General features: G+C 43.8%; 3 protein-coding genes across 8 annotated transcripts; 1 reads left to right on the top strand and 2 right to left on the bottom strand.

The window, feature by feature from the left end:
- Positions 1 to 10,550: 10,550 nt before the first annotated feature.
- On the bottom strand, positions 10,551 to 38,795 carry LOC146202982 (uncharacterized). Of its 5 annotated transcripts, none has more exons than XM_084588468.1 (12): positions 38,536 to 38,795; positions 38,154 to 38,199; positions 37,955 to 37,975; positions 37,821 to 37,843; positions 35,930 to 35,963; positions 35,809 to 35,843; positions 30,461 to 30,638; positions 27,142 to 27,308; positions 26,993 to 27,054; positions 20,215 to 20,310; positions 14,409 to 14,544; positions 10,551 to 11,105 (listed from the first exon to the last, which is right to left on the bottom strand). In XM_084588468.1, the coding sequence occupies exons 1-12, from the start codon at positions 38,607 to 38,609 to the stop codon at positions 11,003 to 11,005; spliced, it is 975 nt and encodes a 324-aa protein (XP_084444594.1). In that variant the 5' UTR covers positions 38,610 to 38,795; the 3' UTR covers positions 10,551 to 11,002. The 5 variants fall into 5 exon arrangements, with proteins under 5 accessions (XP_084444594.1, XP_084444595.1, XP_084444599.1 ...); XM_084588469.1 differs by having other exon boundaries at positions 37,821 to 37,840; XM_084588473.1 differs by lacking the exons at positions 30,461 to 30,638; positions 35,809 to 35,843.
- Positions 38,796 to 38,850: 55 nt separating this feature from the next.
- LOC146202981 (translation machinery-associated protein 16) lies at positions 38,851 to 42,868 on the top strand. The gene is made up of 6 exons (XM_084588474.1): positions 38,851 to 39,044; positions 39,129 to 39,253; positions 39,352 to 39,389; positions 39,457 to 39,544; positions 39,637 to 39,825; positions 42,681 to 42,868. Exons 1-6 carry the CDS (start codon positions 39,042 to 39,044, stop codon positions 42,754 to 42,756), a joined length of 519 nt encoding a protein of 172 aa, XP_084444600.1. The 5' UTR covers positions 38,851 to 39,041; the 3' UTR covers positions 42,757 to 42,868.
- Positions 42,869 to 48,259: 5,391 nt separating this feature from the next.
- Positions 48,260 to 78,519, bottom strand: LOC146202980 (poly(A) RNA polymerase, mitochondrial-like). Of its 2 annotated transcripts, none has more exons than XM_084588466.1 (8): positions 78,365 to 78,519; positions 74,098 to 74,276; positions 73,792 to 74,013; positions 72,421 to 72,627; positions 66,435 to 66,646; positions 63,894 to 64,105; positions 60,875 to 60,937; positions 48,260 to 56,605 (listed from the first exon to the last, which is right to left on the bottom strand). In XM_084588466.1, the coding sequence occupies exons 1-8, from the start codon at positions 78,462 to 78,464 to the stop codon at positions 56,190 to 56,192; spliced, it is 1,611 nt and encodes a 536-aa protein (XP_084444592.1). In that variant the 5' UTR covers positions 78,465 to 78,519; the 3' UTR covers positions 48,260 to 56,189. The 2 variants fall into 2 exon arrangements, with proteins under 2 accessions (XP_084444592.1, XP_084444593.1); XM_084588467.1 differs by lacking the exon at positions 78,365 to 78,519 and adding an exon at positions 78,211 to 78,358.
- Positions 78,520 to 119,430: the final 40,911 nt, after the last annotated feature.

Below are 119,430 nucleotides of genomic sequence, written 5' to 3'. Positions count from 1 at the left end.
AAATGAACATCGTTCGACAGAGCTAGCACAATGTCACGCACATGTCGAACCATGTGACGAACACACACGTCCTTGGCAGATGAACGTTTCTGCACTTTTGCATTCAGTTTTGGATGCTGCACCGAGAGCGCTAGTGCCAGGCACTCTCGTCACAAGAACTGGTTCGGCACCAGCACGACACTCGTGTGAACTAAAGCAGAAAGTGCAGCCAGGTCAAGGAGACCAATAATCAGTACCATAAGTGCTAAATTCTAAAAACAGCTTCTTTACATTTCCTTCATACTCGGTGAAGCTCAATTTCATTCAAAGTTGCTCACTCAACAACAGTGCGAGGAAGAATTACACCTTTACACTTCAACATGCACCTTCGTCTGCGAGGTAAACATTCAGTACTGTTTCCCTACTAATGCTCTCTGCCTCTCCACCATTTTTTTTGTTTGGAGGAAAGTAAACAACAAGAACAAAAAAAGTGCAAATTAAACTGTATCGGACCACTGTCTTTTTTTTTTACAAAGCATGTTCTTTATTGTGGTGAAAATATACCTGTTATCCATTTAACACATCAGAAGTGATGACATCAAGGACTTGTTTACAAAACATGACTAGATGCACAACAATACGTCATGAACAACCAACACAGCATCTTTATAAAAAACATGCCTCTTAGCCACAACACACAGTGTCTGGTATGTGTCTTGCGGCAAATAAAACGCAAGTGGTGTATTATGTGCTCGGTGCACATTTTTTCTACCGGACCAAAAGGAAAAACCACAACAATAAGACTTTGTTTCTATTTTCATCCCCAACCTGCTACCATGCATGCCCAAGAATAGGTAATCACAATAAAGCTTGTGAGCTTTCTCAGCTGAAGGCATGATATGTACACTTAACCCCAGGTTACGAAAGCAATGACAGCACACAATACTGGTATCTAACAAAATCTAATGCTGGGATCCACTGAAAATTTTATTACGTAATTAACTCTTTTAGGGGCGAACTACGGGTCTAAAGAATAATCATAAACCAAGCGCTGCTGTGTCTTGGTTGTGCACCTTATCTCACGGGCTGTTGCTGTGCTTGCATTTTGTTCCATAACGAGTACTTTAACCACAACCTGCACTTTGGAAGAAATAAACGTTTGCAAGGCTGTTTCTCAAGGAAAAGTTGCACGATGTCCATGCAATGCAGCTAGCAAGGAGCAATGGGACTGCTTCGTTGTTTGGTGAACTATGTGCAGTCTACGGGCACCACCAGGCACATCGATAGCTGCTGAAATGTCCTGCCTGCACTGCTCCATTGAGGCTTTCTTTTCTTTTGATCCCTGTTCACTTGCCATGTCAAGAAACTACAGAACGCAATTGCTCAAAGGTGTAGAAGACATGAAGGCCGGTAAAGTGGCGGTTATATATAGCTTGTTCACCACTTCTTGCTGCAACAAAAATTCTGTCACATTTCAAACATCATACTACAATTGCTTAAGAGTGCGCAATGCTGCACTTTAACACATTTTTTTAAACCATTCAACTAAAAGTCTTGATCACACGTTAGGGATGATAGTCACGTTGATAGTCCATTTTAGTACTGTCAGGATCCTGCAGAGCTGTAACTGGTTGTGTTACAGCTCAGTCAGGAAACAAGCACCAGGGCACCCGTACAGAGAATGATCTAGACTGACACACACTGCACGATAGCAGGTGAACAGCCCCAACTACTTGATACACAGCAAAATTTCACTTGGATGAGTTAGACCGACAGCAACGGTTATACCCAAGAAAAATATGTTTCATGCCTGCTCACAGAAATCACTATATATATATAAATCATTATGTATTATTATTATTGTTTTAAGACAATAATACCTCAAACAAAGGTATCATTAACTTCTTGTCAATCATATGGCAACATTCAACAAATGATTCAGAACAGTCTTCAACTGACAAGCCTTAGCCCCTTCGGCTGTTGGCATGTCTTATGCGGACACACTTATTCAATATTCACCCAGCTGTCAGCCACAATCTTCCGAGTGAAATTCTGCAATGTAAATACTGCACATACACCACAAACACAAAAGTAGCAGAGCAAAACAAACTCAATCCTCGTTTCCCAAGAAAGCTTGCTGGTTTGGTCCCTTCTGTGCTCGACTGCTGTGACCTTTAAAAAGTGGTTTTGCAAATACACGTCAACATGCAGATTATGTGACAGACTGGCACATATATTTTCTAGTAATTCACACTCTCTTCTGGCCCAGAACTATTTGTCTGTGAAAGAGGCCAGCTTGTGCAGGGTGTCACTTCGAACACCTTTCAGAAGCACACCTGCGGCAAGGCACACCTACATGTGCCAGTTGGCGAAAGCCCTTCAGCAATTTAATCTTATGCCAAAGCAACCCCGAATGCACTTTAATAGGTAATATGCCAAGCAGGACACAAGACACTGGAATTGTCCACATTCAAGGCCTCTAGTGCACGTAACTCTCGCACAAAATTTTCTGCTCTTATAGAAACATTCAATGTCCTGTTGTTGCTCCGCTTAATTTAATGCATTAGCTTTGAACTGAAGCCTAACAGTCTGCTTCTTCCTGCCGTCGACACAAAAGTAGGCCCTATGTCGAGTCTTTTCAACTACAGGCTGGTTGAATACACAAAGTGCCTAAAGGACATAAACACGGACACACTTTGCATCACAAAACCACGACTAGACAGCAATAGTACGAGTGCAGACTGTGTTCTAGTGCTGCAACCTCTACAACACCCTTTTCATACAAAGGGACATATAAGCAACTACACATTTTTCTTTCACAGAACTAGACTTCCACGAAGGTACTGCAATGCAACTCCGAATCCATACGACTACATAATCCATCAAAATTGCAGTACTGTTCGACATGCTCACAGCAAGTCCTTTGGCAGTTACTGCATGTACAATACAATACGGGAATGCACGTAGCACACTGTCTGCAAAGCAGCATCTTCGCCCACCAGCAAGAGCCCATCTGACAGAGTTTCCTCACAAGTGAATTACTGGGAAAAAGGCGGATGGCTCACATGCTACCTTGCAGAGACTGGGTTGCACTCTCACCGCCTGAATAATTGCAGCAAGAAGATATTGCGGCTGCCTCTGCCGGATATCAGGTGCACTGCTAGAGAGCCAAGAAAGATTCACAATGTGTCCTAACAAACTTAGCAAGTTCTGCGCATGCCCACCTGCAATATAAGACATCAATAACACCTAACAAAAAATTCCCAGCGATCATGACTCAAGGAGCACACAACAAACGTTAAGTCCACACTGTGTAAAATTTAGATGTCAAACATGACCACCTGTTTCAAAAACGTCCCTGCAGAGACACGCATGCACTTCCGAGACCCTTCAAATCAAATGCCAACCCAGAAATAAAGCTGCACCTAAGGACAAGGTCGTACAGTGAAAATGAGAAGCCAAGCATGCTAACCTACAGCCACAGTACTTTGACAAATGCTGCGCTGATCAACACACGAACCGGCAAGATATGACTGAAACAAAAAAATATAACTGCTGCATAATGCTGTATCTGTGAATGTGAACTAATCTGCGAAAGTAGTGAGTACTTAGAAATCTTTTAACAAGCACGGCGTTCAGCATATCTTCCAGGAAGTAAGCCCAAGGTTCAGTCTAATCCGCATTATTCATACGGCTGCTCTGCGCATCGCACCCCTCCGCCACTGGTTCAAAATGAACCGCCAGTTCCAGCTGTGCACGCGCAGTTTTTATTCGTGACAAGCGTATGCTATAGATGCCAGCAGTTGTCAAGCACGCCACTTTACAGGTGCAGTTCGTGCCTCGTGGAAACGGATCGCAGTTCCATCTCCTAAGTGCGTGTATTTTCAACCAGTAGCAGACAAATTTTCACCTCTCCTCAAGGGCGTCGCATCTCGTGAAAAAGGTGGATCGCCCAACCCAAAGGCAGGCATGTGCATCGATGAGTTACAAAATGTCACCTACACCATATCGCTCTGCTGCATCGCTCAATTTACATTCAACAAGAAATACTTTATAACAAAAGGATACCACTGCATAGATATAAACTTTTGTCACAGAAAAGCTATGCATAAGAACTGAACAGCATGAACCAATTTGTGAGCAAAATGTCATTTAAAAAATTTAGTCACACTTTCAAACCACACTCAAAAGCTGTTTAAAAGACAAATAAAAATGTATCCATCAGCAAACTACACTTAAATTTCCTTCAAGACCTAGTCTAGAGAGTTTCATATAAGCCTGACGATATCCAACCATACTGTACTTCAGAGCAATGCCAATCTTACAAAAACCTTTTACTAGAGAGCCCTATGACATATATTAGTCACAGCACTAATATAGCGAATTAAAGTGGTCATGTAAAAGTATATAAGGAATGTCGAGTTCTCATATTATTAGTTCAATGAGCAATAAGTATGCTGAATTCAATATAAGGTTAGCTTATGAAAGTTACAATGCTTGGCAGCGCTCGCCATGGCACTGTAAGGTATGCACCACTTTACATAAACATAAGCCGATAAGAGCCTGTGTCAATCTCTCACATCACCTAAAAGCAAGTCCATTGGAGGACACAAAGCCTTTCCTTAACGGTCTCCAGTTACCACAACCATGCACAACTTTTACGACTCAAAAAAAAAAAAGCGGGGGGGCAGAAGTTGCAGCTGTATGAAGAAGCTACCTTACCTTTCTGGCAAAACATGAGGTAAAGTTACACTCTTGCGGAAGGAGTAATATGAAAGCACCAACATCACATCATGGGATTCCAGCAGAGAATGAAATGACTTTAAATTCCAAAGAGCTTGCTACTTTGAATGCTGAGTCGATGGTCTACAACATAACGAAACTCGCAGTGCCAACAGACTGAGGTTTCCAGTATTTCAACCTACACCAGTTACATGACCATGGATGGCACTGGATTAGTAGTTAGACAGCTAAACATACTATAAATTCTTATCAAGTATCACTATGCACTTCTGCGCCACGTCGTTTTCAGTACCACCTGTCTATGATCTCAATGAAAAAAAGACATGCCATAACATTGTCAATACAGTTCTTTGTAAAATGTTTTTTATATAGTGTTGCTGTTGAGTAACACATTTGCAAGCAGTGTGTGGTAAAACATTTTTCATGCTACAGTAGAACCCCTTTATAGTAAAGTCAGTGGAACCAGACTTTACTATAAAGGGGTTCTACTGTAGCATGAAAAATGTCAGTGGAACCAGGGCGTAGGGTGCAGCAGTGGCGTAGCGGTAGAACATCCGCCTCGCATGCAAGAGGACCGGGGTTCAAATCCCGATGCCGCGCAATTCTCCACCGGATGAAAAAAAAAAAGAAAAAAAAAGTGTCGATGGAATTGCATAAGCAGGTTTGGGGTGAGACCTGATACCGGTGAACACCTCCGGCAACGCACTCCCTCACCAGAACAGGAGTTGGCCACCCTGGTGCAGTAATTGGCCACAACCTCCTATGATAAGCTCCATAAAACCCCGGCCCTCAGTCACCAGCGGCTGCGGAACAACTGACCACGGCGGCGGTCAGACCTGTGACGCAGCAGGGGGTGCTAAGAAAGCCTGGCTCCGCTGGACAGGCCGCCATTGGAAACTGACCCTGGCAACGTTTAATGCTAGAACCCTAGCTAGTGAAGCTAGTTTAGCAGTGCTGTTAGAGGAACTAGAGGGCATGAAATGGGATGTCATAGGGCTTAGTGAGGTTAGGAGGCCGAATGAGGCATATACTGTACTGAAGGATGGGCATGTACTGTGTTATCGAGGTTTACCAGAGAGGCGACAACTAGGAGTAGGTTTTCTTGTCAATAAGTATATAGCGGGCAATATAGATGAATTCTATAGTATTAATGAGAGGGTTGCAGGCATCGTAATTAGGCTTAATAAGCGGTATAAACTGAAGGTTGTACAGGCCTATGCACCTACAAGTAGTTATGATGACCAGGCAGTTGAAAGCTTCTATGAAGATGTAGAATCGGCAATGCGAAAAGTAAAGACGCAGTATACTGTACCAATGGGCGACTTCAATGCCAAGGTAGAGAAAAAACAGGCAGGAGACAAGGCAGTAGGCGACTATGGCATCGGTTCTAGGAATAGCAGGGGGGAGTTACTAGTTGAGTTTGCAGAGCGCAGTAACTTACGAAACATGAATACCTTCTTCAGCAAACGGAAGAAGCGGAAATGGACATGGAAAAGTCCTAACGGAGAGACTAAAAATGAAATCGACTTCATAATGTGTTCAACCCCCACCATTGTGCAGGATGTAGAGGTAATCGGGAAAGTGCGATGCAGTGACCACAGGATGGTGAGGTCCCGAATTAGCCTAAATCTGAAGAAGGAACGCAACAGATTAGTAAGAAAGAAACCCATCAACGAATTAGCGGTGAGGGGGAGGGCAGAAGAGTTCAGGATCTCGCTACAGAATAGGTATTCAGCTCTAACTGAGGATGGCGACATTACCCTAGATGCAAGGAACAGTAATTTCAGAGATATCATCACTGAGTTCGCGGTAGAAGTAGGCGGTAGGATAGTTAGAGAGGATACCGGTAAGCTGTCTAAGGAGACGAAAGATTTGATTAAGAAACGCCAGAGTATGAAAGCTTCCAATCCAACAAACCAGATCGAATTGGCCGAGATATCAAAGCTAATCAATAAGCGCAAGGTGGCCGATATAAGGAAGTATAACATGGAGAAAATTGAGCATGCTGTAAAGAACGGGGGAAGCCTTAAAGCGGTAAAGAAGAAATTGGGCATAGGCAAAAACCAGATGTATGCGATAAGGGACAAGGTGGGCAACGTCATCACTAATATGGACAAGATAGTCAAAGTAGCCGAGGAGTTCTATACAGATCTCTACAGCAGCCAAAGTAGTCAGGACTGTAATGAGATTGGCGGTAGGGAAAAACAGTCAGACGTTCCACCAGTGACGAAAGACGAGGTCAAGAAAGCATTAGAAACTATGAAAAGGGGGAAATCAGCTGGAGAGGATCAGATAACTACAGATTTGCTAAAGGACGGGGGGGATATCGTGCTAGAGAAACTGGCTACCCTGTATACGCAGTGCCTGATGTCATCGACGGTACCGGAACCATGGTAGAATGCAAACATTATCCTCATTCACAAGAAAGGGGACTCTAAGGACCTTAAGAATTACAGACCAATCAGCTTACTGTCTGTTACGTATAAGGTATTTACTAAGGTAATCGCTAATAGAATCAGGACAACCTTAGACTGCAGTCAATCAAAGGATCAAGCAGGGTTTCGGAAACGGTACTCTACTATCGATCATATCCATACCATCAACCAGGTGATCGAAAAATGCTCGGAATATAACCAGCCCTTATACATAGCATTCATTGATTACGAAAAAGCATTTGACTCAGTTGAAACCTCGGCGGTGATGCAGGCATTGCGAAATCAGGGGGTAGACGAGCCGTACGTGAAAGTGCTGGAAGATATATATAGTGGCTGCACAGCAACCATAGTTCTGCATAAAGAAAGTAACAAAACTCCCATAAAGAAAGGTGTTAGGCAAGGAGACACAATCTCCCCAGTACTATTCACAGCTTGTTTAGAGGAAGTATTCAGAGACTTGGAATGGGAGCAGTTAGGGATAAGGGTAGATGGAGAATACCTCAGTAATCTGAGATTTGCTGATGACATTGCCTTGCTAAGCAACTCGGGGGATGAACTGCAAATAATGATTGATGACCTAGACAGAAGAAGTAGAAAGGTAGGCTTGAAAATCAATATGCAGAAGACTAAAGTAATGTTCAACAGCCTCGGGAAGGAACAGCAGTTTACATTAGGTAGCGAAATTCTGGAAGTAGTAGGCGAATATGTCTACTTAGGACAGGTAGTAACCGCAGATCCGGACCATGAAAAGGAAATAACAAGAAGAATAAGATTGGGATGGTGCGCATTTGGCAAGCACTCGCAGATTATGACTAGCAGCTTACCGGTATCGCTCAAGAGGAAAGTATACAACAGTTGCATCTTGCCTGTACTCACCTATGGGGCTGAAACGTGGAGGCTAATCAAGAGAGTTCTACTTAAGTTGAGGACAACCCAGAGGGCTATGGAACTAAAAATGGTAGGGGTAACATTAAGAGATAGAAAGCGTGCAGAGTGGGTCAGAGAAATAACTCAAGTTACCGACATTCTAGTGGAAATTAAGAAGAAGAAATGGACATGGGCAGGACATGTAGTGCGAAGAGAGGATAACCGATGGTCGCTGAGGGTAACAAACTGGATTCTAAGGGAAGGAAAGCGCAGCAGGGGGCGGCAGAAAGTTAGGTGGGCGGATGAGATTAAGAAGTTCGCAGGGGTCAAGTGGATGCAGCTAGCACAGAACCGGGTAAAGTGGAGAAATATGGGAGAGGCCTTCGCCCTGCAGTGGGTATAATCAGGCTGATGATGATGATGAGTGGAACCAGTAAAAATCTTTACTACGCCAGAGTCTTTACTATATCAGTGGTTGGTGATAACATGTTCTGAAGTTGTTGTTTGGTAACTAAGTGGCTACTTACTGAACACGCCTTGTTGCTTAATGAAAAAACACTCTCAAATACCTTCCATCTCTCTCTTATCGTCTCTTTGCCCTATTTTTTTCAGTTATAAGATTCTTTATTTACATCTTGTGGAAGTACTTCTTAAGAATGAGGGCAACGTAGCTATGAATACAAGTGAGTTTGATTTCATGTGAAAACCAAAACGTTGCATGAATACTACGTCATCTTCTACTGTTTCTGTCACTACGAAGGCAACAAATGAGAAATGTGTGCGGCAGTCAAGTGCTGCAAAACCGCACATGCCGTGCCTTCAGTTCTTGCTACTGCTGCCTCGTACTGCACAGTGCTTTGAATGCTTGGTCGTTTCTTCCCTTCCCTACTTCTCGCTGCACTTTTACTCTCCTTTACTTTGTGAACAGATCGCACCGCCTTCTTTCCATGCTTGTATACAGCTTTAGTTTAGTTTTTTTTTCCTATGTACCGCATGCTTTCCCTCACGACTCCAAGGCTTACGTAAACCATTTCAAGAATTTTCACACTACGATATACACAGATACACAAGAAAGCAGGAACCACATACACAGGACAAGCGTGTACTGACAACTAAGGTTTATTGATAACAGGGTTACATTTAAAACATTCCACACGAACTCTCTGATACAAGAAATCTCTCAAACGAAAAATCAGAGTGTGCGTGTGGAATGTTTTAAATGTAACCCTGTTATCAATAAACCTTAGTTGTCAGTGCGCGCTTGTCCTGTGTACGTGGTTCCTGCTTTCTTGTGTATCTGTGTATATCGTAGCGCGAAAATTCTTGAAATGGTAAACCAACTACCAACTACCAACAACCACTAGCCCCCATTGCTGCTTTGCTTTGCTTACGTAAAGTTGGCTTCTCGTGAGTATTACAAAGCCTAGTGGTAAAGCCATTTAAAAAAAAAACACTTTTTCTTTAAAAGAAAAAAAAAAAAGATATCGCTTCGAGATTCTAGGTAGCGCACGTGCGGCAATGTCATTTCGTGGGAAGGCATCGCCGCGGCCAGACGCACTTTACTATAACCGATTTTTATCAAAAATGTCTTTACTATAAAGGAGGGAAAATGTACAGTCGTCTATGGAAGATGAACTGGCACTTCAGTTTCACTTTACTATATCCGAGTTTACTATAGTGGGGTTCTACTGTATTAACATATCATGTGTGTTCTATGCCCTTTTAATTGGGGTGCTTTCAATCAATACAGCAAGGTGTTCAAAGTCAGATAACTACTTTTTAGGAATACATGAATAGGTCTGGCCACCTATAAGCAATGTGATGTGAACGGCTCACAATGTGCTATGTGAGAATCTTTTCCCAACACTGCATAGATCCCCTGTTACTAAGCAGAGGATAAACCATTAAGAATGTTTCTGGAAAATAAGAACAAGGCTATTGTGGGCAAATACTTTGTTGGTTTTCAAAACATTGGCAAGTGTAAATAGGAAGAGTAGCCTCAAGCTCTGAAAATTGTGCCATATGTTGCAGAAAAAGCAGCCTCCAAATTATGTGAAGCAAAATGTGGCCAGGGTGGCTACAGAAGGAAAGTGCTAAAGAGTTAACCGTTGGGCTAATTGGCATTCTGACAGCACATTCATTTCGTTTAGCACAAAGGACAGGACAAGAGGAAGGAAGGCTAATGTGGGAGCCCGTGTTAAGTCTTCCATCTTGCTATCTCTTGCGCTAAATCGGATAAATGTAACACAAAAACTGCCTGTGTGATATATTACTAGAGTGCAAAACTTGGATAACATGGCACACTGCTGGAAATGAACTAAGCATGCAATGCTCTGGGGCAGTACAGACAGATGTGACACCTTAGCACTTAATCTACTCATGCATACTGAGTGACGTTCGACACAATGAAAACTGCCTGTGTTGTGAACTCCCAGCTGTTGCTGCCCAGTCAATGGAAGGTTCCCAGCAACGGCATGGCATAAAGCAAATCACAGAAAGGTTTATCAATGTTTCAAGCAGAGTGATTTCGTTTTCGTTCTGGCCATTCATTACGACGAGGAGACACTGCAAATAGCTCATGCCACCAATTAACCGATCAACGGCTGAATCACACAGAGCTGGCACAAATAGTGCAATACAGTTCAGGGCAACCAACTTCGAGGCTCCATGTAACACGTGTGCATCTCCAAATTGTGACATCCTAGTTGATATTTGCAAATTACACTGTGTTGGGCTAGCTTGTAAAACTTTGGACCCAACATGCTAGACAGGCACAGTGTTGCCAGCCATGCTCCTGTGAACAGTACAACCACAGTATAGCAGTAATCTTACAGCGAGAGGGGATGAACATAAGAGTGACAGGAAGTAGTACTTGTTGTTGCCCATGCACAACCATGCACACGCATACACACATACACACAGAAGAATACAGAACACGGTCCCTATCAGACACGTCGGTCTAGAAAGAGCACAGACGGTCATCTGGAAGCACCTGATGGTTCTTTCAGTGCATCTGCAGTCATCTGCTCGATTTCGGAGATCAGCTGTTCTGTTTCCATGTCAAAACCTCCAATCTGGACACTGCAGAAATTGGCATAAAAGCAATAGCCACTTCATATTCATATTCATCTGTGTTTGTTTAACTTTCCTCTCACACTGCCCTACTGCAATAAAGGCTGCCATCCTATAATAAAAGTGAGACAAATTTTAACAAAGGGAGCCTGACTGTTTTTTATTTATAAGCACACTGTTGGCCGATATGTCTCTCTGCTGCGTTGGCTCAGCAGTCAGGGGTGGAGGCTTCAAGCATTTTGGAGCAACTTTGGAGCAATAAAAGCAGAGTTTTGGAAAATTCTAATTATGTTTTTGAGTCTGTTTCTAGGGTCAAACATTTTTGATAACTGCAATTTTCTATTACCAACTAAACACTTTATTACCCTCATACCTTCTTAATAATAGTAGCCTTGAGTCTGTGCCTTGTTATAAATATTTAGGTGTATTTATTTCCCATAATCTTAACTGGAAGGCTCATATAGATCACACAACCAACAACGCTAATCGCATGCTAGGCTACATACGTCGTAACTTCAGTCTTTCCTCCAGTTCCGTAAAATTGCTCCTTTACAAATCGTTGGTTCGTAGTAAACTGGAGTATGCTTCATCCATCTGGGACCCTTATCAAGAGACACTAATCTATGAACTCGAATCTATTCAGAACCGTGCGGCCCGTTTCATTCTCTCTAACTATCATCGTAATTCTAGTGTCACTGCTATGAAATCAAGCTTATCACTGCCACTACTGTCTCAACGTAGAAATATATTCCGTCTTTGTCTATTTCATAAGATCTACTATAATAACCCCATCCTTAAGAGAAAATTCATTACGCCTCCTTGCTACATGTCTGCTCGGATCGATCACCGTCATAAGGTTGGTATTCCTTCGTGCCAAACAAATCACTTCTACAACTCATTCATCCCCAGCACATCGGCACAATGGAATCGCCTTCCCCCATCGGTTGTTGAAGTGAATGACCATTCTGCGTTTAAATCTGCTTTAGCTAATCTGATGTTAACATAGAACATTGAATTGTCCCACACTGCCATTTGTTTATTGTTTTTAGTTCATCTGCTGTTTTTATAAACTTTTTTTCTCTTTTTCCCCCCGAATCGTGCTGCTGATTACGTGTATGATGGTATATTTCAGCAACTTTGTTTCCTGCCTGCTAGTAAAATTGTTTGTTTGGCTCACGTGGTATATTTTGTGTGCTTATACAATTCGCTCATACGTCTATGTCAATAGCTAATAATTTGTATTCTTATTTTGCTGTAACTTGCTTATGTGTTTCAACCATACTACTGTTCAAATTTGTTTTAATACTGATTGCTGTTCTTTTCCTTTTTTTTTTCTTTTATTGTACCCCCACTCCCCTCTGTAATGCCTTTGGGCCCTGAGGGTACTGAAATAAATAAATAAAAAAAAAAAAAAATAAAATAAAAAAAAAATAAAAAAAAATATCCAATTTCATTCCTATCAATTCAATATTCAATGCTTTGCTGGCTACGTGCAGCTCTGACAAGCTAAGACAAACAGCAAAAATATGCACAGACGTTTAAAAAGATTAGGACACTTAAGCTCTTCGCCTTAAGAGTAGACGTGATAGCACCTTTAACACCACGTTTCCACTGTGCAAATGTTTGGCACCCAAAGACTGGCACGGAGCTTGGCAAAGTGTTAAAAGTCTTTAGATGGTTTGGCTTCTGGGGGAAGGAAGGCACACTATCTGTCTCACTTCTCAGAGGACACTTAACAATTAGCAGCATACATTTGGAGGCACATCTGTCGTCAATTTGAATCCCTGTCACCAGCTGGCTTCCAATTCGACTGGCAGATAAATGCTAAATGGGAAAAGAAGTGATATGACACCACCCTGAATGCTGCACAATAAACAGTTATGGCATAATTCTGATGCGGACACACGTGCATATTTCTTACAACACGTTGCTCTCTATTTGGGTTACGGCGATGGCAACAGCAATACTTTTTAAATCGAATAACTGCGCACACTTTTGCATATTAACGCCAGCTGACCTGAGCAACAATTTGGAACAGGGTGGCAGCAAACAGGATGCTCTGTTCTACACTTCCTAACTGAACGTCAAGTTTGACTAAAAGCTTTTGACTTGATGGATTCAAATGCACTTAAGTGCCATTGGTTAAGAGGCCATGTTAACGAGCAGCACATTTTTGCTCTTTATCTGGTCCATATCCTTTTTCATCTTATGCCTGTGGTTATAAATTTCTGGCCACTCATCAGTATAGGGCCTTCAAGGAGAAAAAAATGGCACTGGAGCCTTTTCCCCCTTCAGCTTCCTTAAGTTTCCAGTGGCAATTCCAGTGGCTCCCCACATAAGTGTTTAATGGGGGAAGTGAACATCAAAGGTGAACATTTCTATTTTTAGACTCAGAGGGATAACATTTTCACAGAGGTTTGAAATGGCCCTAACAGTCAGGTATAAAGTTCCACAGTGATAGCTTTTGTAGTTTTCGTTTTATCATAGTTTATATGTTTTTCATGTACTGTTCGCCCATGGAAAGCTAGCACGACTACAAAATTAGCAACAGGTCTGTAAAATCTTCTAATATTTACTAAGAAGAGAGGTCCAAATCAAGACATTAATTTCTTTTTTAATTTCTCTGCTCCATATTTAAAAGACATAGTATACACCTTTTCCTAATGTTTAGAATGTATCAAGGCTTAGGCTAATTACTGGTTAATAAAGAAAATTAGTCTAGACGGTGAGATTGTCACAATACAAAGCACATTTCGGCAATGGCAGCAAAACAAACAAGCAGCAGCATGGCGACCGCTGCCGCCCGAAGAACGGCTAGCGTTAACGTGCGGGAGGCTTCCCACGGAATATGCAGATTACTTTGTTCCAACTGACGGGACTTAAAATTTTGACGCACAGAAGTGGCGCCTTAGTCGTATTTAGCTTCATTACAAATGAACAAAGCAAGGCATCACCACAACATATATCTAAACATTTGTAACTGTAATCCCTGCAGTAGTAGCTTAATCGTTACCCTACGATGTCAAGAGATTTTGTTTTGCATTCTGCACTGACCGTTTGTTTCTGCACTTACATCATTTGAACCGACTTCAAGCCTTAAACATTGTGCTCACAGTATTTCAGAAATACTAAATGCAAATAAGCATACTCGTCAAGCACTTCTGCCTTTACATGTGTTACCTCATGTCCAGCACAAAAAGAACTAAACGAGTGAGAAACTTAATTCCCCAAAGAAAACAAACATGGAATACACCTTCCTTTTCACAATCACACCATGCAGTTTTTCTAACCTACAGTGCAGATATAACATACCTTGAGAGGTCCCCATCCCATTCAAGGTCATTTTCATTTGAGAGTGGAGTGGAGTGGTTGCTACACGTGTCCGCACCCGGGACGTACACAAAGTCATCATCTGCAGCAGATGCACACTGCTGTGGTGGTGTCAACCCTTTGGCAGGCAGAAAGAGGAAGCACAAAAGACAACTGAGAAGTTGATCTGCACACTACTACAATTTCAGCCACACTATTAAAACCAGTTGGCCAACTTGGCTGTTGAAATAAGAATGCACTATATAAGCAAAGGAATATTAGAATATATAGTCACTTGAGCAGTTAACCACCGATGATTCTAATACGAGAGACACTTCTGAGTAATGATAATGAGTCAAGGAGTGATGCTGGCATTGTTTCAGGCTGGCATAAGTGGCACAGGGAGCTTGCGATCCAGCCAAACAACTTCTAGACACTAGCACCTACCAATGATCTAGTGAAAAGCTGAATCGCATGGCGTGCACTGTTCGTTTAGTTGCTGCTCAGTCTATGGGGGAAATAGTATGAAGCTCTCCATTGTGCTACGCTAGTGATGGCCACCAAACCCACGCCAAGCTTGGCACTGGGCTTCAATGTTTCGGGAGCAGCTGCTCATCATGCACAGCAAGACACACTATGTTGACTGCAAGCTCAGCACATATCCAGACTAGAGCACTTCTATGACAGCCAGTAGACCGTCCTGACTGCATCAAAGAGCCACAACTAGCTTGCCTCCACTGAAAAGCCTAGCCCTGCAGACGAGCATGTGGTCATTACAAGAGGAAACCATCCAATACGGAGCCTCAAATCCTCACAAACAATACATGGGGTTCGTAACCAAACCGACCCTGAAAATTCTTCGACAAATCGATAGAAATTAAAAGCTTCTGAACCCCTACCCCACACACACGCGCGCACGCGCACACACACACACACACACACACACACACACACACACACACACACACACACACACACACACACACACACACACACACACACACACACACACACACACACACACACACACACACACACACAATTTCTTTCCTCAAAACTCATGGGAATGGCTAAAAGCATTTTGAAGCAAGCTATGCGGCAAAATAAAATTCAATGCTTTTTAATTTTAAAGGGACAGAACACTGGAATTTTTTTTCACCGCAGTGGAAAGATTGATGTCTGAAATGTTCAATTCCATAACGGTTTCGCTAGAAATGCTGCAGAAAATTTTTACCAGGGATTTTTCGATCAATGCGTGCGCCCGTTTTTATGTAGTTCGATGCTGGAAACCATGAGCAGCGACTGCGATGATGACTGGTGGTCGACAAAAAAGACGTACCAAAAACAAATATAACTTACATTCACCAGACATTAATCAGACATTTTTGCGTAGAGCAACATCTTTTCAGTTTCACACTCATTGCTGTTGCAGCACAATAATGCAAGCCCTCGTGGATGAAAGTTTTAGTGGGCACTGTCATTGCTTCATTCATGACATTGCAAACACTGTGGCGCCATCTAGTGGCAAAACCTGAAAGCATACCTCTCGCGGTGCATAAGCAGGGGTGGTTCTTATTTAAGGACGCACTGGAGAGAGCGCAAAACATAATAAATTATGGCAAGCACTCCTCAATGAAAAAAGAACAATGTGCAGTTACGAAAATCAGCTATATTTTACCAACATGTAGTCACTTGGGGGGCTACACTGAAAGTACTAGGGTTTCTCCGCTAAGTAGCGCCTCGGGTGTTTTTATGCGATTTTCAATGGCAAATTAAAATTGTAAAGCCTCTTTTCTTCGATATTGTAGTGCTTGATCTGTACTATATCAGGCAAGAGCTTTTCATCTCCACCATAATCTCAAGACATATTTTGGCCAGTTCCCTTTAAAACCAGTTAATTTTGCCATTCAATTTAAAAATCATTTAAAATGGTTTAAAAAAAATGGCAACCAGCATTTAAATGCTGCAGAATTCTAGGCAGCTGTCTTAGTCAGGTCTGCATCCTTTTTTCAATGCATCCAAATTTACTTACTTATTTACTTGCAAAAAAAAAAAAAAGCAAAATTTTGCACTGTTAACATTAGCGCAAGTTTCTCTGCCCAAAAGTAGCAGAGAACATTGACAAACAACCATACCAGTTACATTTCTTTCAATACTGCTCAGGCCTTGCTTCTTTTTCAGAACTTGAATAATGTCCACAAAATTTACAATGGTCACATGGCTGCGCTCCTGTATCGCAATGTTAAGTCTGAAATGCACTTCAATTGAAGGAATTCAGCTAGAAAAAGAAGCCAAAATGAATAAACAGGCCACTGGTCAAAGAATTGTTTCGAGATGAGTACAGCCACTTTGCTTCATCACTCATGCTAATGCAGCAGGTGCGCGACCAGGACATCGCCATCATAGCGCAGGTTTCTTGCAGTTCAACATGGCCACGTCTCTTGTGATAAGGTACTTTGTTCATCATTATCATCATCAGCCAGACTACACCAACTGCAGGGCAAAGGCCTCTTCCATATTTCTCCAATTAATCCGGTCCTGCGCTAGCTGCATCCACTTGACCCCTGCAAACTTCTTAACCTCATCCGCCCACCTAATTTTCTGCCGCACCCTGCTATGCTTTCGTTCCCTTGGAATCCAGTTTGTTACCCTAAGCGACCATCAGTTACCCTCTCCTTGCACTACATGTCCTGCCCATGCCCATTTCATCTTCTTGATTTCCAACAGAATGTCAGTAACTTAAGTTATTTCTCTGACCCACTCTGCACGCTTCCTATCTCTTAATGTTACCCCTACCATTTTTCTTTCCATAGCCCTCTGCGTTGTCCTCAGCTTAAATAGAACCCTTTTCGCTAGCCTCCAAGTTTTAGCCCCGTAGGTAAGTACAGGTAAGACGCAACTGCTGTATACTTTCCTTTTTAGTGATACCGGTAAGTTGCTAGTCATAATCTATGAATACTTGCCAAATATGCTCCATCCCAATCTTATTCTCCTAGTTGTTTTCCTTTCATGGTCTGGATCTGCGGTTACTACCTGTCCTAAGTAGACATATTCGCCTACCACTTCCAGTGCTTCGCTACCTATTATGAACTGCTGTTCCTTCTCGAGGCTGTTGAATATTACCTTAGTCTTCTGCATTTTGATTTTCGAGCTTACCTTTCTGCTATTCCTGTCTAGGTATCAACCATTCTTTGCAGTTCATCCCCCGAGTTACTTAGCAAGGCAATGTTATCAGCCAATCGCAGATTACTGAGGTAGTTAGTCTCCATCAACCCTTATCACTAACTGCTCCCATTCCAAGTCTCTGAATACTTCCTCTAGGCAAGCTGTGAATAGTACTGGAGGGATCATCTCTTTGCCTAGCACCTTTCTTTATGGGAATTTTGTTACTTTATGCAGAACTATGGTTGCTGTGCAGCCACTATATATATCTTCCAGTACTTCCTCATACAGCTCATCTACACTGATTTTGCGATGCCTGTATGACTGCCGAGGTTTCTACTGAGACAAATGCTTTTTCATAATCAATGAATGCTACGTATAAGGGCTGGCTATATTTCGAGCATTTTTTTATCACCTGGTTGATGGTATGGATATGATCGATAGTACAGTACCCTTTCAGAAAACCTGCTTGGATCTTTTGCTTGATTGAAGTAAGATTGTCCTGATTCTGTTAGCAATTACCTTAGTAAACGCCTTATATGTAACAGATAGTAAGCTGATTGGTCTGTTATTTTGAAGTGCTTAGCGTCCCCTTTCTTATGAATTAAGATAACATTTGGATTCTTCCATGATTCCGGTACCATTGATGACACCAGGCATTGTGTATACACAGTGGCCAGTTTTTCTAGCCCGATATCCCCGCCGTCCTTCAACAAACCTGTAGTTACCTGATCCTCCTCAGCTGCCTTCCCCCTTTTCGTAGTTTTAACTTTCTTAACCTCGTCCTTCCTCACTGGCAGATCATCTGGCTGCTTTTCACCACTGCCTATCTCGTTATTGTCCTGGCTATTTTCGCTACTGTATCGATCAGTACAGAACTCCTCAGCTACTTTGACTATTCTGTCCATATTTGCGCTGACCTTGCCCGCTTTATCCCTTAAAGGTATACTGAATAAAAAAATTGCCACCAAGATTTCCAGCACAGATGGTAGCTATTGCATTGGGAGTGACCAAAACAATCCACTTTATGAACAGAAATGAGCGGAAAGTATGTATTTTAATGAATATTTCTCAAATCACCGCACCTATCACCGCACCTCCTGTGAAAGCTCTGACGAAACCGGATAGCACGTCCCAACTATTCCCATCGGGGCCGGTCGCACCTGTTCACTTTTGCTTTCCACCGTGGCACTCACAAAGCGCAGGAATGGACGTTTTTTTTTTCTTTTTTCTTTTTTGTTGCTCGTGTTCCTGCGCACAATTCATTGTTCCCTCCCACCGCGCAAACAATTGTACGCAACACGCGCCCTCCGTACGCGTCCCCCTTGACCTCCCTCGTGTGCAGCATTCCACACTTCGCAGCATTGTGCACGGCACGACGCGGGGGAACTAACAGTGCGTGTAGCCGGCCAACCAACTTCAGATGCAGGGGTGGTGGCGGCGAGATCGCAGGCCATGACGTTGTTGAGGGTAGCTGCGACGTCACACCCGCTGGCTTACAGTCGGGAGTGCGCTACCTCTGACCCGGCGGCAGCTCAGAAAACGTCCAAAATACAGCCATCCGCTGAAAACTAACCCGAATTATGTGTCTGTACTAGTGTAATCGTTCGTGTCTTAGGAATGCAATTGTGGTGCTTTCTGAATATTCTTGGATATTTGTTCAGTATACCTTTAACATATACATCTGATTTTTGCCTATGCCCAATTTCCCCTCCACCACTTTAAGGCTACCCCCATTTATTAGAGCATGCTCTATGTTCCCCGTGTTATACTTCCTTATGTTGGCCACTTTACGCTTATTGATTAGCTTTGATATCTTTACCAGTTCTATCCTGTCTGTTGAGACTGTTGAGCACTTTGTTACACATTCGAAATTCTATTTTCCTCACTGACGAATTTGGTGCTGCAGTGTTTCCCACACACTTGGCTGCTTACTCAAGTGTTTGTGGCAAACAGACTTGGTACAAACCTTATTGCGCCATATGATTGAAGCTCATGTGAGCGAAGAAGTGTGGTAATGGTACACATTACATTTATACGAACCCACTTTCTAAGCTGAAAGTTCACATTATGTGCTTCTACTGTACAAATAACCAGAAAGCTCAGATGTTGACAGTGCTGTTACGGCGACCTCGATTCAGGTCCCTGCAACTGATCTATCAGTATGAAGTATATCTGAGACTCACGGCCTTACATCGAGCTCAGGTACACATGAGAGGGCTGAACAAAAACACAATTAGTCTGGCATGAACCCAAATGTATCACTTGAGCCTTAAAAGCAATTTTTTTTAATGTGCATTCACTGCGTCTTATGAGAAAGTGTTGGCCGTGCCGCTGAAGCAGATTTGCAGAACACGTGCGCACTGTGTACGAAGAGCGGGCAGCAAAAGATTACAAAGCAAAACAAGACGGGGCTGGATTCCATCAGTCTCCTCACATTGGGTGAAGGAACCAGAGATGACTGTCACCACATTAGGCCTGTGCACATTTGGCAGCAGATTTTGTATTTTCCTTGGCTCTGGGTTACTCAAATAGTAATTTGGTGCTACTGGCGCAGCCCTCCCACCACTTCACACATCAAGTTTGCAAATATTATAGAAGGTCAAAAAAATAAAAGGCGATACTGTGGAGCCTCGGATGTCCTTACCGACTTCATTCTCCCACTCCAGGTCCAGTGAAGAATGTGGGCTGCTATTTAGGCGTTCCCGTTCTTTCTCCCATGTCTTGGCATGAAACTGGGGGCCTGCGATTTGTGAATGCAAGTCATAGCCTGACAGCAGCGACTACTAGTTTTGCTTAACAACTATACTTACCAGAAAAAAATAGTAAACACTAGTGAAGAGAAAAAGAAAAACCTGGCAAACAATGCAACTGCCACACATGAACCTTGTTTCATGCAGCAGGATACTGTAATTGAGCAGCATGGACATATGTTTCATTAATTCCCACAACCGATATACAAGCACTGTAGAAGGTCAGATTCAACCAGTGTGTGAAAACTGTATGGCCTAGTCCACAACCAGCAAGTGCAAGGTAGCAATAAAACAGGAAAGGTAGTCCTGACCAGCAGTGAGCCATAAATGGTTAGTGTTTCGTGCTCAACTGTAGGCAAAAGCAAATGCATTTTGGTCTTTTTAAAAAGAAATTTCATGATTTTTCTCAAATCTTCCTGAAACTATCACAGTGAAGAATGTAACAGAGGTCAAGTGCTGGCGCAGTGCCATGGTATGGTAGTTGATTACAGGACGTATTGAATACGAACTGCACACAGCTTACTCAAAGTCACTGTAGATGCAATTCTCTCACACATCACATAACTGCACACTGCATAGTTTCATCTGAAACTGGGTGCAGCAGTTTCATCATGGAGAAAAATTAACATGTGCGACTTTGAGATATAGAGATCTCGTAAAAGCTCACATCCACATCACCATCAGTCAAATTTGCATTCACTACAAAACAAGCACCTTTCCCACCAATCTCCTATTAGATTAGTCCTGGGCTATGATTCGTAGAACTGATACTGGAAACGATTGCTTTGCATTAATCAGAACAGACTACCAGATAATGCTGCCTGCAGCAGCAGGAATTGTGACTATGTCCTTGCTCTTACGATGCTGCGTCCTTTCCTTCGCCTTAAAAGCACAGCAGCATCAGACAGTCAATGCTCGCACAATATGATTAAAAATATGGAAGGCTAAATGCCTAAACTTCTTTATTTTTGACTTCAAGACACAATACTATATTGCAAAACTGAAGACCGTCAGCATCAAAGGTAGGTCCCCGTTTTAAATTTCCTTGATAACCATTATCAATAAGGCTTGCAATATCCGAAAATGCATATATTTTAAAAATCGCAATGCTTGTACAGTCGAACCTGGATATATCGAATTTTGGTTATATCGAACTCGCGGACTATCCCCTTGAAAACCCCATGTAAAAGTATAGGAAAGCCGCGTCATATATCGAACTCAATTTCACCGGTCGTTCGATATATCGAACTCCGCACCACGCACAGGAAAGTGTGCCTTTCCCAAAAATGATCGCATCACCCTCGGCCATTTGCCGCGCAACGTTTCCAAGCCACGCGCGGAAGGAATGAGAGGGGACAGTTCGGCTAGGGCAGCGCCGTGCCCATTCCCCAAAGGCGCACACATCTGCGGTTATCGTTTCCCGCGCGTCAGCATGTCACGTTTGCAAGCCATGTGCGTGAATGAACCAGTGAGAACCGGTGGGAACGAGAGGGGAAAAATGCGATACAGCGAAGCACAAGGGTGTGCCCGTTCTTTTGCCGAGCTCTCTCTCCTTCCTCTCTCCCAACCTTCGTTCGCAGTAGCACGCGCTACGCATGCGCCAAGCCAGCTCAGCCCGTTTTCAGACAGAACGTCGGACGCTTTCTCCAGTGTGTGTTGCGAACTCTCTGCGCGCGGCAGCTGATGTGGCTATGGCGCCAGCGGAAGTTAAGCGGCAGATCTATCTTTTTTTTTTTTTTGTGACAGTCGTTTGTTCTTATCATTGTGCTGTACGCGCGGCGTAGCGCAAGATATGACGTTATGAAGCATTTTTTTTTTTTTTTGCGGGAGTCGTTTATCCTAGCATGTATGAATCAACGAAAGCACGCGGTCAGCTGCGATCATGACACCGGCTTTTAGCCTTTTTCGCTTCAAACAGTGTTTGCAGCTTTATCACGCTTTCCAATGATTTTGTGGCAGTAGACTACGCCCGCCCCAAGTGCGGCGTGATAAATCGAACCAGCCATCACGGGCACTCTGCCAAGTTCGCTCCCCACCACCAGCAGGAGCTATCAAAAGATAAACACGCCACGATGTTATCGCTTCGCAGCATCTTGGCACGCTGCCAAGAAATGAGCTGTGGATGAGACGACATGCAAGCGATAACGCTGGTGATTTCTGCTGTGGCAACACAGAAACCTTATTTTGAGCTGCCGTGGTGGCTCGTATGGCAGAGGGACGCAGTTCCAACAAGTTGGAAATTTTTTGCCCTGTCACTGCCGCTCGTCACTGAGATTTAATCGCTTGCATGTGAGCGAGCTGGCCTTAACGCTTTTTTTTCTTCCAAATTCTCGAGTGCGAAAGTGGAGGGTGGGTTCACTATGCGAGTGAGTTGACCACGTGACAAATACAGTATCGTTTTTTCGCATCGTAAGTGCCGTCCCAAGCCGATTTGTGCATATCGAATTATTGATATATCGAACTATTTCGCGATCCCCTTCCAGTTCGATATATCCGGGTTCGACTGTATTATTTATGCGTCAGACGCGGTTTATGTATTTGATGATACAGAAGAAGTTAACGGTTTTGCTCGCAATACTACGTGCAGGACGCCATTTTATAAATGTGTAATGTGTGAAAGCCAACTCAACAAATTTCCATATGTGTATTTTGAACGTTTAATATTTTGAGCTACGTAGCTAACACTTTTGCTGACAATACCATGTACAGGAGGCCATTCTATAAATATGCAATGCGTGAAAGCCAACTCAACGAATTCCCAGATGCATATTTTTAACGTTTGAGCTATGTTGCTGAAAAAGAAAATTTTATAAAAAGACTCACTTTTTACGCTAAAGCCTTCAATTTCGCAATATAATATTGGCCCATAAAATAAATAATAATAATAATAATAATTTCAGTTAGATATCTGCCCAATCGTTAAAATTTAAAACATACGTAATGGCCGCCTTGCTGCAAAACCCACCTGCACAAAATGCACTGAGGCATCTCTAGCAGTTTTTAAAATACAAATCTGCAATCAGTTAAAAATCATCCAACATAACATAATCCATATGGCCCATTTTCAGGTACTATTCCAAAAACCAGCATGTTTCCTTGATTGACTGAGCTCTAATGCTACTCCCATTAACTAATGACATGCTATAGGGGTTTAACATCCCAAAGCGAGACAATATGCATGAGGGACGCCATAGTGGAGAACTCTAGAATATTTTCGACCACCTGGAGATATGCGATGTGCAGCGACATTGCACAGCACACGGCCGATTTTGCATTTTGCCACCACAGAAATGCGGCTGCCATGACTGAGATCAAACCTACAACCTTGGAATCGGCATCTGGACGCCAAAGCCACTGAGCCATCGCAGCAGGTGTGATCATAAACAGACAGCCAAGTTCGTTGAGTTCCTTTATGAAAATCCAGTCTTGTGATTTTCATAAGAAAATGCATGACAACATTGCAAATCGAACGCATCAGGAATGCAAATGTAACAGAACTTGGTTACAACAAATAGTCCATAACAAAATGACAGGTAAAAGAAAGCATGTTTGATTAACTTCAAAACCCACCAAAAATGCTCTGCATTTGCTGCCTCACTTAAACAAGCCAAACTGTCTCCACAAGTGAATGCAATGCCTCGGTTTTCTCTCCAAAGCACGAAAAAGCAATCAATTTCTTGCTACGTGCTCTCTCTTTTTTTTTTTTCCTCTTTCCAAAGCACAAAATAATCAGCCATACGCCTTAAGCCGCATTCAGACAATGTGCGCAACACACGTATAATTTGTATCAATTGTAAGCGTAAGCGCAAAAAACGTAATGTTTCTGTTCAGACTGCTGTCGCATTGATCGTAAGATGCGCAACGTCCGCAGCCAGCCAGCGTGGGGGTAAATGTCGGAAGACCCGCGACTTTTACGACTAACACAGATACGTCTGTTACGTGCGACCAATGCGCACAGCCGTTTCGGTTTTCTCTTTCCGGTCACAGAACTTCCGGTCCCCCCAGATTTCGCGCACGAACCAGCTAATAGGCGACATCAGCCAACGCTCCCTACTCTGCTGCAGTGTCTCGGCTCACCGGTGTTATTGGTGTTGTGTCAGTGATTGTGTCTGTGCGCAGCTTGATCATGTGCAGTGCGGAATCTTCTTCGCTGTGGAATTATCAGCCTCTCATGAAAAAAGTTCGGCAGAGGCCGGCTCTCTACTACCAGTAGCTGAAATCGCACAGAGAGAAGTGCAAAACGATGCCTGGCTGCAAATTGCCAGTACGCTGAGTCAAAACAGTAAGTGGTTTTTCAATCCGTTTTTTTCATGTGTGAACAAGCTCTCAACAAGCAAATGCTTCCTTTAGTTTAGAAAAGTGAGGTTATGAAGGCAAGGGATGCCCGCTTCATCCCAGTGCATTCTCGCAGCCCATCGGCTCCGCTGACAAGTGGGGGAATAGTTGGCCTGCAGCGAAAGGCCGATGGGGCCGCAGAACGGAGCTGGGGTGGATTCATCAAAGTTTGAAAGAAGCTCACCGTAAAAGAGAAAAAGAAAACAGCATCTTCTAAGGGGGGGACGAGGTTCCGCGGATGTTTCCGTGTCTGCCGCGCCCCCTGGCTCATTATTTGGAGTCAGTAGTACGACCTTTGAGTCACCACCCTGGCCCGTCTCCAAGATAGTTCCGGGGCACTGGTAAAATCGCAAGCAGGGATGCAGGCAGACCGCACGCCGGAACTACGTGCGAGCGGGGGTTGTTGGGAAAAAAAAAAAAAAAAAAAAAAAAAAAAAAAAAAAAAAAAAAAAAAAAAAAAAGCTGCTTTGCTTTTTTGACCGAGTGTTGCGTTTGCAGAACAGTATTGGGGAAGCGCGAGGACGGAAGCTGGCGTGCAAGACCACTGTTGGACCATGCGGACAGGCATCTGCTATCGAAGATTTGACAAACCCATATTCTTCCAGTATTCGTCATCTACGTAGGTTGAGCGCACAGACGATTGTTAGCGGCTGACTTATTGTGCCGGGAATTCCCGCCTGGGCAGCGGCTGTGTAAACCCTGAACCACACGTAAGCGCCTTTGGAACATGTAAACTAACAACCTCCCCTGCAGCGTGCCTCCGACGAGTCGGCGCCGCGGTGGCTGGCGCCGTGCCGTCCGTGTTTACCTTGTTTTGGTTGTGGCGTTTTCTTTTGGAATGAGCCTAGTGCGCAGCGAATACAATGTCCATGCGAGAGAGTGCGATCATGGGACACCGAGCAGGAGTGCGCGGTGCGTCGGCAATGAGAGCGGGCGCGTGAAGAAATGTGCGAAGGAGTGAGCGGAAGTTTGAAAACTGTGCGAACGTATGCGTGCGAAACGAGAAGTGTATTTGTAATCGAGTGGTTAATTGTTAGTATACCCATTGTTCTTTTTTGTATTTTATTTGTGTGTCCAGTCTTTTTTTTCGCATCTCTTTTTTTTTTGCTCTATTGCTAACAAGATGATAAGCTCATTTTGAGCTTGAAGAGCCCCGACCTCCGCTATCAGCAATTTGCTATCTGGCGCCATGTTGAGAGCAGTGATTGGCCAGTCGTAAAGAATGTATCTTACCGAACAGACCAGTGTGAACATGCGCGGTCGCAAGCTACGTAAACGGGAGTTTCAGCCGCTATGCGCACTGCGATAAATACGATACTTACGATGGAAGCGCACGTAGTCTGAATGTGGCTTTACACTCCACCAGAGGAAGCATTAACCCTCTTCCACAATGATGCTGCCTACTATGCAGCACCATGCTGAGCCTTGCTAATGTTAAATTTCTTAATTGCATGCTATGTAGAACAATAGTTTAACCTGTAAACCTTGTCTGCAATCCACAAGAATTCAAAGTTCAAATTTGCCCATCTCACGACAATCAATTCTTTTGGACTGAACTATTGATTGACACCTCCACCAAGGGGTGCCCTGAAATGGGGCTCGTAATTGACAGAGTGGAGCTTTTGCAACAACTATGACAATAATTGTAGTGTGATGTTTAAATTCATAAAAAAAACTTTGCATACTTGATGGTGGTAAACTGTTCTGAGAAATTCAACTGCTGAAATCTTCTCAAGTGTGTTGAGCTTGTTTTTGTGCCTGTTAAAAACAACCAATGAAGTACTATTTGTCATAAAAAAAAGAAGCTTGTCGATATGCCGTGAAAATCAAGCATTTAAAGGGCTTATTATAAGCGCTGAAGTTCAGCCTCTGCCTGATCTGAATTGCCAGGGCTCTACAAGTACAAGTTGAAATAGGATTGCACATTTTAAACATGTGCACGAAAGTATAAAAATAATCTTCAAGTTAAGGCCAGTATATGAGAAGGAAGGGTCGAACATAAATTCTTTAAAGGATGAGAGAGGACAGAGCTCTTCATTAAGATAGTGACAGTCACAAGCTAGTGCTGAATCACCATAATGTAATTATAACCATTTTCAGGGAATAACAGAATTATAACCATTTATCCTTGTGTACAGTTTCTGCAAACTGTACACAAGGATAAATGGGCTCCGGGATTCAAGGCACTCAGTGCAGATAAATTACAAGGAGTGGCAATGCATAGGTGGCTTTGCAGAGATTTCTTCTCACAGATGGAAGGCTTGCTGACCAGGAAAGAAATGTACTAAATGCAAAATGCGTGACAAAAAAGCCACTTGTAGGAACAGTGGCACTCACAGCTGGGTAGATGCCCTTCACACTGCAGCTTGGTCACATTTAGAATTTCCTCCTCTCCCGCACTGCAGTATAGAAAGAAAAGAAAAAGCGCATGCTTTCCAATTGGGCAAACAAACATTCTGCTAGAGCTTTAGGTAGAATCAACGCACAGGGCCCAGGAACTGTGATCAGCCCCGGTCCAGTTGTCCTCCTTGGAAAGCCGTGAACGCATGACAACCCTTTGGCCCACGGAAGCTGGGGGAACCTCAGCAGCATCTGACTGTTGCATTTTGGCCTCTTCTTCCAGTTCCAAGGCATCCTCTTGGTGAAAGGCCAGCTGCATGAAAACATAGATTCACCATTAATTCAAGTTATCCAACTGAAACACCCTTCAGGCCAACTTCTCTGCTTTTCTTCTCCACGTCTCCCATCACCTCAGCCAAGTCCAATGCTGGTCAACGACCTCTTATTGTAACCTTCGAATGGTACTGAAGAAACTTCCGCTCCCCACCTAGCTAATGCTCCTTAGGAGGAGTCAGACTGATGCTAACACTGCTTTTAGAGAGTACAGTTGCTGTTTAGTCCCAACACTTACCTTCACCATACTTATGCACGCATCAACATCTTGATTATGCAATGCCTGAGTGGCTGCAAGCATGTTAGAAAACCAAATGCTTGTTACCAGTCTGTTCCTCAAGTCATCTGAAATCCAATGTTGCCCTACTTGCCTCAGGAATTACTTTATTAGGGTGCTGTGTGTTTTTAATTTTTAAGCTAATGGATTCAAGCACAATACACTCCTATGATGAGAGGCTCGATTAAGTCAAACTCCCACATGTTTAAAAACCGCAGAAGTGTTTTAACAAGGTTACTGCAAATAAATATATATATATATATATATATATATATATATATATATATATATATATATATATATATATATATATATATATATATATACTATAAATACATGTGACAAAACAATAATGCTTTGTATGTGCTTTCCAGCTAGATAATCTCCCAACCTCAGATGATTCCATGCAGTGGTGCTCATTACAGTGCTAGCGAGCAAGCAAACAAACAAACAAAAAAGGGGGCCAAGGAAAGGCCTTGCAGTGCAATAAAACCGCAATATGCATGTGAGCTAGTGCAGTCTGCTGGAAGCACACATGCATGCGAGGCTGTGTTTAGATAAAGAGCCTGCGATCGCCTGCAGCCGCACCACTCATGCCACTGCAGTAAGACAGTGTGGTCCCCACAAGTTCACTTTTGTAACTATGTGCGGGCAACTGCGCATCCATAGATAGGCGAACTTCCAAGGTTGAAATATTGTTCTGTTCTAAATGCGTACTGGCAAGCTACAAAATAATTATAAAATAGTTGCAAGTTTGGCAATGTCAAGCTATTCGTACTGCAAAAGTTCAAACGTAATAAAAGATAACGACACTGACAAAAGCCAAATTTGAATGACTAATTTTGTGCCAAAACATTCGATAACCGAGTTCCAGCCCACAAATATGTTGAATAACCTTCAGCCAAAGGTGGGGGGGGGGGGGGGGGGGGGGGCAGGTAGGCAATAAGCTAAAAAAAAAAGAAACCCTTATTTACCTTTATTACAAAGGATACTTTTTTGCATAAAAAAGGGGCTCTGAAGTGATCTACAGTTTTTACATATGTGCTGGAAGCAAGTAGCAAGTGAGTACATCTGCATTTGCCAATTGTTTCTGCTATGTAGTGTTTATTTTATCAGACTATTCCCTGAAGGACCAGTGTGATAATGCAGGTTTCGAGGCGATTAGCATTGTTTCTACATTTCACAGTAACACCCCTATGGGCACGAGTGCTGAAAAATATTGGATGTGTAGACATGCCACAGGGATGACGCTAAAGGCACACTAATTAAGAGGTTCATAACATGCCTCCCCAAGCTGTTGGCAAAATGATACAAATGAGAACACTACCCCAGAACCTCCGCCAGTAACACAAGATCCAGCTGATACTGGAATTTTTCAGTTCACCTCTTCAAGGAACATGAAGGCACTTAGAAATTTCTCAGCGAGTGAGAGGGCAATGTTATACCCTTGTCACATTATACTCCTATCACAGACATTTTCCAGGAAAGCAGCTTGGGCAAGTTGGTTATTCATTTGTGACAACAGTCATATTGAAGGCCCTTGAACTGCCGTTGACTCAAGGGCATTTTAGGCAGTGCTACATGGGTGGTTTCAATGGCCATTAAGTGAAAAGCCTTCGAACTGTGGAAGTGTGCACTGTCGAGTGCAGATCGTTCGTAGTAATGTGCACAAAAATGAAATCGGAGCAGTACAATTGCTGAAAAATTATGACGTTTCAGCATAAACAACTTATTTTCCAGAAAAGAAGACAGTACAGGCTTCAAAGCTCTGCTGGAAATGCAATACCATTGTTGCCAGTGCCACAAAAACAAGCAACGCCATCTTCCTGAACCTCAAATGTGCGTGGATGCCATACAGCTTCTACAAAACAACGAAATTAATTTTAATACTGAACATTAAAGAAATGACTAACAACATTATTTGCAAAATTTTGAGGTTGAAATTGCAGGCTGATTGCCTGCATACCTGCAAAATTATTGGGGGCAATGATGGTGCCACTTCACCTCAGTGTGCGACGTTGGAATCTCTTGACGGCAACTGAGTTCGCTGTGTAGCAGTGGCACAACTCCCTCGAGTTCAATAGCATTTGAGAATCTTTGACTCAATAGCCTTTAAAAGTGGCCGTGCGACAGGGGTATCAGTTAAGACTGGCAACAGATTGGTTTGCATATCAGTGGCTAACCATCACAGAGGCGACCAAAGAAAAAAGTATTGCAGAGAAGCCATGTCACTCTCTTGGCAGTGAGAAGCTAAATGCTCTTCTTGCCATCATCTCCTCATGACAAGGCCAATATGTTCACTGTTGTCAAGCGAGATAAATATTAGCCCTCCAATCTCAGCAACAATTTTAATTAGCTTTCATGTTCCTTTAACGTGTTGCTCTTAGAACGAGCCTACTGTACAAAATAAAAAAAGAAAAAGTTGCTGAAACAGACAATGCAAACCAGGCAGCACTATGGCAGCAGCACGAAACTTTTACAAAAATTGCATTCTAATTTACTCAGAATGTTGAAGGAATGTCTGAGAAGCACTTCTCTTTTGTGATTAATATCAGTTAATTTCAGCAGGCTAACCAAGCTGTATGGCAAGCCAGGTGTTAATAGCAAGCAATGCACTTTTAGCTGCTGCCTGCCACGTTTTCTCAAAATCAATCCTTAAACAGGAAAATAAAAAACTGAATGAAGCAGACTGTGTCTACATTGTCCTGTCTCTTACTCAGAGGCTGCTTGAATGAAATTTGCCAAACTCAATGGAAAACTAAATGGGAGCCTTCTGCACATTAAAGCTGGCTAAGACTGTGTTATCACATTGAGCCTAAGGCAAAAACAGAAACAGCTCCAAAGTTTTGCGATACCTTTTCAGTAACGATGTCATCATCACTGATGCCAGACAGGGTCAAAATTTCATCATCTGATGTCGGCAGCTCTTCAAAGTTCAAGCGGTAAGCTCGCAACTGTGTACTGCAGTTGCAGTCGCAGCAAGTTTCAAACGGTTCAAGGCACTCAGTCAGAGGAAGTTCAAGGCTTTGCAAACTGAACAGAAACAAAGGAGAAACAAAAAACAGGAAAAACTCAAAGTGAAGCAAACAAACCAAAGTAAAATTTACATAAACTCAAAAAAAAAAAAAAATGGTCTTTTTTTTTTTTATCAAGCCACTCACAATTCTTAAATACGTTTTGTGCAAGAACTTCATCTCAAGACAAACTAAAGCCTGCAGTAAAAGTTTAGATAGAAAGATGACTCCTATAGTTTTCATAACTAGAATTTACAAAAGTCACCATTTGCAAAAAAATATCACACAATGAACTAGGCTAAGGATACAGTTAATTAGCACGACTTTAAAGCTTTAATTAGTACACTCAAGCAAGCTTTCACCCCTTTCTATGCTAACTATTGCTTAACACCCATATTTTCATACATGCCTGCCAATACCCCTCAATAGTGCATGAAGCATCTACTGAATGGCATTCACATTTTTAAATACCGCAAAACGAAAAGCTTTCTCTTGTGTGACATCAGAACAGCTTAGAATTACCGGCATTTTGTTTTAACAGGATAAATCCTGCATGGCTCGAGAAATAAAAATGCATGACCAATATTACACAGTATGAGTGAGGTAAGACGCTTCCAAGGTTTTCAAAATAAAATATTTAATGTAATAAATTTCATGGCAAGTACAACTTCATAGTTGGCACTTATGCGCTCCACCATTAGAGCTTAAATTAGAGAGAGACAGAGAACAACTTCATTCATATTTTGCTCTCAACAAAAATGGATTCTACACCTTTTTGTGGTTACGCTTACCTTTGTCCAGGAACAAGATATGTGTTCACAAATGAGAGAATTTAAGCCACCACTTGGTTTAAGCTCATGGCATGAAGATAGAAAAATGTTTCCTTACCACCATTTGGAAGTGAATGGCAGAGTAGCCTAACCTCATGGATCCAACCACAAGAAACTATGTCTATGGTTATGGGGTTTAATGTCCCAAAGTGACTCAGGCTATGAGAGATGCCATAGTGGAGGGCTCTGGAAATTTCGACCATCTGGGGTTCTTTAGTGTGCACTGACATTGCACAGCACACGGGCACCTTGTTTTTCATCTCCATCGAAAAGTGGCCACCGCGGCCTGGATTTGATCCCGCGCCCTTAGATTCAGCAGTTGAGCGCCCTACCACTAAGCCACCGCAGCAGAGCAAAGCACAATAGCTTTTTTGTAAAAACAAGCTGGTGGTGACAACTCAATTTCTTTTACCACTTAAAGCTTATAGAAACTCTGCCGCCAATGAAAGTAATGTATTTGTCACAAAAATCCGGCAATCTGTCAGTACAAGCAAGCTTCAGTTTATTCTCAGTGCCCTTTAATGAACATTCCAGGGTTCCACATAATGTCTATCATGGCTTTCTAGGCATATCATACTAGTGGAAAATACGGGAGCAATCCTAGTAAACCCTCCTGATGATATCTTGTGCTGAGGATGTTTTAAACTTTGATAAAATGTAGCGATTCACCCATACCTTACAAAAGCAAGCAAGCAAGCAAAAAAAAAAAAAAAAGCGAACAGCAGGGCAGAGTTTTTGTAAAACAACAAGACAACATCGCCCCTGGGTTAATAAAGTGTAGAGATGTGCACGGACTCGGACTGCTCTGAAACCCTCTGCCTCGGGCTCAGGCTGGTCCCGGGACCAGCTATATTCGCCACTGGTGGGCCGTGCAGGACACACCGATCCAGAGTACGGTAACTTTTGCAAAAGTGCGAATATGGCCATAGTGCGCTACGCGTCTCGAATGCAAAAAAATATTTTCCTCCCAACCCGAGAGTGTCTGAGTTTTGACCTGACGTCGATCTGCCTGTCCACCACGCGCCCCCACTGTTAACAGATGCTTCATTATCAGTTTTGGGATTTATGTCAAGCTGTCGCTTCTCGCGTCTCTTTTGTGACTTGCTCCTGGCCTCAACATAACCTCGTTGGCAGCGGAGCATAACTCCTATAGTCAAGCCATCCACCTTGCTAAAGTCGTCTTGTAATTGCTCAGCTCAGACAATGCATTTGCGGCGTGCCTAGCCGCCACTGTAAAAAGTTTACGGTGAGCGAGATGAGCTACACAAGAGGGAAACGGAAGAAACTTCAGCGCTGCCAGATTCATGATCCGGGTTCAGGCCGGGCCTGGGCTCCAAGTCTGAGCACAGGGCCGGGCCGGGCTAAGGCCCTTTCAGTGTCGGGCCGGGCTTGGGCTCAAAATTTTTGTTCGTGCACACCTCTAATAAAGCTGTCCTTTCACTTGCTAATTACAAATTCAGATATTCAGGTTTGTGGAATGGCAGATGCCACAAGGCCGAAAAAACTGAAGAAATAATGACTACATGAAGCCATATAAAAATTTGATGTGACTTGGTCTGTTACTGTTAACTAATGTACTTCATATGCTATTGTATTTTGTTGCGTACCTGCATACGCTGCACCCTCTGGGCACAACCGCTTTCAACTTTAAAGCTTTTTTTGGAAAATGCACATATTTGAATGACTGGCACAAAAAACATTAGAGGGTCTCTTACATATCTCTTAAGAGGGGAATGGCAAAAGCCTACCGTTACTCTCCTATCATTTGTCTCTCACTGTTTGCCTCTTATCGGTGTTCGTTGCAGTGCTACATATAATTATAATTGGTTTACAGGAAAGGAAAGGTGCAGTATCTTTCACACTCTCTCCGCCGAGTGCGAGTTCAGACGGTATACTATCGCACCTGTCGTGTGGTGTTCTTTGGCGAGCGTTGAAACGTGGGATTGCAGGTGGCAGGAACGCTAGACAAGAACACACCTCGCGGAATCTTGCGCACAGTTGACAGATCTCGAGCACGGGATTTCGTTCCATGAGCCTAGCAAGGCTTTCACTTTAAAAAGGTGAAAAAGATACATTCATGAGCGTGTTTACAATGCTACAAGCAATACACTACATATATGCATTTGATTTCATATATGTAGTGCATTGCTTGTAGCATTGTAAACACGCTCATGAATGTATCTTTTTCACCTTTTTAAAGTGAAAGCCTTTCTAGGCTCATGGAGCGAAATCCTGTGCGCGAGATCTGTCAACTGTGTGTAAGATTCCGCGAGGTGTGTTCTCCTTGTCTATATGCATTTGATGTCAGCCCCGCCGGGGTGGCGCAGTGGTTACGGCGCTCGACTACTGTTCCAAAGGACGCGGGATCGAATCCCGACCTCAGCAGCCGCTTTTCGATGGAGGCGAAAAGCAAGGCGCCTGTGTGCTATGCGATTTCAGTGCACGCTAAAGAACCCCAGGTGGTCGAAATTTCCGGAGTCCTCCACTATGGCGTCTCATAGCCTGAGTTGCTTTGGGACGTTAAACCCCACAAACCAAACCAAACCAAACCATTTGATTTCATGCGCCTGTGTTATATAGTATCAACCAAACACCTATAGTATAGCACAAAGAAAAAAAGTTCAGTGAGCCCCAATATTTTTATGTGCAAAGACATTTGCTATAAACAGGAGCACCCACAGTGCCTATGTAATAGAAACAAGTATGCTTCATTTACATTCCAAGCAAAGCCATCACACTGATATCTTCTGAAATGAGAAAAAAAAAGCTCTAGAGCCTCAGGCCTTAGTGTCAATGACATATGCACTCATCATTGAAATATAACTCCTAGTACAAGTCTGCATTTACATCAGTCCTCCCAAAGCGGTCCCCTTCTTTGTCATAGCAGGTATGTATGTATGTGCCTCTATTCGCATACAACACAGGTAATTCCAGCAGTTGCAAAAAGAATAACTAACTTTACTAGTTTTTAAGTCGATGAATAAAATTCAGGAAAGTTGCGCACTACTGAATCAAGAATACTGTAGCATGAAACCGGTAAGAAATAAAGCATCTAAGAATCTAATTTATTATCTAATTTATTAAGAGTTTCTAGCAATATACATTTTGTCCCTTGTGGCAGTGACTTTTCTCAACAAGGATGTTAAGCAGTTCTCAGTGCTGGTGAGCTTTGCAACCATAAAACTCTTGAACAGTATGCTTACTATGACCTAGTGCTCCCAGCAGAGCACTGGAAGTAGAGCTTGCTAAAAACCTTTTAATTAATGAAAATTTGTAAATAGTACAGTCAATTAAGCATTCACCATGCTGACGTAAATAGCAAGCCCACCTTCTTATTTGCAGACTGCGGTGAATGTTAATTTTTTCTGTACTCTCACAAGAGAAACATTATGATCCCTTTCACTTCACACACAATGCCACATTAAAATATTAACATTCCATAACAAAAAAAAAAAAAAGATGCCATTCAAGATTCTGATGGTGCTCAACAACTTTCCAACAGAAATTTTTCATAAATTCACATAATGATATACAAATTTTAAATGTGCCGGGCAACCGTCAGAACTATTTTTGCACTTTTTATTCTCGGAAATGCACCAATCCTTCCTAAAAGATTGCTGCAAGCTGCAAGTAACAAGTCACATTTATTATGTTACCGCAACGGCAGCTTTCAAATAAGATATAAAAAGCAGAAGCTCGCTGTAACAGCCGTTTTCACTTATGGTCAAAAATTATTATGGAAAACTTCCTGAAGTCAATAGCAGTAGCAGCAATGGCGTGCTACAGTAAGCTTTGTTGCTGCCTAAAAGAACAAGGCATATTTTAGTTATGAACCAGGTAGCTAAACATCCTAATAGAATTCATTCTACAAGTGTGAAAAGGCATAGCTGTTGGCTTTCTAACATGTGCTGCTACCCAAGCAATCACAAAACGTCTGCAAAATTCACTCTTCTTTTATAATGAAAATAAAAGAGGCACTACCATATTTTTTTTTCTGTAGCGGGTAAAATCTTTGTTGTGCAAGTAATAAATACCAGACAGACAATCATTTGCATGGCACACACACACATACACCACATGAACGGCCCTATTAGCATAACATTTTCAAGCCTTAAATGTGTCCCACTAACAGGCAGGGAGGAAATCAAGCATATGTAGAAATGCTGCCAAGAAGAGAACAGGATACAACAATAACCCTGCAAAATGCATGCAGTAAAAAGTTCTTTCAAGCTTATTAAATGAAAACAGTGCCCGTGAAAGAGCACATGAAGTGTACAAAATGTTAAAACTTTTCACAATTTCAAACAGCATCTGCATATTACCAAAACCAAATAAAGAACAAGGATATGTTGCTTTTACCATGTCTTGAAAGGCAAACAGCAAGCACACTCATGCTGAAAAAGCCACACGACAGAACAGAAATAAGTGTAGATACAGTAATGAAAGCATGCAGAATGTAGACAGCAAAGCCCAGACATACCTTGCCCTTTTTAAAGTTTAGCCATGATGATATACTGACAGAAGGAAAAGAGAAGGCAGGAACTGCATCAGACATCAGCTACGGAAGACACTTGAGTGAGAGAGCATAAAGCGGCCCAGCAACATCAAAAAGTGAATATGAAAGTAATGACAATGTTGAACCACTCAACCCAATAAGCCAGTGAAAAAAAAAAAAATAATAATAATAAAGTGGTGCAAATATCCCTAAGTTTAGAATAGAAAATATATAATATCACCTTATTCGAACGAATCGAATAGTATACGTTAAAAACTGTTCGAATTGAATTGAATATGCATTGTCAAATTTTCGAATACTTTTTGAATAACTGCTACGAGATTAGAATATGGTCCATCTCATTTTTCTTCGATGGCTGCTTAAAAAAACGGGGCCGCCACCAATGCCGCGTGGCATCCGGTCATCCTCAGTATGCATGGATAGAGTTCAGCACCCTGAGGCGGACCATTCAATCGTGACTGGACGAAGTGGCAGGGCTCGGGCAAGTCCACCAAGCCTTACTTTGATATCCGGTCTCGGAGGCCATCACAAGTCTCGTGTCCTCAATATCAAAAGAGCATATATAACTTGACAGTCACAGGGTTACTATACTGCCTTTTAATTGTGACACCTTAATGAAAAATTAGTGTTGTGTCTTAACAGCTTTAATTCCATGAGTTAAAGCTCCATACAATAGCAATGCCACTGGCACTTTAATGTTTCGTACAACTGCTCTTTTTGTATGAATATCTACACAAGCTGTGAATATCAATGTAGATATTCGATTCATATTCAAGTGGGCCTTTAGCTACAGTATTATTATTCGATTCAGCTTGGAAAAGGTGCTATTTGCACACCCCTGAAATAAAACAGATCTTTTAAAATGCACAGCCACACTCACGTAAAACGTAAAATTTGAAATAACACCAGCTCGTCACCATAATCATCATCATCATCAGCCTGACTATACCCACTGCAGGGCGAAGGCCTCTCCCATATTTCTCCACTTAACCCGGTTCTGTGCTAGCTGCATCCACTTGACCCCTGCGAACTTCTTAATCTCATCCGCCCACCTAACTTTCTGCTGCCCCCTGCTACGCTTTCCTTCCCTTGGAATCCAGTTTGTTACCCTAAGCGACCATCGGTTATCCTCTCTTCGCACTACATGTCCTGCCCATGTCCATTTCTTCTTCTTAATTTCCACTAGAATGTCGGTAACTTGAGTTATTTCTCTGACCCACTCTGCACGCTTCCTACCTCTTAATGTTACCCCTACCATTTTTCGTTCCATAGCCCTCTGGGTTGTCCTCAACTTAGGTAGAACTCTCTTGGTTAGCCTCCACGTTTCAGCGCCATAGGTGAGTACAGGTAAAATGCAACTGTTATATACTTTCCTCTTTAGCGATACCGGTAAGCTGCTAGACATAATCTGCGAGTGCTTGCCAAATGCGCTCCATCCCAATCTTATTCTTCTTGTTATTTCCTTTTCATGGTCCGGATCTGCGGTTACTACCTGTCCTAAGTAGACATATTCGCCTACTACTTCCAGTACTTCGCTACCTAATGTAAACTGCTGTTCCTTCCCGAGGCTGTTGAACATTACCTTAGTCTTCTGCATATTGATTTTCAAGCCTACCTTTCTACTTTTCCTGTCTAGGTCATCAATCATTCGTCACCATACAACCGCAAAGCAATGCTACGCACAGAAAGAATAAATCACGATTGCACTGAGCTGTTGACTGGCTGAAAAGACGCACAAAGACACAGTCTAGTTACAGAACACATTCTTTTGTTGTCTATTTTAAAGCTAAACTGAGCAGTGCATTTCATGACAAAAATTTTATACACGTAATGACAAAATCACTGATGTGCTTACCTTTTAGGCTCGCTAGACGACTGCTGGAATATAAACAAACACAAATTAATAGAATTCTAAAAATCGCTGCTGTCTGTTTCACGTACAAATAACAAACTTCTGTAAGTCAGGCAAAATGAAGAAGCCCACCTTACCTCGTCAATGAGAGTTTCAAACTAGAAAAGAGAAAGGAACGAAAAAATTTTGCGGTATGAGATCGGTGATCCGGCAACACCGTAAGTGCCAGACTCGTACGTGCGAACTAATAAAGCAGTAATATATATATTACGCCACAATATGTAGCTTATGTAGCAAAACTACAAGTGGCCATTGCTGAACAGAGATATCACTTACTTCGATGAGGCTCGACGTATCGAAGTAACCGGCCGGTTTGACATGCCTAGTGGGGAAAAAAAAAAAGAAAAAGGCAGGCAATCAGTAAAATTGCAACCTAGAACATCACGTACACCCTTTGTCAAGCAGACTAGAATCGTGTGCACTACCGGGTACACCGAAAGATCCACGTTCCTTCCGCGCGGCAACACAATGAAAGAGAAACTGATCGGCACACGCGATCATATGGTGAAGTAGCCGTAGCCCATTCTTACTTCACAACGCAAAACAAATCGACTATTCCTTCTGCTAAACTACGCCGACTAGACCAGAGCAGAAAATAGGACGCATACTAGTAACAATAAAATAGCAGGCAAGTGGTTAACACATAGCTTTCTCTTACCTAGCTCGCTTGCTTTGCTCTTTGCAGCAATAGCTGAGACAAGAGCCCATTCCTCTGAAATTACAGATGATCATCTAACTTCCCTTCTTACAACAACCACCATAACTTTCAAATATAAATAAAGGCGAACAGAAAACCGCAGGCAAAATCAGCTGAAGCATTATCTCCAGGCGCAGACACAAAACGACCACAGCAACTCAACACCCCCGATTGGCGGCTTTCCCGCAAGCGCCAATGGAGTATCCGCAGCTTCCTGTGCATGGCTGTGACTTCCGTTCAAATAACAAATACTGTCCACCGATCAGTTCAAGCGCTGCTGTCGCAAATGCTTTTGGTTTCGGCGGGGTGCACTTGCGCGCACGTGGTGTGTAGTGTGGTTGAGTTGTATGCAATGAACGTGTTTTGATCGCTTTATTACGACTTTTCCCTCGCCTAGTGAATTATCTGTACCTGCTCGTAGTTTGTCGCTGTTTTGAGAGCGCCAACTTGCCCTTCGTCAAGACGCAATGGTAATGTGTTCTTTTCGCTCGTAGTTACGTCGTTACGTAATGCATGTTATTTTCTCTGTGGCGCTCACTAGTGTTTCTCTGCAGCCGAAAGCAAATCAAGCCGAGAAAAAGAGGCGCATACAAGCCAGAACGTCGAGACCTGTGCACCCGAATAGCCGGAAAGCGCAGCAAATGGCCCGAAAGAAGATACACAAGGACAAAGTGGCAGCGTAAGGCAGAGTTTTATCATCCTGGCGTTTGACACACGTCTTTCTGAAGTGCTTCGCATTTAAATATTCTGTTTTCTTTCTGTGCTCCCTTTTCACAGTAGAAAGAAGGATTTAGCGCTCAAGCTGAAAACCAAGCGTAAGTCATTTTGTTGATTTAACCCTTCTCTGCACCAGTAGCGACACGAATACTTTTAATTTTTCAGTCCAGAAACTTGCGTGGTTTCGTGAAAACCTGTCGGGTGTTTCGACTGGTCCACTAACTTCGTCAGAGCTCGGTGCTCTGATTGAAAAGTAAGGCCCAGTTCAGAACTGCTAGAGACCTGACGAAAGGAAGGTGTGCACGATTTTTCTAACACCGGCTTTGTCACTCGGCATCCTTGCAGGTACTTTCAGCGATTTTCTTCCGAGATTGAGCATGTTAACAATATTCAGCAGATCCGAGGCAATGTGACTCAGTTCAGCGGCCGTTTGGACGCCATCAAGATGACTCTGGACAAGGAGATCGGAGACTACTCTTCATGTGGCATTGAAGTGCCAGATCTGGTCTCCGCAGAATCTTTTAAGGCTTTCATGTAAGTTAGCGTCTTCTTAAGTAAAAAAAAAAAAAAAAAAAGAAAAGCTGCTAGACGAGGACAAAGGTGGCAAAGTTTTGCAGCGCACCTATCTCTGCATTCATGAAAGCCAACCTAATACAAGAAACTATAGAACAGTAGAATCTAGGGGTGGATGTACTGCACTATTTTCTCCATTCTGCTCCAAACTGCTTTCACTGCTCAATCCTGCTCAAACGCAATATTGCTCCAAAACTGCTCCAAATATCTGGCTGTCGCAATGTTCTGCCATCAAATTTTGCAGAGCATGGGTTGTATATTGAGCCATTATTGGTATTGCCGACAAAAAAATCCGATCTGATCAAGCGACCATGGGAAACAATAGTTTGGTGGCATGTTGAGTTGCCTGTTGATAGGTCATCATAGTTGTGATGATGGCAGCACACTGGTGGCAGAGATACGACACATGTCATGCTTGGGCTAATACAAATAAAATTATATTTTAATTAGTGAAACACACGTCATGTAAATATTTGCTCGCAAGTAAATTTAAAGCAAACCACAAGCATTGGAGTGGCTTAATTGGAAAAAAAATGTTCTTTGCATGACATGCAGCACCTTCTCCCAGCCTTTAGAATCCTCGGTGGTGAGATAAGTGAGAGCAGTGAACGGAGTAGACGCCGCAAACTACCATGAGCCGTTAAGGAAACTTGTCCAGCTACAAAGGGCTAAATGGGTTGTTCTAATGCTTTTGCTGTGAAACCAAGCAGCTAGGTACTTAATTATAGAGCCTCTTTGTCAATAACAAGCGTGTCAAGCCTACAAAAGCTTGCTTGAAGCTTTACACGGGTGATGTGTCAAAGGTGCTAATCACTAGGAATGCTCTCAAGAGTGTTTCGAAAGCCATACAGGGCCTATCGCCAATGTGATGAAAGTTAAAATAGTCAAAAACCTTTAGTCGAATGTAATGTTTAGTTATGAATTATAGAAGCTAGCATTCCGTTTGTTGATAGTCTGTTCCTACTTGTTGCTCAGGTCATCTGGGGTTATTTGAAACGTCCGTACATTATTCGGCTGTTTGGCTTGTCTTGTTAGAGATCCGTGTGTAGTCAGCAAAACACTGGATGTTTAATAATAAAAATGAATCAAAATGGAGTTTTTGTAGGTCAGCAATAGAAAATTGCTATTATTAAATGTGTTCGATACTAAAAACATGCTCCAAAAGAATTAGAAAGCTCCAAAGCGACTCCAAAATGCTCGAGCCTGCTTCCACACCTGAATCAGAATGCATCATACACTTGTCTGGAGCATGTGGAACGTGCAGTTCGTTGTGGGCTGATCATTTGCAAGTGGCCTAGTGCTGATTAAGGGACACTAGCATGTGTATTCTGTGTCAGTGGTCGTTTACCTTTCATGCCTCAAAGAGCTGCATTGAGTCAATAAGACAGTGACAAAGTTATTGCTGCAGCGCATAATTCGAGAACAATAAGAGTCTGTGAGGGGCTATATAAATTGTGTTGCATTATTTTTTTTCACTGCTTCTGCACATTATGAAATATGCCTGCTTTCTTCAAGTAGCACGTAGCACCATAGGCATGAATAACATAGTTTGCTTGTGTCAAATAGGATCATTTGAACTATGCGTAGCGAATATCATATTTAACAACATTGTCCAAAGTCTGTAGCTGAGAAAAAAATTCCTGCATTCAGTTTGCTTGTGTTGTGTGTGTGCGCGCATGCATGACAGAGGCGGTATGACATCTGGCAAGCCACAAAAGTAGAAGGGAGGGATAAGAGTTATGAAAGGATTGTGTAGTTACTGTCCAGTGGAGGAGACAAGTGGTCAAGGTTTGTGTGTAGAAAAGTTAACTACAGTGATAGAAAGCAGAGCATCAACATGACATTCAGAATCAACCACCAGCAGAAGTCCATGGAATGTGATAAATGTGTTGTTGTACAACATCACTCCATAATGTGGTAAAAGATACGTGGGGTAGGGTAGACCAAGAGATGCGTAAACAATATAGGAACTGCGGCCAGATCAGCTACTCTGGCAATCTGGCCAGGCACGTGGCCCATCAAAAGAAATGCAAGCCGAAATTTGTCGAAACCACTAATCGGTTGGCCCCGAGATAGAGAGACATAAACCATATATATAAGGCATAAGACCTACAAAGAGGCATACATACGTACAAAGAGGCATACATACGTACAAAGAGGCATACATACTACAAAGAGGCATAAGAGGCATACAAAATGGCATGACCTAGATCCAGAATGCATGACCGATCAGTCTGTAGTGCTGACATGGGGTGCTGGGTAGGAGGTTGCATATGTGTTTAAGATTCTTGATTCGTATGTCTCGTCTTTGCTGCTCTTTATTTTTATATACTGTCTACATTTGTGTTTGACAAGCGCACTTCCAAGGGAAAGCCATAGTAATAATAAACAGTGGAAGTTCACGCACGTTACCTGTGTTGTGTACTGTCCGTTCTTCTATCCTAGTGCGTAAGTGCAGTGTGCTTATACAGTTTGAAACTGTGGAACATGGCAGTGGGCCTTCTCCATTACTGGCATGCTTGCTGCTTTGTTCTTCGACCAAGTCGACTGCCATATAGAATTTTGTAAAAAGTTAGCAAGTGTGGACTGTCAACATTTGTCATTTTGTGCTTTTATTTTATACCCCAAACCTGCAACAATATCTGCAAGGAGGTTAGCAGTATGTATCAAATAAAAATAAAATAAATAAATAAAAAGAAAGGGCACGTGACAAAAATTTTATGTCTACCCTTTTAGAGGCTGTTGAAAGTGTAGTGTTAGTGATGTATTTGACGCGGTGTGCGTTGGGCATCATTCCCCGTTTGTTCTTCTTTCAGGGAGTGGGATGGACAGGATGTGTCATATTTACCAAAGGTTACCATGCGAGTCTTCTCAAAGGCAATGCTGCAGTGACTGGCAATTGATCTAGACAAGAGTCATGCTCAGTTTTGTTCATCAAGATGAGTGTTTTATTTATTTAAAATAAGCAAGCACAAAAGGTGTACATAAAACTTTTTAACAAAAATTTGTTGTGTTATTCTACAACATCAAAGTTTGCCTTTTTTCTGGTTTCATAACAGCTGCAGCATATGTTGGCAAGGTTTGTGCAACACAGCAGTTATTGGTAGCACTGCATATATTTCTTTAACATGTGCAACAAGGCCAAGTGTCTAACCCCTGGGTCTTGTAAATTTAATGGCTCATTTACGTGCTTCGTAGTGGCTCTCTTCACCACTACGTGCTTGCAGGCATATGTTTAGTTTTCTTTGCTGCACATTGGAAACAGTTTTAATGTGGAAAAACTTGACACCTATTAAAAAGTTCATACTGGCTTGCTGTAAATTTCTCGGTGGCTAAAAATAGTCTTAAATGAAGGCCAGGTGTAAATAATTGTCAGTTTTGCTAGTGCTGTGTATTAGGAGCATTGGGCCTTCAGGATCGTATTCCCCATCAACCACCGTGGTTGCTCGATGGCATTGGCACTCATTTGGTGATCCCGAAGTTGCAGGATTGAGCCCATTCAATAGCCACATTTTGGTGGAGCTGAAATGCAAAAACACCTAAATGCTTTGCAATGATTGTGTACATAAAAGAATTCCAGGTGGTCAAAATGAATCCAGAGCCCATCGTAAGGCATCCCCCAACGCCCCTGTGTTGCTTCGGTATATTACACGTCACATATCGCCATTATATACTACATCTTATTCTCCATTACGTTAGCAGAAGCCTTGGCATTTTGTTGGGCAAACACCTACTCAACATCCAACTGTGGTATCACCTCTGTGCTTCTAGCAGTTTTTATACAAAGCTATTTTCTCCTGATACTGTCATATTGGAGATATAGTGCCATGGAGTTGCTGGCCTAGTCACAACTATTGTGCTAGCTTGTGCAGCTGAGTGAGTTTTTCTGAGTGGGAGCAGTCATTAACTGTGCTGTGTAATGGCATTATTCTGAGCGTTATTTTCTATGGACTGGCATTTTTGTTAACACTGGTTTCACGTTTTTCATGGCGACTGGTAATCCTTAATCTTGCACCACTTTCTCAGAGCTCTTCAATATTACCAGTTGCTAAATTTCTCATGGCCCATCTCTCAAAAAACAGCAGTTTGAGTTGGACAAAATTTTGTTGTTTATGAATAGTGCCTACGTCCGCACTCGCTGAGGTGCCTTGAGATTGCTGATAATCGTACAACCACCTGACAACAAAATCAGTTGAAAAGATTCGGTAGCAAAAATTCATAGACAAAAGAGCTCCAGAGGTGATAAAAAGGTAAAAGAAAAAAATGTTTTCCGGAAGGTAATGGTGACAATGGGGTGATGGCTTTTATTGGCTGCCTACTTGATGGTGCTACATTCTGTAAAGATCCGAGAAGTGCACACTAACTTTTTGAAGCAAAGTTCCCCAACTGGTATGATCAATATATCTCTGCTGTTACTGACGTGGTGTGGTGCACGGAAATTTGGCTTGGACAATTAGGGGGTGCTTGAAGTCTGTTGTGTTGAAACTATTTTTTGTTGGCACGCTCATACTGTAATAATTTTGTATCTGGTTTCACGCGATACAAGTTGCTGGGAGAATGCAAGCAAGATATGTGCATTAATTTTGCACTCTAGTAAATGCTTGTGAGGCATTCTGAGGGTTCATGACAGTTGCATTTTTGCTCTCTGCTGCTCCTTCCACTGATGCATGTGGTAAGTCGGCAAACTAATCACCTGCTGGCAAATAATATTCATTTCCAAGGCTCAGATCCGAATCTTGCACTTCTCGGTTATGGCATTCTGAATCTGCTATGTCAACAACATAATTTTTTTTAAACTTGGCAAAGGTCTCTCAGTCAGTTCAGTCGTCTCCGACTCTTCGTGACCCTATGGACCATGTCACGCCATGCTTTCCGGTCTCTCACTATCTTCCTAACATCACATAACTTCATCTGCAGTGCCTCGAGGATGCCATCTAACCATCACGTTCGCTGCCTACCCCTTCTCCGGCGACCCTCAACCTTTCCCAACATCAAATCTTTCTCCAGCGACTCCTCTCTTTTCATCAGATGACCAAAGTAGCTGAGCTTTAACTTTAGAATTTGACCCCCCATTGAGCATTCAGGGTTTATGGTCAACAATATCGACTGATTTGACCTTCTGGCAGTCCAAGGAACTCTCAAAAGTCTTCGCCAGCACCACAATTCAAACGCGTCAATTCTTCGGCGGTCAGCCTTTTTCAAAGTCCAACTCTCGCATCCATACATCACAACTGGAAAGACCATAGCACGAGTTATACGGATCTTGGTTGGCGGACTAATGTCTCTGCTCTTTACTAGGCGGTCAAGGCTAACCATTGCTCTCTTTCTCAGAAGCAGGCGTCTCCTAATTTCATGGCTGCAGTCTCCTTCCGCGGTAATCTTGAAGCCCAAGAACAGAAAATCTGTCACAGCTTCCACTTCTTGTCCATTGATGCTCCAGGACTTGATAGGGCAAGACGCCATGATCTTTGTCTTTTTAATGTTCAGTTTAAGCCCAAACTTCTCACTCTCTTCTTGTACGCACAGCAAAGGTCTCTACATGAATGGAAATGTTCGGGCACGTTTGTGAATAAATCGTGTTGTATACTTTATTTTAGGTGTTACGATTTGTACAGATGAAGCTCTTTATTTTTCTTTATAGGCGACTATTAGGCACTCGTAAAATGGAACAATTTTTGTACACATTGTGCTTAGCATGCCACGTGTTGAAGTCCAAAGCAAAGCAGTGAAGTTACAATCTTTATTCATAAAAAAGGGGACGCTAAGGACTTGAAAAATTAGACCAATTAGCTTACTGTCTGTTACGTATAAGGCATTTACCAAAGTAATCGCTAATAGAATCAGGGCAACTTTAGACTGCAACCAAGCAAAAGATCAAGCAGGTTTTCGGAAAGGATACTCTACTATCGATCATATCCATGCCATCAACCAGGTGATAGAAAAATACAACCAGCCCTTATACATAGCATTAATTGATTACGAAAAAGCATTTGACTCAGTAGAAGCCTTGGCGGTCATACAGGCATTGCGAAATCAGGATGTAGACGAGCCGTACGTGAAAGTGCTGGAAGATATATATAGAGGGTGCACAGAAACCATAGATCTGCATAAAGAAAGTAACAAAATTCCCACAATGAAAGGTGTTAGGCAAAGAGACACAATCTCCCCAGTACTATTCACAGCTTGCTTAGAAGTATTCAGAGACTTGGAATGGGAGCAGTTAGGGATAAGAGTAGATGGAGAATACCTCAGTAATCTTTGATTTGCTGATGACTTAGACAGGAAAAGTAGAAAAGTAGGCTTGAAAATCAATATGCAGAAGACTAAGGTAATGTTCAATAGCCTAGGGAAGGAACAGCAGTTTGCGTTAGATAGCGAAGCACTGGAAATAGTAGGCGAATATATCTATTTAGGACAGGTAGTAACTGCAGATCCGGACCATGAAAGGGAATAAGCAGAATAAGAGTGGGATGGAGCGCATTTGGCAAGCTTTTCCAGATTGACTAGCAGCTTACTGGTATCGCTCAAGAGGAAAGTGGGGCTGAAACGTGGAAGTTAACAAAGAAGGTTCTACTTAAATTGAGGACGATGCAGAGGGCTATGGAAAGAAAAATGGTAACGATAACGTTAAGAGATAGGAAGCGTGCATAGTGGTTTAGAGAAATAACTCAAATCACTGACATTCTAATGGAAATCAAGAAGAAGAAATGGGCATGGGCAGGACATGTAGTGCGAAGAGAGGATAACCGATGGTTGCTTAGGGCAACAAACTGGATTCCGAGGGAAGGAAAGCGTAGCAGGGGGCGTCAGAAAATTAGGTGGGCGGATGAGATTAAGAAGTTCGCAGGGGTTAAGTGGATGCAGCTCGCACAGAACCGGGTTAATTTGAGGAATATTGGAGAGGCCTTCACCCTGCAGTGGGTATAGTCAGGCTGAAGATGAGGGTGGTGATGAAGTGAGATCAGCCAACATGGTGCCTTTTTGCTTTGTTTTTCTTGAAACCCAAGGTCTGTGCATGCTGTGAAAGAAGCCTGGAGGATTATTGGCTTCCTAGCCTGATGCAGGACACACAAAGCTCATGAGAAGTTTGGGCCCCTTTCACTACATGGCATCCATCTGCAGGAGACGTTAGGCGATTGATCTGCCACTTGGCTCTGTTGTTACGATGGCATATGGCTGCTGGGCATGAGGATGTGGGATTGAATCGCAGCTACAGTGGCTCCATTTGAATAAAGGTGAAATGTTAAAGTGTTCTGTGCAATGCCAGTGCACATTAAAAGAACCACAGGCAATCAAAAAGAACCTGGAGTCCTCCTATTTATTTTTTCCTAATTTCACTTTCTCAGTCTCTTCCCTTATGGTGTAGCTGAGTAGTACCCGTAAAGAGAGAATATTACTTCCCGTTAACACCTAGGCAAAAACTGCTTGGGTGACTAAATGCTATGCGACCCCAGTTTGATATTCTACAGGTTTTCACTAGTCGGAAGAGGTGGTGGTTGCTAATTTCAGGCAAATGTAGCCCCACAAACGTGACATCAATAAAAAACAACCATTCAGTTGCACTCTTTTGAGGAAATGAGGCTTTTTATATTTTGTAAAGATATGCCATACTTTCACTTAATGTTAGCATCGGTCCTGATCTCTCTTGTCAAGACGTGGTTTTTGCTACAGCTGTCGATGCTTGGGTTATTAAATTTGCAGAAAAAGCTCAAAAAAATAAAAATGTTGGGAAGAATGAAAACAAATAATTGTGGCTCACAGAATATTTTGACTGTAAACAATTTTTGGATTATTACCAGTGCCTACCTTTGTAACTTTGATCATGCTGCCAACATAAACATTTACAGCATGGCCAGGCATGTGAATAACAGTCAAGTATTCAACAGAACTTTCAGCAAGGATCAATAAGTTTTAGAAATTACGAAGCCGATATGAATAACGTAGAACACAAAAGGGTTCCTTGAATGCAGTTGCCACATGCTTAACTTTTAAACTTCACTCTTGTCTGTCTTACTGTCATTAAGGAACCTGTAGATGTTCCGAAGCTGAAGGTTGTACAAGCATACGCACCTACTTGTAGTTATGATGACCAGGTAGTGTAAAGCTTACATGAAGATGTAGAATCGGCAATGGGGAAAGTAAAAACCCATTATACTGTACTGATTGGCGACTTCAGTGCCAAGGTAGGTAGAAAGCAAGCTAAAGACCATGCAGTGGGCACTATGGCATTGGAATAATAAATGGCAGGGGGAGTTACTAGTTGAGTTTGCTGAACGCAATAACTCATGAATCATGAATACCGACAAGGTCAGTTGTTGGGCAAGTTGGTGACGATGTTCCATATATACAGCGCGATAAACGGGACAAGAGAACACAATAACGACAAACACAGCGCTGACTGACAACTGATTTTTATTGCTTGTCCAGCCGGTATATATACCCCACTGGAAGGGATAGAAATCAAGACACACAGATCATGAGCACACATAAAAGTCACACTACTACAGGGTCGCATTAACATTTGCATTCGAGATAAGCTGTTTCTTTCTTTGATAATGCCACAGATGGTGCACTTATACAACTTTCCGAGAGCCTCGCTATCATTTGTGCTTCCACCACCTCTCTAGTCAACTGGTCACGATGGCTTCCTAATATCGTACACTCATTGTACAAAGGTTGGCAGGCACCCCTATCGTCACCTTCCTTGCAGCTGCTGCAGTGCTTCGCCACGTGACCGGTAATAGGGACATGCGTAACATTATAATAATGTTCTTTTAATCTTTCGTTAAGACATCGGCCGTAACTCTTCCCACATGATAGCGGCAGGGAATAGATTACACCTTCCTGGCACTTCACAAATTTTTTGGCGTGTCTTCTTCTGCAGCCGCTTGGTTCATCGTTAGCCGAATTAACTTTTTTGACCAGTTTCGAGAGTCGGTTAGGAGCCGAAAAGACAACGTCGACTCCGGCATGCTTGCTAGTCTTTCTCAGGTTGTGATACCTGATGCATATATGGCACCACAGCAAACTTCATCTTCTTTTTATCTGGTCTTTTCTCGCCTTTCATCTCAGCTTTCACTTTTTTCTGTACTTTCTCTGCCACAGAAGTCAGAACGTCAGAAGGGTAACCGGCCTGTGTGAGGCGGCACACTTGGTTTTTGAAGCTAAGTTCCAGCCTGTGCTGACATGTCTTTTTTACAGCATTGTAAAACACTGAATGAACAATGGCTCTTTTTACGAGCTTTGAATGAGCAGATGCATACGGAAGAATCGGTTTTTTACCGTGCGGCTCGAACGCCCAACAAACATGGGATGAGGTGAAGTGAAATGACAAATCTAAAAACCTAATAAAACGATTTTCAGGCACTTCGTGCGTTAAGACCATAGGGTTAAGATGCTCTAAGAACACTGAAAAAACATGATGGAATTGCTGCTCGAAATCGAGGTTGTCACATTCTAAAAACACAAAGTAGTCATCTACAAACCTAAAAATTCCACGAACACGGGACCCTTCAAGGCGTTCTTTCAAAATCCTATCGCGCGATGCCAGGAACACATCACTAAGAACAGGTGCAAAGCACGAACCAATACAAATTCCATTTCTCTGAATGTATACATCTCCATTCCATTCAGTGAATGTGGATTCTAGGTAAACAGACAGCAATTCAAGGAAACTGCCTGTTGACATCCCGCACTTATTTTGGAATGCCATGGCATCATTCGCATCAATAAGATCATTTACCGACGACAAAATCTCTTCCTGGGGTATCGTGTAGTACAAATCTTTTATATCTATGGAAAATCCTTGAAGTTTTTTGCTGCAGTTCCCTTTTAGAAACTGAATGACTTCGTCCGATCTTCTTACTCTAAACGGGTCATCAATAGTCAATGCCTTCAAGTTACCTTGCAGAAATTTCGCAACGTGCTTCTGCCAAGTTCCATTCTCGGAGATTATCACCCGAAACGGCCACTCAGGTTTATGGGTTTTCACTGTAAAAAACATTTCTAGGCTCAATCCTTGGCTGCTGTCGACCATACTTGAAAGCCTACTCAGGTTCAGCCGATTAATTAGCTTCTTTGCCTTACTTTTAACCTTGGCTAACGACACATCATTCCGTTTGTAGAACAAAGCTCTTACAGCATCCGATGCCTTCGACACATGCGCATCATTGTCGAGAACAACAAACCCCCCGTCTTTATCTGCAAGTAACAACGAAAACGAACCTTGCTTTAGCCATCTAACCGTCTTCTGAAGAGTTAGTTTCTTGGTAGAACACCTATACCTCGTTAGAACGTCAACCCCTTCAGAAATGCAACGTTCCGCCTCCGTTTTGTCGGCCTGCCTAGAAACTTCTCTCACCATGGCTAGGAGTTCCGGTCTGGCTTTCCTTGGTTCTACCGCGAACTTTGGTCCCTGGCTAAGGACTTGCCGCACATACCCAGGGAACGAGATGTTCTCAGATGTATGGATCGGTTGTCCAGCTGTTGCACTTTTCTTTAGCAGTAGCGCACATAGTCCGGGAAGCGTCTGTTGCCATAGGACCTCTGTGGTTCGGTCGATGCACGCTGATAGTTGATGCCACTGGTACTTTGAGCCATCCGGTCCCCCAGACAGCTGCACTCGAAGCTTGAGATGCTCCCTGTAGACCCGCACCTGTCACTGCCATTCTGCTCTGAGTATCTTGCACATCCTTCTTCCATGTCCGGCTGAGGGTTGAACGCCACCCAGCATAAACGAGACCGCAGGAGGGAGGATCTTCTTGCGGACGCAAAAACCCAGCGTTCTTGCAGTGCACGATGCAACGGCAACACTTGCCACAAACTGAAGTGGATCAAAGTCACATGCAAAAGGGCCCTTTGTACGAGAAATGAAGTTCGACAAGGTCAGTTGTTGGGCAACTTGGTGACGATGTTCCATATCTACAGCGCGATAAACGGGACAAGAGAACACAATAACGACAAACACAGCGCTGACTGACAACTGATTTTTATTGCTTGTCCAGCCGGTATATATACCCCACTGGAAGGCAGAGATAGAAATCAAGACACACAGATCATGAGTACACATAAAAGTCACACTGGTATATCGTATACCGGCTGGACAAGCAATAAAAATCAGTTGTCAGTCAGCACTGTGTTTGTCGTTATTGTGTTCTCTTGTCCCGTTTATCGCGCTGTAGATATGGATCATAAATACCTTCTTCAGCAAACGGAAAAACTGAAAGTGGACATGGAGAAGCCCTAAAGGGGGGACCAGAAATAGGATGGTAAGGTCTCAAATTAATCTGGATTTGAAGAGGGAGCGGAACAGAATAGTGAAGAAGTCAGCGAATTAACGGTAAGGGGAAAAATGGAAGAATTCAGGCTCTCGCTGCAGAATAATCAGTGCTAACCGAGGAAGCCGACCTTAGCCTAGAAGCAATGCACAATAATTTTAGAGATATCATTACTGTGTGCTTGGTAGAAGCAGGCGGTAGAATTGTTAGGATACCGGTAAACTGTCTAAGGAGATGAAAGATTTGATTAAGAAGCACCAAAGTATGAAAGCCTCCAATTCAACGAACCAAATAGAACTGGCAGAGATATCAAAGCAAATCAATAGGCGCAACGTGGCCGACATAAGGAAGTATGACATGGGAAAATTGAGTATGCTTTAAACAACTGTAGTAGCCCGAAAGCGGTAAAGAGAAAATTAGTAGGCAAAAATCAGATGTATGGGAAATGTCATTACTAACATGGACAAGATAATCAAGGTAGCCGAGTTCTATACGGACCTCTATAGCAGCTATAGTAGTCAGGGCAAAAATGAAATTGGCTATAATGAAGAGTAATCAGATGTTCCACCAGTAATGAAGGACAAGGTTAAGAAAGCATTAGCCATGAAAAGGGGGAAAGCAGCTGGGAAGGATCATGTAACTACAGATTTGTTGAAGGACGGAGGGGATATCGTGCTAGAAAAACTGGCCACCCTGAATACACAATGCCTGAAGGCATCGAAAGTACTGGAATCGTGGAAGAACGCTAAAATTATATTTATTCATAAGAAAGGCGATGCTGAGGACTTGAAAAATTACAGACCAATCAGCTTACTATCAGTTACGTGCAAGGTATTTACCAAGGTAATCGCTAATAGGATCAGGACAACCTTAGACTTTAATCAACCAAAGGATCAAGCAGGACTTTGGAAAGGGTACTCTACCATTGATTATATCCACACTATAAACCAGGTAATAGAAAAGTCCTCGGAATATAACCAGCCCCTATACATAGCATTCATTGACTATGAGAAAGCATTTGATTCAGTCGAAACCTCATGCAGGCATTGCGAGATCAGGGTGTAGGTGAGTCATATGTGAAAGTACTGGAAGATATCTATATTGGCTGCACAGCAACAATAGTTCTGCATAAAAAAAGTGATAAAATTCCAATTAAGAAAGGTGTTAGGTAAGGAGACACAATCTCCCCAGTGCTATTTACAGCTTGCTTAGAGAGTATACAAAAACAGGGGACCAACTGCAGCTAATGATAAATGATCTAGACAGGAGAAGCAGAAAGGTAGGCCTAAAGATTAATATGCACAAGATTAAGGTAATGCTGAACAGTCTGGGAAAGGAACAGCAGTTTAAAATAGGTAGCGAAGCATTGGAAGTGGTAGACGATTATGTCTACTTAGAACAGGTAGTGACTGCAGATCCGGACCACAAAAGGGAAATAACTAGGAGAATATGATTGGGATGGAGCGCATTTGGAATGTACTCAAACGTTATGACAAGCAGCTTACCAGTATCACTCGGGAGGAAACAGTTGCATCCTACCAGTACTGACTTATGGGGATGAAACATGGAGGTCAACTGAAAGGGTTCTACTTAAGTTGAGGACAATTCAGAGGGCCACAGAACGGAAAATGGTAGGTGTAACACTAAGAAATAGGAAGCGTTCAGAGTGGGTCAGGGAAATAACTCAAAATTACTGATATTCTAGTCGAAATTAAGAACAAGAAATGGTCATGGGCAGGACATGTAGTTCAAAGTGAGGATAATCGATGGTCTCTAAGAGTAACCAATTGGATTCCAAGGGAAGGTGAGCGTAGCAGGGGGTGGCAGAATATTAGGTGGGTGGATGAAATTAAGAAATTCGCAGGGGTCAAGTGGATGCAGCTAGCACAGGACTAGGTTAATTGCAAGAAAATGGGAGAGGCCTTCGCCCTGCAGTGAGTATAGTCTGGCTGAAGAGGATGATGATGATGAGATATTTTGAAACAGGCTATAAAAATTATGTCCCCACTAGATGGCCATCATGGGCTTGGCTTTAGCTGCACTTTTGATTCATCACAGTTATGTTAGTATGCTGTTCTGGGGAGAAGCTGGAACATAAGGCCAGTATCATTTGAAACTTAATCAAGCTGCCTTCACATCAACCATTATATGCCCAAACATTTGCACAATACCAAGCTGAAAATGGAACTACACAATGAATGGGAATGCTTCTGACAGGTAGCCCACTGTGATGGCTCAATGTTCAGGACACTCAGCTGCTGAGCCGTAAAATCTAGCGTTTCGACGGAGGTGAAATAAAAATGGTGCTCGCGTGCTGTGTAAATAATCTCGTACACACTAAACAACACCAGGTGGCCTAAATTATTCTTAAGCTTCGCCACGTCAGCGTCACCATAGAACATGTGATGCTTTGGGACGTTAACCCCCACAGTTAACAAATTTTCTTCGGAGTTAAGCCTTGCATTACCAACAGTCTGAAGAATCAAAAGCTTAATATGCTGAGCTGCTTAACAACCCCCGTCATTGAACAGGTCCCAAATCCCTGGCATATGCATATGGCTGGCCATTTCTTTTTTGGGGGTAGCAAAGCCTAAAACTTGCCCATTTTTGCACCCTGAGCCAGTTTTTGAAATATGAGGCAGAACCTGCATGCACTCTTAACAAAAATGTTGCCTTCCTGACCATGTAGTTCACCACTGCAAACAGTTGAAGGTTCATTTCAAAAGAGATGAAAAAGTATGGACACCAGCAGATATCTTGCACCCTATTTTATTGAGTAATGAGTAAGCCATTTTTAATCGTCATCAAATGTATTGAGCTTTACTCCCAACAAACCCAAAAATAGTGTTTGAAACCACACCCTTTGGCCAAAGCTACTGGTATAACATCATCACTGAATCAGGCTCCGTCTCATGCTGTAACAGCACTTTGTTCTAATTTTAATATAGCTGTGAATCACAAATGACAACTGTTAGCTTAAATGGATGCCCACGGAAAGTGCATGCAAGAAAGGTGGCAAGGTGAGCATGGAAATGTGTGAATGCTGATAGTGAGGTTGGTGATGAAAGATCACAGGAATGAGAGGAAAATTTTATTATCTAGACATGCCCCAGGAGTAATTAATCTATCATTTATAGCCTGCCTGCAAAAAATTCAAGATTTGATTGAAACCAGTCTAGTCTGGAATATTTATGACTGGAAGTATCGACTGCCAACTGATTGTTAAAAGAAGATATTATTTTGGCCCTCCTATAAAGGCCTTGTTCACAATGTAAGCATTGTGAACAAGGCCCCCCATAGCAAGGCCGAAGCGTCTTTTGTTTTTTGACGACTGACCAGAACTGCATACTTGGCACCAGCTTGTCTGCGAATATATGATTGCCTGTGCCTTGCAACAAAAGTGCTCACTCTTCCTCAGGAAATAAGCCAGAAAGATGAACTGTGCAGCAACCTTTTAAACCAAACCTTCAACTCCGAAAATTTTGTCCTAGTTTTATCCCATGAATTCAAAAAGAAAAAAAATAATTTGAAAATAAAGGTCCAGTAAGTATGCAGCTCAAAAGACTGATTTACCACTTCAAAGTGACAAAATGCGTTGTGGCTGCTCACACCCAAGTTGCCAAAGCACAGCTGCATTACACCAGAAGAATAAGAAAATACTGCACCACTCTGTAGCTGCATACACACTTGATCATAGCCGTGTTAAGCTGCACAAATTGCTAGGTGACATGGGAAAGCGGCATTCATGAGTATCCCAAGTGTTATGTAGGATGTTTGCCTTTTGGTCCCAGGTAACCTCACTTGCTACAAGTTTAGTTAGGCAAAATCAGTTCAGCAAGCAATTTTATAGATGGTTAGTGCCCATACAGCTGCTGCCGACAACTTTTCATGCAAGTGCAGATGCCAAAGAGAAAATCCTCCTTTGTTCTCCACTGTTCACAAATAATGAACTGAGACGACAAACATGTTTTCAATACTGGTGTGATGCAGTACGTTTTTTGATCCTTGCAACTGCAGTGCACTGTCAGGTGTCACTTGCGTTAAGTGCATGCTGAGAAGTCCACCTTCATACCATTATGGCTGGACATTGCTTTGCCAAAATGAAAAGGTTCATATTCCTTTTTTTCCTATTCATGAACAGGACTGTTCACAAATCATGAACCTGGTAAATGATAGCTGCTTGCAATGCAGTCTGCGTCTGACAAATTAATGTAACTGCATCATGCCAAAGGTTAACATTGCAGGAATTGGGGTGCATGACTAGTAATCGTGCTATAAAAAACGTTTAGGTTCCCCTTGAAGGTGTGCCTCGACCCCACCTTATTCACTCGAGAATTCTCAGTGTCTCAAAATTTTGTTTCACAACCCACCTTTTTCATATGTGCCACCCTAAGCCCAACATGTCCTACTCTGTGCCCTTGTCACATGGGCACCATGAAGAATATTGCATTGTGTTCTCTAATAAACCGCTATGGATTGCAGCTAGAAGGGACTAGCAGGCGCTAAAAAGCTACATTATTGTCATAGGTGTATGAAACATCACCGACTGGAAAGTGAGATGAAATGTGGCATACAAAGTGTAAAAAATAGCATAAACACTTCAATCTTCTGACTGCATTAACTTTCATTTAAGTCTCACTGCACTGCCTTTAAAATGCATTATACCAAAAAAAACTTTGCCAGTAGTGGCAAAGAATTGTGATGTGCAAGTTTTAATACTTGCACGTCACAATTGTTTTTCACATCTAGCCAAATTCTTCCACACAAGCACTGTAACTGTGCTGCCTAATGTTGTAGTTAAAAGGCTGTGGACAACAGCAAGACAGCATAGGCAAGACTAATAAGCAAGTCCAGCTGGCTCAGCTACAAAACATGACCATTGCAAACCATGCACACCAAACGCAACATACAATATGCAACCCGGCATGGTATGTGTATATATTTTTGCACCGAGCAGCTTTACATAGCTCTTTCTGCAGAGTACTTTTGTGGCTGATTGCATCTATTCACAGGTCTTTGTTTTCACTGCCTCCAACTTCGTGGCACGCATCACCTAGCAGTCTTAATGCCTGAAGCAGAGGCCTCGACCACATAGTTTTCTCCAACTTCTTTGCCTTCGTGGAAGAGCTCGTGTACTTGAAATCGTTTGTGCATTGCCTCCTGCTGCCTCTTGGCAGCAGCCGTATTTGCGCTGAACAGAGCCATAATGCCCCACGGTTTCTCTACGGTGATCTTGCGAGGTGCACTGTCCAAAAGTGTGAGGGCATCAGCCATGCGGGTTTGCAGCTTTTTGAGGTCACTCAGACCTATGTTACGACTGGCATTAAGCTGACGGTCAAGTGGGTTTTGTATGTACATGGCAGTATACTCGGGCTTCTCCAAGATCTGGCCAGAATATGGTGCAATGCCTTTGCTCTTGAAGTTGAAGGAAGCATAGAACTCATAGAAGCCCCTCAACAGGTCCTCTGGAAGAAAAAATGCGAGAGAGTCGATCACAGTGCCCCAAATGCAGCGAAAGCAGCTTGTTCAGCATAAAGAAAGAATGTAAAACAAATACTGGCACCAAAACTGCATGGAAACTTACTGTACCGGGTGTTTCAGCGAGTGCTTGAAAATTTTCTAAAAACGGTGAGTTCGAAATAGAGAATATTTGCAGGAAGAAACACTCAGCCATGGCAGACAAAACTAGCTGCAGAACTCTCCTAATAATACAATTAAGTAACTAAATTCCACTTGCAGTTGGGTGGTTAGTCCCAATGGACAGTTTGAAGCTGTGGACAAGATGATGCCGTACAAGTTTTTAGTTTTTCAGAGTAGGAACAACTCATTTGCTAAAGCCCTGCAGCGCAAGGAAATTCGCTGCTTCCCCCCTCCCCCCCACACACACACAACAAAAACAAATTAAGCTCAAGAGACTTGCAAGAAGCTTGGTATAGATGCGACGTCCGTTGACGACGTGTTACAGCAACTACGGCACCAAATTATTATTGCCTGCTCTACCATGACATGTCATGCACTTTGCTTCGCTCTGCCACTCTTGAAAATAATGACGAAGTTGTTAAGTTGTTGGCAATGACTAGTCTTTCCCTTGCACCAAGCTGCAAGACAAAAGAATATACACGATGTGGCGCAATGCTGCTTGCAGTACGAACACAGCACAGCTGTTGAAGTGTAAAATGTTCCTGGTGAAAAATGTGCCTGCTATAAACTAAGTTGTTGGCAATGACTAGTCTTTCCCTTGCACCAAGCTGCAAGACAAAAGAATATACACGATGTGGCGCAATGCTGCTTGCAGTTCGAACACAGCACAGCTGTTGAAGTGTAAAATGTTCCTGGTGAAAAATGTGCCTGCTATAAACAAAGCTGAATCGGGTATACAGCATGCAACCTCATGAGACATGACATTATCGCAAGCACACTGTGAATACCAGCAAGTGCTGACGACAAGTCTGTGAGCACTAGCATTTGTCATGTATACTTCTGTCATGTATATAATTTGGGAAAAATCTGCAACTCCAAAGTGTCCAAGGAAATGAAAAACATCATAAGGAAAAGTAAGCTAACAATAGAGCTGTTTCTTTTTTTTTTTTTTTTTTTTTTCTGGTCATCCGGGATACGACTGCGAGTGCCAAAGTAAGGAGGAGTAAGAATCGTACAGCAGTGAAAGTATCCAGCACTAATATGTGTGGTAACCCTCTTATGCTGCCTATGATGTCAAGGCTGCCATTTTTGAAGCCCTCATTAGGCTCATAAACAAACAAATTCCTGAAAATTGTGGGGCTTTGTTTTGAATACCTATACAAAAATACCTATACCTATACCTATACCTATACCTATACCTATACCTATGAATACCTATACGGAATGTAAAGGGGAGTTTTTGTGTGTTGATCAATGTGAAGTAATAATAAACCCTGGAGAAAATTGATCAGAAAGTAGAAGCTGTTGCAGCAGCTCATTCAATCGAGCACCAGATGCGAAATTCAGATGTGGGCTCGGTGTCCGCCAGCAATAGGTGGTGATTTTTTTTTTCTACATTATGATCAATTTTCTCCATAATTGCAAAATTACTTCACATTGATCAACACACACAAAATAAAATCCCCTATGCTTTCCTTTGTATCAGTGGTTGTTGACTTCCTTCTTGTGAGGATGCATATATGATCCTGGTCCTTAATTTCTGTGCCCTGCTATTCCCAACTTTTACACCATGGGCAAATTTCATCAGCACTAGGTTAAACATAATTTCTAGCTGATAAGTCACCTTCCTGAAAATGTAGCTTCCCAGTTAAAACAGCATAAGGTGCCCTTTGGAAGCTGGCAAGTACCGCATTTACAAAACACGAGTTTTTTTCTTCACTTCACTGGTTGCAGAACACATCTCGTGTTAAGTTCATAACTCAGGTAAGAATATAGCACAAACTTTGTCACTGCTCCCCAAGGTGGCTACAATGGCCTGCACTACCAGCTTTGCGAGCTGTTAAAAGATCCAAACTTTTTTACCCTTGAACACCGTCAGTGGCACGGCTTCACTTCAGGATGAGAATGAAGGACATCCTGGCTCTAATTAACTGAAAACAGGTGGCATGAGGGGGACATACGGAGCGCACAACTGACAGCAGGTGGAGAAAAGTACTTAATGCAGCACAGAACTCTGAGCAAGGAGGAGTAACAACAATCAAGGCTGTGGCACCAGAGCAGTTAAATGCGAGCTCAAGTAAGCTCCAGTTTTCCCAATAAGATATTGCTATGGCTTTCGATGACTGTAGTGTTCTAGAATGAAGAGCTGGTGAGTGTACATACCATATGCAAGGTCTAAAAAGCTAACAGAGGAGAAGTCTCACAAAGTCGACCATAGAATGGTGGAATATGCTAAATTTTCCACCATGACAAAACTTTGCAATACCATATTCTTAATGATAATGAGATAATGTAATGTGCAGCTGGTATCATGTCCTACAATTTATACCCATGTGCCTTTCCCTTAGTGGCTTCAGCCTATTATCACTTTGTAGTAAAAATAAGTTTGTAGAAGCCAATGTGTTTCTCATGGGGAGAGGTTAGCAGTGCTCTAATGTGGACCTTCAACTAGTCCACAGAGAAAGGTTTGAACCAGCATTTAAAAGTGGACAGACAGATGGATTTAATATGTGTGTGCTTAAAGTTTCATGTGGCCTAATTAGTCCTGAAGCTTCTGCAGTGGCCCAAGTACTCAGCACATTGCCATCTGATGATTCGGCCATTCACAATCATTTGTAAAGAAGGAATAAATGTAGACCTAAATATAACTGTACTTGCACAGGCAGGAAGCTGCAGCCTTTAAATTCGAAGCAGTTTATAGCGATGCGCATTATCCCTTTTGTGCGCCGTGTACCTGAATAGGGAAGTGAACATCGTGCGGCCAGCTGTGCGAAAAGGCAATAAAAAAAAATGTTGTTTTGAATGTTTCAGAACACGCGCCTTGAGCCGCTTTATTATACAAATGGCGCCATCTTACGCGAAGTAAAAGAAATCCTGCCTAAAAAGCGCAGCACAAATGGACACGACTACGTTTTACGGAGCTATCAGTAATTGCTCCTTGTTTTTGTCATTTTGGACTGTTAAGAATCTGCGCTGACAAAAATATTAGCATTCATTTATCACAGGAAAGGCCTGTGACTGTGAAATAATGGCTATCATCCTAGTTACGAGTGTATTCAGCCTTGCATGCACTTGCGAATGTTAGCGTCCCTGTTCAGGGACAGAGCGCCTCAAACTCCTGGCACTCCTGCTTCGAGTGTCCGGCGTCACTTTTTTACTTTGTGTGTCCTGCTGTGCAAAAAGGCAATAAAAGTGCCGTTTTGGATATTTCAAAATGCCGAACTCGACTTCCTCATGTCACTACACCCTCTTAGGTCAAGAACCAGGTAGTGGCCAGTGAGGGTAATTTCTCACTTTTTATCTTTTGCGCTGTGCAACAGCTGCAGAGAGCACCTGTGAGACGCAAGTGCTGAGGAGCTTGCCCAGAAAAGTATTTTGGTGATGGCCTTCCAAACTGACGTTGCTAACAGCCTAATCACATGAAGCAAAAGAGCTCAATAATAGCGCGGTTGGCCAAGTAAAGAGTACCCAGAGCCTGTTGTGATGCAAGCTAGACCGCATTTGCTACTGACAACTACCATTAGGTACGACAGCTACAACTACTGGGCAGAGCATGTCAACACACCAAACTCACAGTGCTGCAGCAGTGAAGGATGCACAACGAAGTGAAGAACGCACAACGAAGTGAAGGATGCACAACGAAGTGTCGGATTCCCTGCCAAAAATGCTACATCTTTTTGTGCATGTCTGGTTTGGTTTGTGGGGTTTAACGTCCCAAAGCAACTCAGGCTATGAGATGCTTTAGTGCATGTCTGCTCAGAGCAATTGCTTGTTCCTTTTTCACAATAAGTATACTCTGAAGTGATTGATTTAATTAAAAAATCAAGAAATAATCCGTTAATCATCCTTTGTGCCCGATATCTTGCTAAGGACACTATCGCACTTTCTGCCAGTAGCATGCATTACTTTCTCTGTATTGAGGCGCCCTGTCCCCGAATGGGGACATTGCAAAAGACAATGGAAAAATAAAACTTTTCAGTTTCTTCAGGACACGTCATTTGAAGCGTGGAGAACCGAAAATGGCCCTCAGATATTTTCTGTGCTGCCAGGATTTTTTTTTGTACCTGAAGGGAACATAGAAAACCATATCTTACCAAATGCTTCAGCCTTCCCATCTCGCGACCTTGACTTTTCCCAAGCTTTGAGGCGCTTCTTTTCTGAGGAACACAAAGAAAATAAAAATGCACATCAATTTGCTTAATTTCAACACTTTTCACAGCAAAGCCAAGCAAAGCTCAGCAAAAGATATACAAAAATAAAAGAAGGAAAAGCATGAACATCAGTAGTATGCACTTGGCAATCAATCATACACCAGCCACTTGAGCCATGAGGTGAGAAGAGGTGACACAATTTTTCTCAAATGCAAATGTTATAGTACTATCTTGCTCTTTGGTAATCACGACGGGTGACGTGCATTTATGGAGTCAATGCAAATAATCACGGGAAAGCCATCTGCTACCACTGCTTCTGGCTCCAACTTTCTCCCTTTGCTCGCTCCCTTCATTGTGTTAACACATTTACCTACTTCACTCATTTATTTGTGCTGCAACATTGATGAGTATATTTCATCAGAGCAAGACGAACACGACCTGGACTCTACAGAGGAGTTGTGCCTGCGAGCGGTCTGGTATGTGTTCTCGCTCTGTTTCACTGTGCCAGTAAATCTGCTTCTGGCATGTTTTTGCATGAAATACAACCAAAGTAATTAAAACAATACAACGCTTTCTATAAGTGTGCAGTGATATGTGTTGAGATGCATTGTGCATCCAGTGGCATGTACGAGTGTCTTGCTAGCCAACTGGCAGCCTTTATAAGCTGTGCAGAAAATACATCTGTCGTCTGCTCAACTGTACAGGTTTCAGCATCACCGACTGCAGCAAAAAGCAAACAAATGCGTAATAAATTATGCGTTAAACTGTAGTTTAAATGCACATAAGTGTGACTGCAGAGCATATGAAAGATGTAGAGTGCATGCGAGCCATATTAACCATTACAGAACATGCTCACTTTTCGGGATTGTCTATTTCTGCGCTTGTATCTCACACACTCTGACCTTACAATAATGCTGTAGAATGAGTGAAGTTGCGGTACAAATAAATTGGCAATAATGAGAGAAAATTGGAACTGGAATCAGCTGGCGGATGGTTTTTCGACAACTCTCCACGCTGACTTTGCAAACACACTTCACCCATTGCACAACATTACTCAATGGTTGGCAGGCAAGCAAAAAAAAATACACTATATCTTTTTAATTTATAGGGACACCTAATCGCATTATGTGCTGGCAGTGTGATAGCATTAGAAGTTATTGATGCCTTTGCATTAAGTTTTATGTCCTTCTTTCATGGATGTGTCTGCCGACCCCTCATGCCTATCTGCACACAACAGCCACCTTTATGTGTCATCGAGCTGGTGGTTAGACATTTCCCTGAAGGTGCCTAGAGGTGGCAACACGGATATAATGAAGACGCATCGAAACGTATGATGTCACTTCCAGTCTGGTAGCATCACTTCCCTCGAGAAAATTTTCCTACTATTTAGAAATTACCGAGTGCACCGTAACTGCATTGAGCGCTTCACCTCAATGCTTAACTGCAGAGGTTGTGCAGTGAAGCATCCTCAAAATGCTACGGGGCCATTTTGAAGAGGGCCTTCCAGACAGTGTGCGAAAAGCAATGCGCATTGTTTTTACTTTGGTTTCCAGACTATTGTGTAGGCATTCAGCAGGATATACACTTCGATGCTATTCTAGCTAAATAAGACAAATAATATTTGCTTTTTTTTTTCTTTTTAGTGATTAGGTATTCAATACTCGAAGGTATTTTTTTCCCATATTCGTATTCGATTCATATTCGAAACTTTCCATATATTCGCATATCTCTAATGGATATAGATGCTCAAGAGAACCTAAAAGTGTTTTAAGGAATCAAACTTGCCCTAATAAACCTAGACCCCCCCTTTCAAGGGCTAGAATCGCAGGAGCAATGGGAGGCTGCTCTGCGCAGCTCACAGCCGGACCTACAGCTCCACATCGTGGACTGGGCCTTGAAGGTCGCCACAGTTCAAATGTGCCCGGTCATCTCGAGTGGCACGAGGGCCTGTCGCCATTCTGCTCTCCACCCTCACCGAGCCACTTAAGTGGCTCAAATAAAGTTTTACTAACCAACCAACACCAAGGAACTTAAAGGCTTCACTGAACTCAGTTCTAGAGCCTCTGCATTACACGATGAGAATATTGCACACAATGAATTTAGAGGCACCTAAGACAGCAAAAGGAGGTTATTTATGACAGACAGAAAATTTGATTCGTCGCAGTTCACGTGAGCTTTTCATGCAGCAGGCAATAGGCAGGAGTCAGACAGTTTAACTATGACGGTAAGTGTTGCTGCAAATGCCTAATCCACACGTTTGCGCGCACGTGCGCACGTGCGCACGTGCATGTGCGTGCGCGTGCACGCACACACACACACACACACACACACACACACACACACACACACACACACACACACACACACACACACACACACACACACACACACACACACACACACACACACACACACACACACACACACACACACACACACACACACACACACACACACACACACACACACACACACACACACACACACACACACACACACACACACACACACACACACACACACACACACACACACACACACACACACACACACACACACACACACAAGACTATTCAATGTTGGCATGAGAGACGTATGAAATGAGTTTTCTATGCACTGGAACCGATTTATCTCACAGCCTTCGATTTGTGCACTTTTTTTGGTGACGTAATGGCAAGTAGACAACAGTGGAGATGAGTAGGTACTAAGACTCCAAAACACCTTGCTTAATTTTATTTTTTCTGTGCTTAACAAAAGAAAGTGCCAAATGCACAGCCAAGCTCTTCTCGCCTAACAAGGAAAGAACCATGCCTTGATTTTTCTCTGTGCTTGAATTTTAAAAACAACTCTGAAGCTAGCTTCCCCTGGGGAGGCGACTGCCCAGACATCTTGCCGTGCAAGTCCAAGCTGCCAATCAATTTTTTCCGCTTCTGGCAAGTTGATAGAGTTGAACAGCGATTACCTTCAAGGTCCCTCAGGGATGGCAGAAGTCCGCACTGTTGCAGATGAAAAATGGCCAGCAAGGTCAGCTGAAAATTTGTGATCCATGTGCCTGGCACTTTGCTTGTTACACCCTGAGCCATTGCCCAGCTCCGAGCTGTGAACAGCAGTGGGCAGAGGGCAGGTGCTAGCTGGGTGCACGTGTGCAGAAGCCGGGACATATGCACCCCAGACCTGCACAAATGGTCATTCAGGAGTAGTTAGCAGTGGCATAAACGAGAATGGGTGGAATGCGCTCGGATTATATACAACTTTTCAAACACTGGCCTGCTCAGTAGCCAGTGGAATGAACTGCCCCATCTACACATGAAGAGTGTAGTTCTATCGAAACACTGAGACATATATTTTTTCTTTGCTCATCTCAGTTGACAATGGCAGATTATACTGCTAGAAGTGCAGCGCACAAGTTTGTTTAGCTTGACTTCTCCTTGTGCAGAGCCTAAAGTTGATTGAATTCCTTCTAGAACAGTGCTTGCCTTTCTATAAGATGTTAAAATTTTCACCATTTATTCTACTCCAGTTTTCATTTTGCATTGCCTCAGGATGCTTTTACATTGCCTCAGTGCCGCCGGGGTGTTGCAGTGGTTAGGACACTCGAGCACTGTGCCCAAGGATCCGGGATCCAATCCCTGCCATGGCGGCCTTTTTCGATGGAGGCGAAAAGCAAGGCACCCGTGTGCTGCACAATGTCAGCGCACGTTAAAGAACCTCAGGTGGCCAAAATTTCCGTAGCCCTCCACTGCAGCGTCTCTCATAGCCCGAGTCACTTTGGGATGTCAAACCTCATAAACCAACCACTTTTTCTCACATTTTCTTTCTATTTGATTTATACATTTAAAAAAAAAAAACAAACAAACAAAAAAAAAAGCCTTCAATCTGCAGATTTATCCGGTCTCCAGTCATGATCATTATTATTAATGATGCACCACAAGCATCAACCGCTGGTTTAGGTTTTGTTTACAGGGTTTACTGTGCGAAAGTGACTCGGAATATGTGGGACACCACGGTGGAGGACTGAATAATTTCGACCACTTGGGGTTCTTCAATGTGCGCCGACACTGTAGAGTACATGGGTGCCTTGCGTTTCACCTCAACCGAAACGCAGCCCCCACTGACGATATCAAATCTGATGGTTGGTTTGGTTGGCTTGTGGTGTTTAACGTCCCAAAGCACTCAGGCTATGAGAGACGCCGTAGTGGAGGACTCTGGAAATTTCGACCACCTGGGGTTCTTTAACGTGCACTGACATCGTACAGCACATGGGCGCCTTGCTTTCCGCCTCCATCGAAAAGCAGCCACCGAGGCCGGAATTTGATCCCACATCCTTGGGAACAGTAGCCGAGCGTCGTAACTACTGCGCCACCCCGACGGGCTTATTTCAAATCTAAGTCCCCGGCTCAGAGTCGAGTGCCGTAACCACTGAGCCACCACGACGAGGCAACAACCACCCCCACTACCAGAGCAGAGTGTTGTGCTAAGCCATATATTTAAATCTCAGCTCCTACCTTAAATGCAGAAGGTACTATAACTTAACTTGCAAGACATATAAAGGGAGGTGCATTCCATCATCTACAAATCTATGTGAAGCAAAGTGAGAGTACCTGATACTGTGTACAAAACATTATAAATCTTACCCACAGGCAGTCCACTATATGCAGTCTATTCGTAAGTTACTAGGTACCTTTTCCTGTGCAAAAGCCACATTTATGAGAACATTACTAAAGCATTAGAAAGTATCATCCTAAGACGAGACGAGGCAAATAAAAAAGCCACATTTATTGCTAAATTGAGCATTGTGTTTCAATGCCTTTAGTTATTCTCCAACCGCTTACCTGTGGGGAATTGCAGCAAGGCAAAAATGTATGCGTGCAATGAAACAGTTAACTGGTACAAAGAGCACAACAATAATGCCATGACACTATACTTTGTTGGCATCGTGCACCGAGTGATGAGCGCCCTTCAATCCTCCACTTCTCTTGTAAAAGTGAGATTAAAATGCTTCTGTCTATTGCAAATGGGCCTTGACAATTTGAAGAGTACAATAAAGTTATCCAATTTCGTCTGTACTGCTGCAAAATCTTTAAATTCAGCTTGTTTGTAGAAAAGAACAATGTGGAAATGTGCAGATTAAAGTTTTCCTGCTTTTCTAAATGGCTGTTCAGAACACAAGGTTTCTTGCATACAATCAGCCTTTGTACATAAAGCAACATTAAAATACATTGACATTAACAGCAATGGCTTTCTAGGAGTGTTGATTTGTATAGCTCAAAAAGCATAAAACGAACTTAAATAACCGGACTTTATTCTAATATCAGCACAAGTGATTTTATGTGTGCACGGTGAGGGAGTGCTTAAGTTCATGTCTACGTATATGCAATTTTTCTTTTTGCACGCCACTTCATTTTCTTCAGCTTATGCTCTGCCTGCTTCTTCATGTGAAGCAGCGTGAATATAAAAGACAGGCACAGTGCAGTTTACGTAAAAGTAGGCATGACAGACGCACATGTTGCTTAAGGTCAGGTCACATTCTCTGCCCACAATATGGTGCTGGAACTTGACGATAGGCACACGAGCCCGAAGTATGCGCTGCACCTCGGACACTCCAGGCACCACATAGTGAAGCAGATCGCCAAGTGTTTCCAGCAGCCGTTGCACAAGTGTCCTGTCGGTGATCGCCTGGTTCTTTTCTTGAAAGTAAAGGTTTCCACTGAACTCCTGTACGTCAAAATGGCAATATGCCCGAAGTTCCATCAAGGCCAGTGCATAAAAAGGAACATATGCAGTGCTCCGTAAAAACTACACAGTTTATATTTACACAGAGCGAAACCGTAGTTGCAAAGCACATAAAAAAAAGAACACACACACAAAAAAAAAGAACACAAAAATACTAACTATTATCATCACTCATTAGGTTTTAAAGGTCCTGTGACCTTTGAGTTAATGAATGGGCCTTAAGGCTAACCTCAGAAATAACAAACACAACCACAGTAAAGACCAAGCAGACTACACAGCGGGCAATCATGTGTAGGAAAGTGCCAATCCCTGTCACATGGATACCTGCTCTTTAGTTCAAAGGTACAGAGTGCTTAGTTACATATGGTAAGTGCAGTACTTTTGTCACAATGGGCCACATAGACAAAAGAGACCGCGAGAGACTTTTGAAAATCAAAGGAAATAGCCTTCAAGAAGCTGTACATCATGGCACTGCCTAATGCATAAAAAGAAAATGAGAGAAAATCAAAGCAGCTGATGTGCGAAGCGGTGTGGGGTATGTGTGACATTAAATGTCTCAAGCCAACACGTGGGCTATGAGAGGTGCCGTAGTAGAGGCCTTTGAATCAAGTTTTAGTACCTGAGGTTACGTTAAAAAACAAAAAAAAAAAAAAAAAAAAGGAGGGGGGGGGGGGGGGGGGGTGTACTGACATGGCATAGCATTTAGGTCTCTGGATTTTTGCCTCCACTGTAATATAGTAGCTGTCACAGCTAGGACTGGGTCACAAGACCATGGGCCCAGCAGCCAAACACCATAGCCATTCAGCCACTGCATGGTGGGTAGAGCTGGTGATGTTAAAGGGCCACTGTCCAGGGAAAGATCTTTTAAGCAAAGGAGCCCAGTGTTTCGCTCAGGTACCAGAGATAGTCTGTGCAAAATGCTACAGTGACACGCGCGCCACAAAGCAACGAAAATACAAATCAAAGCTCTCTCATGCTCTCCTTCGGGAAGCCAGCTTCCCCGTTTCCTGCGCTGGCCCGTCGAGCCACAGTTATGACGTACTTCCTGAGAACGACGTCCATTGGTCCGTCTCCCTAACTGACGGGAGAAGGATGGGTGTCTACCACTCGTGGCGCGCTTTTCCCTCGCCACGGCCAGACTGAATCCAGCGGCGCGCGCTCCCTCGTCCGTTTTTTTTTTTTTCCCAAGCACGCAGAGTGCCACGCCCTTGCTCCCGCAAAACGCGGAGGAGGAAGGGGAATTTGTCTTGCGGAGGCTAGACGACCTTGGGAAGGAGAGTGAAAAACCTTTGCGAGGGAACGGAAGGAAAGAAGCATGACAGAATCGGGTGATTGCGGTGGCTGTAACTGCGTTATTGGTTACTCTTTTCAAACACATTTTGCGGCCTTGCGTTCTAGGGGCGAAGTCTCACAGTCACCGGGGAAGAAAATATTTTCGACCGGAGGGTGGACAGTGGGCCTTTAAAGAACATCTTGTAAACATGAAAAAATTGTCATTTTACTTTCTGCACAAGTATTTATACTTTTTGCTCAGATCTTAGTATGCAAAATTGTAGCAGAAATAGTGAGTGCCTACGGTAGCTGAGATAATAAAGTATGCAGCTGCTGACCAGAGAAGCTTTAACAGGTCTTCAATAGAAGAAATAAGAAAAATGATTCTGATACTAAAAAATGAATAAAATACTCAGACTCTGTTTTTAAACTTTCATTTCCGATGGGCTCAATAAGAAATCCTTTTTACAGGGCTGTAATGTCAGTTCAGTTCAGTTGTTCAGTCGTGTCCGACTCTTCGTGACCCTATGGACCATGTCACGCCACGCTTTCCGGTCTCTCACTATCTTCCTAACATCACATAACTTCATCTGCAGTGCCTCGAGGATGCCATCTAACCATCACGTTCGCTGCCTACCCCTTCTCCGGCGACCCTCAACCTTTCCCAACATCAAATCTTTCTCCAGCGACTCCTCTCTTCTCATCAGATGACCGAAGTAGCTGAGCTTTAACTTTAGAATTTGACCCTCCAATGAGCAGTCAGGGTTTATGGTCGACAATATCGACTGATTTGATCTCCTGGCAGTCGAAGGAACTCTCAAGAGTCTTCGCCAGCACCACAATTCAAACGCGTCAATTCTTCGGTGGTCAGCCTTTTTCACAGTCCAACTCTCGCATCCATACATCACAACTGGAAAGACCATAGCACGAGTTATACGGATCTTGGTTGGCAGACTAATGTCTCTGCTCTCTACTAGGCGGTAAGCTAACCATTGCTCTCTTTCCCAGAAGCAGGCGTCTCCTAATTTCATGGCTGCAGTCTCCTTCCGAGGTAATCTTGGAGCCCAAGAAGAGAAAATCTGTCACAGCTTCCACTTCTTGTCCCTTGATGCTCCAGGACTTGATAGGGCAAGACGCCATGATCTTTGTCTTTTTAATGTTCAGTTTAAGCCCAAACTTCTCACTCTCTTCTTGTACGCGCATCAGAAGTCTCTTGAGTTCCACTTCACTTTCTGCCATTAAAGTGGTATCATCCGCATATCTAAGGTTGTTGATACGTTTTCCAGCAATCTTCACTCCAGCTGAAGACTCGTCCAGACCGGCCTTCCTCATGATGGAAATCAAACTAGCGCACTTCAAAACAGACACAGGAAGAGAACGACAACACAGCGCTGGAACTGGTTTTTATTAGAGAGTGACACAATATATATATGTACGAAAAGTGGGCGTGAAAGAATTGATAACTGCTGAGTTTGCACGTGGCGTAAAACACCGAACGCAAAGTTAAAAGGCGCACAATAACAATATAGGTCAAAGCAAGGCAGAAGCAAGGCAGCGCTGTGTTGTCGTTCTCTTCCTGTGTCTTTGTTTTGAAGTGCGCTAGTTTGATTTCCAAGATGAATTACCAACTAGTCCGTTCTTCCACCCTTCCTCATGATGCACTCTGCATATAGGTTAAATAGGCAGGGCGACAGTATGCAGCCTTGCCTCTCTCCTTTCTCAATCGGAAACCAACCAGTAAGACCATGCCCAGTTCTAACTGTGGCCTCTTGCCCTTCATACAGGTTCCTGAGGAGACAGATGAGGTGAATTGGAACTCCCATCTCTTGGAGAGCTTGCCACAATCTGCTGTGGCTGTAATGTACTGTCCTCAAATTAAATATTTTTACTTTCTTCAGCCTTTATTTTCCTTGACTCATGCACAGCAGTGGAGCTGAAAGCGTCACGACTGCTCCACCTTGAAGCTACACCATCTAGCTGTGTCACTGCCCACTACAGCTTCTTCTTCTTTCATAAAGTAAGGTGCCTCTGTTGGAAAAGTGTTCAAGGAATGTCATGCGACAGGGGCATAGGCTAAAGCAAGTCAGCATTCCATTTTATGAAATAGATTTTAAAAAATTGATGGAATATCTAGCATGGCTAGACCAAAAAACACACATCAAATGTACTAGTGCCCTGGGTTTCACTTCAGTGTCGGCTCGAGGCTAGATTTTCAAGGTCAAGCAGGTTTCAGACAAAGGTCGGCGAAATCAGTGAGTGGGGATCTTCGCTGTAGCACACTATGAAATTTCAGGCCTGCTTAACACATCTTAAGAGGGCAGTGCGATGGTGGTGCGTTCTGGATCCATTGTGCACAGATGGAAGTTGATAAAGACGGAGGCAAGCAAAGCACAGCATGCGAGGCTTGCAGTTAAAGATGTGGGATATTCGGTTACGGTGACGGCTCAGGGGTCTAATGCAACAGTCGATGAAGCTTATCTGTTCATGCCGCCACAGGATCGAAACCCCTTTGCTGCCATAAAGTGTCTTATTTTATTGCATTTTAACCTCAATTACTGCCTGCCGACTACCCTCAGCCAGAGGGCAAGGACCGAGCATACATTGGTGAAATCAGCCAACGAGAGTCCTAGTGCTAGTGCTCCAAAAAATACATTAACACAAATGTGGAAACACAGACAACTGCAGTCAGTGACTGCAATAACTTAAAATTTTGGGAAAAGGCACTTATAATATTGTGAAAATTTTTCAACAATGAGAAGAACGTAGCGGACATCGTATGCATTATATTTAAGCTAGCGAAACAGTGCAAGAAACGACGAAAGACCGGACTTTGAGTTGTGCTGTAGATAGGCCTGCTATCCTTTTTTGCTACCTGCCCAGCAACAACAATAGCAACAAATTCTACGTTTCCAGAACACACCTTTGATCATACTTCATCAGCTTTATAGAATACCCTTCAAAATAAATGCTGCCTGAGCATCTGCAAGTGCCTGAAAGCACTGAAAATAAGCCTTCATGATTAGCAACTAACAACAGTAAAACAAAAGTCTGAAAATCAATGTGATTAATAGTATTAATGAAACAGTAAAACGATGTTACCAAAAGTAGCTTTCTTTACAGTTTTCTATGAAAACTGTAATAAATAGAAAGCACATTTAAAACGAGACTTATCTGTGGGACACCTGTAATTCCTTACATATGGCTCTTGTCTGTACAGGTGAGGGAAAAGGGCGAAGGTGGAAGGGAAGAAAATACTCGCTGCCCATGTGCTTGGCTCTCCTAGCAGGAAGCGAGTGAGAGAAAGCACAATGGAAGCTGAGCAGGGAAGGCGAGGTTATGAAGACCCGAGTCTAGCAAAGATGGTGTTTGTACATGTCACGCAAAGGTACAAAAAGCGTATACGTGCAGCACAGCTCTTGCCGACTTTAGCACATTATGAAATTAATCCAATCAATTATTTTCGCTAGGGAGCTTCAAGACAGTGTACATTGCAACACCAGTCAATACCAGTATTCAAGCAGAAAGTTTGTAATTGGCATCTGAAAGAAAACAAGTCTTTGTTATGGTTATAGTCTGTCAAAAAAAAAAAAAAAAAAACTGGTAACATGTGGCCCTTAAAACCTAACTTCACTGAACTTGAGACATGACAGAAAACACGCTTTTGTGCAGACCCATACTAGTAGAAGTTATTAGAATGTTAAAGCTAGACACAGCCTAATAATGGAAAAATGTTTTAAAGGATGAAAAATGAGGAGTCTATCATGGCTGTCATTATTCATACTGCTGAGATGTAAACAAGAAACAAAGAAATCTTGCCTGTACCTGCAGTGCTTTTGCTAAAAGCTATAAAACTCTACAAATACTTTATAGCACTACTTGAAACAATTAAACACTTTTCCTATTTACGCTTATGCTTCCTAAGTAGTGAAAAGGAGGACAGGAGCCATGAATGCATTGTCCACAGGGAACGGCTTTTCTGTTGCAGGGCTTTTTTTCCAGAGTGGAATGACTGCAACTCAACTCCAATGGTGTAATGTCGAGAAAATAAGGTTGGCAAAATAAGTTCACACACATTTCTTGCAGAAGAGCTAGTTTTAAAGTCAAGATTGAAAACCTTCTTTTACTGCTTCTGATCATTATTCTGACAAAGTTACTGCTCACTATCTGTGCACAAAGCATTACAAATGCCTGCACTTTTGCAGGAATCATGACAAAAAGATATTTGTCTGGAGAAAACATCTATAATTTCACAGTGGTTCCATTGCTTCGCAGATGCAAGACTTCGACCAGCTTTTGTATTATATGAATGAGTTCAGTCTTTCCAGAGAACTGTTGAGGATAAATTATATCTTTTAATTAAGAAAAAAGAAATGCTGCTTTGCATAGCAGAGTCGAATAAGCTCTCATTATTCCTAACGTAAAAAAAATACTCACGACAACCAAAATATTTTTCAATAATTCAGCAGAAAGACCACGTAACTCACTGCTGCCTCTGGGATACAGTAGACCATGTCAATGTCGCAGTGGTGTCTGCCAAAGCCATTGACCAGGGAGCCGAATGGTAACACCTGGCCTTCAGAATATAGTCCAACTATAAACTCTTCAACTTGTCTGCAGACCATAAATCCAAGCCTTGTTTCAAGGTCGCTCAATTTTTCAGTCTCATAGAAGTGCATCATTTGCTCACCAATCTGCAAAGTAAGCCATGCACGGATGTACAAATAAATGGAACCGAAAGATGTTTTATGGCTCATGTAAAGTAGCATTCAGCCAAAGTTGAGCATAAATGATTGGCATACATTCAGCCCCAGTTTATTTGATATGAAAACTGCAATTCACTCCACTGCACACAGTAAGCCAGTTTCAGTATTCTGACAGGTGAAATTAGTTACCTGCAGATGCTAGCCACATGCAAAAATAAAAGAATTGAGATTGTTACAAAATTTCCTCTAGGCCTAGGTTCTTCCTACTTATGGTTTCTTCCTACTACATTTGATAATGCATTACCATAAAGAATGTCTTTCAAATGTGCTCAAGGGAACAGAAACTATCCAATTTTGTAGTTTTCAGTTAAAATGATCATCTGACAAGGGCTCACTTTTATTTTCTTTCCAAGCATTATCCAAATGCTCTACCATTTAGCCTACATAATTCATAACAATTCACACGGCTACAAAACATAGTAAATCCAGTCTACATTAGTGCAAGGCCGGTGCAAGCACCAATGGTCCAAATGGTTTCAGGGACTTAACAGATTGAAGAGGGTCGCTGGTTACAAATAAGGGCCTTGGTCATAAAAAAGAAACAGATGTGTGAACACCAAGCACAGAAGTTTGCTAGGCACGCCTGCAACTGGTCCAAAACACAGCGCGTACAAACGGGGACGAAAGGAAGAAACTACAGGAACAAGCACTGACTCTCAACTAAAGTTTAATCGCAGGAAGCACGTTTATATAAGGAACAGAGACAATAAAACACTAAAACCTTTAAGCTTTAGTGTTTTATTGTCTCTGTTCCTTATATAAACGCGCTTCCTGCGATTAAACTTTAGTCGAGAGTCACTGCTTGTTCCTGTGGTTTCTTCCTTTCATCCCCGTTTGTTCGCGCTGTGTTTTGGATGATGTATCACCAACTCGCCCGCTTAACTATCCTGCAACTGGTGCTCTTCAGAGCATAACTTAGGATGTTCAGTAATATTAGTAGAGGAATCCATGTCTAGCTTCATACCTTTTTCTCTAAACATAAACTTATTTCAACAGACTCTTAGAAGGTTTGAATGTCTGAGATTTAAACTCTGGGTAAATACACAGCATTCACCATCGTGTCCTACAGAAGTAAAATAATGACATCCTCACCGTGCTGCTCTGAATCAGTTTTGTTCCTTGGGCTTGCGGTGTAATATGTGATGAGGTTTCTATATCAACAGAGAGAGATTTCTTAGTTTCTCTAGTTCGATTCTTTGGCGCATATTTCAATAGCCTTGACCGCACAGGAAAACCATCAGGTGACAGATGTCCACATTTTCTTAACAGCTCTAGTGCCTCATCTGAACTGCTGAACTCTATCAGGACTTGGCACTGAAAGAGAGAAGTACTGTGAGCATAATACATAAAGCTGTGCATAAATAAGCGAGAGACATTGGCGTGCTAATTGCTACTCACCCTATGCGAGTTATCTGAGTAGTAGTATGCCTTCTGTATTTTCCCATACAATGAACAATCATGACAAAGTTCTGCTGTTTTATGCCGGTTTTCTACCTCTACAAGAATGCTGGCAGATGACTCCTTTCTCCTCTGGGACAGGATTGCATCAAAGGAGGGTGCGGCTTGCTCGTTATTTTCTGTAATAGCAGCACAAAACTTTCAATCAACATCACTGATCAGACACTCAAGTTCTTATACTAAGATTAGTGCTTTCAAAATCATAACTTAAAAAAAAGCACTAAGATGTCATACCTTAAAGAAACAGCCTACTAAGTGTTTTGACAATTTTTTTCTTCTGTCGATTGAAAGCTCTATTCTTACATTAACGAATACCTTGCTCTGACACTAAGAAACACAGCAGGACAATTTAAAAACTTGATTTTTGCATATGGTAATCTTATTTTCGCAACGATATAAGTGTCTCCACACCGTCATTGGGGACACAGTATGTAATTGGTATAGTAACTCAGTGCAACTTAATGGCACGATGACTGCCATGACATCTACATGGCATTACAATATCGGCCATGATGTTAACCATGATGCCCAGGTTTTGTTGAAGTTATAATTGAGCAAATATGTAGGTTTAAATAAAATAAAGTGAATAAATGAACTAAACAAAACTGGTGATATCTATTACAGATAACAGTAACAATTTTTACCAACAGCAGCGCTGCCAATGGCAGTGCTGCTGCAAGCATAGAGGTGTATTCAGTTGTGTGATTTTAATTTGAAGGCATTCTTAAGTAGACAAAGCAAGACTAAACAATTTGAGGCATGTCTGTTAACCTTAGCTGTTTTTGTCGACTTGTCTAAAGCTTTCGGTTCCATTGATCATAAACTTTTGCTTTGTAAATTAACTTATTATGGCATTGGAGGTACCGACCTCGACTTACTTGAATCATACTTGAGCCACAAAAATCAATTTGTGCATATTAACTACTTATCATCTAATCTCCTTCTAGTTCATGTGAGTGTCCCTCAGGGAAGCACCTTGGGTCCCCTTTCGTTCAACATTTTCATCAATGATATTATTAATATTGATGTGGACATTACATATATCATGTATGCTGATGATACCGTGCTTCTCTTTTCATCCAAAGCCCCAGATGACCTGGTCTTATGTCCAAACAGAGTGCTTTATAAATGACAATAATGGTCTCTCCAAAATAATTTCATAATTAACACTGAAAAAAAAACAACAACAAAGCCTTACCCTTTCATCCAAGAAAAGTAAAATGCAAAATTTTAAGGCGAAACGATAGACTGAAGCTGAAGGCTCCTTTTTAAGTATGATATATTAGCCAATTGGTTATAATTAAAGAAATGAAGCAAGTGGAATCATAAAGAATAAGTTCCAGAGAATTGGAGAGAATGACATAAGCAGGACCACATACTGATGATGCATACTCAAGCTTAAGGTATATTGTGCCTTAAAGGGCAGCCATTTAAGGGAGGATAAAACACTTGAAAGTTACGGTGCAGATAACCTAAATACGATTAGCATTAACGATGGAATAATTGATGTGCCTCATCAAGGGTAAGTTAGCTGGAATAAAAACACTGACGTATCTATAGAATTTAACGGATTCTAAAGCAATGTTATTTAAGTAGTAAGGCAAGGGGCTGGGATTTGTATGGGATACATGGATAACTTTGCACTTAGTATTCAGCAGTGATGGTGCCAAAGGGAGGCGAGAGATGGCAGCCACCACCATAGCCTGAAATGCCTCCCATTGGCACTTCTCACGGCCCCCATGAAAAATTTGCTGAGTGCTTCCTTTAGACCCCGATGAAGAGGATGATTTTTTAATTAGCCTTCTTAGTCATGTGGTGCAGAATTAATGCTGTTCCCAAGCTCTACATCTGTGCATGGTTAAGAGAAGACTTACCCTCGTCTTGCGAAGCCTTTTGGTCTTTAGGAAACCCATAAGGGCTCCACAATATTAGAAGCAAACCATACTATTACATTACTTTTGGCAAAGACTGTCCCCAAAATTTAACTTGCCACCTCACAGCATAGACCCTGGTGACATCCCTGGCATTCAGTTCCATTAGCCATGCATTACACCAGTTCTCTATATCAGTACTTGCAGTACTTTTTTTTTTTTAGAGCAGTGGCATTATTATTTTTAATCATTTCAAGAAAAGCAACACAGCAATCAGCAAAAGAGATTATTATCAGAGCTTACAGAAGACAGAAGGTCATTTACAGATGAGAAGTAAAAGTAGCCCGGGAAAAGATAGGCATACTGCAGTCTACTTTTATAACCTAGTATTTATGGCTGTAAAGTGTAACAAACTATAAGCAATTACTAAGGAAACACTGAACTCATATCAAGAGACTGCAGTGAATACTTGACTGTTTTGGTTTGGTTTTACAGGGTTTAAAGTCCCAATGCGACTAGGCTATGAGAGATGCCATAGCAGAAGGCTCCAGATATTTCGACCACGTGGGGTTCTTTAACATGCGCTGAAATTGCACAGCACACGGGCACCTTGCTTTTCGCCTCTATTGAAAAGTTGCCGCTGCAGCTGGGATTCAATCTCACATCCTTGGGGCACAGAAGTTGAGCTACACGATTTTCAAAAGCCATGCTGAGTGAAGGTGAAAAATGAATTAGATTCCAAGAAGTTAAATAAATGTAAAACAATGACATGTTCAATAGCTTATAGCAGGTGCTCAGAAGAAAAAAGGTTCACTAGTTCACCAGATTCGTTTTAACGCTTAGTGTATGAAATGGAACCACCTCTCCTACTTTCCAAGCAGCAGAAAAGATGTATCAAGCGAGTGCTGAAAATGTTTGATAACATGGCTGAATTGTAAGCGTGTGTGTGTTTTAGAAACTTGGCTGTTATGCCATTGCAGCTGGGAGGAGTGATTAGACAGACTGATTACCTTAGCAATGCTTTGCTTTGGAAATCGACAGCGGTTCTAGGCACCTTGATGTGGCTGTAATGGTTTGTTGGAGGGGAAAAAACGTTTTAAATGCAAGGGACGTTTTTCACTTGTATAAATGCCAGCGGTGGGAATGGCCAAGAGCATTTTTGAGCAAGCTTTGTAGCAGGCAAAAATTCAATTTGGAGCAGCTTCCTCATGTTTGCGGCAGAGGCCCGATACTGAGATATGACAAGAATACGGACGCAGACGGTTTTAAAGAAATGACCGTGTTCTGCACGAAGCTTTTAATGCTGCAGGATTCTATAATAATTGGCTTACAGGAAAGGAAAGACGCAGCATCTCTAAATCTTTTTCCCTGGACACGTGGACCACGTCTTAAGGGAAGGAAGGAAGGTAGCAGTGAAAGAGGAAAGAGGTGCCGCTGTGGAGTGCTGCGGAGAATTTTGACCACCTGGGGATCTTTGATGTGCACTGACAGCGCACACTACACGGGTGCCTCTCCGTTTCGCCTGCATCGAAACGCAAGTGCCGGCGGTCGGGTTCGAACCCAGGTACTTCGGAACAGTAGTTCACTGTGCCACCGCCCGCGGCGGGGCCTGCAGAATTCTAAGGAGTATTTTTTTTCTTCAGAATTCTATGAAGTATTTTTTTTTTTTTTAATGCGCCACAATTTACTTATTGTTCTACAAAAGAAAAAAAAAAAGATGCTAAATTTTGTACTGTTCACATTGGCGCAAATGCCGAAGCAGTCTGAAGCTCCGAAATAGCTCGCAGCCCGCGCGCGAAGATAAGGCATTTAATCAGCCAACCTACCCTTCTTGTACAGCGACTCGTCATTAAATAAAATAATAATAAACCTGAAGCTCCGCGAAGAGGCCCGCCTCTTGTACGCCGGACTAGGGTCTTCAACCGCGAGGCGCAGCTACTCGTAGAAGCAGGCGCCGTGAAAGAAAATCAAAGTAATTGATTTTCACTTTGCTAAAAGCACCCAGTCAGAGGCGAATGCCGGAACAATTTCAGTGGAGTGATTCTCCCGATTACCAGCAGAAAAATATACACAGCCAATAGATTAACTGAGGCAAAGATCGCTGTTTATGTTACGAAGGCGACGGCCCGTAGCAGTTTGGAAGATCTACACCTTTGACAACAGACAACTTAACGGGATTTACGGGAGCAAAGAAGCCGCTTTAGAATTTCATGTTGCATACGCCGCCCAAGTAAAGCTGTTCTGCAATGCAGAAACATCTTTACGCCGAAAACAGCTCATTTTTAACAGAAGCACACGGGGTGCTTTACCAAATCAGACAACTTAACGGGACTTACGGGAGCAAAGAAGCCGCTTTAGAATTTCATGTTGAATACGCCGCCCAAGTAAAGCTGTTCTGCAATGCAGAAACAGATCTTTACGCCGAAAACAGCTCATTTTTAACAGAAGCACACGGGGTGCTTTACCAAATCATGGAGGCCGCCATATTACGAGTCATAGTGGCCAGCAGGTGATTGCGGTTCTGCTACACTTTGCCAAATTTAGGTCAAAAGGATTGGGCCTGCATTTTCCTTGATTCGAAGGAAAAGGGATCGGAACTGTGTCTTAAGTTTTAGTAAATTATCAGTATATTAGTCTAAGGACGCAAGTAAGTTGAGTTGGGCTTGATTTATCCACCAACCATGCGGTACGCTCAGTGTATATGCGCTGCTTTCGCGAGCTTCTTGGTAATTATCGGCATATATAAGGTAATGCATTATTTCACATGCTTTACTTCGAGATGCCACCACTACATAATTAATGATCAATTTTTTTTTCTCTTTGCAGTTTCGGTTTGGTTTGAGCGGTCGAGCGATGGCTTTGACGCGGAAGTAGGCCACGTAATACACGAAGAAATTGCTTTTTCGACATTAATTGCGACTCCGGCTCTTAAGGCACGCTGGATTTAATGCTGCAGTGAATCAAAATGGCGTAGAAGGGATGCTATCGTAGTCTGACAACCGTCCCTGGGCCGTTGAAGCCAAAGCCGCAACAGCTAGGTGGAAAAGAAATTCGTTAAAGGGCACTAGAATTCGATGCGCGCGCCTCCGTATGGCGCTCGCATCGAGGCACATTAATTATATATACCATGAGGTGACCCTTGTATAGTAATGTCTTTCCTTCATACTCTTTATTACAAAGAATAAAAAATACTCCCCTTTAGAAAAAATCGAAAAGGGGTTTCTTAGATGTGCGATGTCAGCGCACGTTAAAGATCCCCAGGTGGTCGAAATTACTCCGTAGCCCTCCACTACGGCTCTTCTTTCTCTCTTTCCACTTTAACTACCACCTTCATCCCTTCCCTTAAGGCGCGGTTCAGGTGTCCACAGAAACAAGTGTGACAGATACTGCACCTTTCCCTTCCTGTGAACCAATTATTATTATTATTATTATTATTATTATTATTATTATTATTATTATTATTATTATTATTATTATTATTATTATTATTATTATTATTATTATTATTATTATTTCTTAGATGTCTCTTAAAAGGGGAATGGCGAAAGCCTACCCTTCCTCTCCTATAATTTGCCTCTCATCGTTTGCCTCTTATCAGTGTTCGTTGCAGTGCGACATATTCATTGATTTACTAGAAAGGAAAAGCACAGTATCTGTCACACTCTCCAGCAAGTGTGAGTTTGGAAGGTACGCCATCCCTCCTGTCGCGTGGCTTTCTTGGCGCGCGTTCAAGTGTGGGGTTTGTGGCGGTTTAGAGGAGGAACGGTCTTCCGCCCCGCTCCTACTCCGCAGGTGCAGCGTCCTCGCTGGCGACCCGCGGAGGGAACAAAGGGGACAAAGGACGGGGACGACACATAGTTAATACTCGAATGCTATTTATTGCACTTGCAAATAATACAGAGCATGCCGGCTAGCTATACATCAACAAGGTTTCCTTGGAAGGGCAAGGCTACGTAAGAAGGACTTTTGACTCACCGGCTGGGGAATGGGGGTGCGACTTCGGCGGCGGACATTTGCACGCGCCGTGAATATGGCGGCCGGGATCTCCCGTGCGCGTCGCATTCTCCGGACGAAGCCATGCCACGGCGTTTGCCGCGGGAGGCGGCGAGAGCGTGCGGTATTTACCGGTCGCTTCGCCGTTGGGAACCAGAAGATGGGCGGTCGCGCACGACGGCTCCTCCCGTGTGCGCAGCGTACTCCGTGCCCGCTATCCCCCGGCATTTGCCGGACAGGCGGCGGGAGATGACCGCTCTCGTTGCCGGCTAGATCCAGAATCTCCCTCTCGTCTTCTCGCGGGAACCCGCGCAGACGTCTTGGTGGCGCACCCATCGCTGGTCTCCTTCCCCCAAGGGGAGGTATTTACCTCCCCTCCCAGCCGGCGCTGCCATGAAGCTCATTGGGGTGGTGGTGGTCGGTCGCGGCGAAGGGGGAGGAAACTGGTTTTCCACAGGTTGCACATGGCAGGAACGCTAGACAAGAACACATCTCGAGGAATATGACAGATCTCACGCACAGATTTCGAGCACAACTCTCGCGCACGGGATTTCGTTCCATGAGCCTAGAAAGACTTTCGCCTTAAAAATTTTACCGGCTAAACCGCAATAGCTTGCTCGTGCTTAGATTTCAGGCAGAGGTGAAATTTAATGTAATTTTAATTTCATATTACGTTTCAACGGGTTACCTGCCTGAAGAAGGTTGTTTCGCAACGGTTAACTGCTTTCTTGGCTAAAAACTCCGCCCGTAACCTATTTGTACTCTCATTCAAATATTTTTTTTATCTCCAGAGGCCATTTCGAATACTGCTGCAGATTGAAACTGAAAGCTCTCAGAAATTTTACACCGTGCTGTTTTTTTAATATTCTTGCAAGGGCAGCATAATCTGTTGGTCCTTTATGCTCAGAATAGACAGAAATGAGCGAACAGGGAGTATAGTCATATATGTAATATTGCCAATACTTCCACATACGAAACATTGAAACCCGGCACTCCCTTAATTCGTAACGAGTTTTATGCATTCTACGGGGAATTTTGCTTAATGGCGCCGGAAGAAGGGTATATACGCGAAGGCACACATCGTCCATAGATGGCTTGTGGTGGAAAGTGCAAAGTGCTTGCACAAATTCAACCAATTATCGTGTATAGCAACGGTAAATGTATATGCCAGTGTCATAAAAATCGTTATATCTAATATCAAATCCATATATGTACACATTCTGCGTGTGTGCATAGTGTTGAACTTGCATTCGAATTCCTGGTGTATGTGTGTTGATTTGGTTACAGCGGTGCGCTTGTTTTACACCATTTTTCTCGTCCGCCTTACGCTATAGTGGTGTTAAGCAGCGTAGTTTTTCAAAGGTTTATTGCTAGTAGTCTGAACTGCCGCGTAGTTTCTCGACGCATTTTATGTAGTCCTTGATTTTTTTTTTCTGTTCAGAAATGCAACATTTGTCCATGTGTAAAGTGAAGTAATTGTTCTCAGACTTTCTCATGAGCGTCGGAGTCATAAACGCTATTAGTCCTACGTGGCACAGCAACGACACAAATAAAAAATTTAAATTTACTACCGCTCCTCCTCTATCATCGTTTAAGCCTCCCCCTTCTCTTCGCCTAGAAATTGGGTCTCCCTACTCTAATTTCAATTCATGGGGAAACCCTTGATTGAATCTATTATGGCTTCCTATAATTGTGAGATATAATAAATCTTCTCTCAGGTTCCAAAGAAGCAGGTTATTATTTTAGGTGAATACCAAGTAAAATTGGCCGACGGCGGACCGTCGGTGAACGACTGGGCAGAACTCGACAGCCGGCATTCTCGGCCAGCCAGTGCAGGCCCAAAAGCGGGCCCTGGTTGGCTGCCAGTTACGCTGGCTAATAGTTAGCCAAATACATTCAGCCAGCAATCGGCAAATGCAAATGGTAGGGAATTAGTCAGCACGCAATGTTTGGCAGCTAGACATGGCCCAAAGTAGGCCATGGCTGGCTGCCGATGAGGTTGGCCAGGCAGCATGTTTTGTTTTTTAGGGAATCCATTTGCATAAGTTGGGGCACATTGGCGGTAAAGCGGAGTTTTTAAATAAAAATTACCAGCAACATGAAGATGCCCACTTTATTCTCCATTTTTGCAATCACAAGCTTAAAAATGATTGAAATATCCCGTCCCGACTCGCGAGGGTCACTGGCTCTGAAATGAGTGCCTCACGTGAAGTAATATAAGCTCGCTGAAAGTTGCTGTTAGGTGCGCTCAGTGCGGTGGTGTCTTAATTTTCATAGTGTCTCTTTGGTGCAATGTTTCTTGTGCGATTGACATGATGGACCTGGTCGCCATGGAAACGTTTCTATTATGTTTAATGCTCCATGCGATCTGCTGGCTGCAAAGTCACCATATTTGTTTCAGCTTTACAGAATATTCTGCGGGTCACCAGTTATTTACACGAAGAATGTGCGTGTTTTGTTGATAACATTACGGACTGACATTTGCATTGCTAAGATGGGCATTGACAGCCAGTTCGGCATCTGACCTTGGTCCAACCTCGTCCCCACCTTGGCAACCATGCGTGGTCCTAGGTGGGGCAGGTGACGACGTCTGGCCTACATAGGGCCGACATGTGACCTACTAGGTCGGCCGGTATAAGGCCAATAACCGAAACCGAGCTCGGTCCAACCTTGTTGGCCGAGCCTAGGCCAAGGGCGTCCATGTCGAATGTCGACGTTGGACCAACGTAGGACCTTGGTCGATTTTTCAGTTGGGCAACTGATATAAATTGCTATGAAACTAAAAGGAGAATAAATCTAAAAATAGACCTTATCATCGGTCAAAGGTCCTCGCACGCCAAAAACAGACACAAGCTCCTGTTCGGATTCTCGCCAGGAGTGTTTTTGGTTGTGTCTGTCTGTTTACGTCCGTCGTGTTCTTAAGTTTTCAAGCACTTCAAGGTTTGAAAGTTCTTTTCTAAATATCTTTCACAACGACAACTGTTAATGCTTCAGCTTGTGATGTGGTCGTGTATCTCCGATACATGCATACAAATTGTAAAATTTCGCTTGAAAAGCTTCTAGAAATTTATTGACATCACTTTTAAGTCGTTTCAACCATTTATGTCGTAGAAGTGGCACACATCTGCACCGCTCCCCGTCGCGGTGGCGTAGAGGTTAGGGCTCTCGACTGCTGTACCCAAGGATGCGAGATCGAATCCAGGCCACGGCGGCTGCTTTCGATGGAGGCGAAAAGCAAGGCGCCCGTCTGCTGGGCGATGTCAGGGATTGTTAAAGAACCCCAGGTGGTCGGATTTCCGGAGCACTCCACTTTTCTCTCATAGCCCGAGTTACTTTGGGACGTCAAACTCCATAAAGCAAACCAAGCCAAATATTTCTCCGCAACGCAACTTCAAATGTATTACGTATTGGCGCTACTGTCATTTCAACACATAAACAATTGCACTATAGAAATGAAAACTGCTTCAAGAGCTTTATGAAGAAGTTGACTGGAGGAAAAAGCTCAAAATTTTTTCAAACCATTTTTGTCGCACCAAAATGGGCCGCGTCGGACTAAACGCACATGCACTCGTAAAAACACACAGAACATCAGTTACGCCTGTTCTAGGACAATAAAAACACGCCGAATTATTTGTTGAACTTATAGTTCGGCAACTTCTTGCAAAATTAAAGAACCGCAGTGGAATATTGGTTTTATGGCACTTGAAGCAAGTGAGGAGTGTCCCGCTGTTCTGCTCATGTGCTCATGACCAGGCATATAAACCACATCAAAAATACGCTGACAGCTAGAGGCGGGAAGGTCATAAAACCCAAAGGAAACTGGCAAGCCATGTCATAATGCCAGCATTTACAACTTCCACATTACCGTTTATTGACACTCGTTACGCTAACGAGCTTGTCCAACAGCGGCTCGCAAGACCTCAGTATACGTAGATGCATACAGTAGCTGTATTGCATCAAATGAGCTCGCCGAAATTAACTTCCGAGAATCCTAGTAACCCTGGCGAGGAATATGGGAACAGCTCGGACCTGTCTCGTGCACCTGGCCTATCGATTATGCACGTGGCTGACATTTCGGCCCTTAATCGGGCAGATGCGACGCAGACAGAAGGTATTTAGCACCCCATCAGACCCGCCAACTTTTACACGCGGCAAAATCACGTTGGCTGTACTGCCACGAAACCGGATAAACCCATGACCGGCATCGAGTTCTGTTTTGTGTATTGCACTTTTATTTCCTTGATTGCTCCTAGCTACCCTGTTCATACTAAAGTTCATACTGGGAAGTCGGAGTACACGTGTATACGGGATGTTTCAGCTATAAAAAATATTATAGAGAGTTCGAAAGAGAAAGAAAATATTTTCAGGAACAACCTTTCAGCTGCAGCGGATGTTAGCCGCTATCAAAGTAATCATAGTTAGGTATAGCTAACAGGCTTCATTAATTAGCCTTTTAATTAACGCAGTCTGGTGGTTAGTGTCATTGGGGAGTTCGAAGCTGTCTACAGTTTATGAAAGGAACTTCGTCTTTCTGCGGAACTTGTGCGGAACAAACGTGAAGTGTTGCAGTGGTGAGTTCGTTACTGGCTGACTCAAAGTGTCCGTGGAAATTTATCGTCCAATAGCACCGAAGGGAAGTAGTTCAATTGTGAATTTCAGTATATCGGTGAGGGTGGCCATACAGGCGTAGGCGAAATCGTCTCAATCAAGCATTCGATATGCGTGAGCAGCGGTCTGATCTCGTTCCCACTACATTTTGACAGAATGTCTACATGCGGTGTCTAAGAATTGTACCATTCCAGCGAGTGTATGCTTAAAGGCTGATCCGCATTTTTACGTTGCGTACTAATCAGCTGACTTTTTCCGCATCCAGTGTGAACGTCGAAAGAGCATTTCGATGTTCCGTGCCCTGAAGAGAAAAGAGCATGATGAAAACGTGGACGCCGAATTTCTCGAAGAAAAATAAACTATACCCCTTCCTCCTGCTGTTTTTTCTATGGGTTTTTACTACTACAACCCGTAAAAGTATTTTATTTTCCAGATGGTTGTGCATTTATCAACTATCTGAAAGTTTTCAATTTAGACAGTTTCCTTCATGGCCGCGGGCGCCGCTACTATTCGTAGACACCTAAAGACATCCGAATTTTGACCAATCAAAACCGCCTTTTTTTATATACATGGGCCCTATATACGGCAAATTTTTCAACTGATAACATTAAAGAGCTCTGGCATAAACAACCATGTGGTGTGCGACGCCAGTTACCGTTAAAGAAACCCAAGCCCTGCCCTATACGGAGGCTCTTTTAAGGCGAAAGCCTTTAATGCCTCACACTGTCGTTAGCAGCCGTGTCGGTAAATGTGTCCGGGTTTCAAGAGCGAGAGTTAAAAATAAATTTATAAACCTTGTCTTCAACCGGGGAATCGAAGCTCCATCTTTTGGATGCCCAGCCCAGCGCTTTAACACTGCGCCACGACCCGGATGTTTTTTTTTTTTCTTTATTGCCTGACTTTGGCATACGATATAACACGAAACTCCGATCAAAACATGAAAAAAGACACACAAGGCAATATACATGAATTAATGTCGTGATCAGCCAGTGTTAGACAGCCTCGTCGCATTAAAACTCTCGGAGCGACAACAAAGAGCCTTGAGAGCCATTCGGGAGGCTCTCCAGCCCCTTTTTTGATGGCAATAGAACATTCCATCGATTCCATACTCTCTAGAAAATAAATTCGAGCAGGTCTGCCATCCCTGTCACAGTGACAGCCTGTCATTCTGGAGCGTCATACATAGTGGAGGCCCATAAGCATAATTAAGCCAAATGGAACCCCATCCTCATTCTCTATATGCTTAAATATCGAATGCCGTGCGAGTGTAGTGAAAAATCCTTCTTTATGGTTCGTTGTAATACATTCCAGAAATATACCCCTTCCCAACAATGTAAAAAAAAACATGATCTATTGGTTGCGGCTGCTCACAGATTAAACAATGTGCTCCCCACGGTAAAAAAAAAAAAAAAAAAAAAAAGCCCTTCCCTCGTGAACCGCTTTTCATAATTTCCTAGTCTACAGTGAGAATGATAGCGGGATTCCGCGAGTGACAGATGCTACGCGTTTCCTTTTCTGTAGACGAATTATAGAACGCCGGTAAACTTCGATGCGTTCAATGAAATGCTGGTTGTGTTCGACAAGGGGCCCGCGATGTACCGTCACGGCAGGTCATGACGTCACAAGGCGCCTCATGCATGTACGAAGTCGACCCCACTGAGCGTCCGATTCTGGCGTCTGTGGAGCACCTTTCATTTTCCGCTTCCTCGAACGCCGCGCCATATAGCAAACAGAAGAATGTCTAGGAGGCGTTAGTACAGCAGGCATCAGCGGCGTTTGAAATTGATTTACAGGATAGAAAAGGCGCAGTAGGCTGTCACAATTCTCCGCGGACACATGTACCATGCCGTAATGGAAGGGAGGACGGCGGGAGTGAAAGAAGAGAGGGAGATATAGGTGCCGTAGTAGAGGGCTACAATCCACCGCGCTGTAATGGCTTTCGCCTTATCGCACTTTAGTGATCCAAAGTGCCCTCTACAAATTTTTTTCACCACTTTAAATACCTACTTCACATTTTTTTCTTACCGCGCGGTGGTTTCCACCGTAAGAATCACTGGTCGTACTTCCTTTTCCTTTTCGTACTTCCTTCCTTTTAATCGCACGCTCACACGTGCGATTAAAATCGTGACGATAAAAAGCGGAAAACACAGACAAGTTGTTCGTTATTAAGAGTTGAACTTAATGAACCAACTGCCAAAGTGCCCTCTTAAAATCTTGAATAAGCAGAAAGACGAGAGGCGGCCGGTTATCCTCTCTTGTGAAGAAACGTTTTAATTTGCCGCCTTTTTGAGCTCTTTTCTATACTTGTTTTATTTAAGGCAACTCCCAACGCTATCCCTGAGGTAAAACTTATGGCTAACAAAATATTTGTACTTCCTCTTCTCACCTATATATGCTAATCACGTGTGGGAGCTGTACACTCAACGAAGCATAAGTGTGCTCGAGTAGAAAATTGGGCTTTGGTGTTTATTTTTAACTCATACCCTAGAATCAGTAACCGAACTAAAGCTGGCTCAGTGGCTCGTATTCTTTTTTGTTTTATGTTTGGAGCGGTAGTTATAAGGCAGACCTGGCAAAATATATCACGTTACAGAATCCCGGTTCTACCAGGACACCCCTAAAGTTTAGAGCTGAATCTTTCAAACATTTATTTTTGATGCGCCTATTATGGTACGCACTTTCGAAAGGACACTTTGCAAATATGCAAAATTACGATTGTCACGCGGATTTGCGAGTTATGCTTTCTGCCTGTCATTGCTCACTGCCTCGCTCAGTATGCTATTTCAGTTCCTTGTGTAAAGCTTTGGAGTTTATTGATGATGTATTTCAACTTATCTTTAACCGCGATGTTCGAACCTTATGCTCCTTTTTCCGTTATTGACGCGATTTTGATATTCCTTTTGAATGCCATGGGTTTTATTATTTATGCTTGTGAGTTGTCATGTGCATACTCGCAAGGTTACTTCGCAATGTAAACAAAAAAAAAATAAATAAATATTGAGACTTCTATCCTGGCATATGCTGACAGTATAAATAAATACAAAGAAAAAATTATTTGCGACTAGCGAACTTGAGCAGCCTTTTGGTGACGTATTTTCTTTTCAGAGGCGCAAATTACAAACACTGTATGCTCACCTAACGCCGCGTTATCGGCCAGCTCACGACCGCTGGCACCCAGAGAAAAGCGCCAATGAGGAAAACTATGTCTCGCGTAACTCTTCTCTAAGTGTGGCCCTCAGGCAGAACCATACAAAGATGTAGCGTGACTGAGAGCACAAGTGATGGCGAATGATTACGCACGCTTCTTTTCGAGCTGTCTCAGAAAAGCTGCCCTTCTTTCGAAGCATAATTTTGAGGGACGCCCTGCGGCCGCAGCTGAGTTAAGAAAGCCGCGCTGCGCCCACTCATGTTCGGCCACGCGATTCCTGCTCACTGCCTATAGGTGCCAATCAGCGGCCATCTGTCAGGACGTAAGAAGCTTTGCGTAGATGCGCACAGAGCATTCCCAAATGCCCCTCCTCCTCCCTTTCACACACACACACCTTTCTCCCTTCCCAAAAAGCACTACTTGCCGGTAACGCACCTTATGCGCTATACCTTGCCCTGTTTTCCTTCGCTGTTTTTGTTGCTTTGAGTTCAGGACGAAAATAGTTCTGTCTATGCATGGATTTCTATGGTATGTACTCTCGCTGCTATGTACGGCAAAAGTTGCGGCCTTTGTTTGCTGGCATCCCTCGTGGCCGCCACTTGCTTGCCACGTTGCTGCCACTTAGCTGTCGTGACTTAAGTATACCTACACGGAACAAGCGTGTCAAGTCGGCGCTCGCCGTTCTTGAACAGCAATGGCTTATTGCCTTCCTTCCCTTCGACTTGCTGTTCGCGCGGTGAAGGAAATCAATTCCGGCAGACTGCATAAAGGTCTGACACTAGTAAAAATAAAGAAATAAATATACAAGAAAAAAAAAAGGAGTTTCGTGGCCTCGTCGTGGTACAGTGCACTCCCTTCTGATGTTTAATGACGAGGACGGTGTCCATAATTACGGGGATAAAGCGGGGAAAAGTTGCCGTATGCAGCAACATTCCGAGCCTGACGCCTTGTGAAGGCTTGACGGTAATCCCTTGGCGCTCGCGATGCGCTCGTTGGAGATGGCTCATCTGACACGTTGCAGAAACATAAAAAAGCCTCATCTGATTCCTACTATTGTGAGGCTTGAAGTAAGGCATGGACAGACGCCTGTCCTTTCTACATGTTTTGTTGAAACGCATCGTTAATCTGCAATGAGCGAACATGGGACTGCTGGCCTAGAAAAGGCTGCTTCAGAAAAAATGAGCAACCTGCGTTTGGCAGAGTGCGAGCCTATTTCACTCCCTACTAGGTTTGCTTAAATATAGCAACATCGTTTAGTGGAGGGTTGTCTAAGCGATCGGGCTGTTATCATGAGCACCACCTCCCACTCGAGTCATCAGCTACGCAGTTGCCCGTGTACATAGACACCGTACCGAGCTCGCTGTATCCTCATCCAAGAAAATATCTGAAATGCATTCTATTCCTTCATGCGAGCCCTTGCAAAACGGCAAGGGAAAGTAACTGAATGGTGTGAAAATTCTACATTGGCACATACCTTGGATGCACTTCACAATCAATAGAGAGTTTTATCATAGTGATGATGGTGAACACGCTTTATTTAAAGGAATAAGGAAGGGGCGATTTATGGAAAGGTTGGTCGGATTCTCATTCCGGGATTCCGTTGGCTATGGCCGCCGCCTTCGTTCCATGACGCCTTCGTTTCCATAACGGTTTGGATCTCGAGGTCCGAGCTGGACAGGGCTGCCTCCAATCCTTCCAACATTGGCTGTGTTACAGTGACTAAGGCATTGCTTGCCTGGTAGGCCCATACCATATTGTACAGATTTACTTCCTACCCGCAAAACTTACATTCCGCTGAGAGAGATTCTGGTGCGATAGCGTGAAAGTTGACTGAATTGTTAAATGACATGGTTTTTAATAGGCATAAATTACACTTTCTGCTTTATCTAATCCCTTGGCTGGGCACGGGAGTTTTGTCTTGATAAGCGCAAGTACAGCTGCAATACGTCTGCATAGGTTAACAATGGCAGTGCGGATTAACAATCTTCAGAGAGGGAGGAGGAGGAACCCCAAAGAGAAAAGCTTGGAGAGCGCCGTGTGCACGCTCATTTCCCTGTGCACCCTGATGACCTGGTACCCAAAAGAGCTGTTTTTGCGAGGCACAAACTCCAGACTGTTTCAGGATCTTGCAGACTAGCGGCGCAATTTTGCCCCGCACATAATTTTTGTACGCAGTCTGCGAATCCGCAATGATATATTCGGAATTAGGATGCGAAGCTGCCATGGCAATTGCAACTAACTCTGCAATTTTTCCGTGCCGAACAGAAAGTCCATTGACGGTCTGCCCCTGATGCACCATCGGTATTGATCAACCTTTTACAGGGCCCGCACTCCTCTTGCAGGACCCGCAGCATCCACGAAGAAGGCTCCATCTAATTTAGAGCAGCTCGTTTACATCATCTTGGCCCTCGAACGATCCTCCTTGTTTGATAATATTCCGGGCGCATGTTTTTAGGTTGAGGCAGTATCTTAAATTTGCCCTTCCACTCCTTCAGAATGTCTTTTCCGGCTTCCGAGAAGCAAGGGCAGCTGATTTTCAAGCCTTCCAGCGCCTTGCGCCTAGCGTTTGTTCTCGACAATCTGACATATTGACCGAGAGGTGGGCTTCAGTAAGCTCGCCCGTCGTATTGTGCACCCCCAACTGTAGCCAGCGGTCCGTAGATGCTTTTGGCGACAATCTCGACACCTTCTTGTATGCTGTTCTAATTAAGACGTCGAAATGATTTAGATAGCATTTCCTCGTCCACAGGTAAGGGACCATATACACGATTCAGCTGAGTATAAAGGCTTGAATTAACCGAAGAGTTTTTTTTCTCAATCATCCCATTCTTTTTATTGGTAATACGGCTGGTCATGCGTTTTACTTGTTTGAATACTATACGCAGCATAGTAATAATTGGTGCGTTGGTACATTTTTTTTATGAACAAATAGCCCAAGGGTACGCATTGTATTGATTTCAAGAATCGAAGCATCGTGCACCGTAATTGCGACAGGGGCCTAATCTCCTCTCGTGTGCATAAGCTTTGTTTTTTCCGGAGAGCAGTGCAGCAGCCCGCATATTTCTGGACAATTGAAGCAGCCTCTTAAAGCACATCTTCCATCTCCCCTGCACTACCCCTGGTCACCCATATAGTGATGTCTGCACAGAGGGCTTGCCGAGTTCCCTTTGTGCTATCAATTGGTTCAGGCAAAGACATAATGGCAGTGTTGAAGAGCAGGCAAGATAGGACTGCTCCTTGCAGCCCATAGAGATTACTTCGGACCATACATCGCCAATCCTTATATGGGCTTGTCTGTTTTGTAGAAAGTTTCTAGTATATTCTTAAAGTAATTTTTCCGCACTGCGTCCTCCTTAGGCTATCCAGGATTTTGGAGTGCTTTACATTAGTAAAAGCTCCCTTGATCCAAGGCTAAGTAACTTGACTGTTGCCTTTGGTGGGTGGGTCAATAACTTCCATATTAAGCTGCATCAGTACGTCTTGAGCAAATATGTGCTTCCAAACACATTGTTTTCCTCCAAATACTCCGAAAGCCTTCTATGCACCGCTTTCTCCATCAGTTTGTCGGCACATGAGGTGAGTGCAATCAGACGGAGGTGATTAATGTTCACCTCTTTGCCTGACATAGGGATTAAGCTAACGTCTGCCCATTTCCAGGTGAGGGCCAGTTTGCCAGCTCTTCTGTACTCATGGGTATATTCTCTCAGTTGGCCTAGTACCTTCGCATTCATGTTTGCAAGTAAACTCACCGTAACTTTTCCACATTCTGGCGCACCGTACACCCCAGTATGGATAGGAGCGCTCTCTCTATTTTTCCACCTCAAAGTCTCTGTCGCGTTCCGAATGCCAGCTTTGGTCGTACGCAGGTATTTTTTTCTCGAGGGCTGCGATACCCACCGGCACCCGCATAGCCGTGGAGGGCTCTCTTGAGGTGATGCTGCTCTCCCCGCGTCTTTCTAGGCTCGACCAGGCATTGCAGGAGGCTCCATGTGGACTTGAGGTCAAGCCCACCTCTCAATTATTCGCCTTTGATTAGCCAATTGTTCTGGGCCAAGGTCCACACGTATTATTCCGCTTGTCTTGTGATCCATCTCCTTGTGAGGCCCCTCCTGGCCTCGCATATATGGAGAAAGTGGTTGTCAACTTCCGGGGCATTCCCTGAGGTACGTAGCGTTCTCAAACATGGTGCCTGGGCGTATAGAAATGACTCATGCCATTTCTCATATTGTTCTATACGCGAGTTGAGGATCTGAAACATTTCGTCAAATGTTATGCCCTGTTTTTTGAAGCGAGCGTTAGGGAGAGTATGAATAAACAAAATAATAATATTAATTGGTTCACAGGAAGGGGAAGGCGCAGTATCTGTCACACTGCTTCTGTGGGCACCTGAACCGCACTTTAAGAGAAGGGAGGAAGGTGGGAGAGAAAGTGGAAAGGGGAAAAAGGAGGAGCCATAGTGTAGGGCTACGGAGTAATTCTGACCACCTGGGGATATTTAACGTGCACTAACATCCCACAGCATACGGACGTCCCTTCATTTCGCCTCCATCGAAACGAAGAGGCATCCGTGTGCTGTCCGATGTCAGTGCACGTTAAAGATCCCCAGGTGGTCGAAATTACTCCGTAGCCCTCCACTACGGCTCCTCTTTCTCTCTTTCTACTTTCACTCCAACCTTCCCCCTTTCCTTACTGCCTGGTTCAGGTGCCCACATAAACGAGTGTGACAGATACTGCGCCTTTCCCTTCCTGGGAACCAATTATATGTATTATACGACCTAACCTGCTTCCACAATAATGTCCTGCAAAGTGATTATATCAGGCTTGACCTTGTGCGGGCAACATACACCCCTTCTCCTGCCCTTATGCGCTATACACGGACCAGTCTTCGTAGCCTCAGTCAGCATCGCATGCAGGTGGCCACACCAGACCCACCTTTTACGCGAAAAACCCACCTCACCCGAAGTCAAGAAGTCTTCTTGAATAAGCTCATCGCCCATGCGGCTTACACGCCACGTATTATGACCCGCTGACGTCAGTATACAGAGGAAATGATTACGTGCCCCCACTGTACGACTCTAACGCGCGGCGGCATATCTCATCTACTCTGGGATTGTCCTGCTTTTTCTACTGGACGCTCCAAGATCAAACCTATACCGACTGAACCACCGTTCCCTTCTAGAAACTGATGCTTACACACAGATGATATTTTCCAAGTATGGCTCCCTTAGTGGCCTGGTCAGAGCAATATGACTTGAGTGACGACCTATGCAAACAATGGAGATTCTGTCTACTCCCCTTTACCCCCATCCATGACCATGAGCCTTCCCATTCAATAAAGGACATTCAATCAACCAATCTTATCTAGAGAGTCCAATACTGCTGCAAGGATTCCTGATTAAGTTTAAAACCCTTGCAGTTCCACTGTAATATTTTAAGCTTAGTCTTTTAAGCTTAGTGTTAAGCTTAAGCGGCCTGCGGATTAGTGAAAACATCGGCGCGATGTTACAATCGTGCCGCAGCGGGTAGAGGCCGGCGTCGTCTTGCAATAGAGGCGAACTGACACAGTTTATCCTCGGTAATAAACTTTGAAAGGCACCTTCCGGCCCTCTAACGCGATCACTGCACGTTGGTGTCTCCTAATTTTCGGACTCGACCACTGGAGCCTGCGGCAAGTAAATGGCTTTAGTAATATCTGCTTCTGTGGCTTTCGGGTCCACTTGGATAATACCAAGGCTTGTGTTTTCCGAAGTTTTGAGGTAGATTTGAACAGCTTAAACCGGCCCTCCAAGTTGAAGCTTTGCGATCGCGAGGACCTCACGAATAAGTTGCGCGTTCCTAATGCGAATGGTGATGATTATTGTATCGGTAGTTGGCTTACTTAGTAGTAGCTGAGCCGACAACCAAGGCGAAACACGAGCACCATCAGAGAGATGTATACGGCGAGCGCCGAATAGGCCGCGCTTTTCACCTTCCACGCTCGTTGTGTGTGGCTGACCTGACAATACATGGTGTCAGAAGTGACAAAGACGCCACTGACATGGAGGAACTGAAAGCCCCGGAGCCGCTCTAGTTCTCTGGAAACGTTGCCGAGAACTGGAGACGTTTCAAGCAACGCCTAGAAATCATGACGGCGACAAAACCGACGCACAGAAGACGGCATTGCTGTTGCACGTGGTTGGTGAACAAGCCGTCGACGTATACAACACTTTCGGACTGGACGGCCAACTATACCTTCGAAACGGTATTGAGCAAGTTCACGACTACTGTTCGCCGAAGAAAAATGAGACCTACGAGTGTTTCGTCTTTTGGATGCGAGAACAGCCTGAGGGTGAGTCATTCCAGCAGTTTAACCGGGATCTGCTGCTGAAAGCCCAAACATGCGAACTCGGAAGTCTGGCCGGTTCTATGATTCGAAACCAAATTGGGACCGCAAATGAGAAACTCCGACAAAGGCTGCTGCGCGAGCAGGACTTAACCCTCGAGAAAGCGGTCGACATGTGTAAGACGGACGAGCTATAGATCAGAGTAAGCTGTGGAACGAACAAAGCAAGTGATTCACTACGTGAGCCAAAGCTCCAGGAAAAAGAGGACGCAGCCATGAGGGGAGACCAGACAACGCTGCGACAAGTGTGCGTACGTACACAAGGAACCAGCTTTCCCGGCAGAAATGCAAAAAAGGGGTCATTTTGCAGCGTACTACGTTTCACGAGAAGCAAATAACTAAGGACAAATTTGACATTCTGCGTGGGAGCCAAGGCTGAGAGGCTCGCACCAGAGAATGTGGGAGGTATCGGCGTTGAGTTAAAAATTGATACCGGGGCACAGGCGCACCTTTCGCCATTGTCGTGTTGAAAATCAGTGGGGCGAAAAGTGCCGCTTCGGAAAAGCTCGATAATTATACGTAGCTATAATGGAGGGGTAATTGCGCATGTTGGTAAAACGAAGTTGTCAGTGACCTTTAATGGAATGGAGCAGTTTGTGAAGTTTTCATCTTCAAGAAATCCCATACTTCTATCTTAAGTCTTCATGCCTGTGAGCACTTTGGATAATTGTCAACCGCGTTTCTGCAGTCACCTGGTATTCCACGGTCTGGGATGTGTCAAACAAATGTACCATAATTGTCCTCAAGGATGGAGCCACTCCTACAGTACAAGCAGCTAATTGGGTCCCACATGCACTGCTACGACCGCTAGAGCAGGAGCTGAAGCGCTTGTCCGAGGCCAACGTAATCAAGAAGATGCAGGAGCCAACGGACTGTGTTAGTCCCTTGGTCATTGCTTTGAAGAAGAATGGTCAACTTAAGATTTGCCTAGACTCCAGGGCTCTAAATAAATGGGTGAAACGAGAACATTATCTGCTGCCTAAACGTGAGGGTATTGAGGCTGAGCTAGCTGGTGCTCAATGGTTCTAAACTCTGGATGCCAACTCAGGTTGCCATCAAATCCCATTAGACTCGGAACTGCAAGGATATGTACTTTTTCACTTCGGGAGATACCGGTACCTTCGGCTGCCATTCGGAATTGCCACACTCTCAGGGGTATTTTAGAAAACAATGTGTCGGATCCCAGAGGGACTCCCTAGGGTTAGAGTAGTCTATGTTGACGATGTTCTTGTCTGGGGCAGGACACGCGAAGAGCATGACAAAAGGTTGCAGGCAGTGCTGGAGAGGGCCAAGGAGCAGGGGCTCACTTTCAACCTAAGCAAATGTAAACTATGCCAAAAGCAAATAGATTTCCTTGGCGACGTGATTAGTAGCAAAGACATTTCTCTTGGTCCATCACTGTTTCAGAGTATTGATGACTTTCCACGGCTGGCTACTAAGACTGATGTGCAGAGGAGTTTAGGGTTTATCAACCATTTTGAAAAATATTTGCCTAACTTGTCTTCTACCACTACCCCAATGCGGGATGTCATCAGAGATGACACAATCTTCGAGTGGAATAATGCATATCAAGCTGAGTGGGAGGCGCTAAAAGCCCGCTTGTGCTCAAGTCTTGTGCTTGCACTGTTTTTCACAGCAAAACCTGTGAATGTGTCAAGTGGTGCCTCTCAGTACGGGCTTAGGGGCAGCGCTTCTACAACAGCATCCTGAAGGGTGGCGACCAATTGCCTATGCCTCCAGAGTTCTCTCTTGAGTTGAAGCGCAATACTCACAAATTGAAAAAGAGGCTTTGACGGTCACATTTAGTTTTGAAAAATTTCACCATTTTGTTTACGGTCGGCATGTAAGCAGTAACTGAGCATAAGCCTCCCATTACAATTGCGCAGAAAAGTGTGGGCGATATATGCCATCCCGTTTGCACCGTTTTTTCTTAAGATTGGTGAGATATGACTTTAATCTACAGTATGTCCTTGGAAAGCAGTTGGTGGTGTCGAGCTTATTTCCAGAGCTCTATCCATGAGTAAGGCCGGCAGAGACGAGCTGGTGGACGTGAAGGTACAGCCTTTGTCAAAAGTGTAGAGCCCAAGGGGTCTTCTTTTGAGCCGTGCAGTAATGCTAATTTAGCAAATTAGTGAAGGTCCTTGCCTTTGGAGAGGGTAGAACAAACCATCTTACCATCAAGAGATTCCGAACATTGGAAATGCATTACAAGCCGCTCAAAGTGGCTCAGAAGCAGACCCCCTGGGCTCTACATTTTTGACAGATTGTACGTGCAGTTGAGATGCAGCACTCCTTTGTCAGCGACGCCACCAGGTCACAGCTGGTTCATGAAACTGCTGAGGACCCTGAACTGGCAGAAGCGATGCGTTGCGTTGCCTCCAAGAGGACCTCCCATTTGCCTGGACCTTACAAGCTGTTTGATGGTGAGCTTATGAAGGTCGCCGGTGTACTGTTCAAATGAACAATAGTAGTCATTCCCCGTACTATATGCGAAAAAAGAATGCTAGATGGAATCCGTGATTGTCACCTCGGCATTAACAAATGCAAGGCCAGGGCTAGATGAATGTTCTTCTGGCCAGGTCTATTTACTGACGTTGCAACATTGATTCCTGAACGTCATATTTGCCAACAATTTGCCTACCAGCAGCAAAAGGGACCCCTGCTCATGTGAGAAGTTCTACACCTGTCCGGGCAAGGGTAGGAGCTGATCTATTTGACTATGATGGCTATTCCTATGTAATAGCACACGATGTATGCTCTAATTTTCTGAAGTGGAGCGACTTCTAAAAACCACTGCACAAACTGTCGTAGCAGCTTTGGATTGCATGTTTGCCAGGCGCGGCATACCCCTGGAAGTCAGCAGTGACAACGGTCCACAATCCACATCAAACAAATTTCGACAATTTACCGAGAAATATGACTTCAAACATATAACCTCAAGCCACCACTTTCCTCGCCCTAATGGCCTAGCAGAAAAAGGAGTGCAAATTGTGAAATGCATTCTCAAGACGACATCGGGCTCTAATGAAGATTTTCGGCTTGGCTTGCTGAGTTACAGGTCTGTACCCTTGGAAAACGGCTGATCCCCAAGGGAGCTGCTCATGGGATCGCGCCTTAGGTCCAAATTCCCAGACTTTGCACCGTATATCCCCGGCAAGCCGGTCAAGCGCAAGCAGAACTGCAGCAGAGAAGACATCTGCTGCCATTGCAAACTGGTGACATGGTGCGGCTGTGGGAGCATGGGAAATGGGACTGGGGTGTCGGGTGCAGAAAGAAGTGGCTCCACGATGCATCGCTGTTCATAAACAGAGACGGACAGGAGTTACGACACAACAGGGTGCACCTCATCCCGGTCAGAGGTACCTTTGTGGAGGGTGATGATTCCGAGGAGGCTGGTATTGGTGCGTCTGAACCAGAACCTGTGATGGATGCCGAAGTTCCTCACCCTTTTGAGCATTAGTCCAACCCGCCTGATACCCAATCTTACTCCAGGGAGACGGCAAAGTGCTAGTGAATGTGTATAGACAGGTGGGCAACGACAACTGTTCAACCTCGGGCGCGCGCCTGACTCATGAACATTTTCAACAGTTAACTCACTAGTCCTTTTTGTGTTCTTTGAGTTGAGAGGCGCCTCAAAGGAAGGATGATGTATCGGTATAGCTGGCTTACTTTGTAGTAGCTGAGCCGGCAACCAGGGTGCAATACGAGCGCCACCAGAGATGTATACGGCGAGCACCAAATAAACCACTCTTTTCACCCTCCGCGCTCGTTGTGTGCGGCTGACCTGACGATACAATTATGTTCTGACTTCATGCCGGCCAGATAGCGAGTGCTTCGAAGACTGCGGAATATCGGCAGCAACGTAAACAGCTTCAACGATCTGGTTACTGCCCCTAAAATTTACGAGGTTGAGTTGCCTTTGTCTTGATGACGACCACGGTGCCTTCCGCTTCGAACCCAGGTATAGATTCTGGTTTCCAGCGTGTGATTTGAGCTTGCTTGGCCGGCGCCGAAGCGGTGTCGGTCATCGCTGCCGCCATCGCGGCTATGACTCCTTTGTTGTTCGGAACGCGCACGACCCGAGAATGCTCGCTCAAACTTTTTAATTTCTTCTGGATGGTGTACTCCGTAGCTTTATCAAAGGCTGATGTCTGCGCTGTTGTATCTACATCTCGCACACTTTACGGTTCGTAGCCCCCAAGAGAGCCATGACAACCGCTTTCGGTGCCGCGTCCTCCGCTTCCGTGGCTACTCCGTTCACGTGTTCGAAGAACAATGTCCCGTGGAAATATCAGAAAATGGCCACCTGGATAAACACTGGGTCTACGGGCTCCTGGTTACTTCACAGAGACAGACAAACTAATTTCGGGTGGTGCAAGCGAAATTTTGAGTAACGTGCAGGACATTAATTTGACGAAGCCGACGCAAAACACGTCCAGTCTCTCTGACGGTACGCAGTGCCCCCTTTATCTTTGTGGAAACGTAACAGAGTAAACGTATACCTGATTAATGTAAGCCAGCTGCGCGCATGTAGTATGACATGGTAAGTGCCCCACCGTGCTCTGTATACTGGAATTGTGCCTGCACAGCAGGCGTACCTTAATTGATTATGCTGAAACGGTACGATGCGACAGCGTTAATGATTTCTGTCTGCGGCTCTCCCCGCGAATCTTCGTTCACGTACAGCCTTTGTCAAAAGTGAGCCCGGGGGGTCAGCTTCTGAGCCGAATAGTGGCACTGATGTAGAATTAATTGAGGCCTTTCCCATTGAAGGGGGTAGGAATGAGAGAATTTAACTCCGGCGACCATTATGTCTTTTATTGTGGGCACGAATCCAAGAGAAGGAATGGGGTCGCTCTCATAGTAAGCAGAAGAATGGGCAAAGCAGTGCTAGGGTACAACCCTAAAAACGACCGAATGATTTCACTTCGGATCCAAGGTCACCCTTTCAACATAACAGTTATCCAAGTCTATGCACCGACCACTACTGCTGAAGAAGCTGACGTTGAGAGATTTCATCCGGACCTACAATGCCTTTTAGACCGCACCCCATCATCAGACGTCGTTTTTCTCATAGGAGACTGGAATGCTAAGGTTGGGAGTGAAGAAATATCCGGAATTATAGGCAAGTTCGGTCTTGGCGAGCCAAATGTAGCTGAGCAGAGGCTAGTAGAGTTTTGTCAAGAAAACAACCTGACCATAGCGAATACTCATTTTCAACAGCACAAGAGGCGCCTGTACACATCGACTTCACCGGACGGTCTGTACAGGAATCAGATCGATTATATTCTTTGCCGGCAGAGATGGAGAAGCGCTATACTAGCAGTAAAAACAAGGCCTCGGGCCGATTGTGGCACCGATCATCAGCTTCTTGTTGCCAAAATTAAGCTTCGATTGAGGAAAACGCAGAAAACTAGAAGGCCTTTCAGGTATGATCTGGATCAAATTCCATTAGAATATGCTGTGGAAGTGAGGAATCGATTTCAAGAATTATATCTAGAAGACAGAGAGCCCGAAGAGATGTAGACTGATGTTCGTGATATAATACAAGAAGTTGCTACTAAGGTAGTTCCAAAGCGAAAGAAATGCAAGAAAGCAAACTGGTTATCTCAAGAGGCTTTGCAAATAGCTGAGGAAAGGAGGATGGCAAAAGTTACGGGAGAAAGAGAAAGATACAAGGTTCTCAATGCGGATTTTCAGAAAATAGCAAGGAGAGATAAGAATGCCTTCCTGAACATACAGTGCCAAGCAGTTGAGGACAACAGCCAATTAAGGAACACAAGCGCTCTGTATACGACAATCAAAGATATCAGAGGAAGCTTCTCTGCTAAGCTGGGCGTGATAAAGGACAAACCAGGCAAGGACCTCACTGAAGCCTCAGAGATAAAGAAGAGGTGGCAGGAATACACAGAAGAACTGTACAAGAAGGACCCGAATGTGCAAACCCAACATAAGACGGTTGTGATTACTGATCTCGAGCCGGGCATCCTGAAGAGTGAAGTTGAACGGGCCTTAGCCAGCCTTGCTAAGAACAAAGCTAGCGGAATTGATGGGATTCCAGCTGAGTTGCTTCAAAACCTCAACCATGACGTTGTTAACATTCTGCATACATTATGTCAGAAGATTTGGACAACGCTGCAGTGGCCACAGGATTGGAGGAGGTCAGTTTACATCCCCATTCCAAAGAAAGGCAGTGCCAAAGATTGTTCCAACTACCGCACGATCGCGTTTTTTTCACATGCTAGCAAGGTGATGTTGAAAATCCTCCAAGGTAGGCTGCAGCAGTATGTGGATCGGGAGCTTCCGGACGTGCAAGTTGGGTTTCGCAAGGGCAGAGGAACTAGAGACCAAATTGTCAACCTTCGCTGGATCATGTAAAAAGCAAGAGAGTTCCAGAAACCGATCTACTTCTGCTTTATTGATTATGCGAAAGCGTTTGACTGCGTAGATCACAGCAGATTGTGGCAAGCTCTCCAAGAGATGGGAGTTCCAATTCACCTCATCTGTCTCCTCAGGAACCTGTATGAAGCGCAAGAGGACACAGTCAGAACTGGGCATGGTCTTACTGATTGGTTTCCGATCGAGAAAGGAGTGAGGCAAGGCTGCATACTGTCGCCCTGCCTATTTAACCTATATGCAGAGTGCATCATGAGGAAGGCCGGTCTGGACGAGTCTTCAGCTGGAGTGAAGGTTGCTGGAAAACGTATCAACAACCTTAGATATGCCAATGATACCACTTTAATGGCAGAAAGTGAAGTGGAACTCAAAAGACTTCTGATGCGCGTACGAGAAGAGAGTGAGAAGTGTGGGCTTAAACTGAACATTAAAAAGACAAAGATCATGGCGTCTTGCCCTATCAAGTCCTGGAGCATCAATGGACAAGAAGTGGAAGCTGTGACAGATTTTCTCTTCTTGGGCTCCAAGATTACCTCGGAAGGAGACTGCAGCCATGAAATTAGGAGACGCCTGCTTCTTGGAAAGAGAGCAATGGTTAGCCTTGACCGCCTATTAAAGAGCAGATATATATTAGTCTGCAAACCAAGATCCGCATAACTCGTGCTATGGTCTTTCCAGTTGTAATGTATGGATGCGAGAGTTGGACTGTGAAAAAGGCTGACCGCCGAAGAATTGACGCGTTTGAATTGTGGTGCTGGCGAAGACTCTTGAGAGTTCCTTGGACTGCCAGAAGATCAAATCAGTCGATATTGTCGACCATAAACCCTGACTGCTCATTGGAGGGTCAAATTCTAAAGTTAAAGCTCAGCTACTTTGGTCATCTGATGAAAAGAGAGGAGTCGCTGGAGAAAGATTTGATGTTGGGAAAGGTTGAGGGTCGCCGGAGAAGGGGTAGGCAGCGAACGCGATGGTTAGATGGCATCCTCTAGGCACTGCAGATGAAGTTATGTTATGTTAGGAAGATAGTGAGAGACCGGAAAGCGTGGCGTAACATGGTCCATAGGGTCACGAAGAGTCGGACACGACTGAACGACTGAACTGAACTGCCATGGGGAAGGAGGGGGAGAAACAGGCAGACGAGCTTCAATGACACTAAGAGTGGTTCTCTGCCATGATTGCGTCGGGGACCCCAATTGAGACTAGCAGAACTGGAGGTGAGGGGGGGAACACGTTAAGTCGAGGGCGGGGGGGTTATGCGGTGATTTTAAACTGATTGCTGTCACAGTTTCGGGATCAGGTCGCGCAGTTGGGACTGAGTAAAGGAAATTGGGCCTCTAAAACGCGCACTCGTTAAGCCAGCGCGCCACGGCCTGGGGGGAAGGCGCGACGAGTCGGCGCCGGTATGTGCCGCTGGAAGGGATTCGACATCTCCCAACACTGTACTGATTGCTCGTCGGACGGCCGAGAGGCTTAGCATCCCAGCTTCGTTCAGCAGTGCAGCCAGAGCTCGAGTTTCACCGAGCTATCTCGCTCTCTTTCTGTCTCTGTCTCTCGCACTTTCCGGTTCCACACTCTTCTCGCGTTTCTTTTTCTTTGAGAAACTAAAGCCGGCTTTGAACCTCTTTTCTTTTCACCCTGCGAAGCTTTGCCCGGTCACATCCATCGCGCGACCTTCCCTTTCTTTTTGAAGAGTGGGTTTTGTGGACCTGGAAAATCGCTTCGCTGACTCCCTATAGGGTCCGCGCACAGCCATTTGAAAAACACTCAAAACCTTCTACTTGACCCACCGGACCTTCCCTTCGCCTAGTAGCAAACATTGCAGAGCTCAGGCAGTCGCCTGGAGGCAATCACAAACACATAGCCAAACACGCTGCAGTATCACGTAGTCTACTCGGAAATACATAACAAGTGCAAGGCCTGCAATACAGAAGTAGCCACACGCACATTCTCTGGGAGTGTAAGGCAATAACCGGTGTTAATCCCGGAGCCCTCTCGCTGATGTGGTCCGCCGCTCTGCGCAGCTGCAGCCTCAAAGACCAACTCTGGGCCATCCAAGAGGTCCTCGAGGCGGCGCCGAGACAAGATCTCGACGTCCCCACGTGGGAGATGTAGGCCCGCTCGCGCTATACTCTGCCGGATACTCAGTAAAGTTATCACTCCCTCGCCTACTCGCGCACGCAAACTTTGTGCTTGGCTGACATCATTCGGGACAAATCTCGGCGCATCTCGCGCTACAAAGTGATAGAGCCGCGTCTCGCGATACCTATAGCGTGAACAAAGAGCAGAGGATGGCTCCGTGTGGTACAATAGCAGTAATAAGGTCGCATATGCCGTCGGTTATTGAGGACAACTAAATGAGAATTGAATGGTTCGAGGCAATATTGAAGCAAAGTTAACATTATATTTACCTATATTTATTCATACCCTCTAGGGGGAGTTCTAAGAACGCATAGACTAGAGTCATCCTCCCCCTTCCCTCTTCCCTCCCCCTTCCCTCGAGAAAGAGGACGACGCTGACAGAGTGAATACTGCACGGCTACTGAAGTCTTAGCATCGAGTTCAGCCCATCGCAGTGCCGTTACACTCAGTACATCCCCGTAACAATATTCCCCCACAGGAATTTCGCTACATAGGATAGGTGATGCCCTGAGTTTTGCAAAGAATCCAAGTAGGTCATTGTGCTCCTACTTTCACCCTGGCCAATTCAAGCGGTGAGGGGTGTAGGAGTATAATTACCTACTGCAGTGAAACTTCACTTGAACAAACTTCAAGGGACCTTAGGAAAATGTTTGTTAAAATGAAAATTCGTTGGACTGAAATAATTGCGTGGAAGCTTACTTCCATTATAGTTCCAAGAAACATTCAGTGTTTGAATCATATCTTAACCCAATTTCAATTTATTCCTGCACTCATTTGCAAGCGAAGAATGCAGTAAGCTTTAAAAGAGTTAAATGTTGGACTAGGTCAAGTTCTGACGTCACGAGTATAATGTTTAGCGCAAAACAGCAGGGCGACAGAAAAACAGGAAGAACAGCGCGTGTGTTCATGCTGCCTTTCTGTCGTTCTGCCGTTTTCGGTAAATATTATACTCGTAATGCAGTAACCTTTTCTAGCACTTTTGAACTTAGGACTGCAGTGGTCTTGACCTCAGTCACTGTTTGCAAGCTCCCGTGAACCTCATCCTGCGCAGCGGTCTGCTGGGCAGCAGCGGCATTCATTTCCTCCAAGTAGATCTGATCATTCCTTCAACAGATCACGATTAACCAGCATGCATACGTAGGCCTTCCTTGGAGCTAAGAGGCTTTGTAGAGCTGAAGTGGCTATGGGTGGCTATGACTGTGGATCCAACTAAGCATGCAAAGAGCGATTCCGCTGGCTACAAGCTTGTTTATATAGTCTGTTAAGCTTACAACTAAATGACAGCCAATTTTTATCAAGTGGTAATAAAATGTGTTTCTCAGCGTACAAATGTTCAGCAAAAAGTGCTTGTTGTTCTAGTTGAAATGCTCAGTGTGAAGTGGGGGACACAGGACGACGCTGTGGAAAATATTCGTAGAACTGAAATGAGCAACAATTGAATTTAATTAAAATGAAGGGCGTTTGCATAGCATTCAATGGAGCTTCGGCAGGGGAATTTAATAAAGTTCGTACAACTGAATAGTTCGTTTTAAACGACGTTTGTTCAAGTGGTATTTTACTGTATAATCTATATGATCCCGAATGGGACAGGGCTCCTGTGCCTTTCGCAGGGCAGCAGACAGCTTGTGAGATTGAGTATAGTGACAGGAAATCGACACTTCACAAGAACACCTTCACTTCAACTCCACGAAGCGCTCAATGCCTGCTTTTAATTTGTTGGCAGTTATGTGACCTTGAGGACTCATTGACTGCCACTCAACTTGTAAACACTTGACATCATATCATTTGCTCGCTATGGGGGTTTTGTTCTGCGGGTTTGCGGGATACAGTGAGTATGCACAGATCTGTTCTCTGAAGCATTGGCTGAGTGACAGCCCAGGTCAACCCTGGTAAACTCAGAACTTCTGGCACATTATTTTTTCGTGGGCATGGCTTTGTCTACCCTCCTGACATTCCATCTTCTGACACCAAGTCTGCATAACCATGGTCTATAACTAACTCCAGTGCTGTAATTGATTACTGCATACTTCTGTGATGCTGCACGTTTCAAGTTGTCACTGTATATGAGCAATCTTTCAGAACCTACTTAGTGCCGAGCTACGGTACACATTTGAGGACTAATAGCAAGTTTGCTCTGCGTGGTGGCTTCCACAGACAGGGACACACTTGTCGGGAAGGCATGTTGCGTACATACCTGCAGCCAACCCTTCTGATTTTCCAGAAGACTTCAGATTTTTGACCAAACTTTCTGATTGCACAATCACTGCCCTAAATCTTCCGATAAGGAGCTTCTGCCTGCAAAGAATGGCTTTTGCGGAACCGGCACTGAGGAATCAGCACCGCATTATAATTTTCAGCATGTCCATCAGAGGCTACACTAGCACCATCGACATCATTGGCTAAGCATGAAATCAATCAAAGCAGACTTTAGCCGAGCGAGAGTAGGTGTGGTTGGCCGCAAAAACAGTTGGTGTGCTGCGTTACTTGTAGGCAGCGGTGCACAGCTAATGCATTCACAGTAGGCATAGATGCTTTGGTGGCTTCGCTTTCGATCTCTACTAAGGGCAGCCACTCGGTGGGCTTGAGGTTAAAGGCTTTGCCCAAATGTCATGCTATCTGACCCTCCTGTATTGAGCTCAGTCGCATGCCTCATGTTACCAAGCTGCTCTATGCTCAACAATGGCGTGATTGCTCTTCTTTTAGAACCATCACAGCCAACAACAGTTGCAGACGAAATTATGTGTAAAAGAGCTAGTTATGGTTTTGCATTAAAAAACTTAAACAGCGCTCCGATGGTGCTGAGAGAAAACTGGTGGTGAGCATGCAGATCAGTTTTGCGTTGGCTGTAGAGACATAGCGAGAACACTCGGTGGCGGCCTGCAGATATCTCGACAAACGCACACCTTTAGACGTGCATTGCATGCTTGCTGCTGCATGTGTGTATGCTTAGGATGTTTAGATCAGGACTCATCAGACATTGTCTGAAAGTAGCAGCCCCCTCCCTCCTTTGGACCCAAACACAGCCTCCCCCCCCAAAATTTGTGCAGTCTTCCCATTTTTGATCTTAGCAAGTATGTATAAAGGAAGCTGGGGGGCCACTAGAAGTGCGATTGAGCCTTGTGAACAATGTCAACATCTGTGCTACAAGCATCAGTGGCTTGCTTGCCACATCAAGGTACTATGTACGTCTTCGGGCACACGGTGCTGTCAAAGCTGGTTGGTTCACTTGTTCCGTGGAGAGATATTTACGGTAGGCAAAAGGCATGGCTTTTCAAGTGCAGCGACCATTGTGGCTCCCAAATTTGTTTGGAAACTGAAATCAGTGAGTTGAATTTGTTGGTTAGGGTGTATATGTAGCGAAGCAGCATGCATGTTTTCTTTCCTCGCCCCTGAGCCCTACAAGGTCAAAGAGCAAGTGTAGCAGCAACTTCAAGTCAAACCTTAATAAACAAACTTAATCACTAAATTTCACAACATTTCTCAATGCGTATATCATGTTCTACATGAACTGTATAACAGCGGCAGAGACATTGCCTGGCATTAAGCGTTTTCAGCTGTTTTTCACAGCTGCCTTTATCTGCAGCCTGGGAAACATGTTCTGCTAGCCTGTCAATATCGAGGTTGCTTCTGAATGTTCAGAGGACTTGACATTATGACATGAGTGTTATGGGTGTGGAATAGTTTTTAATTCAAATTTTATCCTTGGGGCTGAATTCACAAACATGTCTCCACTCGACACTACCTCAGCTCCATAAAGTGAAGAAAACAGTCTTTTCTCTACTTCAGGTTCAGTTCAGATTCTTGAATGCTTTTCAGCATTTCCTCCGACGTCGTATGACTCGTATCTTCTAGAAATATACCTCCACTCCATGCAGCACAAATGGCATATGGGGACAAGACTAAGGCCAAAGTTTAGCCCGGAAATTGCATGCCACTACGTGTAGCACGCTCATTTTCTTATGTCAAGTCCTTCTGAACAGCATCCACAAGCTGCCTCAAGAGTCACAGGCTAGTAGGCTGTGGTGGCCGCTTTTCGATGGAGACGAAAGTAAGGCGCCCGTGTGCGGTGCGACATCAGTGCATGTTAAAGAACTCCAGGTGGTCGAAATTTCTGAAGTTCTGCACTACAGCATCTCTCACAGCCTGAGTCACTTTTGGACATTAAAAAAAGTCACAGCCTAGTAAAACATATTTTGCAGACTTCATGAACAAGGCAGCTGTGAAAAATGGCTGAAAACAATTCACGTCTACCAACATTCACTGCCAGTGACGTATGGCTCATGTAGAACAGGATTTAGGCATTGAGAACTGCTCGAACTGCTGTGAACTCTAGTGACCTAGTTGCATATTTGCCCCCTGAGTGCTCAGCGGCGAGCATTGAGCACATGTGAGGTGCAAAGAAGCATGTTGTAGCGCATGCACCCGAGCCAACAAATTTGACTTTCCAGAAGCTAATGCCACTTCTGTTTCCAAGCAAGCTAGGAGCTATAATTGTAAGCGTACTTGAAAAGCCATGCCTTTCACCAACTGCGAATATCTCTCCGCAGCTAAACAGACATAATTGACCCCCCCCCCCCCCCCTTCCTTCAGCACTTTGCATCTAGACAATTCTTATACATATTTGATTCAATCAGAAAGCCATTGATATGTGCAGCACAGGTGTTCCATGGCACAACTGCACCTCTGGTGTCTCGCTGTCTTCCTATATACAATATGCCATTTCCCAAAATTGCACCACCGTCCACAGTAGTTCACAGAAACCACTGCACATACTTTATTTGCTGTTAGCCATCAAATGCTTTCTGCAACTTGGCACTCGGCATGCTCTGAAATGTTGCTGAGGTATCCGGTGACGACTTGAAATGTGCCTACACCACAATAGCGTAATGCGATGATCAACTACAGCATTGAAATCTCGAGGACCTCGAGGAAAAGCCTCGAGGACCGCCAGTCAAAGCATGTTTGTGAATATCAGTTAACCTGATCCCCATGCACTGTTTCGACTGCCTCGGGTGGTTAGGGTATTTCTCAAGAAGACCTTATTGGAAGGAAGGCTGAGGGGCAGTCATGAATCCTAACCAAGCCTTGAGTAAACGTGGGGGGAATTGTGCCACTTCTACATGGCATTCTCGATCATCATTGAAAGATTCCATCATCTCACTGTAAGCTTATGTACTCCCGCTGTTGCAATAGATAATTCGCTGCTAGGCTCAAGTAATACTTGTGCACTTTTGGAGATGTGTTATCAGTTGTTTTTGTACAAGTTGCAATGATGATATACTTTCCGTACTGTTCTGTGTGCAATTTGTTTTCCTTCTATGATCATATATGTTGAATTGCATAATACTTCATTTCAGGTTTGGTTTTATTCCTTAGCCCTGTATGCTGAGCCATATCCTAGAGTGCACACTTCTATTTCTCAAAGGCCATTTAAATCTGCACTGCTTTGTTGACTCTGTAGTTATTGTAGCTTTCCATGAAGCAGTGCCCAAATGTCATTTATTGATAGGGTATGGATTAAGGACCCTTGAAATATCTGTTCGACTAAGGTATTAGATTTTGTGGTGGACTGATGCTGAACAGCCTGTATGCATGTGTCATTTCCTCAGATTTCTGTAGTTCATAATCGAAACTTTTTGAATTATCAGCTAATAGTACTGCACCTACTTATCCCTTTCTCAGAATGTTTTGAAAAGACATGAGCTGAACTTTCGAATTTTGGAATATAGTCCTGCCTTTTTTTTTGCATTTTGCAGACGTTGTACAGTGAAAACCTGTATTCAAGCTCGAATCCGACAGGCCAAGAGCAGCTGAAGAAGGAAACCTGTATCTAAGCTCGAACCTGGTGGACCGAAAGCAGATGTTTTGTGATTACGGTGTATCAGCCAGTAAAGTCAGTCCAGGTGGCCACATGTATGTCTTTTGGAAGCTTGCATTCTTTACACTTGAGGCTCATCTCATGGAGAGCATCATTTCTGCATTTTGTGTCACAACTGTAGCAGACACTGATTGAGACCTTGCACAAGGCCTAAAGCTGGCATATTATACTCCGTTTCATACATCAGGTGCAACGCAGCGAATGCTATGCAAGTAGTCCGCAAGGAAAAAAAATGGAGGCGTATCACCATGCTCGTCCCGTGGCCGAGTGGTTTCTGCGGAAACGGACTCTATTCTGACCATACACATTTGAAAAAACTTGCTTCGCGTGCCTGGACATCTTCGCAGTAGAAATCTTACAGAAAAAACCCGCTCCGAAGAGGCAGTCGAGGTCGCTGCGTTGCGCAGCACCGCTGGCAGGGTTGCGGGGCAGCGAAAACGCAACACGAACGAAAACGACAAACAAAACATACAAATTCACCAAATTCGATTTTTTCTCCCCAAAAAAGATGTTTTTTATGGATTTGATGGCAAATGTAAGATGTATTAAGCTTGCAGACAAAGCAACTATTATTTCCCCTCGTCAAGAGCAGGCACTATTTTTCATCACTGATGCGGGGAGCGCAACCGAGCTCTAGCTTTGGCAGTGCTGCACTTGATGTATGAAACCGAGTATAGTATTATGCGCAACACAAACATGAGGAGTGATGTAGGAGCCTTGCAACCATGCAGAATATCACCACAGCATGGTAGTATTCCCATGTCGAATGTCTCATCTGAGAACAGACTGCTGTCTTGCACCTTCAGAGTGCACTCATTCCTTGCACTGAGTGCACACATCTATGCACTCGGAATGTTGATAGCTATGCACAGATTTTGCCGTACACACAGTACACGGGTACAAAAGTCCTTGCAGTGTGTACGTCCTCCCGTCGTGCACATGTCGCACGTCCTCGCGTCGCACATCCTCGCGCTGTGCGGGTCGATAACCACGCAGAGTCTTGCACAATATTTTCAGTAGGGTATTAGTGAGGTGTGGTTAACTCACAGTACAGTGGTGAGGTAAACTAAACTGGTCTCACGAGGCCTAGCAAACGTACCTGAGAGAGCAATGGTGAAGAAGGGGGGATGAACAGGCCAACGAGCTACAATGACAGAACCCATGTGGTTCTCAGCCTAGGAGATATCGGGGACCTCTTGAGACCAGTAGAAGGGCAGGGTCCTGTTATGACCAGGGGGATGTTGTGCGGTGATTGTGTGATGACTGCTACCGCAGTTCCGCGAGCAGGTCGCGGAATTTGGACTGAGTCCAGTGTTAACTGGTGTATAAAAATGCGCACTTGGTAAGCCAGCGTGCCACGGCCTGCTGATGAGGGGAAGACATGACGCATCTGTGCGGGCATGTACCGCTAGAAGAAATTCGACATCTCCCATCACCCCGCCGATCACTCTTCGGACGGCCGAGCCACTTTGCATTGCAGCTTCGTCAGTGCAGCCAGACTTCTAGCTTCACCGAGCTGCCTCTCTTCCTCTCTCTTGTGCACTGTCTGCTTCCACACTCCTCTCGCGTTTCTTTTGCTGTAAGAAATTGAAGCTGGCTTTGAGCCTCCGTTCTTTTAACCTTGTGAAAATGTGCCGGGCCACATCCATCACTCGACTTTTTTTTTTTGTTTTTCCAGTCGTGGGTTTCGTGTACTCGGAAACTTGCTTTGTTGAAACCCTAGGGTCCGCGCACCCCCATTTTAGAAATACTAATTTTAACGAAGCCTTCTAACTGGCCCGCCGGACCTTTCTTTCATGCCTAGCAGCAAACTTTGCAGAGCTCAGTCGCCTCGAGGCAATAACAAACATACCCAAACACGCTGCGGTGTGACAGGATCTTCCCCGAAATATATAACACTAACAAGTGCAAGGTCTGCAACAGACATCATCATCATCAGCCGGACTGTACCCACTGCAGGGCGAAGGCCTCTTCCATTTTCCTCCAATTCACCAGGTCCTGTGCTAGCTGCATTTACTTGACCCCTGCGAATTTCCTCATCCACCCATGTAATTTTCTGTCGCCCTCTGCTATGCTTTCCTTGTATAGGAATCCACTTGGATACTTTTAGGGACCATCGGTTATCCCTTCTTCACACTACATGCCCTGCCCATGCCCCTTTCTTCTAAGTTTGACTAGAATATCAGTACTCAGGTTGTTTCTCTGATGCACTCTGCACGCTTCCTGTCTCAATGTTACACCTGCCATTTTCCGTTCTGAATTCCTCTGCGTTGCCCTCAATTTAAGTAGAACTCTTTTCGTTAACCTCTATGTATCGACCCGATATGTGAGTACCGTAGGACGCAACTGTTATATACTTTCTTCTTGAGCAATAACAGTAAGCTACTAGTCATAACGTGTGAGTACCTTCCGATTGCGCTGTATCCCAATGGTCCGGATCCAAGGTTACTACCCATTATAAGTAGACATATTTGCCTACCACTTCCAGCTCATTGCCACCTATTTTAAACGGCTGTGCCTTTCCTAGGCTGTTCAACATTACCTTAGGGCCAAATTTTGAATTTGCGAACACAGCGCGGAACAGGACGCAACACAAGAGAACGAAGGTAGACAGGACGGAGCGCTGAACTGACAACTTTTATTTCAAAAGAAAGAAGGTGACCCGTAGACAGGACGGAGCGCTGAACTGACAACTTTTATTTCAAAAGAAAGAAGGTGACCCGTATTTAAGCGTATTTCTTTTGAAATAAAAGTTGTCAGTTCAGCGCTCCGTCCTGTCTACCTTCGTTCTCTTGTGTTGCGTCCTGTTCCGCGCTGTGTTCGCAAATATGGATTTAAACCAACTAGCCCAACAGCAAGTGTTGCTCAAATTTTGAAACACTCCTTACCTGAGTGAGGCCACCTTAACAGCGGCTAGCCTTCCTTCAATCAATTTTTAAACACGTCTTACTGAGGAGCTGTTAGTGAGGCCTCCTCTGGAATGCCCTTTACACTAGTTAGGCACTGCAATATCTTCACTAGAATGCACGCTTTTGAGCACTACAACTCGCTTTGCTCTTGCACAGTAGGGCGACTCTGGCGGCTTGGGTGACGCCCAGTGCGAGTGGAAAAGCGCAGAGCGGACATTCGCTCCTGCTCATGCGGAGCCCCTTCGCTGTAAACAGTTGCATGTCGACAGGCCAACGATGTTTGTCTGTCAAGCCAAGTACAGCTTTGAAACAAAACCTGTCACATAAGAGATGAGAGCAAATATATGAGAGAACTCAAAAGAAACACGTTATAATTGTGTACTTTCTTTTATTTGAATAATTTGAACCATTACACTTGAAATATAAGTGGTTCCTCGTCATTCTGAGTGCCTCCTTAGCCAAGGAGCCTCTAAGGATGGTTCGAAAATCTGACGCCTCCTTTGAACACCTCACTGAGTTGAGGAAGCATGGAGCACATATCTCAGGTAAGGAAACAGCGTAAGCCAAGGAGAGTTCTGAAATTCGGCCTCTAGCCTTCTGCATTTTAATTTAGGCCTACCTTTCTGCTTCTCCTGTCTAGATCACTAATCATTAGTTGCGATTGGTTCCTTGAGTTTGTTAACAATGCAATGTCATCAGCGAATTGCAGATTACTGAGATATTCTCCATCAACCCTGATGCCTAACTGCTCCCATATCATGTCTTTGAATACGCCCTCTAAGTAAATTCTAAATAGCAATGGAAAGATGGTGTTTCCTTGCCTAACAGCCTATACGTAACTGAACTTTTATCAGCTTTTTTTATGCAGAGCTATGGTTGGTTGTGCAGCCACTATACATATCTTCCAGTACTGTCATATATGGCTCACCTACACCCTGATCTCTCATTACTTGCATGACTGCTGAGATTTCGACCGAGTCAAATGCTTGCTTTGTCGTAGTCGAAAAATGCAATCTGTAGGGGCTGGTTATATCCCGAGCACTTTTCTATCATCTGGTTGATAGTGTTGATATTATTGAGGGTGGAGTAAGTACCCTTTCCGAAATCTTGATTGATCCTTTGTCTGATTAAAGTCTACGGTTTTCCTGATCATATTAGTGATTACCCTGGTAAATACCTTGTATGTAATGGATAGTAAGCTGATTGGTCTAATTTTCCAGATTCGTGTCCCCTTTTCATCAACATAATGTTAGCGTTCTTCCATGATTCCGCGTGTTTCGATGTCATCAGGCATTGCGTATACAGGGTGGTCAGTTTTTTTAGCACGATATCTCCTCCATTTTTCAACAAATCTGTAGTTACCTGACCTCCCTTTCCTCCCCCCTCTGTTGCTTTCCCCCTTTTCAAAGCTTCTGAGGCTTTCTTACCCAGTGTCCTTCACTACTGAAGGAACTTCTGATCACTACTGCCAATATCATTTTTGTATGGACTACTTTAGCTATGGTAGAGATCCGTATAGAACTCCTTGGCTACCTTGATTATCTTGTCCATATTAGTAATGATTGCCCGCCATGTTCTTCAGTGCATATATCTGATTTTTGTCTATGCCTAATTTCTTCTTTACCGCTTTCAGGCTACGACTGTTCTTTAGAGCATGCTCAATTTTCCCCATGTTATACTTCATTATGTCGGCCACATTGCGCTTATTTATTAGTGTTGATATCTCTGCCAGTTCTATCAGGTCTGTTGGGTCGAAGGCTTTCATATTTTGGCATTTCCTAATCGAATCTTTCGTCTGCTTGAATAGTTTAGCTGTATTCTCTCTAACAGTTCTACTACCTACTTGTACAATGTAGCCAGTAATGATATCTCTGAAATTATTGTTTACTGCTTCTATGCTAAGGTCGGCTTCCTCGGTTAGCACTGAATAACTTTTCTGCAGCGAAAGCCTGAGTTCTACATTTCCCCTTACCGCTAATTCATTGATGGACTTCTTCCTCACTAATCTGTTGTGATCCCTCTTCAAATCCATATTAATATGAGACCTTACCATCTTGTAGTCACTGTATCCAATCTTTCCGCTTACCGCTACGTCCTGCAGAATTCTAAGTATAGTACACAGTATGAAGTCAATTTCATTCTTAGTCTCCCCGTTAGGGCTTTTCCGTGTCCGTTCCGGTCCTTCCGTTTGCTAAAGAAGGTATTCATGATTTGTAAGTTATTGCATTCAGCAAACTCAACTAATACCAACTCCCTGCTATTCCTTAACCCAATGCCATAGTTGTCCACTGCCTGATCTCCAGCTTCCTTATTGCCTACCTTGGCATTGAAGTCGCCCATCACAACAGTAAACGGTGTTTTTAAGTTACCCATTGCTGACACTACATCTTCATAGAAGGTTTCGACTACCTGGTCATCATGACTACATGTAGGTGCATATGCTTGTACAACCTTCAGTTTACACCGCTTATTAATTAAGCTTAATTACGATGCCTGCCAACCTCTCATAAATGCTGTAGAATTCGTCTATATTATCAGCTATATCCTTATTGACAAGGAAACCTATTAGTTCTCGTCTGTCCGGTAAACATCGATAACATAGTACATGTCCGCCTTTCAGTACAGTATATGGCTCATTTGGCCTCCTAACTTCACTAAGCCCTATGATATTTCATTTCATACCCTCTAGTTCATCTAACAGTTCTGATAAACTAGACTTACTAGCTAGGGTTCTAGCATTAAACGTTGCCATGGGTCAGTTTCCAATGGCGGCCTAATGGAGCCAGAAATTCTTAGCTGCCTCCGCTGCAGTTGCTGCAGTCTGGCAGTTGCTCCGCAGCCGCTGGTGTCTGAGGGCTGGGGGTTTATTAGACTATTCGTGGGAGGTAGTGGCCAATTTCTGCAGCAGGGTAGCCAACTCCTATTTTGGTGAGGAAGTGTGTTGACCTATTTAATTCCATCGACACGCTGATTTTTAAAAAAAATCCGCTTAAGAATTGGGCGGTACCACAAAATTCGTATCACAGTCCCCTACCATGTAATGTGGAAGTTCTACCTTTAAGCTACTGCTGCTACTAGACAGACGTAGCCACGCATAAACACATTCTCTGGGAGTGTAAGGCACAAATAACCAGTGTTAGCTGAAGCCCTCTCGTCGAAGTGGTCCGCCGCTTGCATAGCTGCAGCCTCAACGACCAACTCTGGGCCGTCCAAGAGGCCGTCGAGATGGCGAAGAGACAAGATATCGACGTCCCTGCGTGGGAAACCTAGGCCTGTTTGCGCTAAACCCTGCTAGACACTCAATAAAGCTGTCACTCACTGACTCTACTTCAGCTACGCTCGCTCATTTGTAATCACTCACCCACTCGATTGCTCATTCACTCGATCACGCACTAGCTCTCAAGGAAACAGTTCTGCTTTGCTGACATCATTCGAGACAAATCTCAGCGCATCTCACGATACAAAGTGATAGAGCCGCATCTTGCGACAGCTATCGTGAACATAGAGCACAGGATGGTTCCGTGTGGTACAATAGCAGTAATAAGGTCGCATGCCGGCGGTTGTTGAAAGCAACTAATCAAAATTTGGATGGTTCGAGTCAATATTGAAGCAAGATCAACATTATTTACCTATATTTATTCATCTTCTCTCCCTTTCCTCCTCACTGATCGTAACGTCATCAGGAAAGGTCGCCTGAGTGATCTTCAGCTCAACCATTTGATTGAATCAAAACTTCAAAAAGAGAAAGTGCTGGCATTGGTTGCTAATGATTGTTAATAGAATAATCTAATATGAATTTGAACTAAAATAAGTCGACGGTGGCCCAAAGTGTGTTTTATTTCTCTTCGCCTCATTTACTGTACTGCTCAAAGGGCTGATATTGAAGCCGAGGTCCATGAGTACACTCTAAGAAATTGCCGTCTATCACAGAGATAAACTTCAACTCTTCAATTGCGATGCCTGAAAGCCGACTGGGATACAAGTGCCAAATGTAGTCCTGGCTGCAAGGACGCCAAGTTCAGTAAAATCCATGGTAGAACGAGAGGAATATGGCTATACAGTAAGAAAAGGAGCTGAACAAGTTCGAGAGAGAACCTGAGTTCTCGGCTGGTGAACTGAAGCTCCCTTCAACAATTCCTTGTTCAGTTATCTTTCATACTGTGTAGCCACCTTCTTCCTCTGGCCAAGATGGAGACTAGTCCCCTTGTCGAAACATTGACTTGTGAACTGAAGATCCCACTCATTTCATGTTAAATTCTCGTTCATATGCTCAGGAGAAGTGATGTGATGATCATTTGAATATGGCACTGGAATAAAGCCAATCTGACTTCTCCCGGAACTGTTAATGATTGCCATGGTTTCGTTTTTTTACTAGCTCTTTGGCTGAACTAGGCACTTTTTTGCCTGTTCAAGAACAGACGGGAACTCATAAAAGAACAAATGGACTAACAGAAAGGGAACACATGCATATAAATTAATTCCATGCAATAGACCCAGTCTAAGGTTTGTTGGGTGCCTATAGCTCCTATCGTCTGTACGTGGCTATTACGTGCTGCGAAGTATAATTTGCACCTAGCAGTGTTTTCGCCTCACAGTGCGACGCCGAGGGAAATTGTATGGCTTCTGCTGGCAGTATCAGCAAGGATTTTTAACGTAAAGGACAGCCGCATGCCGTCAATTGTACACTAACCTCATAGAAGACTGAAAAACCATAAGTCCCTCAACTTTCAATGGTGGGAACATCCCAATCTGCAATATGTTAATAATCGACTGACTAAAGATGAACTCAACAACAAAACAGTGGTGGCCAACACAGGGTTTTATTTCTCTCCTTGGAGACATTAATCAGGCAGAGACTGGCATGTAAGCAGAGATACGCAATGTGTGCGCCTGGCACATGATCAGTCGGTCAGAACGACGTTCTCGCAGCCACCTCTGGCTCGGGGACCACTTACGTCGCCAATCGATCGAGAGAGACTCATATTCATGGGTGTCCATGGTTGTGTCCATGGTGCAAACATCGCCCGAATGGGATCCTTTCCTTGTGAACTAGCACTTTGATAATACATTTTCTTTGGATTTAAGAGAGGCGACATCACGCAGTCAAGGTTCCTTCGAGCAGCAGAGAGTCCGAACAGGGCGCCGCGAATCCGGCGCAAGTGGCGAACGCCGGACAGGGGATCCCAGAAATTGAGCTGCATTCACCGCATTGAAATAGCGAGCTAGCTCCTCAGGAGCCCGTGCGTCCGCCATGCGTTCCTTTCCCAGAGTCGCGGTACGGTTCGGGATTCAGAATTCTTGGCTGATGCAGGAGGCTGGTGCTTTGGAGTATCAGCTGTGGATCTGGTGCAGCCGAATGCGAGAGTATGGCATCGTAGGTGGTACACGGAACCCGCTCCATTTTCACTTCTTTAAGTAGCTTTTTGATGTTGCAAGCAGAGCGGTGCTGGCCGATTTCGCCTGCCGGTGAAGCTTGTTGCGCTTATCTGGGCACAGTGGAAGACAGGAGTACTTCGTCCGGATTTACGGGGGCTACTTTTTCGCTGGGTTGCTGATATGATTTCTTGACGCCGAAGTTCGATGCCCCCGCAGCGAAAGTCCAAGCGTAACAACGTTGGATAGCAGCACTGTTTCGCGCCGTGGTCTAGGCGTTAAGGGAGGCAGTTCTCAGCTGCAATGCTCGTTGCCTCCGCGTAGCAGTGGTATTGCTTGTTAAGGCTCTAGAAAGTAGAAAGCGCTGCTTGTGCTGCAGGTTGTTAATCCAGCGCTTCTGAGAGAGAATCGAGCCATGATTGACCACAACTTTGTCATCAACAGAAACACGAAGGTGACGTGGACCTAGCTCCATGTAGTCATCCCATCCGCATTTGTTGATTACAGCAGTCACAGGTGGAAGCTCCCAACCAAGCGGGTCTTGGAGGCTAGCCATCACAACACGGATGGCGCCCGAGTTGCTACGCACCTTTCGGCCGTCGGTGCTATCCACGAAGCCGCCGACTCCACGTATTTACAGGCACACCTGGTTCGGTGTCCTCCTGGTGAAGAACGAGTCAAAGGTGGTAAAGATGCATCAGTTTGTCGGGTAGTGCGCCAAGCCGAAGCACACGTTTTATCTTGGATGCTCCCCTCCGCTCCGGGTTGACCGCTGCTGGCGCCTTCAAAGTGACAGCCGCCAAGGTACAGGCTGCCGACGCTATAGACGCTATTAGGTGGGCACGTTCGAACAGGGGCACGTGAAAAATGTCGTCTTTCTCCCTAGTGAAACACGTGACACGTGCTCCAGCTGAAAGGGAATGTATGACAGAATGCATATTATCGGAAAAAAAATTTTGGAGGTGTCCTCGATATATCGCGCGGAATGTAGCATATATTATTTGAGCTGGTAGAATTTACCAGCTATGAAGGGATAATGCACTTTTTGGATCAGCTGAAGCTTTAGCCAAAGTAAATGGCAGGGTAATGAGAAAGAGTTGGTCCGTATGACAATGATGAAGTTGATGATGATGGCTATATATTTTTTAATGGCTGCCCGCTGGCTCTTGGCGTTGCGAAGCAAGTAAAAAAACGAGCAAAGAGGGAAAAGAAAGGTACTGTAAAGAATAAAGCAGTGGAAGTTAGTCCATGTTCTGGGTTAATCCACTACGTTCATTTTCTTTTGCCGCAACGCCGCACGCTGCAGCTAGAGCTTCAATTGCATTGCTTCATGTTTTATTGCGAAAACAATACTATGCATGGTTTCGACCCATCGCGTAGTCCGTGGTCGCTGTCACGAATGACCTTGAACAGCCGCAAAGAAAAGAACTAAAGAAGAATACGAAGAAGAAGAAGAAGAAGAAGAAGAAGAAGAAGAAGAAGAAGAAGAAGAAGAAGAAGAAGAAAACTAAGAAGATGAAGGAGAACAAGATGAAGAAGGAGAAGACGAAGAAGAATACTCGGTCACCCGCAGCTAATGCTTTTGCTCCATATTTGGTCCAGCAGCGCTGAACCCTTCTTAATTTTTTTCAGTGTGTGGTTGCCAGCAAACAATGAATCCTGTAGTATACATCATTTTACATATATCATCATACAATCCTGCATCATACACTCCTGCAATCTATGCGTGACAGAGATGGTCTGTGGTTGTTATTGCTTGAGTGCGCACAACTGCTTAGTAGTCTTATGATGTTAATTCGAGTACAAAACGACTCGATCGAGTGCCCTTCGGAGCGACTGTAAGCCAGTTTCTGTTGACAGCAGCTTTCATTGCCCTTTCCAACACATTTACAGTTCTTTACAAGGTAGAGCGACTGTTATATTTCTTCTACGGGGGTGAACATTACCTGTGATTCTTGTTTAGAGAAAATATTTTGTATAGGAATGAAATGGTCTCCTCAATGGAGTTCTTTGTGGGGATCTGCGCATTTTCTGTGACAAAGTCGATGGTAGTTTAATATTTCTTTCTATGTTAGTGGAGACGAAGATTCGAAGGTGAACGGCGATGGGGCTCGGAATGTATGACCTCGAGATATCCTGTCAGCCCACAAAGACCTCACTCGTCAGGCAGTCAATATATGGCGAAACATGCAAGCCCGCACAATACCAAACCCAACCCGACACAAGATTTGGCCCGTGCAATACCCCACAAATGCATGTCTGGCCTGCGGAGAGCTGTCCAACATCCTCCACATGGTTTGGAACTGCCCCGAACACGTAAATGATACGGTTTACAGAAACTTAGCCATGAGCAGCGGGAGACGAAGCTGGCTCACAGAGCTCCCCCTTCAGCGCCAGCAGATCGGTCAGGCCTGGAGGGCCGACCTCGCTAATGGTTTCCCGGACCTGGGTGAACCACCCGCGCAATTACTTTATATAAATAAAGTTTATTTTCACTCTCTCAATGGAACTCGCTTGCAACTTCAGACATTGGCTACAAATAACTGTACACTACAGCAACGCATCTTCGCCTGCTC

This window comes from Amblyomma maculatum, chromosome 1 (genome assembly GCF_055883805.1).
Source record: "Amblyomma maculatum isolate TAMU_Amacu chromosome 1, ASM5588380v1, whole genome shotgun sequence".
Taxonomy (NCBI): Eukaryota; Metazoa; Arthropoda; class Arachnida; order Ixodida; family Ixodidae; genus Amblyomma; species Amblyomma maculatum.
The sequence above is the reverse complement of the archived record's forward strand: the minus strand, read 5'-3'. Positions and strand labels throughout refer to the sequence as shown.

Excerpts from the sequence above, each read along its gene's own strand:
- LOC146202982 (XM_084588468.1), bottom strand. The coding sequence starts at position 38,609 with ATGATCATCTGTAATTTCAGAGGAATGGGCTCTTGTCTCAGCTATTGC. Across the intron at positions 37,976-38,153 it reads ATACGTCGAGCCTCATCGAA|TTTGAAACTCTCATTGACGA; the intron begins GTAAGTGATATC and ends TCTCTTTTCTAG. Across the intron at positions 20,311-26,992 it reads TGAAGGGCATCTACCCAGCT|GCCCCCAGTTTCATGCCAAG; the intron begins GTGAGTGCCACT and ends CACAAATCGCAG.
- LOC146202981 (XM_084588474.1), top strand. Across the intron at positions 39,254-39,351 it reads CACAAGGACAAAGTGGCAGC|TAGAAAGAAGGATTTAGCGC; the intron begins GTAAGGCAGAGT and ends CCCTTTTCACAG. Across the intron at positions 39,390-39,456 it reads GCTCAAGCTGAAAACCAAGC|TCCAGAAACTTGCGTGGTTT; the intron begins GTAAGTCATTTT and ends TTAATTTTTCAG.
- LOC146202980 (XM_084588466.1), bottom strand. The coding sequence starts at position 78,464 with ATGAGCTGTTTTCGGCGTAAAGATCTGTTTCTGCATTGCAGAACAGCT. Across the intron at positions 66,647-72,420 it reads ACTGTATCCCAGAGGCAGCA|GAGTTCAGTGGAAACCTTTA; the intron begins GTGAGTTACGTG and ends TTTGACGTACAG. Across the intron at positions 64,106-66,434 it reads GACCTGACCTTAAGCAACAT|GTCTGGGGTGCATATGTCCC; the intron begins GTGCGTCTGTCA and ends CCATTTGTGCAG.